A 129,417-nucleotide genomic window follows, 5' to 3' on the forward strand; every position below is an offset into this window, starting at 1 on the left:
GGTGGTGGCTGTCTCATACGTAGTACATGGATCATTAGGCATGCAGTCTAGCTGTGGATGAGAGAGACAGTAAAGTCACTCAGAGACTGAGGAATCTTGGTCCTATTTCACCTCCCCCAGACCCTTCCCCTTATGAACGAATGTATTTGGCCCCCACTTTCAGGGAATGACATTTCTAAATTCTTTTACACATCCCTGATTAATGCCTGAGTGTTGGGCTGTGAAGGTGAAGATGCCCATGGTGACAAAGTGGCAGAGCTCAGCACGGGACTGAAATGAGACAGGAAACTCTAGAGAAGAGTTTGTAGAAGAAACAAAAGTCCCAGGGAGAAATAAGGGTTGGTGTCCCAATGAGATGACCAAGATTCTGGGATGTTGGATTTAGGGAAATTTTGACTCTCAAAAATTATGTGATCAAGTTTTTATTTCTCCCTTCACTTTTAGAGGGATTTAGAGGTTTAAGTCACTTCCTCCACTCACAAGTCTTTGTGTTCTGACAAATTCTCCTGTATTTTAGTCAAGTTTAGATTTGCACATGGACTGTATGTAGTGGCCTGCAGTGGATAGGGCAGGATCAAAAAGGCAGAAGATTAGGAGTGAGGAAGGAAGGAGGAGATCAATTTCAGGAACTTACGGGGCATCTCCGATAATCACAATCAGAAGAAAATTCAAGAAACATCACTTTCACTCAAAACTGACAAAAAAAATCCTTTCTATATCATATCATCACCAGTAAGTTGCTGTTCTGCCTTCATGTGAAGAACACTATTTGGGGAAGCCTGCTGCCATTTCTTCTTAGAATCTCTATGTTAGGCAGCTTTTCCTCTTACATCAAAGGAAATAGGTCTTCCTTCTCTACCACTTCTCCCACTGCTCCTAGGGCTGTGCTGCCCCCTTGAGGCCACAGAGAGCAAATCTAATGCCTCTTCAGGCACTGGTCCGTCAAAGTGATTGAAAACTAATCCATTCCTCTCAAGTCTTCTACCCTCTCTTCCTTCTTTGGATAATTGGGACCTTTGTTCTTCTCCAGGCCTGCAGCATCTCTCCCATTCCCCTGAACTTTCATACATCACTAACATCAGTTTAGCAGCAACATTTTTCAGGTCTTTAGGACCATGGGATTTCATCCCTTTGAGCCTAGTGAATGGAACTTGTCCAAAGGAGTTAAGTGCTTTCCTATTAGGGGAACTAAATGATGAAGTGTATCGAGCACCAGGCTAGAGTCAGGAGTCAGGAAAACCTGAGTTCAATTTAGACCTCAGATATTTACTGTTTGTGCTAAGTCACGCAACCTAGGTGCTGTCTCTTCTCTCTCCCTCATCCCACATATCCAGGAAGCTGACAAATCTTAGCATTTCTACCTCCATGGTATCGCCTGCATCACTCCCCTTCTTACATGGCCACTCAGGCTTATTACTGCAGTGACCCTTAACATCTGTTTTTCTAGTTTCTTCCTCTCTCCATTCCATCTACACATTGTCCAAAAGGATTTTATTGAAGTATAAACCTGAACATGCCTCTCCCTTGCTTAACTTAGTAAGCTCCTGTGGTTCCTTTTTGATTTAAAAATTATTTCATCTTTGTCTCATCCTTTATGTATTTCTATTTTTGTGTATTTTAAAAGATATATAATTATTAGTACATTAACACACTACACTAACATGCATATATATAGTATAAGTGAATGCATACACATTCTAAATAAATGCATATTTTGGAGGTACTCCAAATTGCTCAGAATATGCTCAAAAATTATTGTTACATGATATAAAAATTGGGGAAGCCCCATGACCTAAGATATTAAAGCCCAACCTACAAGTAGTCAGTACTCTTTAGGTTTTGCTGATTTCCCCATGCCCTGTGATTCAAGACTGTGTGAACTGACTGTGTGAACAATCTTGTGAAATATGAAAGTGAAGTTAGTTATTGAACTTACCTTTGCTGAATATCCTATATGTGCTATGTTGGAGTGAACTTACTGTTGTCAAAGAAGATATGTTGTATGAGCATCTCATTTCATTACAGTGCCAGACCAGAAGCACCATACTCTACAGTTTCAGGTTTCGAGCTTAACATATGTTTCTTACCTTTTCCCCTAGTCTCATTTTCCTTTTGATTAAAACATAACTTTCCACAGCCATGTGCTTATTGTTTTTCTCCAGATCTTACTGATGCTAATTTACCATCTTACTTATTACCCCTGCTTCATGAATTTTTGCCATGTGTATGGATTTTTTTCTAGAATTCTGTCTCCTGTGAATTATTTTCTAGGATTCTGTCTCCTGTGAATTATTTTCTAGGATTCTGTTTCCTGTGAATTATTGAGTATCTCTACTGCTTTCTTCTTCCTAAGTTGTTCTCTCTGTCTCTGTCTCTCTCTCTCCATCTCTCTCCACAGTTAGATTTCCCTAGATAACTTTGTCCTTACTTCTTAATTCAAACTTTCTTTTCCATAGATCTCACTTAATTTATATATATATGTGTATATACATATATATAATATACATTTCTCATGTATAGCCAAGGACAAGTCACTTAATGTTGCTGAGTCTCAGTTTCCTTACCTGTAAAATGGATATACCATCCAACATTTGTAATACTTTTACATGTATTACCTATTTCACAAGTAGTTGTGGGTAATGTGCCATGTTAATTTGAGCTATGATTGTTCCCCTAGAAACACAGCAAATTTTATAAATAGCTTCAAACCCTGCAATGACCTTCCCTTTCTCAGACTTGGACCACCATCACATGCTTTTTCCATATATCCTTTCAGGCTTGGTCATCTTGTATGACTTGTTTAAATCCTTGAGTTCACAATCAAATCTTGCCCTTTCACCATTGGGATCCCTGGGTTCATGTTCCCTTTTTCTAGAGCACCACTTCATCCCTCCCCAGGAGTCACTACTTACTGGAAGATAATGTCCCAGAGCCAAAGAGTACCTTGAGCATAAAGATATGATTGAATCTCCAGAAGCCCTTGGTCAACCAAGTCATAGAGAGGGCAGAGGGATCGATAGGTCAGACAGGCTGGCGCCCTTCAGAAGATATCCAGGTGACCTCCTTCACCAGCATTCCATGCTTATGATGGTTAAATGGAGATTAGGACGAGAAGGAGGTAGATGGTGAGACTTAGGAATTAGAAAGGAGGACAGAAGGAATTCAGGGAAGCAGGTCATTTTTGACTTTTTCCTTTTCCTCAGTTCCAAGCAGTTGACAGGCTGTTAAGGTATACATTAATAATATCACTTGTTACTTTTGACCTGGAGTATCATAATAACCTTCTAACAGCTTTTCTGGTCTCTAGGCTCTTCATTTCTAAATCATCCTTCAGTGCTGCCAGAACATTCTAGATAATACAAATTTGATGCTGTCATTGCTCTGTCCCAATCTCAAGTGGCTCTCCTTTTATAGTATAAATACAAATTTTCAGCCTAGTATTCAAGGCCCTCCTGATCTGGTTCCAGCCTACCTTTCTCAATTTATTTCACTTTCCTCCCCTTCACATACAACTCAAATGGAACAGTTACCTCGTGTGGAATAGCCATCATCCATCGTCACCTCCATCTATTGAAATCTTTCTCTTCCTTCGAGAGCCCCTTCAAGTCTTGCCTCTCCCATGATACCTTCCCTGATACGCCCACAGAGATGTGAACTATTTCTCTGAATCTTGCACTGCTGTTTGACCCTTCCTCTATGCTTAAATCGTCTTGTAGTTAATTTTTTTATGTCTTTTCCATTCTACCAGATTGTAAGCTTATCGAGAGCAAGGCTTCTTCATGTATTCACAGTGCCTTGTGCATACTTGATGCTTAATATACGTTGAATTGGATTAAAAATAATACATAATCAGGTCATTGATTTGGAGGTGGGAGAGGGGGAAGTCTTAATGGATGAAGGATTTAGGATTGAGGTGTCTGATCCTCCCTGACTTCTCTCAAGTTTTTCCAACTCCAGAGTCCCACCCCTTCATACCTGGTCAGAAGTCCTCCCATCAGAGATGAGTGTGGTCCATGCACAAGTGTTAATCTGCATAGTATAGCAGAAGTGAGGGATGAGCAGCTATAGGAAAAGGGTAGGTGGTAATAAGAGAGAGGAAAGCCTGGATCCCCAAAACAATAGACCCTTGACAGGGATGGTGTTGCAGTAGAGGGACATCATAACCTGTGGACAGATTATATAACTAGTTTGGGTTAAGATTAGATTTAGATGCAAGAGGATGAATATGATGACCTCTCAAAGCAGCTTCAAGGACAAGAGATGGCTGAGAAGGTTATGGAGGGTGGTTATTTTGTAGAAGCAGGAGAGGAAAAATAGCAGCAAATGTAGGAGGTGAAACCGAACATAATCATATTTGGTGAATGGAGGAGACCAAGCTGATTAGAGCAAAGGATTTGTTTGTAGGATCAAATTATGGAAAGTTATGAATACCATGAGTGTGATTTTGTTGTAGGATCTTAAGAGTCACTTGTTCTCTATTTTGAAGGACATTTAAGATTCTGATTGAAGTTGTATACTCCCTCCTGAGAAGTTCAGAGGAGCCTTTAATATCATTCCCTCTACATCTTTTTGTAACTTTTTCTTAACCTCATTGATAAGTTACTTTCCTCCTACATCTCTGAAATTTCTTTCGGCATTACCTTCCATCCAGAGCTCCCTTTCTTGTTGCCCATATTCTACAAGGTTTTGTCATTTTCTTTCAGTCCCTTGTTATACTTATTCATACTTTCATGCCTTCAGTTATCATTTTTGTGTTACACTTCCAATTCTATTCCAAATCTACATCTTTATCCTGGACCTTTTATTGGGTCTCCAGTCCTGTATTCTTAGCTATCAAAAGTCTCTCCTCTTGATATTCCACAGTGAATTAAAAGTTAATTTGCCTATTACCATATATATCCCCCAAATTGTATCCCTACTCACACCAGCTTTTCAATGTCTATCAGTCACACAAGTTCAAAAGATTAGTTATCCCTTACTCCTTATTCTTCCTTGTTCCTCAATCTCTAGACATCCAGCCCTGTTGAATCTTTGTAATATCCCAGATTCACTGCTACCTATTCCTGTACTATTGCAACCTGATTAGTGTCCCTGTCTCCAGTCTTTCCCCACTCCACTCTATTCAGATTAGTCTTCTTAAAATACCACTTTTCATCACATAGTTTCCCACTGCCTAGAGGAAAGTGTCCAGAGTTCTTCATTTGACCTTCAAGGTCTGCTTGAATCTGGCCTGCAAATTCTTTAACAGCTTTACTACACAAACTCTCCAATTCAGGAGCCTGATCCACAAACTTTCCTCCTAACCTCTGCCATGTTTATTCCTGCCTCTGCTAGAAGTCAAGGAAGAAAGGGAAAGGAAGTGAAAGAGAGAAGAGAAAAAAGGAGAGTGCAGGAGCATGAACAGGAGGAGAGGGAATGATAGGGAGAAATTGTATAAGGAGACATTAAGAGAAGGAGAGACAGTACCTAATCTATTTGGATTGTGGGCCCACACCCTAAACTAAATTTGAGGCTTGTGAAGGCAGAGGCAGAAATCCTTCAGAGATTTCATCAATGCCAAGTACACAATTAGTGCTTGATGTACACCCATCTTCCTCATTATTACAAAATTGTTGGAATCCTCTAGTTGACTATTTTCTTTCCACTCTTTCCCATGGCCTAAAGATTAGAACCTTAAAATGTAAGAACCAGAAAGAACCTGAGACATCATTGACTCCATTTCACTTCACAGAGGAAGCAATAGAGGTGCAAAGAAGAAATTATTTTCCCAGAGACCTCCCAGGATTCTCTGCTGTCAGATGTAACACATAATGCTTAAATGATTTAAAGAAACCCTACCTCTTAATGAAATTCATGAATATTTACAAAAATATAAATTTCACAGATTAACAGAACAGGATGTAGAATCCCTAAATAACCTTATCCTAGAAAAAAAGTTGGAACAAGCTATAAATGAACTCTCCAGGGGGGAAAAAACCCCTCCCTAGATGGATTTTACCAAACATTAAAAATGAATTTTACCAAACATTAAAAAAAATAATTTCAGTACTACATAAATTGTTGGAAAAAGTAGATAAAGCAGTTCCACCAAACTCTATGACAGAAACGTAATCTTGATACCTAAACAGAGGGAGAGCCAAAAGAAAAAGAAAATCATAGGCCAATGGCCCTAAAGAGAAGTGATGCAGAAATTTTATTAGCAGAGAGGTTATAGCAACATATGACAAAAATAACATCCTATGACCTGACTAGATTTATACCAGGAATGGTTCAATATTAACAAAATTATAAACATGATTAACTATATTAATAACAAAACAACAAAATTACATTTATTTCCATTTATGCAAAAAATCATTTGACAAAATATAACACCTATTTCTTTTTTTTTTATTTTTTTTTTATTTTGTAATGTTTAACAATCACTGCCATACAATTGTGATTTTATCCCCCCCACCTACCCCCCACTCCCCCCCTCCCTCCCCACGACTGCACACAATTCTGTATAGATTCTACATATACTTTCCTATTGAGTACATTTTCACTATAGTCATGCTATGTAGTCAGACTAAGATAAATGAAAGAAATCGTATAACAAATCAGAACATGATACACAAACACATACACATACACAAACATGATCTGCTACAATATATGAGTGACTTCCATATTTCTCTCTCTGAGTGTGGCAGGCATTTTGCCTTGAGATCCTCCATTGGGATTTTTTTTTTTTTTTTGGTAAGAGGTTCTTGTGTTATTACATAAATCTAAGTCTACCAGAAAAAGCTCTCACACACTGTGGTTGTTGCTGTGCATAAAGTTCTCCTGGTTCTGCTCCTTTCACTCAGCATCAGGTCATATAAGTCCTTCCAGGCCTCTCTGAAGTCTTCTTGTTCATCATTTCTTATGGCACAATAGTACTCCATTACATTCATATACCATAATTTATTCAGCCATTCCCCAATTGATGGACATCCCCTTGACTTCCAGTTTTTGGCAACTACATAGAGTGCTGCTATAAATATTTTTGTACATGTGGGACCCTTTCCCATTTTTATGATCTCTTGGGGATATAGTCCTAGTAGCGATATTGCTGGGTCAAAGGGTATGCACATTTTTGTAGCCCTTTGGGCATAGTTCCAAATTGCTCTCCAGAATGGTTGGATGCGCTCGCAGCTCCACCAACAATGAATTAGTGTTCCAACTTTCCCACATCCTCTCCAGCATTTATCATTTTCTTGTTCTGTCATGTTTGCCAATCTTATAGGTGTGATGTGGTACCTCAGAGTTGTTTTGATTTGCATCTCTAACCAATAGTGATTTAGAGCATTTTTTCATATGATTATAGATAGCCTTAACCTCTTCCTCTGAAAATTGCCTGTTCATATCCTTTGACCATTTATCAATTGGGGAATGACTTTTATGATTATACATTTGGATCAGTTCTCTATATATTCTAGAAATGAGGCCTTTATCCCCGAGCTTAGCTGTAAAAATTCTTTCCCAATTTACTACATCCCTCCGGATTTTGGTTGCATTGGGTTTGGTTGTGCAAAAACTTCTCAGTTTAATGTAATCAAAGTTATCCATTTTGCATTTCATAATGCATTCTATCTCTCCTTTAGTAAAGAATTCTTCCCTTCTCCATAGATCTGATAAATACACTATTCCTTGCTTCTCCAGTTTATTCATGGTATCAATCTTTATAACTAAATCATGTACCCATTTGGACTTTATTCTTGTGTACGGTGTCAGGTATGGGTCTATGCCTAATTTCCGCCACACTGTTATCCAGTTTTCCCAGCAATTTTTGTCAAACAATGAATTCTTATCCCAGAAGCTGGGGTCCTTGGGTTTATCAAACAGAAGGTTGCTATATTCCTTGCCTACTGCATCTTGAGTGCCAAGTCTATTCCACTTGTCTACCTCTCTGTTTCTTAGCCAATACCAAGTGGTTTTGATAATTGCTGCTTTATAGTACAGTTTGAGGTCTGGTAGCGCTAGGCCACCTTCCCAAGCATTTCTTTTCATTAGTCCCTTTGATATTCTGGACCTTTTGTTTTTCCAAATGAATTTTGATATTATTTTGTCCAGCTCTAGAAAGTAATTGTCTGATAGTTTAATTGGTATGGCACTAAATAAGTATATTAATTTGGGTAGAATTGTCATTTTTATTATATTAGCACGGCCTATCCATGAGCAACTAATGTTTTTCCACTTACTTAAATCTGACTTTATTTGTGCAAAAAGTGTCTTGTAATTGTGTTCATATAATCCCTGGGTTTGTTTTGGCAGGTAGACTCCTAAGTATTTTATACTGTCTACCCTAACTTTAAATGGGATTTCTCTTTCTATCTCTTGCTGTTGGACTTTGTTGCTAATATATAGGAATGCAGAAGATTTGTGTGGGTTTATTTTGTACCCTGCAACTTTGCCAAAGTTGTTTATTAATTCTAGTAATTTTTTACTTGAATCTCTGGGATTCTCTAGGTAAATCATCATATCATCTGCAAAGAGTGATAACTTAGTTTCTTCTTTGGCTATTTTAATTCCTTGGATATCTTTATCTTGTCTAATTGCTACAGCTAACATTTCTAGTACCATATTAAATAATAGTGGTGATAATGGACAACCTTGTTTCACCCCTGATCTTATTGGGAATGCATCTAGCTTATCCCCATTGCATATAATGCTTGCTGAAGGTTTTAGATAGATACTGCTTATTATTTTATGGAAAGTTCCCTTTATTCCTACATTCTCCAATGTTTTTAGTAGGAATGGATGTTGTATTTTGTCAAAAGCTTTTTCTGCATCTATTGAGATAATCATGTGGTTTTTGTTAGCTTTGTTGTTGATGTGATCGATAATGCTAATAGTTTTCCTAATATTGAACCAGCCCTGTAGTCCTGGTATGAATCCTACCTGATCATAATGTATTAATCTCGTGATAAGATGCTGTATTCGTTTTGCTAGAATCTTATTTAAAATTTTTGCATCTATATTCATTAGGGAAATTGGTCTATAATTTTCTTTCTCTGTTTTGTCTCTTCCTGGTTTGGGTATCAAAACCATATTTGTATCATAGAAAGAATTTGGGAGGACTCCTTCTTCCCCAATTTTCAAGAATAGTGTATAGTATTGGAATTAACTGTTCTTTAAATGTTTGATAGAATTCACTTGTGAATCCATCTGGCCCTGGAGATTTTTTCCTAGGGAGTTCATTGATGGCTTGTTCAATTTCTTTTTCTGAGATGGGGTTGTTTAAGTATTCAACTTCCTCTTCTGTTAATCTGGGCAATTTGTATTTTTTAAAATATTCATCCATCTCGTTTAGATTATCGAATTTGTGGGCATAAAGTTGGGCAAAGTAGTTTCTAATTATTGTTTTAATTTCCTCCTCATTGGAGGTGAGGTCACCCCTTTCATTTTTAATATTAGTAATTTGGTTTTCTTCTTTCTTTTTTTAATCAGATTGACCAAAGGTTTATCAATTTTATTAGTTTTTTCATAAAACCAACTATTGGTTTTATTTATTAATTCAATAGTTTTCTTAATTTCAATTTTATTAATCTCTCCTTTGGTTTTCAGTATTTCTAATTTGGTATTTACTTGGGGATTTTCAATTTGTTCTTTTTCTAGCTTTTTCAACTGCAAGCCTAAGTCATTGATCTCCTCTTTCTCTATTTTATTTATGTAAGCATTCAGAGATATAAAACTTCCCCTAATAACTGCTTTTGCAGTATCCCATAAGTTTTGGTATGTTGTCTCACTATTGTCATTCTCTCGAATGAAATTGTTGATTGTTTCTATGATTTCTTCTTTAACCCAACCCTTCTTTAGAATTAGATTATTTAGTTTCCAATTGATTTTTGGTTTCTCTTTCCATGGCCTTTTATTACATGTAATTTTTAATGCATTATGATCTGAAAAGGATGCATTGATTATCTCTACCTTTCTGCACTGGATTGTGAGATTTTTATGTCCTAGTACATGGTCAATTTTTGTAAATGTTCCATGTACCGCTGAGAAAAAAGTATATTCCTTTCTATTCCCATTTAATTTTCTCCAAAGATCTATCATATCTACCTTATCCAGAGTTTTATTTACCTCCTTAACCTCCTTCTTGTTTATTTTGAGGTTGGATTTATCGAGTTCAGAGAGGGGGAGGTTGAGGTCCCCCACTAGTATAGTTTTGCTATCAATTTCTTCCTTCAACTCCCCCAACCTCTCCTCTAAGAATCTGGATGCTATACCACTTGGAGCATACATGTTCAGTAATGATATTGCTTCGTTGTCTATGGTGCCTTTTAGCAGGATATAGTTTCCATCCCTATCCCTTTTGATTAGATCTATTTCTGCTTTTGCTTTGTCTGAGATTAGGATTGCTACTCCTGCCTTTCTTACATGAGCTGAAGCACAATATATTCTGCTCCATCCTTTGACCTTTATCCTATGTGTATCCCCCCGTTTCAAATGTGTTTCTTGTAAGCAGCATATTGTTGGATTATGGCTTTTAATCCATTCTGCTATCCGTCTCCGTTTTATGGGAGAGTTCATTCCATTCACTTTCACAGTTATGATTACAATCTGTGTATTTCCCTCCAACCTCTTTCCCACCATTTGTGCTTTTAGCTCTCCCGTCTCCCTTCCCCTCCTCAATAGTATTCACTTTTCTCCCCCTCCTCCTGCAGCCTTCCCCTCCTTCTTTTGACCCCCCTCCCTTTTAGTCCCCTTTACTCTTATTGCTTCTTTCCTCCCTTTTAGCCACCCTCCCCTTTCTTCCCCCTTCCCCTCCTACTACCTATAGAGCTAGTTAGGCTTATCTACTTAAGATTATTGTTCCCTCCTTTGAACAAATCAGATGAGAGTACCTCTCAAACAATGCTCATCTCCTTCCCCTCCTTCCCTCTACTATAGTTTTGTACTTCTTCCTGTGATATAATTTGCCATTTTCTGCTTCCCCCTTTCCACACCTCCTATTACATTCCCTTCTCATACTTAAATCATATTTTTGACATGACATCATTTACTTTATGCCCGTTCCCTCTACATATATCCCTTTTATCATAATAGCTGCACAGTTCTCAAGATTAACAGGTATCATCTTCCCTTATAGGGAGGTAAACAGTTTGCCCTAATTGAGTAGCAAGTTTTTGTTTTTGTTTTTTCCCCTCTGTTTACCTTTTTATGATTCTCTGGAGACCTGCATTTGAAGATCAAATTGTCTATTGAGTTCTGGTGTTTTGGTCAGGAAGCTCTGGAAATCCCTTATTTTGTTGAATGACTTTCTCCTTGCCTGAAATGTTATGCTGAACTTTGCTGGGTAGTTGATCCTTGGTTGAAGTCCCAACTCCTTTGCCTTACGGAATATTGGGTTCCAGTTCTTTCGATCTTTTAATGTAGAAGCTGCAAGGTCCTGTGTGATCCTGACTGTGTGTCCTTGATATTTGAATTGTTTCTTTCTGGCTGCTTGTAGTATTTTCTCCTTCACTTGATAGCTCTGGAATTTGGCAACTATATTTCTTGGGGTTTTGAGTTTGGGATCCCTTTCGGGAGGGGAACGGTGGATTCTTTTGATGACTATTTTGCCCTCTGAGTCTAGTACTTCTGGACAGTTTTCCTTGATGATTTCCTGGAAGATATTGTCCAGAGTCTTTTCTTCATCATGGGTTTCTGGCAGGCCAATAATTCTTAGATTTTCTCTCCTGGATCTATTTTCCAGGTCAGTTGTTTTTCCAATTAAATATTTTACATTTTCTTCTATCTTTTCATTCTTTAGATTTTGTTTGACTGATTCTTGTTGCCTCATTGAGTCATTAGTTTCTACTTGCCCAATTCTAATCTTCATCATAGTGTTTTCTGCAGTTAGCTTTTCCATCTCCTTTTCCATCTGACCAATTTTTCCCTTTAAGGAGCTATTTTCTCCACATAATTTTTGTACTTCTTTTTCCATTCGACCAATTTTCCCAGTTAGGTTTTGGGTTTCCTTTTCCATCTGATCAATTTTCCCAATTAGGTTTTGGGTTTCCTTTTCCATTTGATTAGCTCTTCCTTTTAGGGAATTATTCTCTCCATTTAATTTTTGAACTTCCTTTTCCATTTCTTCAATTTTCTTTTTCAGGGTGATGTTCTCATCAGTGAATTCTTTTTTTATAGTTTTAAAATCATTGGCCAGTTTTTCTTTTATATCCTTCTTCAGACGTTCCAGGTAATCTAGTTGTGCTTGTGAGAAATTCATAGTCCCATCTGAGGTTTCAGATGGAAGTACAGTCTCAGCTCTAACCTCTTTGGTGTTTGTGTTTTGGTCCTTATCCCCATAGAAAGATTCTATGGTTTTTTCACTTTTCGTCTGCTTTTTCCGATTCATGATGTTGGCTGAGTGTTGTAGCTTTTGGTTCTTTCAGTCAGAAGGTACAGATCTTTAAGTTGAGCTGATGTGTGTCTAGGCTAAAAGCAGGCTTTTGTTTTTTGTTTCCCCGATCAACCCTGGAGTTAGCTTGTTAGGTATGTGGGAGGGGTGGTCTGTCCTCAGGATATCTCCTCAGCTGACTTGAGGCAAAGGCAAGGTCAGGGGATGGTGATCCCACCTTCCCTATTGTCTTCCCTTTTCCCCTGGAGGGCTGGGGCACGCCTAGAAGCTAACGCGTGTTCCCGCCCCTCCTTGGGCTCGTCTCCTGGCTCTGAGGCTTGCCTGGGTCTCAGTGCGAATTTTCTCTGCCCTGGGTCATCTGTCCCTCCAGCTGTCTCCGCTACCGTAGGGAGAATCCCCCTTTGCCACTTTTCCAGCCTCTGGTGTTATGAGACCACCCGCCCCCTTCTGCTGTTCCCGCTGATCCAGGATTAATCTGGGGAAGAATTTTATGGTTCCCTCACGGTCATCAGGGGGGAGGAGAGAGCACTTACTGATCACTCTGCCATCCCAGTTCCTGGAAGTTCAAGTAGTGACCCACCGAAGTCCGTCTTCAGGCTGAAGATTTCAAGGGCTGCTGCGCTGATGTCTGGCACTCAGCGGCTCTCACCGGCTCGGCCTGGCTTATCTCCTGCTCCGCTGGTTTTGCCCGCCACTCTCGGGCTCCTCTGGTCCCCTCCGCCCTGCCGCACCGACCACGCTGCACTGTGCGCCGGGGTCCTACCCCCGCGGAACAGATCCCTCCCGTGGACCCTCCGGTCCAGCCTGGGCTCCGAATCCGTCAAAGTCCGTCACCCACTGGATTCTACACCTCCAAAGTCTGGTCAGACTCTCCCCCCGGAGATATCCAGAGGAGTTTTTCCAGGAGCTTAGGTGAGTCGTTGCTTTCACTCCGCCATCTTAGGATCAACACCTATTTCTGTATAAAAAGAAAAACAAAACAAAATAGAAATAAATGGAGCTTTCCTTAAAATGATAAATAGTTATTTATCTAAAGCCAAGAGTAAGCATGCTGTGTAATGAAGATAAGCTAGAAGTGTTTCCAAGATCAGGGTGAATCTACAATGTCCATTACCACCGTAGCTATACAGTATTGTACTAGAAATGCTAGCTGTAGCAATGAGACAAGAATGAGGAATTAAAAGAATAAGCATAGGCCAAGAGAAAACAAAATGATCACTTTTCTTTTAAAGAATATGACATGAACATAGAGTAAGATAGTGCAGGGTAGAGAGTGAAGTGAGGCAAAAGAGAAAGTAGACATATATGTACATATGTATCAGAAGGCAGGGAGCATTAATAGCTTGGAGTATTTGGGAAAGCTTTTCTGAAGAGGCAGCATCTCAGTTGAACATTGAAGTTTCAGTTATAAGGTAGAATTGAGAAGAAAGTATATTTTTGCTAAAAAGGTCAGTTTTTGCAGACGATAATTACTTAGAGAATCCTAGAGAGTCAACCACAAAAGCAGAGTTGTAGAATATAAAAGAAACCCACAGAAATCATAAATACTTCTGTGTATTATCAATAAACCCTAACAGGAAGAGCTCAAAAGAGTAATTCTACTTAAAATAGCTATAGATACCATAAAATACTCGGGAGTCTGCCTGCTAAGACACACACAGTGACTATATGAACGTAAAATACTTCACCCAAAGACAGATAATTAGAGAATTATAAGAACAGAAATATTAATTGCTTGTGGGTAGGTCAAACCAATATAGTAAAATTCACAGCACTGCCAAAATCAACTTATTATTCAGGGCTAATACAATCAGTCTGTCAAAGAATTACTTTCTAGAGGTAGAAAAAATAATAACAAAACTGATCTGGAAGAACAGAAGTTCAAGAATATTAAAAGAATCCCTGAAAAAAGAATGGGAAGGAAGGGGAAGATCTAAAAGTAACTCTAACTAACCCAGAGCTAAAATCATCATAACCATTAGATACTAGGTAAGAAATAGAGAGGTTGATCAATGAAACTCCATATACAGAAGCAAATGAGCACAATAACCTAATGTTTGATAAACCCAAAGAACCCAGCTATTAGAACAAGAACTCACTATTTGACAAAAACTGATTTAGATATAAAGCAGGAAATCATAAGCAAATTAGTGGGGCATGGAAGAAATTACCTGTCAGGTGTATGGATTGTAAAAGAGTTTGTGGAAGAGGACTCTAGGAAGATGGCAAAGTGGGTCAGAAAATTCCAAGCTCTCCAGACTTCCCTCATAAATAAGACAAAATAGCATCTCAGGGTGAATATAGAGCAGTAAAAATAAAGAGTTGGGACAGAGCAGTGGTCCTCTTGAGACCACAGGAGGACCACAGGAAAGGCCTCATTGCCCGAATGAAGTGCAAACCCCTCCAGCCTATCTCCAAAACATAAACCCTGGGCATAGCTGGGTTGGGAGGTAGCTTGGGAGGACTTTAAAAACCTTATTTGATTTGAGGATTGAGGAAAAATTAGGGAAAAAAATAGGAACTATCTAAGAAAACCAAGAAAATTAGGAAAAGAAGGTCAACTAACTGGAAAAGGAGATCCAGAATCTTAAGGAAGAACACAACTTCTTGAAAGGTAGAATTGGGCAAAGGGGAGTGAATGACATTATAAGAGACCAAGAAGTAATAAAACAAATTAAAAAGTTGAAAAAATAGAAGAAAAACAACTGAATGGGAAAACAGATCAAGAAGAGAAAACATAAGAATAATCAGACTACCTGAAAGCTATGATTAAATAAAGAATCAATACAAGAAATTAAAGAAAATTGCCCTGACGTTTTAAAACAAGAGGGGAAAGTAGAAATAGAAAAAAATCCAACAATCACCACCTGAAAGAGATCCCAGGATGAAAACTTACAGGAATATCATAGCCAAACTCCAAAACCCCATATTAAGGAGAAAATATGAGCAACAGCCACAAAAAACAATTCAAATACTGTGGAGCCACAATTAGAATTATATAAGACCTAACAGCTGCTACACTAAAAGACCCTGAGGCTTGGAACACTATATATTAAAGACAAAAGAACTGGGGTTGCAGCCAATAAATAACTTGCCCAGCAAAGTTAAAGTATAATTCTGAATGAAAAAAAATGGACATTCAAAGACACACATGTCAATGAATTGATAGACTTTCAGGATTTTGTTGCAAAAAAGACCAGAACTTAATAGAAAATTTGACATAGAGGATCCAGGGGAAACATAAGGTAAACCTCAAAAACCAATTACAAGAGATTCAATAAGGACAAACTGGTTACTTTTTATACGTGGAAATGTAGACTATATGTCTAAGATTGTCGTTAGTAATTGGGTAGTTTAGAACAAAGGTTGGGGAAGAGCTTAGTATGATGGCATGCCAATAATATGGTGATTCTTAAAAGCTAAGAAAAAGTAAAAAGAACGATTATCTCACACAAATGAGGTGAGAGAGGAAGGACTAATACAGAGGAATCAGGTGAGAGTGGAAGGCTGGTAGTGCTGGAACCTGTTCTCATCAGGTCCAGGTTAAAGAGGAAACAACATATACATTTAGAAGGGTTTAAAAGTCTTCTAAATTTATAAAGAAATAAGAGGGTGAGAGAACAGGATAAGAAGAGCAGTGCCACAGAAGTGTGTGTAGATTAAGATTTAGGAAGGTGGGAGACAAAAGGGAGGGACCCTTAGAAGAATAGGTAGAATGAAGAAAAGGAGGATAAGGGGGGAGGATAAGGGAGAGATTCTTTAAAAGGGTGTGGAATGGGGGGGGAGGGTAATGGTTAGAAGTAAACTAGAGGAGGGATTGGGTAAAAAGAGGCTGAGAAGGACAATAATAAGCAAAAATAGAATGGAGGGAAATACACAGGTAGTAATTATAACTCTGAATATGAATGGGATGAATTGACTCCTAAAATGGAAACAGCAGAATGGAGTCAGAATCTACCAATATGCTTTTTACAAGAATCATTTAAAAATGAGAGATATACACAGAATTAAAATAAAGGGCTGGAGTGTTATGCCTCAGCCAAAGCAAAAAGAAAAGGGGGGTAGCAGTCATGATATCAGACAAAGTCAAAGCTAAAATAGATTTAATTAAAAGAGATAAACAGGGAAACTACATTATGATAAAAGGTAATATAGATAATGAAGCAATATCAATGCTAAACTTATATGCACCAAATATAGCATCTAAATTTTTAAAAGAACAGTTAAATTACTTGTAGGTGGAAATAGATAGTACTATAATGGGGGGGGGGAAGGGAGACTTTAATCTTCCCTTCTCAGAATAGACAAATCTAACTAAAAAATAAATAAGAAGTTAAGGAAGTAAATAGAATTTTAGATATGATATATATCTGGAGAGAATTTAATGGAAATAGAAAGGAATACATCTTTTCGTTAGTGGTGCATGGTATAGATATCTATAAATATATGTACACATATATGTGAGATGATACCATTCCTCCTATCATCTGTTTTTTTAAAGGCGGATAGCATCTTCCTTCTTTGTCCAAGTCTTTCCATGTCTTTCAAAATCAATCAGCTCATCATTTCCTACACCACAGCAATTATTCCTTTCTGGATTCAAACAGCAACTTCCTTCATAGGATCTTTGAGGTTAATTTGGGTATTTATAATAGCCAGAATGACTTGGTTGTTCAAAATTGTTCTCAAAAAAATACTACTGTTACTATATGCAATGTTCTCTTGATTCTGCTCATTTCATTTTTCATTATTTTGTGGAGGTCTTTCCATGCTTTTCTAAAATCACTGAGCTCATTATTTCTTATAGCAGAATAGTATTCCATCATGAACATATACCATGATTTGTTAGCCATTCCTCAATTGATGGGCATCCCTACAGTTACTAGTTATTTGTCACCACAAAAAGAGCTGCTATAAATATTTTAGAATATGTAGGTTCTTTTCTATCTTCCCTATCCTCTTGGGAAACAGACCTAATAGTGGTATTGCTGGGTTAAAGGGTATAGGCAGTTTAATAAGTCTTTGGGCATAATTCCAGATCTCTCTCTAAAATGGCTGGATCAGCTCACAGATACACCAATGATGAATTAAGATTCCAATTTTTCCACATCCCCTCCACCATTTGTCACTTTTCCCTGCTATTGCTTTAGACAATGGTATAATATGATATCTCAAGGTTGTGTATGTGTATGTATGTATCTGAGCCAAATTTACAAGAACCATTCTCTAGTTGATAAGTGGTCAAAGGATATGATAAAGCCGTTTCAGAGGAAGGAATTGAAGTTATCATTAGCCATATAAAAAGATGCTCCAAATCACTAATAATTAGAGAAATGCTAATTAAAACAATTCTGTTTTAAAACAACCCCATCATATTGGTTAAGATTATCAAAAAGGAAAATGACAAAAGCTGAAGAGGGTTGTGCAAATAGATACACTAATGCATTCTGATATGAACTACTCTGTCCATTCTGGAAAGCAATTCAGAACTATGTCCAAATGCTATTAAACTGTGCATACCTTTTGACCAAGTAATACATCTAGTAGGTCTATACTGAGGGAGGAAATATCAACTCGTCTTGTGATGACAAAGAATTCGAAACTGAGTAGATGACCATCAATGGGTCTGAACAAGATATGGACTGTGAATTCAACAGAATAATATTGTACTATAAGAAATCATGACACTTTCAGAAAAACCTGAGAAGACGTGAATTGATTCAAAGAGAAATGAATAGAATCAGAAAAACAATTTAGACAGTAACAGAAATGTCACAATCAATTCTGAAAGACTTATTAACATAATTACCAATCTCAGTTCCTACAGACTCACATTTTGTCTACCTCCAGATAGAGAAATAATAGATTCAGAGTGCAGACTGAGGCAAAGTTTCTTCATTTTTATGTAAAAACAATTTTTTTGAACATGGCTAATGCAGAAAGTTGTTTTGCATGATTATACATATTTATGATGGGTTTTGTTTTTCTTCTCCATGGGTGGAGAAGTAGGAGGACAAGGAAAAGAATTTGGGACTGAAAAAAAATGAATTAAAAAAAGAAAAGAAACCCTAACTGAATCGTCTCCTCTAATTGGATTTGGCTTTAGGAAACCTTGTAGGCAATCCCTTCTTCTAGGTTCACAAGAGTGAGATGTGAGGGGTAACTGTAGGATAAGATGGGTACGTTGAAGTATCCCTGGGAGGCACCTCATGGTGGCTACACCAAACACCTCAGCCACCAAATGAGTCTTCAGCAGATGTGCTTGTGGCTCGTGCAGCTGGAAATCAGAATTTCTGACCTAGACCTTGGCTAGGAGCCACATGAGGGAAGGATCTGAGGGCAGGAAGAATGAGGGATGAAGAGAGATGAGGGAGTTTGGAGCTGGAGGACAAAAGAATCAGTACAGTCATAGACATGGAAGAGACCTCTGAGGCCTAGGGAAGGTCAGACATAGTGAATGTGAACCCAGGGCCTCTATTCCAGTCACTGCTTCTTTTAATTGAACTACATGGGTAGGAAACTAGATCCCTAGGTCTTTGAAAGGGAGAGAGGTTGATGAGGTAGATCAGACAGTCAGAGGTCTTTGTCCCAGGTGCTAGATAGGTGGGGAGGCAGTGAGGCAGAGGAAGGATGAATAAGGGAGCTGGGTAGAAGGATGCCTGGGTTCTCTCACCTGGATGGCCATGGGTAGCAGTTTCCCATCAGGCTCTATCTTTAACATCACTAGGGGGGCAGCCAGATGCTGCTTCTCTCCCTGGATCACATTGGCCTGGATCCCATCCAGCAGGGAAAAGTCAGCTTCAAACAAGCAACCCTCCTGGGGGATATATTAGTCTGAGGTCTAGGTTCAAAGCTTAATGTGGACATTACAGTTTTAATACCAGTGACAGTCAAAGAATCAGCACAAAGGACTAAAAGAGAAGTCTAGATTCGTAATTAGTCCCAGACCCACAGAATGTGCAACCTGGAAGGCCACCTTGGAGGTTATCTAGTTCAACCCTTCACTTTACAGTGGAGGAAACTGAGGCCCAGAGAAGTGAAGTGACTTATCCAGGGTCACTCAGCTACTAAAGCAAAGCAGGGGTTACCAACCAAGTCTTCAGACTCCAGAGCCCTTTTCATTTACACTATATTGAAACAGATTAAAGGCCCTTTTGTTTGGATGGTCTTCTAATCTCCCCATACCCAATCTAAACTCCCAGACTATTTGGCTTTTATCTGTCCGTTCCCAAACAAACCTTCTACCATCTCCCTTATTTTCTCATTCTTCCCCCCAATTTTTTTCCCTCCCTTCAACCTTCTGTCAACTCTTTCAGACTCCCAAGTGCTTCCTTCTCAACTACTCTGGGAAACTTTCCTTAAATCATTTAATCTCTTTTTTTTTTTTTTTGATTTTTGCTTTTTATTTTTTTTTTATTTAACTTTTAACATTTATTTTCACAAAATTTTGGGTTACAAATTTCCTCCCCTTTTATCCCCTCCCCCCCCCAAACCCAAGCATTCTAGTTGCCCCTGTGACCAATCTGCTCTCTCCTCTATCCTCCCTCCCTGCCCTTGTCTCCGTCTTCTCTTTTGTCCTGTAGGGCCAGATAGCTTTCTTAACCCCTTAACCTGTATTTCTTATTTCCCAGTGGTAAGAACATTACATTTGATCCTAACACTTTGAGTTCCAACTTCTTTAGCTCCCTCCCTCTCCACCCCTTCCCCTTGGAAGACAAGCAATTCAATATAGGCCAAATCTGTGTAGTTTTGCAAATGATTTCCATACTAATTGTGTTGTATGGGACTAACTATATTTCCCTCCATCCTATCCTGTCCCCCATTACTTCTATTCTCTTAAGATCCTTTCCCTCCCCATGAGTGTCGGCCTCGGATTGCATTCTCCTCCCCATGCCCTCCCCTCCATCCTCCCCCCCACCCTGCTTGTGCCCCTGTCCCCCACTCTCCTGTATTATGAGATAGGTTTTCCTATCAAAATGAGTGTGCATTTTATTCTTTCCTTTAGTGGAATGTGATGAGAGTAGACCTCATGTTTTTCTCTTGCCTCCCCTCTTTATCCCTCCACTAATAAGTCTTTTGCTTGCCTCTTTTATGAGAGATAATTTGCCCCATTCAACTTCTCCCTTTCTCCTCCCAATATTTCTCTCTCACTGCTTGATTTCATTTTTTTTTTAAGATATGATCCCATCCTCTTCAAATCACTCTGTGCACTCTGTCTCTATGTATGTGTGCGTGTGTGCATGTGTGTGTATGTACTCCCACCCAGTACCCAGATACTGAAATGTTTCAAGAGTTACAAATATTGTCTTTCCATGTAGGAATGTAAACAGTTCAACTTTAGTAAGTCCCTTATGACTTCTCTTTGCTGTTCACCTTTTCATGGTTCTCTTCATTCTTGTGTTAGAAAGTCAAATTTTCTTTCTAGCTCTGGTCTTTTCATCAAGAAAATTTGAAAATCCTCTATTTCATTGAAAGACTATTTTTTCTTCTGAAGTATTATACTCAGTTTTGCTGGGTAGGTGATTCTTGGTTTTAGTCCTAGTTCCTTTGACTTCTGGAATATCCTATTCCATTCCCTTCTATCCCTTAATGTAGAGGGTGCTAGATCTTGTGTTATCCTGATTGTATTTCCACAGTACTCAAATTGTTTCTTTCTAGCTGCTTGCAATATTTTCTCTTTCACCTGGGAATTCTGGAATTTGGCCACAATGTTCCTAGGAGTTTCTCTTTTTGGATCTCTTTCATGCGGTGTTCTGCGGATTCCTTGAATATTTATTTTGCCCTCTGGTTCTAGAATCTCAGGGCGGTTTTCCTTGATAATTTCATGAAAGATGGTGTCTAGGCTCTTCTTTTGATCATGGTTTTCAGGTAGTCCCAGAATTTTTACATTGTCTCTCCTGATTCTATTTTCCAGGTCAGTTGTTTTTCCAATAAGATATTTCACATTATCTTCCATTTTTCGAATCTTCTCGCTATGTTCTGTGATATCTGTCTTTCTCATAAAGTCCTTAGCATCCATCTGTACCATTCCAGTTTTGAAAGATCTATTTTCTTCAGTGAGCTTTTGAATCTCCTTTTCCATTTGGCTAATTCTGCTTTTGAAAGCATTCTTCTCCTCATTGGCTTTTTGAACCTCTTTTGCCAATTGAGTTAGGCTAGTTTTCAAGGTGTTAATTTCTTCAACATTTTTTTGGTTCTCCTTTAGCAGGGAGCTGATCTGCTTTTCATGCTTCTCTTTCATCCCTCTCATTTCTCTTCCCAGTTTTTCCTCCACCTCTCTAACTTGATTTTCAAAATTCTTTTTGAGCTCTTCCATGGCCTGAGCCCATTGGGTGGGCTGGGGCACAGAATCCTTGATTTCTGTGTCTTTGCCTGATGGTAAGCATTGTTCTTCCTCATCAGAAAGGAAGGGAGGAAGTGTCTTTTCTCCAAGAAAGTACCCTTCAATAGTTTTATTTCTTTTCCCTTTTCTGGGCATTCTCCCCAGCCAGTGGCTTGACCTCTGAATATTCTCCTCACACCCACCTCACCTCCTGATCCTCCCAGCCAGCATTTGGGCACTGAGATTCAAATGCTGCTTCCCGCCTTAGGGCTTTTGGCGGGGGCAGGGCTGCTATTCAGTGTGAGAATTAAGTTCAGATGGTCAGGTCAGGGCAGGGCCACCTCTCAGGCACCGTTACCTCGGGGGGTTTATGCACAGACCTTCCACAATGGATCCAGGCTCCTGCCCGCTTGGGGAGCCCCTGTCTGCAGCCGCCTCTCAGCTTCTATCTCCCGGGGGGGCCCGAGCCATGGGGACACCCCACTCCCCTCTCGACCCGCCAAAGAGACTCTCTCACCGACCCTTGTCACCTGTGGGTGGGGTGGCTTGTGCCGCCGCTGGATATCCCATCCCTGAAGCCCACTCGGATCTGCACCTCTCGGAGCCCCGGCTGCCGCAGGTCCGGGCTGGGCACCGCATCTGCAGCGCGACGGACCTTTTGTGAGAGGTTTGCAGGTCCCTCTGTGAGTGGAGGGACCCGCTGGAGATCCCGTCTCCATAGCCCGCTTGGATCTTTTCCTCATGGTGTCGTGGCCGCTGCAGGGCTGCCCTCTGCTCCCAGTCCCGGCGCCCAGTCCACAGCACGAAGGACCCCCGTGAGAGATTTGCAGGTCTCTCCAGAACAGAAATCTCCCTCGCTCCAATACTCCGTGGCCTCTGGGTGCAGAACTCGCCGTGAGTTACTCCCCTCTAGCCGTTCTGTGGGTTGTGGGTTCGGAGCTATGTGTATGTGCATCTTTCTACTCCGCCATCTTGGCTCCGCCTCCCAAGTCATTTAATCTCTTAATTCCCTTCTCTCTTTCCCTGTGTCCAGCTACCCATTACTAAGATTCATATGGAGAATCTGCATTTCTTTGTTAATCTGCCCCTGTCTCCATCTGTTTCCTCTTTTTCTGTCTTGTTTACCTAATCATACTCCAAGTTCAACACAAAAAGAATAGACTTACTTTGCTCTTAAGCCTCTCTTGTGTTTTATGTCTCCACAAGATTCCCCCCAAATCAGGTTCTGCATGAAGCATGGCTGTTGAATTACTACTGTTGACTCTTCCTGTTGTGCTCTCTTGATTGATCGATGTTTCTCCAGGATCTAGTTAGGATTCCTCCATTCTTCAAATCAATTATCCTTATGTAATTTCACCCTATTCCTTTCCCTAAATCTCAAACAATGTTCTGGGTAAGTGTATATAGAAAATAAGATAACTTGATCCCTAGGAGCCTTTTAAATTCCATATTGTCAGAGAGATGATGCCTAGAAGAAAGGATTGGAGAAGAGAGAAGAGGGGTTTTCTGGAGTTTTCTTTCCAGCTGAGCCTGAAGATCTGTCCCTGCAGGGATCACAAGTCGAGTGGGGAGTGAGGTGGACCTTCTCAGCACTGTGGGATTGACATCATTGAGGAACTGGTAGCCAAAAAAATCATCATCCTTCCAGGACAGTGGAAAGACAGCAGCAGTGATAGAGTATTCAGGGGAAGTTGGGTATTATTGATATGGGGAAGGGGAACACAGAATGTCAAGGATGGGTCATTGGAGAGGATGGGGCTGGATTGGAAGGTTATGGGGCTGTTACTGACTGGCCAGGGCGCTGTTGTTGCCCCAGAAGATTTGGTCAGAATCTTCCAAGCTGTTCCAGGAGCTCAAAAGGGTGTACAGACGTTTAAGGGCAATATCCATCATTCTAGGATAAAGAGTAAGGGAGTTGAGTTGGGAATTAGATGTTTGAATCTCCCCTCCCCCCAATGCCCCATCTCCATATCTGCCATTGTGCCTAAGAACTCCCACCCCAGTCCCCAGGTTTTGTCTCTGGTCTCATTCCTACCCTGCAACCTGTGTCCCCTCAAAGTCAATCATCTTCTCCTCATGGAACCTCATGTCCAGGGGCAGGTGTTTCTCTGATGCTGTAGCCACTGACAAGGGTTACCCTTTCTTGTAGCTGGCCCAACTGGAGATCCATGGAATCAGAAGTTAATAGGTCAGTGGTATGTTAAAAATCAAGGGTCAGTGGTTAGATACCATTAAAGGATCAAGGGTCACAGTATAAATAAGGTAGGGTCCAGGAATCAGAAGTTAAGTTACTGAGGGATCAGAGGTCAGGGACATCACCAATAGAGTATCCTTCTCTCCTCCAGCTCCTCTTCTCCATGTTTCTGAACCAGGCCCTGGACTTCATTTCTCATCATCCAAGCTGGGGAGGCATGGAAACAAGGTCTCACTTACCTGCTCCTTCTCCATGTATGTGCTTCCAAGCTGCTCCCTATCCCCTGACCCCAGCTCACCAATTTCCTGAGTCTTATCCCATTTTCTGTTCCTCTCTGCTTCTGTGTCAAGCCCATCTCCCATCCCTTTTCTGACCTGCTGCCCAGTCTTAGGGCAGGCTTCCACACCCCAAGCTTCCCTCTTCCCTAGTTCTGGATGCCAGTTTTTCACATTTCTCCAGCCTCACCCAGGTAGAGCTATTGATTTGTCATATAACTTCTTCCAGCTCTGCCTTCCTTGTGCCTTTCCTTCCTTATGTCTTTTGCCTTCCTTCTGATCCTTTCCTCATCCACTCCCTTCCATTCTTTCACTTTAACACTCCCTTCTCCCCTGTCCCCCACTCTTTCTGGGCAAGTCACATTCCTTTAATAAGCATTAGTTTCTTTTTCTTTAAAATGAGGGTATTAATTGGGATAACTCCTAAGCTTCCAACCAGTCCTAAGTCCTCTGCCCTCTCTTTGCCCTGACTCTCACCAGTGACCTCAAGCGGGCAGATGATACTATCCTCTTGCACCCAGTGGTAGCAGGGGAACACTATCTTCTTCTCCATGCTCTGCTCAAAGACCCAAACAGTTATGTGGTTGCAGAACCAGGCATCCTTCAGCAGAAGGTGGATTTTTACAAAGCTTCATAAATAGGAGGGTCCTCTGAGACATCAACTTTAAAATCCTCCAAGTAGGGTGAGAGTGAAGGCTCACAAAGTCATGTATTTTTAGAGATTTTATAAATGAAGACTCTGAAGCTTTAGAGGTTAAGGGACTTGCCTAATGTCATAAATATGGTAGGATTTGAACGTTGGTCTCCTGATCTCAAGATACTGCTTGTGTATGGGGGAACTGAAAAGAAGCTTTACCGGTAACTATCTACACTGCACGCACACACACACACACACACACACACACACACACACGCACAACGTCAGAGTTGGAAGGGATCCGACACAATTTGCTCCAACTTAAACAAGAAACAGTTCACCTTCAACTGTTACACTGTGATTGGCTAATCCAACTCCTTCACTTTGAAAATGAGGATATGGAAGCCCAAGGTCATATGCAGGAGTAAAGAGTGATCTGTCTTTGAATACTCCCAGTGACCAAAAACTCATATTCCAGTCCTTATCTGACAATGGCTTTGCTGAGTGGGTGGCAGAAGCTGAGAATGTAGTTTTCATAGATAGAGATATCTATCTATCTATCTCCAGGATAGGACATAGGTAGGAGACGGGGACTGAGAAACCTTCATGATGCGGTGTTAGAGCTGAGGTGGGGTGGATGAGTAGGATTTCAACGGGTAAAGGAGTGTGGGAGGTAGTTCAGATGACTTCCAAGATCCTTTCTAGAAACAGACTTCTATCAGTAACACATCTCAGTTAATTATGAATTCTAGATCATTTGATAAGCATGCCATCTTTGGGCCCGTTTCCAGTCTGAGAATGGGGAAAATTTTTGAGCCAAAAATCAATCATTTACACTTAGAGGAGGATGAACTGTAACTATGAACTGTAAGTTCATAGCTGCCACTTCATATTTAGCCAGTTGAATTAAATCTTTAAGGTTCCTTCTATTTCTAATAGTCTACTTACCCATTATATTCTATCAGAGATGCCCAGGTTGGATAGTAGGGATCATTTGAATTAAATAAATGTCAGTGTTTCTTCAAGTGATATAAGTTCATGAAAAGCATATATCTTTTTCTTTTTTTTTTTGAGGCCATCATGGTTAAGTGACTGACCCAGGGTCACATAGCTAGTGTCTAAGACTGGATTTAAACTCAGGTCCTCTTGACTTCAGAGCTGGTGTTTTATTGACTACACCACATAACTGCCCAGAAAGGTATATATCTTAAGGAAATGACATGTTCAAGATGAAAGACAAGAACTGGGAAACCTTCATGAAGAAAGATACCATCAGAGCTGCCTAGGTTGGATAGTAGGGATCATTTCAGTTAAATAAATATATCAGTGTTTCTTTAAGTGATATAAATTCCTAAAAGATAGACAGACAGACAGATAGATCCTTTCTAGAGGCAGGCTTCTATCAGTTACACATCTCAGTATAATTATGAATTCTAGATCATTGATAAGTGATAGGCAGCAGAGAACAACTTTTCAAAAGGCACTGAGATCAGTCACCACAGTGAAGGACCTGAAGGCATATGAGTGAATGGGATGCTATTGTGTTGTAAGAAATGAAGAAAGGGAGGGTTTCAGAGAAATCTGGGAAAACTTACATGAAGTGAGCAGAACCAGGAGAACAGTTTACACAATAACTACCAAAATATGACAAACAGCTTTTGCAAGACTTCAGAATTCTGATCAGCCTAATTCTGATGTCAGGGGATTCATGATGAAACACTGATAGAGAGGTGTTGGATTCAGGATTTAGACATGGTCACTTTGTTTTGCTTGACTGCATTTGTTAAAAAGATTTTGTTTTTCTTTTTGCTATAAGTGTAGAAAGTTGGGTGACAGGGAGAGAAGGTAGATTTTATGGAGCCAGAAAAACCCAGAATTTGTAAAAATTTGTAAAAAAAAAATTAAGAGAGGAAGGTGGTGGGGGCCCACAGGGATAGCAGTGGGAACATGTCACATTTCCATAGTGCTTTTTCCCAACTTCCTCTAAAACCGTCATATCTGAGAGATAGGCCAATTATCCTCATTTTACAAAGTGGGGAACTGATTCCCAGAAGGTTAAAGTGATTTGCACCCCCTAGTAACAAACTAACTCCCTAGTGGCCAAGTCAGGGGATCTGAACCTAGATCCTCTGGCTCTAAGTCCAGCATTCTTTCTAACACATTCCCTCCCCAAATCCTCTGCTTCTTTGACTCTGAGGTAAATGGCCTCTCCTGGGTATTCCAGAAGGCCATTGTACATGACTATGCCCTCTTGAGGTTGCTACCTGCCCAAGTCCATTGGCCAGGAATGGGAGAGTTCCAGGTGTCCCTTGTGCTCCAACTTCTTTTTTCTCCTGTCCTCTAGTCTGGAACCAGAATAAAACCACTAAAAATCCCTAGCCCAGAGCCCTTTCTCAATCCTCTCTCAGCCATCTAGGTCTGTGGCATTCAGACTACCCAGTTCTCAGACCTCCCCATCACATCCTCACCTCTTCACCAACCTGTACCTGAACTGGCTACAGCCACAGCCCCAGTTCCACCTCTTCATGCAGCTGCACCTGGATCCTGAGAAGGCAAAGCTCCTAGTGGTCACCGCCACCTGTAGTGACCCATCACTTCTACAGAAAATGGCTGCTTTGAGGAAAGTAATGGGAAAATTGCTCAGAGTCCTGCCCACTACCATCCAGTGAATCTCCTCAGGGCAGATTCAAGCTTTTTAGAAGGGGAATTGGAAATTAAGGGTCTGTCCATCAATTAGAGGAATGGATAAACAAACTGTGATCGATTGTGATGGAATATTGCTGTGCTGTGAGAAATGATGAGCAGCTCAGAAAAACATGAAAAATCCTGCACAAAATAATGAAGAGTGAAATGAGCAGAACCAAGAGAATACTGGATACAGTAAGAGCAACATTGTTCAAAGAGCTGTGAACAACTAAGTTATTCTAAGTATTATGAATACTCAAGTCAACTATGAAGTACTGTGAAGTAAGATGCTATTTACCTCCAGAGAAAGAACTGACAGATAGAAGTGTGTGTGTGTGTGTGTGTGTGTGTGTGTGTGTGTAATGATGACTTTTTCTAGTGCGGGGTGGAGAGGGAAGGAAGGAAGGAGAAAACAAAAAATTAAACATGAAACCAAGGCTAATTTCCTGACTCCCATGAAGCTTTAGTCTGACTAAGTGATTCCTTTCGGTTTTAATTTTCTTTAATGAAGCTTTTCATAGTAGGACATGATTTGTAATCCCCTTTCTAACTCAGAATGATATGTTCTGTGACATAACCCACCTTATTCTAGAGTTTTAAGGTTTAGCTAGTACTTTCTTCACAACCTTCCTGTAAGGTGTAGTATTCCCATTTTACAGAAGAGGCAACTGAGACCCAGAGAGCCTAAATGACTTGTCTAAAATCACACAGCTAATAAGTGGTTATTAGGATTCATCCTCCTGACACAAGTGCAGCAAAAGCTTTATTTATGTTTCCTTCTCCTCCAGCCTGAGGGCTTTGAGGAGAGGGCTCTAAAATGTGCTAGGGAATGCTCAGAGGGAGCAACGATCTAAGTGAAGGTGTTATAAGAATGCTGGTGGGTTTAAGAAGCCTGGCAGGGAGGGGTGGCAGGGCTCAGATGGTGACACTGTTCTCCACTCGGCTGGGCTGCAGGTATTCGTAGGGGATTTCCAGCTTAGCATTCCTCTCGATGATTTCCTTGTCCAGGATGGCCAACTCTTCCCTAAAACGGTTCAGTACAGTCTGGGGCTTAGACCCTGAGAAGTACTCTTCTGTGTGCTGTCCCAGGGGAACCTGAGTCAGAAAGGAAAAACACTTATCAACCCAAAGACCAGCAAAGAGGTCCTCAAGTATCTCTAACGGGACCACAGATTTAGAAATGGAAGGAACCTTAAGGCTTTGTCTTGTCCAGTCTAGTTAATCCCTCCATTTTATAGAAGAAACTCAGACTCAGAGGGTCCAAGATCATAAAGCCCAGGTCTTCTCCAAATCCAGTGATTTTTTTTGTACTACAACAGTTTCAACCCAGATTGAGGCCTGGCTCCTTCTCCCCAGCTTTAACCCCATCCCCTCACCATGTCTGGCTGAGTTCGACCGAGTTGCCATGTTATAGACATCTGGAGGGATGCCTGGTGGACATTGGGCAGAGTGGCCATCACCATCTCCAGCGTCACATCCTTTCCACTGGGTGGGGGCATACGCATAGTACATGGGGCATTAGGAACCCAGGCATACCAGTCCAGCTGGAAGGAGGAAACACAGGGCAGAGTCTAGAGTCCCTCAGATAATCAGGCAGATGGTATCTTAGTTTCCTGTCCAACCCCACTCCCTCTGCTACCTCAATCCACAAGTAAATCTAGGCTTCATCCCTTTCCCAGCCTGGCTTCACTGTATAGTCTGTGTACCTGTCCCTGGTGGACAGACGAGTGCTGGCCGGTACAAGTGAAGATGCACATGGCCACAAAGAAACAGAGATCATCCCTGGAATGGAAGGAGGTGGGGAAACCTAGAAGGAATGAAAAGAAGAGAGTGGGTGGGGTTGTGGCAGGTACACAGAGACAGCAACCTGTAGAAATCTTGGGAATATTTTGGGGCTCTTTAGATTTAGAGAGGGTTGGAAATCATCGATGGGTAGGGATGTGCTTTAGAGAAACATCTGGAAGTGTTTTAGGGAGTCTGCCTCTGGGGCTGGTACAGATCCAGTCTTTCGGTGATTATTATTCATTCAACAAACATTAAGCTTCTCTTCTGTACATTTAATGCATTAGGTACTAAGGTCTAGATACTACAATATTTTAAGTATCTGTAATGTCATCTGTGTGAATAGACCCTTCACTACTATAGCTCAGAGTTCCTTAGTAGATGGTTTTCAAGAGTTGTTCTGGTCAAAAACTTCATTGCTCAGCAGCCAAACTGGCTAATTAGGCAAGTCCTCCTATGACAGTTATGTAGTCTATCACACCGTGAGCCAACCTCATCAGGTAGAACCTGTCAGAACTTGTGCTCTACTAGCAGAGTTTTATAGAACCTGGGCTGCAAATGATGAACTATCTGAGGAATGATTTAGAGGAGCTGACAGATACAAAGCTACAAAGCAAGTGTCCCTTCCCTCAAAGGGCTTACAAATGAATAAAGAAAGAAACATAGGCCTGACCTTGTGATTTCATGGGTACACGGAACACCCAGAGAAGAAAACTTCCTTTACAATGCAGGTCCCCTGTTCTGCTAGTTATAGATTTGGATTGTCTGGGGCAGTGAGAAGTTAAATGACTTGCCCAGGGTCATACATCCAGTCAAATGCTTTAGATAAGACTGGAACCCAAGTCTTCCTGGTTCTGAGGATACTGCAGCTGCCTCCCAGGAGAGAAGATAAAATAGCTAAAAGTACAAATCTTCTGGAACTCCTTGCCTGGCCCTCCTTCCTAGAGCATCTTAACTGGCCACCATTTACAAAGGACATGGATAATCTGGAGAGTGTCAAGAAGAAAGCAACTGGAATGGGAAAAGGCCTGAGTCCATTTTGTGTGAATATCAGTTGAAGAAAGATTTCTCATGTAGAGGAGGTTTGCCTTGTTTGGGCCCAGGAAGCGGAATCAAGGATGACAGGTGTAAAATTGCAGGCATGATATCAAAGGGAAAAAAAAACCCATCGTAACAATTAGAGCTGTCCAGAAGTTGAATGAGCAGCATGTTACCACTGGCTGGATAAAGTAGAGAGGAAATTTCTTTTGGATAAAGACTGGACTAGATTTCTGCTGAAGTCTCCTCCAACTCAGATTTTGTGGTTTCTTTGCCCTCATCACCCTCCCTTGGACTATCCTTATTTCATATCCTTCCTTATAGACTGTGAGCAGAGACTATTGGCAGAGACTATTTAGATTTTCATCTTTTCTATTCTATGCCCCAATTTATGACTTAATGTTTAATGTTTGTTGAAGTAAATTGAGGACATATTGAGGACCTTGCCAACAAAGTTCCATATACTCAAAGCTATGGTTTTTTTGGTAGCAATGGATGGCTGTGAGAGGCGAACTAACTGAGCCCCACAGAATTGATGCTTTTGAATTATAGTGCTGGAGAAGGCTTTGAGAGGCCCTTGGACAGCAAGGAGATCAAATCAGTCAATACTTAAAGAAATTAATTCAGGCTATTCACTGGAAGATCAAATACTGAAGCTGAAGTTTAAATACTTTGGCCACATAATGAGAAGATAGGACTCACTGGAAAAGACCCTGATGTTGGGAAAGACTGAAGGCAAAAGGAAAAAGGGACAGTCGAGAGTGAGATGGATAGTGTCATGGAAACAATGAACACAAATTTGGACAGACTTTGAGAGACAGTGGAGGATATGGTACCATGGTCTACGGTATCATGAAGAGTCAGACCAAACAGTAACAACAAACATAAATATAATTCACATTAGAAGGTAAATGCGTCAGATGTTGGAGAGAGCATTTTTCTAGACTGGTGGACAGTGGTATATCTAGGGATATAAATGACTGAAGAAATATGAGGTAGGTAGTTGGGAACTGACAAAGAAGGTCCCTGAGAGGCAAAGGCAGGGGAGGTAAATCATAGGCAGGAGGTCCATGCAAAGTCTCAGGATAGGGATATGTGTCTTACCCCGGTCCTGGGCTCCATTAAGGCCAATCTCAGTGATCTCTTTGCACCAAGCTTGTATCTCAGGATCATTTTCCACATCCTCATCTCCTGCATAGTAGAGATGGACTATCCCCTCCACATATCTGCCCACCAATGGAAAATATAGCCAGGTTAATTGTGGAAGGGGGCGGGGGGCTCCAATCCCTAACCTCTTTACACAGATATATTTCAATTTATTCCTCATTGGCTCCTCAGAGATGCAGATCTTCAACCAGAAAGGTTTACCTTTTGATGATGTCCCAGAGCCGGAGGGCATCTTGAGCATAGTGGGAAGATGGTACCCCAAGCAGATTTCGATCAGCCAGGTCATTGGGTGGACAGAGTGATCTATAGGTCAGATGACTTCCTGCTTTCTGGAGTATGGTGACATGTCCTCCTCCACCGCTGCTTACCACCTGAGGAAATGGTAGGGATGAGCCTGAGGTCATGAGTGATAAATCAGAAGAGATTAAACTCAAATTAGGAGGGGTCCTTTAACCAAGAAAAAGTCACAGAAAATCCTTTGAAAAGGATTCAAATTCAAACAAGAAGGAATCTTGAGATCAATAGGAAGGAAAGAAACTCAAACAGAGTCATTGAGATTAGGGGGAACATCCCTCAATTCACTGGACACTGTAGTTCAGAACATCAGCTCTCTTTTGGAGTTTTCCCATTGCGTCACCAAAGTGTAGGCTGAGTCCTCAATATAACTTCAGTGCAGATTTCCCTGAACTCATACTGCAGGATTTAATGCAAACACTCCAGTTTGTAAAGAAAATGTGGAGGGAAAAAAAAGATTTGTTTCCCACACACACACCTTGTTCTGTGTACCCCCTCTTACCTGGTCAAATAATTCCCCATTCCTCCTCATACCTGGTCAAATACTCCCCCATCAGAGACAAGCCCTGTCCGGGCTCTGATGTTGATCTCCATCGTGTAGCGAAGATGAGGGATCAGGATCTATTTATTCAAAAAGAACACATGTTAACAGAGAAGAAGGATGGATACTTAGGTCCCAGAGGAGAAACAAAGGTGGACAGAACTATAGTCTTTCTGAAAACGGATACTCCTTTACAGAAAAGTGATTTATGATAAGAAGGACAAAATCTCTCAAGGGGCCTTATCTAGGTTTATTGGGTCCCTTTTGATTGTTTTCAATAAATCCTTTTTGTTCTTACTTGCCTGGGCAAGTAAGCTCATTTAAAATATGTCTATTTTATTTGCATATATCACTAGAATCAGATGAGACAAACCCACCTAATTCCACCTTCTGTTTGCTTATCTCCCTCCTCCCCCCACTATTCCTCTTTTCCTTTGTACAGCCCCCATTAGAAGTTGCATAATTTAAAAAAATAGATTTTAGAGCTGTAAGGGATGCTAGGAGACATCTAGTCCAACCTCCTCAAACATTGGCTTCCTTCTCTGGGCCTCAGTTTCCTCACTTCTTCTTCAAAGTGAAGAAGAAGGAAGATGACTAAGGCTTCCTAGAGAAGGAAACCTGTGTTTATTTTCTGCACAGAGAGGGTCTGAAAACATTTATTGTTCATTTGTTTTTACAAGATGCAGCATTACATTGGGGATAGAGATCCCATCTCAGAGATAGGGACAAGCCCTGCCTCTGATCTGTCCTGCTTGTATGACTCTAGATGAGTCATAGCCTCTCGGTGACCCAGGGAACCCTGGGTAAGATTATAAGTGGGACAGGTGCTGATCTGCACCTTGCCTTCTTCCCTAACAGCAGCTTTTGATGTTGCACCTGTGAGTAAAAGAGTTTTGAGCCAGCGCCCCCAGTTCCTGCACTGCTCAGCATGAGTACCACTTTATGCACAAAGCCTTTCCTGATTCCAGCTTCTAATGCCCTCTCCCAAATTATTTTGTACTTTATTGTATAAGCCTATATATATACATGTTGTCTCTTCCTCCTTCTCTCACTCTCCAGACTGTAAGCTCTGAATGGGCAAGGATAGTTTCACTTCCATCTTTATATTCCGAGCGCAGGACACAATGCTTGGAACACGGCATACAATTAGTAAGCATTTGTTGACTGTTGCCTCCTATGAGCCCACTGGGTCCTGCAGCCTAGCCATTGCTGCCTCCTCTGCCACTATTTTCTCATGGCTCTGAAGGTCTCTCTGCTTTCATCTGTTTCCATCACCACCACTACCCCCCCAGCCCTTGGAGGTGAGGTGGGGAGAAAGAAGAAAACTAGCAGCCCCCCCAGATGGGCCCCATGAGTCATTCCATCTGCTTGACCATCCTTTTGTCACCCCTGCAGCCTGGTAGGGCTGCTGCCACTTACTACCCAGGCCCCTCAATCAGCCTCAGTCTTCCTCAGATGTCAGTGCTATAGCCTTTGTAGGAAGGTGGTAGGAGAGAGGGACCAGAGGCCACCCAGATAAAGGGGCATCTGCCAGAAACCTGCTGTGGAGGACCTGGGAGACTTTCCTTTCCAAACCCTCAACAGTCATCTTACATATACCATGTGATGCGTGGGCCTTCACTTTGGAAATGACCACCCAGTACTAATGAAATGATAAGTATTGTACAAAACAAAGCAACAAAAACCACAAGATTCAGATAAGTATCTCCAGCCTCTCATTTGCATACTGATTAAATGAACCTTCTTACAAACTGACAAGATGCCTACTAATGTATATCAAATATTTGCCCTCCCCACCTAAATTTGTGAAACTGGGCAGTATCCCCCAAATGTTGCCTGAAGGTGAGATACCTTGAAGATGGGATGCAGTGTTGGGAGACATCTCATAGTGGCCACAGAGATCACCTCGGCCATCAGATGCCCTCTCAGAAGATGGTACTGTAGTTGGTGAAGCTGGAAGTCTGAGCTCCTGACCCAGGCTTTGGCGAGAAGCCATGCCATGGGTGGATCAGAGGGCAAGAACACTGGTGGTGTTGGTGAGTTCAAGCTGGGTACCTGGATCTAGAACAGAAGGAATATCCTGGGTGCCTAGGTCCCTAAAGTAATGAGGGTGGAGGAAAAGGGGATGAATGACCACTGCGGCTGTGAGAATGGGCCAGGTACTTAGATCCCAGGTCATCATGGTATCTAACTTCATTGGAGCCTTTATCTCTATTCAGCACTCATTTTATTTAACTTTTGTGGATTGGCTAAGGCATTTCCCATGCTGGCTATTGCATATTTTTCCCACTCTCTTCAAGCCTCCCATCCCCTCCTTGATCTACTCCCCCAATTTAGGGTGAAAATCAAGGCCAATCCACTGTGTAGTTCCTCATTTATCTGAAAATCTCTTTGTATTTTTGCCTATCATCTCTTCCTTCCCTCCTTTCCTAGAGGAAAAAAAATTTCTCCTCCAGATCTTAACTAACCCCTTTCCATGTGCCCTTGATCCCATCTCTTTCTGCCTCTTTAAAGGCATTGGTGGTGACCAAAGGCAGGATGATTTAGGCCATAGAGAATTGGCCTCAAAGTCAGGAAGGCTGAGTTTAGTTGAGTTCTGTCTGGTACATACTGACCCTGCACAAATCATTTAACTTATTTAGTCTCTCTACCCCTCTAACTCTAAGTTTCAGAGAAGGTACTCACTTACATTGGTGGAAGGAATTTCTTTGCCTGGGATGTCCCTATATTAGTGAAATCACAGATCTGGTCCTTATCTCTATTTTCTCCATTTCCATTGGCTTCTTCCCCTCTGCTTATAAGCAAATGGGATACAGTGGAAATGGAAAAGAGAGATGGTTCTGATATCAGAGGACCTGAGTTCGAATCCAGCCTCTGCCACTCAATTTCCTTACCTGCCAAATGAAGGGGCTGGACTAGATGATCTAAAAGGACATTTCCAGCTCTGAATCTTTGGTTGAATGAACCTGAGGTTGAAAAGACCTTTCCTACACTCTACTGATCTATGTAAGTAAAGATTTATTGGAAATGGTACAAAAGGGTAGGATGGAAGAGTTGCTTGCTGTCTCAGTGAAGGGATGTCTGGGCCTTCTTACTTGGATGGCTATGGGCAGCAGATTCCCATCTGGCTCCAACTTCAGCATGACCAGGGGAGCGGCCAGGTACTGCTGGCAGCAGAGGACTACATTGCCCTGAACTCCTTCCAGGAGAGAAAAGTCAGCTTCAAACAGTGAGCCTGCCTGTTGGTGGGACAGAAAGGAAGAGGGCAAGGTGGAGTGAGCACAGGAATCTTCCAGTTCTTCTTCACAGAAGCCCTCTCTGATCAGCTCTCCCTCCTCAAAACCCAGCCTCTCATTTCAAACATAAGCTCATTTCCACCTCCAATTACCAAGCCCTATTTTGCTCTCTGCATTTGGTCTCTTTTCTTTATACCCTGAGTAGGGACCATGTCTACCCCATCAAATAGTGGATTTATCTTCTTCCTCTGGGTTTCCTCAGGGCCACTCACAAGGACTTTATGGCCCCTATGGCCACTAAATGCAGATTTTCACAGACTGACTGGATCCATATTTCCTCCTGCCCTCATTTTCCAGGGACTCTTGATATGTCTCCATTTTCTGGTTCCTCTTCAGAATTAAACGATCTCAGCATCAGAAGGGACCCAAAAGGCTGTTGGCAACTTATGCCTGACTCTTTACAATCTCCCCAAAAGTGGTCTTTTATAGCCTTCATTTCAAAACCACCATCTTTCCATGGTAGCCCATTCCACATTGGGTTGTCTCTGTTAAGATTTTTTCTCTCTTACATTGGGCTTAAATCTGACTCTGCCACTTCATCCACTACTCATCGCTTTGCCCTTTGGTGACAAACAGAACAAATCTAACACCTCTTCCAAACTTCCATATTCAAATATCTGAAGGCACCAAACATGTCTCTTCTCCCTCCTCACCCTCCTCCCCGGGTCAAACATCCCTAGTTTGGGTTCCAATCCTTAAATGACATGATCTTCAGACCTTTCATCAAACTGGTTTCCTAACTGTATCCTTTGCAGTTTAACAAATTCTTCCCTAAAACATGGCACTCAGAACTCAACAGAATAGTTCAGATGGATAGCCTGACCAGAAGGGACTACAGATTCCCTGACTACAGGGAACCCTTGTCTTATATGTTTATAGGAGTAGGGAACCTTTGGCCTCAAGGCCACATGTAGTCTTCTAGGTCCTTGGGTTTAGCCTTTTGACTAAGTCCAAGTTTTACAGAACAAATCCCAAGACACTCACTTAATAGAGCCTAAGAATGAAATAGCTTTTTTTTTGGTAGCTATCTTGACAAGATCATGTTAGTTTATTCCTCTTAGCTTTGGTCACCAATCATGGAGCATGCATTGCATACCTACAGGCACTTTGCTAGGCCCTAGGGATACCAAAAAATACTGAAATAATTCCTGTCTTCAAGGAACTTATATTCTACTGAAACAATATATAAAATTTAAAGGTACATTTTTTTATATATGTCTCTCACCCACACACGCACGTGCACACACACACGAAGATATTTGGGGCAGGGTAGCACTAACATTTGCAGGGATCAGGTAAGGCTCATGTTTGAGCTTTGAAGCCTTGAAGGAAAGTGGGGATTCTAAGAGGCAGAGGTAAGGCATGAGAGATGGATACTTCTGCAAAATCATGAAGGCAGGAAATAGAGTGTCCCATGCAGATTACAGAAGCATGTTGTCAGTACCTCCAACTAAGTCACTGGTGAAACTGTTGAATAGCACAGGGTCAAAGACTGATCCTCAGGGACACATTCCACTAAAGATTTCATTAAGAGTTAACACTGACCCAATTAATAACTGTTCTTTGGGTGAAGTTATTCTAGCATTTCCAAGCCCACCTACCTTACCTGTACTATTTTCTAGACTCCTCTCTTTTTATCTTTTCTATGAGGGTAACATGAAAGACTCTATCCACTGCCACCTTCAACTCATCTGCTTCACTTAGTTCAAAGGTTTTACTAACCAGGATCTCAGAAGCCCAGGCTTTTCCTTTTTATTTCATAGCAGTAGAAGAGAAAGTGAATATTATAGACCATCTATAATAAAAGTATGATAAAAGAAGGTAAGTACTTGGAGATGTTTTTCCAGCTCCACCTGAAGCTCTTCTGAACCGAGAGGCAACTTTAGTCGGGATGGGATTTTGGTGGATCGTCTCAGGATCATGGGATTAGCACCATTCAGGAACTGGTACCCAAAGAATGCATCATCCTTCCAGGATTCTCGAACCTTCTCTGTGGAGTTAAGTTGGAGAGATGACTTGGAGCCCCTCACAGCCCCCTCTTCACCCCAGTCCCTAGTCTTCCTTTTGTGGGGTGTGGAGGGCATGGATATGTAAGCAAAAGAGCCTAGCTATGCCACTTACTGGTGTTGTGACCTCTTTTGGCCCCTCTTTCCTTCTCTATAAAAAGAGGTGGTTGTACTAAATTAGTTCTAAGGTCCCCTTCAGCTTTAGAGTCCTATATGATGTGTGAAGCTCTGTGTAAGAGTCAATGCAAGATAGCTAGAATAAGCACTGGGTTTTGTGTCAGATGAATGTTTAAATCAGAGCCCTTGGAAATTAAATATAAATGATGTCAGTTCTTTGGGTAAGAGTGTTTTCACTCAATATGGCATAATAAAAAGAACACTGTATTTGGAGTCTGGAGGTTTTGAATTGAGTCCTGACTGTCACCATCACTTTGGGACTGTAAGTCAGATCACATCTCTGGGCCGTCACTTACAGATGATAAGTAATCAGCCGTAAAATAGGAATAATAAAGCCTGCCCTGTCCTGCCCACTTCACAAAGTTGTTTTAAGGATCAATTGAAATAATTCATGTAAAAATGCTTGGTAAATTAAGATGATGATGATGATGATGTGCAATTCATAAGGAGGAAGTGGTAAGTGTTACTGACCTGCCAGCTTACTCTGACCAGGCCAAAAAATTCGATCGAAATCTTCCAGGCTCTTCCAGGAAGTCAGGATGTTTAAAGTATCCTTGATGGCAAGGTCTTTAAGCCTGGGATGGGACGGGGGGAGGAGGGGGAGAAGAGGATGAGAGAAGGGGTCAAGGTAAGATAGCACCTCCTCTTCTTGAGAATGAGGGTATCCAGAACCCAGCTTTCTCCAACCAGGCTTATAGCACCAATCCGGACACTCATGGCTTCAATCTCACTCACCCCTTGGCCAGGGAGAACTCAAAGTCAATTCTCTTGTCCTCATGAAATCTTTCATCCAAAGGAAGATCACTCAGAGTAGCCCCGGAGACTGTTCGCACTACATTATCCTTCCAGGATTGCCAACTGTGGTGGTTGAGGTGGGGATATGGATTTAAGGGTTAAGGTTTGGAAGGGAGTTAATTGGGTGGTTAGGATCTAGTGAGTTAGCATTGAGGTTTGTTTAGGAATAGTGGTGATTAGTCAGGAGAGATCAGGGTAGGGAAGAATCTGAGCTCATTGTCTAAGTGGACAGGATCTGGTGATATCAAGTCTAAAAGAATTGGGAGGGGGGAACTGAAGAAGGCAGCTGAGGATTGAAAGGAGGAGGGAAAAGGGCTTTGATGGGAGGGTGGTTTCAAGGACCACAGCTGAAGAGGCTGCCTTTTCTCACCTGTACTGCTTCTTTCTCTCCTTCAGCTCTTCCTCTCTGTACGTCTTGAAGAAGCCCCGGGGGTCATCCCTGACTGTCCGGGCTTGGGGGACAAAGCAAAGTCGTCACTTAACCTCCCCAGCCTTTTCCTGGTCCCTCTTTCCCGTCTCCATCTGCCTGCCCACATACGGCTCCTGACATCATCTCCCTTACCGCCCTCAACAGCATCTTCATCTCTCCCCAATCCAATTCGGTTCCATAAAGACCTACTAGGAAGCGGAGACACTGTGCTTGGCACCCAGGACACAAAGAGCATTAAGAGACTCAGACCTCGCCTTCGAGAAGTTCTGGGGACATTTTAGAATATAGAATGTGACAGAAGCAAAGACAAGACGCAGAGAAAGCTCCGTAGGAGGCCAAGGTGGCAGAATATCTATCTTTCTTCTTATCGCAACTGGCATTAATCTGTAGAGAAGGGTCTGAGCCGCGTCTTGGAAAAGAATTTCCACAGGCAAAAGATAAGAGAAGGTGTTGGGGACAGCTTCGCACAAAAGCCTGAGAGCAGGAAAGGCAGGTCTAGTTTGGGGAATTTTAACGTGTACAAGAAAGGGAGGAAAGTGGATATGCAAAACTAGGCTGGAGAGGTCGCTGCTCCCTCACCAGTGCCTTCGGGGAAGCAGACTGTGCCTTCACTCAGCACCCAGCGGTAGCACGGAAACGTCGCTTCCTCTCCCTCGTCCCCGGGACCTTGCACAGTGATTCGGTTGCAAAACCAATTGTCTTCAGTGAGGAGGCGACGTTTGCACACCTTCACGAACAGGAGGGGACCCAGGATCTTCGAAACTTCTACATTGAATTCCTCTACCTGAGGTGGGAAAGGCAGGGAAAGAGCTATTGAGTCCCAGGGAAGTAGTCTCTGTCACCCTCACCCGCTACTCTGGTCTTTCTAGCGAAGTAAAGAGGGGATTGGGTGGGTGCGGCTGGGGAAATTTGAGAGGGAAGGGGGAAAATTCAGTTTAATTCAGGAAGCAGGTAGTTAACTGTGGTAGGCTCTGGGGATATAGAGATCAAAAAGAAAGGGAGGGAGCTGGTCTCTCGGTTTTCTCCAAAGAGTTGCTGGGACGCCAAGGACTCCGATGGGATCTTCGAGGGTCAATTAAAAAACTTTAATTATAAACTAATATAGTAATAATAAACTAATATAATTATAAACTTTAATATAAAACAAAATGGAACTCTATTCCCCCGGGAAGAGGGGTATCCCAAATCTAAAGGTCAACGCAGGGCGGGCGTGTTTATATGTGTAGGTGACTCAAAAGGAGGAAGCTTGGGTCCCAGGAGGTTCCAGGGATAGGTTGAAAACCTAACAGCTCTCCTCGCTCCCTTCTTCCCTAGTCTCTGAATAAGGGCAGTATAGGGAAGAAGATACTACTAGTTCTCTCTTCCCTCTCAGGCTTCCCCTCTCCACACCACCTTGCTTCTAATTTCAAATGCCTTCATACCACAAGTCTGGGTTCATCCAAGGTGCTGCCTGATCCAACTAAACTAGTGAAAGCCCTGGAAGATGGGAAGGCTGGCAGAGGGCAGCATCCAAACTTAACATCCAGCAGTCCCCCGACCCAGGAAGGAGGATTTACCCCAGTTAAGCCTCAGATGGGGAAGAGAGGTAGGTAGGGATGAAAAAAGGAAGGGAAGGTTAAGATGGAGAGAAAGATGAAAAGGTAGAAAGTTGTAGATAGATATGGGATATGGGAAAGCCAAGATAGAAATGATATGAGTAGAGATGAAGACCGGGGGACGGAGACAGGGATGAGAGAATCAGAAAGTCATGTAGCAATGGGAGCGATGAACAGGGGATGCGGGATTCTTGGACACCCGTGTGCGGGAGGAATCGGCTGCCCCTCTACTGTCAAGGAAAGACCTTGACTGGAGAAAGGAACGAAGGAGTGATCTGGTGTTTCAACGCTCTGTAGATATTTTGGTTGAGAGAGGAAAAGGAACTGTTTCTAAAAGGGTAATATTTGAAAAGCAGAAAACAGGACGAACTAAGGGCACCTAGACTCCTAAACCCAAGACACACGACCCCAGAGAGTCTGGGCTCCAAATTCTTGTCCCTCTGGGATCCGGGCATTCCTGGTTCTTGGAATCCCATTTGGAAACCACCTCCCCCACCCACCCAGACCCTGGCTACCCCCCGAAGGGTCTTTGGATCGCCAGTGCCGGGGGCTCCCCAGATCTCATTAACCTTTCCCCGACAGGGTCGCAGCCGCAGGTCCAGTGCCTCCTCCCCGAGCTCTCCGACTAGCCATAGCTTAACCTGGTTGTTGGACCCCGCGAAGACAGAACTCCCGGTTTCCACACCGACAAGATAGCGGCCCATAGCGTTCAAAGAGACGAGTCACTGTGGTGAAGGAGGGAGAGAGGCGGCTATTTAATAGGTGGAGACCCTGTTGGGCGGAGCCCGGAAGACCCTGCTGGACAAATGAGGGACCTCAACCCCAAAGTTCTCTGACCAAAAAAGTGTTGGCAGCTAAACCTTAGAGCGCGCGGCTCAGAGTCAAGCACCCAGTGCCTCGTCTCCACCTACATTGTTCCAACCTGGGTCCTGTTCCCTCGGCTCCCTCAATTACAATCTTTAACCCTTCAATCCTTCACCACCGCGGGCAGAAAGTGAATAGGAAAACAAAGTGAAGTGAAGAAAGGAGAGGTTGAAAGATTCTCGAGAGGAAAAGAAGAAAAAAGGGAGAAGGGGAAGAATAACGAGGAAGGGAAAGAAAATGGGGGAGAGATGGACAGGGGAAGAGATGTGGGACTAGAAAGAGATGAAGAGGAGAAGGAAAAAGCAAGGGCAAGAGAAGCAAAGGAGAGACATGAGGAAAAGGAGAGATGAGCAGAGAAATAGGGAAAGATAAAGGGAGACAAAAGGAGAGAGGGAAATGAAGAAGTGAGTGAAGGGGAACAGAGGAGAGAGAGAAAGGATTCTATAGGATCATAGATCTGGAGCGAGGAGAGACCTGAGAGGTCATCTAGCTCATTACTAAAGTCCCCAGGCCCAGGGACGTTAAAGAAAGGAAGATCAATCAATGAATAAACGTTTGAGCCCAGAACTAGGGATACAAAAAGAAACAATGAGGGGATCGAGAAGAGTCTTCGGGAAGGGGAGAGAAGTTGGGTAAAGACAGGGGGAAAGTTGCATATCTATTGTTATATCAATCAAAAATCAGTCTACGTGATTTGACAAGAACATTCCTTTTTCAAGTCTTGTTAAAAGTGCAATTTATTTTTCGAAAGTGATCTGTTTGGCTGGGAATTTTTACAGCTAGTGTCTCTGATAAAGGCTTCATTTCTAAAATATAAAGAGTCAAATGTACAAGAATACAAGTCATTCCCCAATTGACAAATGGTGAAAGGATATGAACAGGCAGTTTTCAGAGGAAGAAATTAAAGCTATCTATAGTCATGAAAAAACACTCTAAATCACTATTAATTAGAGATGCAAATCAAAACAATTCTGAGATACCACATCACACCTATCAGATTGGCTAACATGACAAAACAGGAAAATGATAAATGCTGGAGAAGATGTGGGAAAGTTGGAACACTAATTCATTGCTAGTGGAGTTGTGAGCTGATCCAGCCATTCTGGAGAGTAATTTGGAATTATGCCCAAAAAACTATAAAAATGTGCATGCCCTTTGACCCAGCAATATCACTTCTAAGGCTATATTCCAAAGGGATCATAAAAATGGGAAAAGGACCCACATGATCAAAAATATTTATAGCAGCTCTCTTTGCGGCGTCCAAGAACTGGAAATTGATGGGTTGTCCATCAATTGGGAAATGGCTGAAGAAGCTGTGATATATGAATGTAATGGAGTACTATTGTGCTATAAGAAATGATGAAGAGGCAGACTTCAGAAAAAGCTGGACTTATATGAACTGATGCTCAGTGAAGTGAGCAGAATTAGAACATTGTACACAGTAACAGCCACATTATGCAAAAACTGACTTTCATAGACCTAGACCTTCTCAGCAATGCAAGGACCTAAAACAATTCCAAAGGACTCATGATGGAAAATGCTATCCAAATCCAAAGAACTACAGAGTCTGAATGAGGTGAAGCAGACTATTTTCCTTTTTTTCTTTTGTTTTGTTTTTCTTTCTCATGGTTCCTCTCATTTGTTCTAATTCTTCTTTACAACATGACTAATGTGAAAATGTTTAATAGGAATGTATGTGTGGAGCCTATATCAGATTGTATGCTGTCTTGGGGAAGGGGGAGGGAAGGAAGGGAGAGAAAATTTAAAACTTATGGAAGTGAATGCTTAAAACCAAAAATAAATAAAATTTTAAAAATGATCTCTTTGGGGACACATGGTCATCATTTTTATCCAGTTCTTCATCAAATCTTGGTATTCTTTCACGATATCATTCACATTTGTTCCTTTCTACTGCCCACAGTTAGTTCTTGAGTCCACATCCTCTTCTATACTCACGACAAGTTTGCTGAAATAATTAGCTGTCTGCCTTCCAGTCTTCCTTCCTCTTTTCCAATTTCTAGGACAGCAGTCTTTTTAAAATATCATTTTTTGTTTATCAGATGGAAACTATTCTTTAGTTTTAAAGTCTCTTTATAATTCATGGTACCCTTGTTTCCCAGTCTTCTCCTCCCCCAAGCACACACACGCGCGCGCACATACACACACACACACACACACACACACACACACACACACACACACACCCCACTCTGTTTCAGTAATATAAGTCCTAGGATTGTTGTATCCTAAATGAAGAGTTAAAAAATTGATTATCATAACACAAACTGCCATATTACTCAATCATTAAAACTATTTCCCCTATGCCAAGGACAAGAGAATTCCAAGTGTAGAATTTAAGCTCTTCCCTTCTCCCCAATTCACACCTGAAAGATGGGTCCACAAGGGGTTCACTAGGAGGTTGGGTCCCCAGGTTCAAGGTACTCTGTGATTTCACACTCTGAAAACTATAGTGTATGATCCCCTAGCAGTGTTGTCACCATGAATAGTCAGTCAGAGGACACAGTTAGCTTAAAGTAAAAGCATTTACTAAAGTGGCCTTGTTAAGAACAGTAGCTATAAAATATAAAAATAGGGTGTACTCTCCCACAAAATACATAGTGTCTGTGGAAAAAGAGGGCACACACAGAGAAGTACATACTTAGGGAACATATCTGGCTGTGACCATTCATGCTTCAGCACCCTAGTGTCCTTCCACTTTTCATGGTGTCTTCATATTGTTCCCTCTAGGCAGAGAAACTACGCCAGACATGCCATTCTGCTAGGTTCCTTGGGCCTGCTCCCTTGGGAGCACTCTCTTCGACTGGACAAGTATCTCTGCTTGAAAACGCTGTGGTCAATGGTATAGGAAGGAGGAAGAGAAGAGAGAAATCTCTTCTCCCTTCCTCCCAAGGGTCAATGAGTGATTCCCTTTCAAAAACGAAGTTCTTCTTCGATAGCTGGCTCTCTTCTCAACTGCCAGAACTCAAACTCCTTGGACATATATGGATACACACACACCCACACACCCACAAAACCCATTTTTACCTCGCTCTGTGGCCTAAGGAAGTGTAGTTGAGCAGTGATGCTCCTAATAACTTGTGCAAAATCACTCTAGTGTTCCCTCCTTAGCATTCGCCTCTCTGGCTCTTCTTTGGGAAAGGAGGTTTACACTTCTTAATTATACTGGAGATAGAAGCCCATGATAATCATCTGGCTTTTAATCAAACTCTAACATTCACAGACATTTTCCTGAAAGAACCAATTACTTCAGGTAACTTTTTGACACTTTCAAGACCAGAATCATGGCAATAATAAAAACAAAAAGCAATATTTTCAGCCAAGCAATATATCTCTCCTCTCTAATCCTAGAAACTCAACTAAAAATTAAAAGACACAATAACCTTAGTAAAGTAACAGGATATAAAATACTCCCCCAATCATCAGTCTTTTTGTTCATTACCAAGAAAATTCAACACAGAGAAAAAGAAATTCCATTCAAAATCATTTTAAAAGTTTTAAAACTGGGAATCTACCTATAAATACACACATGGGAATTATATAAATAAAACTACAAAACATTCTTTGCAGAAACAAAGGACAACTAAAGTAATTGGAGAAGAATGAATGATTGTAATTGGGCTTTGCCACTAGAACAAAAAAATACAATACCGCCTAAATTAACTTACAGATTCAGATCAAACTGCCAAAGGATGACTTTACAGAACTAAACAAAATTATAAGAAAATATGTGTAAAGATCAAGAAAAGAAGATATACTGCATGGTAGAAATCATCAGAACGATTTGGTACTGGTTAAAAATTTAAATAGTTGATCAGCGGAACAGGTCAAGAACACAAAACTGAGAAGAAGACAGTAGCATGGTATTCAATAAACCCAAGGACACAAACTGTTGTGTTAAGGATTCATATCATTCTACAAAAACTGCTGGAAAAATCTGCAAAGCAGGGAAACTAGGTATAAATCGACATCTAAACCATTTGCTACAATAAGCACCCAAAAAATGACAAAGAGGATGATTTCAGAAAAACCTGAAAAGAATTACATGAACTCATGCAAAATGACATGAACAGAAACAGGAGAATGTTATACAGTAACAGCAATATTATATGATGAAGAACTGTGAATGACGTAACTATTCTCAGCAATGCAATTAGTTACTCAAGACAATCCCAAAAGACTAATGCTGAAGTATACTATCTACCTTCTCAGAAAAAACTGATGTTGTTTGAATACAGACTGAAGTATGCAATTTTCCACTTTCTTTCATTCAAATATTCTTGTACAGAGTGACCAGTCTGGAAATATTTTACATGATTGAACATGTATAACATATATCTGATTGCTTACATCTCAGGGAGGGTAAGGAAGGATAGAATTTGGAACTCAAAACTTAAAAAAACCCCAAATGTTAAAAAATTGTTTTTAATATATAATTGGGGAGAAAAGTAAAAAATATATGTATATGTGTACACACATGTGTACATATGTATATATTACATATGTGTATGTGTATCATATATGTACACAATGTGTGTATAAATAAAACTTCTGAACAATGCAACAATTATTCAGGACTTCACAAGGCTGATGATGAAGCATGCCTCCTCTCCTCTTGGTGTAGAGGTGATGAGGGGGAAGTCAACCAACAAAGTACAAATTTGTTTTCCTTGATTATATTTATGTATAAGGGAGGGCTTTCATTTGCTGTGGGACAGTTGGAAGGTGGAGTAGCAGGATATACTGATAGGGACTAAAAACAAAGCAAAAAGCATCAGCAAACTTTTAAAATACACAAAAGAAAGAAGTTCAGAAAGTAACAAAAATAAGGAAGGCAAAGTTGGTATCACTCTGTGAATATTAATAAGTATTTTTTAAAAATAAGCACACATAATGGAGTAACCATTTAATATAATCTTTTTCTGGCCTTCTCTTATAGGAAAATGTTCATGTTTGTTGATAGTTTTCTAATTCACAAGGAAAAATTTTTGTTAAAAAAATGAAAAGAAAACCAAAGGACAACAAGCAGAAGAAAATGGGAAATATTTGCAAAACTCATTATACTATTTTCTCCATCAAGGCTAATGGCTCCATTCCCTATTGGATCCCGAGAGGTAGCTAAGTGTTTAACTGGATAGAATAGTCAGGAAGACCTGAGTTCAGACACTTATTAGCTGGGTGACCCTGGGCAAATCTGTTTCCTCAGTTATAAAATACTACTACTAATAATAGCACCTTCTTCCAAGAGTTGTTGTGAGGATCAAATGGGATAAATGAGATGTAAAGCACTTAGTGCAGTGCCTGGTACACAGTGTGTGTTTCATAAATGCTTGTTCCTTTCCCCACCTCCCTCTTCCCCAACATCATAGTGCCAGATATGGACAAAGAAGGAAAAACAGTTGTACTGGACCAAATGTTCTGGGACTGATATACAAGGTAGCTAACTGGGGGGAAGATACCAAAGGTACAGAAAAAGTCTCAGGCCTTGTTAATACTAAAAATATGTGGTCAAAAGCATCATTCTCTATAGACCTACATGTTGACTCACCATCTATACACAATAAAGGGCATCTTCAACAAGGAAACAAAAATTTTTACCTCCTTACCATTTCACAATTAACCAAAAGATGTAGACTAGAAGAGCCTCCTTTTTTTTTATTATTTGTTGGTTATGAAAAAGCATTTGACTGGTTAGAACAAAACATGTTCTTGACATGCTCTTTTACAAGGTATCTCTCCATCCATGCATCAAAATTATTCAGAATTCATTGGACCAGGTAACCACGATAACAACCCTGTTATTTTATCAACCCTCAAATTGTTAATATCAGGTGAGGCATAAAAGAGGGAGATGTACGCTTACCAAAGGGGTTTGGCACTACAGTGGAAGGACACAATGAGGTATGTTTCCCTGGGCTTGGTGAGCTCTTTCAGATGTATGTATGTAGCTGAAGAATATTGCAAAGACTCCTAAAAGATATCCTTCAAAGGCATTTGCCTGACAATCCACACAGAGAAAAAAAAGTGGATGAGGAATGTCTGTTGCCCATATTACAACATGCATTTGGAATGGACAACCCATAGAGCCTGTCCTTCAGTACGTATAACTGAGACAGACAATATAGAGAGATGATAAATTGGGCCCAGGGTTGAATAAGTGGAAGATATAGACTAAATAATGGATTGCTTTGAGAAATTGCAAAGCTCTCTTAATGGCCTTAAGCTTCTCATAAAAGTCCATCCTTAAAAAAAAAAAATAACTTTCCACTAGTGTTGTTGATATGATAGCAAAGTACAGAATATAAAAGTGTTTGAAGAAATAAAAATATCACATGATGGGAGAGGAGCAGAGTGGATGTGAGTGGATGGCAACATATACATAGGACTAAAAAGAGCAGGTATAAAAGATGTAATCAAGGACTTGTATGATAGGAAAAGAAGATGGGATCTGGCAGATGGTAGACAGCCAGAGTGCTCCATCATGTCAGGGAAATGCAAGTACGGGTCCCATCATATGTTAGGTAGATCACTTTGGCCAATCTCTGGTAGGTGGCAGACAAAAGGAGCACAAGATAGACAGGGATGGATTGTGATCTGCTGATATTAGAGGATCTTTCATAGCTATGGCCTCCCTCTACACCTGGGCCTTGAACATATGGACTACAAATGTCCACTCTTCCTTCTGAAGGTCTATGTATTTGTCAGAGAATGTGCCCTGGCTTTATGTGGGAAATACTTTCTGACAACTCTTCTTACTACCTATTCAATACTTTCTTTTGAACTAATTGTGTACCCTGGCAAAGTAGAAAAACATGCAAATGGAAGAATGAGCAATGGTTCTCTGGATACTGACTCAAAGTACCTTGGCTGGCTTCCCAGTCAGTTGAGGAAGTCTATGTATGCATGCTTTAAGAGTGTAGGCGTGACAGCTCATTCTTGGAAGCTTAGTCCTGGATTTGAAGATGTTGAAGGGAAACTTCCTCCTTACTCCATAAAGAACAGGTGAGAGACTGGAAGTGGCCAGAGGACCCTGGGAGATAAGAACAAGTGGAAAACTGCTGGGGACCTATTCTCTCTCTCTTCAGGAGACTAAATTAGACTTTGTTTCTGCTCAGGATGTGCTCATTTAACTGAAAACCTCAAGGAACAGCTGAGCTGCCCTACATATGGGGAACATTTTAGTCACCTGGTGACCTTAGGTTGTGGCCACAGCTTTTGCTGCCCATGCCTCCTCAGGAACTGGGGAGAAGCTGACCAACCCTGCCCTTGTCCTGAGTGCAGAAGAACCTTTGACATGAGAGACATGGAGCACAACTATTTCCTAGGGAAGCTGACCAGAACAGCCAAAAACTTCAGACCCTAGTTATTGAAGCTGAGGAAGGAAAGTGTCATATATGAGAGACACCAAAACAAGCAAATCTTTGTTCTGTGAGGATGAACAGTCCCTCATCTGTGTATCTTGTTTCTTATTCTCAGAGCACAGCAGGCACGCAGTGTATGCAATAAAAAAGGCTTGCAAAGAATTCTAGAAACAAAATCCAAGAGACTTTGGATCTTTGCTGTAAAGAAATGGAGATAGTTCAGAATGTGCTGAATGAAGAGAGGGAGAAAGAGAAGATGTGGAAGGAAAGAGGGACAAGCTTAGAGGGAGAGAGGGGGAGATTTCCTGAATTGCTGGAGGAAGAAGAGGAGCTGTGCCTTCTCAGATTCACAAACTGAAAAGCTCAAGAGTATAGGAGAAACTGAGGCCAAACTCTCCCAGCATCATCAAAGACTAAGGGAGGAGATGACAGATCTAGAGCAAAAATGCCAGAAGCCTGATTTTCAGCTTCTGCAGGTAGTAGGAGCTACTTTGACCAGGTGAGTCACTATTGTATCATATTCCGGAGGCTGTTATAGCTCTATCAACCATTTTTCAAAGCACACTAATGTGGGAAATGCTAAAACACTTCAAAGTGGATATCACCTTGGATCCAAAAAGTGGTTGTCCCCATCTTAATGTGTCTGATGATCTGAAAACTGTTACACATGGACTCTACCAGTGGAATTATAGATTTGAAAATTGTGTCATCTGGGGTTTCACATCTGGCATTCACTACTGGGAAGAACATATTAGAGAAGGTAGTCTTTGGCCAGCTGGTGTATGCAAAAAGTCACTGAGTAGAAATAAGTTTTCTCTCTCCTGAGGATGTATTCCTTTTTTCATGGAATAGAAATATGTACACTGTTGTGACCACTCCTGCCTACCTAAAACAACAAATACATTTCCCTATGTAGGGATTTTGCTAGACTGTGATGAAGGGGCTGTTTCATTTTACGATGCCTTGCAGAAACACTTTATGTATGTTTCCCAGCTTTCCCTTTTCTGATTTGCTTAGACTCACTTTTATTCCTTATTCTGTAATAGAGGGTAAGGATAATGGAATTCCAATGACCTTCATGTCATGAAGTATTTATGCCTGAAAAAGTTTTTCTAGGAACTATTCCACATCTTCCCTAAGGAATAGATTCTGATCTGGTACTGTATACTTCATGTCAAAACATTTTGACTGGGTTATTGGTAGGAGATCAGATATCCATTATTCAAAGCCAATACTGATTTAGCAAAGGACTCTTTTCAGAAAAAAAAATCTATACTACAAAATGAGAGAACTCCATAGGATTTGTTCACAATCTGGTGGCATATTGGATTGAAACTCAATTTTTTTCACTGCAGAAATGATTATATTTTCACTACCTACTGCCCAGGGTGATTATTAAACTCAAAGAAGAAAAAGTATCAAAAGTGCTTTGTCAATGTAAAACTCAATACAAATCCAATGTTAATGATTGTTATTGCACAGCAATTTTCCAACGAGTCTGCAAACTTTCATAGACCTACAGTCATCCTTTCTAGCTTATTAAAAGTCGAAAATAAAAAATGAAAAAAAAAGTGTAGCCCTACTGCACCTAGGTGGGTTGATCTCCTGAAGGATAGGCCTGTGACACTGCATACATATAGGAAGTTGTTACTCCTGATTGGTGGAGAGACTTCTGGAAAAGGAGAGGTTGGGACTATGAATGGAGAACAGGAGGCCTCTAAAGTCACAGGCATGGGAGAAAAAGTCAGCACATCAACATGCACCTTCATTCCCAATGCCTAAAATCCTCAGGGACTCCTAGGAGCAGATTTCTAGGGTGAAATCATTCTCTTCACAACCGAGCTTTCATCTTACTCCTGGGTTGCAGAGACCAGTGTATTCTATTCCAAATCCGTAGCTTCTACGATTACTGTTTTACTTGCTTGCTTTGATAAATGTTTGCTTGTTCTTTGTGGTTATAATTTGTGTAATAAGTGTATGGTATATAGAGGAAGCCAAATTAGCAGAGATTAAGCTATTTCCCTCCAGTTCTGGGAGGAACTAATTCTCTTCCCCTTCTCCCTACTGCACCCCCAAATGCTCTCTCCCTCCTCCTCCTTAACCTTTATCTAGGGAATGCAGCTTTTATCCTGAACCCAAGCAAAACTATCATACCCTTTAACTGCAAATATCTGATAGGTGGTGGAAATGATTCCAGCCAGATTGCCCTGTTGAAGAGAGAGGGAATGGAGAGATTGCCCAGTCTCAGTCATTAACATCATACTGTCCACAAAGGTAGAAATCTAATCCACCAGAGAAGTGGGATGGGGCATTCCAGATTCACCTAAAAATCCCTGTTAAACAAGGGCACACCCAGGTCTATGGGACAAATGTTGTATAAGAGAAAGGAAAATTAGGAGAGAACAAGAGAAAAGAGGAAGGCAAGAGAGACTAGAGAGAGAATACAAAGAAGTGTTGTGTGACTAGGGGAGAACAAGGGAAAAGAGGAAGGCAAGAGAGACTAGAGAGAGAATACAAAGAAGTGTTGTGTGACAAGGAGAGAACAAAGAAGAGAGGGAGGGGAGACAGAGAAAAGTGAAAGGAGAAAACAAGATGAGAATTTCTCTCTAAGAAGCATAAGGCCTGGCTCCTAAGACTAGAATCATATGAGGCTCCACAACCTCTGTGGCAGAAAATAGAGGTGTGGGGTGGAAGACACAGGCACTCCATTCTGAGTGCCAAGAGAAGCTGACACATCTGAAACTCCAGAGTCCAGAGATCCTGAAGACTAGCCCTGGAATCAGGAAGAGGAATAAGTCTAGTTACTCAAAAGAATTAAGACTTTGGTCTGGGTCAATGGGCTGTTCCCCCACTGTCTTTTCCAATGCATAATGCACCTCTGTAGGTGTGTGTGCAAGAGACACTTTAAGAGGCTACACATACATACAATAGCCTAGGTTTGTCCAAAGATGACCATGAAGAGAGGACAGCACCTCTACTGGAAGGGGCTAACAAAAAACTGTGATCTCAGGAAGGGATAGCAAGTCTTATTTTCTCTGAAGGTCCCTTCCTTAATGCTGTTTTGTGGTGCTTTTCCCCTTTGTTCCTAGACAGTTTAGCATCTCTGTCATCCCTTTAATTAGACAGCAGAAACTTCAGGGCATAGACTGGATGGATCTCTGCTACGGGCATGGAAATAAAGGGCAAAAATGTGACCAAAAAAGAACCCTGCACCTTCAGCATACACGAATAGGCAATTATCCCAGTCTGAGGATATAGAGGAGCAAAAACATATTGGTTGTTAGATACGGTAAGGCCTTTTGCCTTAAGAGAGGAAACATGATCTGGTGGCCATAGTGGCTGACCTGGTGGTCAAGAAGACATAGGTTTAAATCCTGCCTCTGATACTTACTGGCTGTGTGACCTTGAGACGCTTTCCCAGGCAACTGTTTTCAGACTATAAAATGCTAGTCTGCATTAGCAGAATTTAGTCATCAAAAGTTCTCTAATGAAATCACAAGTCCAAACAAAAAACAAAATCCCAAAACACTAAGGTTTTTCTGGGGACAAAGAAAAAAAGGAAAAGTTGGGAATAGTTTCAAAGTCTGTAGTATCTGTGTTGGCTGGTAAAACGAGAAGATGACAGGAGATGAGGGTATAGCTGAAAATTTTGGAAAAAAAAGTTTGGGGTAGAGAAACTAGATTGAGAAAGCATACAAAAGCATTGGATTAGAAAGAGATAAGAAGGTCTTTAAAAAGGCTACTGTGAAAGACCAAAAGTCACAGAAACTCAGGGGAGCCTCCCTCAGAGTTGGGTCATGGGATATGGTCCAGAAATGGAGTGACTTGTGGAGGAAATTCTGTGGACAAAACCTAGGGAAGGAATCAACATGGCGCTTGGATACTTGAGAAGAGGGCAGTTTTTTATCTTTGGTAAGGTCCAGAAAAGTTTCAAAGGAAAAACTCTTGAGTTGGACTGGTATTGAAAAGAGTAATATACTAATAGACTAAATACTGAGACAGGACATAACTGTATGAGGCCAACCTGTGTGGGGAATTCATCTAGTTACAGTGAGGAAGAAGACTGAGACAGATGGTATGTGTGAGTATATCTCAGTTTGTTCTCTTGTGGAGAAATAAAGGGGTAACAGTGGATATCAGTAACCTCAGGGTCCAGTCTTTGGACAACAAATTCCTCAGCCTAGGGATCCCAGTTAAGCTCTTCTGTCTTCCCTGTCCCTACACAGTTCTCCAGTCTAGGAAGGAATTTCAGAAGCAGAGATAGCTGCCTGACTTAGTTGGTGGGAGTAGCTTGGGGTAAGACAATGAGGGGACTGAATTGAGGGCTTCAGCAGCCTAGAAATAACAACTTGTCACCTAGTTTGGGGCTGTTTTTTTGTGTTCTGTTTGTTTCTAAACTTGTCACTTCATCAGCACTGACAAAGGAAATTGTCTACCACGGCCTTTTAGAAAGTGGACCGGAATACTGAAAAATTGTGACTTTCCTAGGGTCACAAAGCCAATATGTTAAAGGTAGGACTTGAAGCCAAGTAGCAATGACTCTACATCAGTTCTCTAATCACCATGATATGTGGTCCCCTATAACACCTAGTTAGTAAGAATAATTAGTTAATATTGAGAGGTAATCAGGTGAGCTCCTTTTCTGCACTGCACTGTTCTCTACCTATCCATCTGCTTTCCAGGCAAGCTTAACCACCTGACTTTTAAAGGTGCCCTCAATTCTCTCTGTTTTCTCAGTGATCTAATTCTCTCCTTCAACTAGGAGTGAATTTGGAGCCATTTGTTCCAGGCAGAAAAATTCCTCACCTGTGAAACTAGGTAAAAGGTCTGTTATGAAGACCCTACAATTTGAACAAGTATTTTTCTTTTTCCTGGAAATCTGGGGTGAGGGGTGGAAGACCCATCTTAGGAGGTTCAAAAGCAGAAGATAACTGTCCTAAACAACAAAAAATATGTTATTAGGAACTCAAAATTTTTCTGAGGATGGAAGTATAAAGTTGGAATAGCTGGAGGCAGAAGTGGTGGGGATATCTGGAGATGCTTATAGATGCTGGACTGCCCTCGAATCTGGAGAGGGAACTGCAGACCTTCACAGCTATGCACTCTTAAGTTTGCTCTCTAGTTTCCCAGCAGGCTCAAGAACACACCCTCCCCATAGCAAAAAATAAAAAATAAAAAAATAAAATAAACCTCTCACTACAGGCTCTTTACATGTTCAAAAATTTTTATTATTGTAGCCTTTGGTGGGGAGAAGGTATGTAATGCTATACCTCTTAGGTGCACTGAGAGACAGCCCCTCTGCCACCACCTCATCCCCTCACTAATTCTCTTTTTCCATATCAAAAGTGGGCAGGCTCCAAGATATTCTCAGAAAATACTCAAATTGACAAAACTCTCTTATTGGTTTGGCCCTCATCCAGAAGTAAACCAGAAAATCTTTTTCAGTGGGCTAACTTCGATTCTCTCAATCTTGAACCAAGAGTTTATGGCCTTTGAGAAAATCATTGTCAGTGTCTGTAATTTATTATTAACAGTATAAAATACAGTAGAAACAGATAATATGTAATTTATTATTAACAGTATAAAATACAGCAGAAACAGATAAGCATTCAAATAAGAGTAATGTGGGGTTCACATCCTTCTTTCTGCCTTCCTACAACCTACTCTCAGTCAGCCTGGAAGGACTTTCTGAAGAAAAATAATCCAATTTTCATTCTGTTCTTAATGTTCTCAGTTCTGTGCTCTGGAAAAACAGGATAAAGGATCTGTTGACTGGTTTTAACTTTCTTCATTGCCACATTCATTGATTCAGCCTAGTCTTAAATCATTTACTTCTGCCCCACAACTCTCTTTTCTGCTCTCTTCTCCAGCTGGCATGCTCATTCATTTTATGCCTATATCTCAACTCCCCTATCTGTTGCCCCTAATCTGGGGTGGAAGTTTCTTCCTCAAGGTCAATGAAAAGCAAAAACAAACAACTGTCCAGTAGGTTAGTTTTATTGAGGAAGTAAGATGGTACAGAAGCAAAAAGCACCAGACTCTAGACAAGAAACAGCTTTGTTCTATGCAACCTCAGGCAAAAAACCTCACTTTTCTGGGCCTTAATTTCCTTTTCCATAAAATACTCAAGCTGAACTAGATAGTCCATTTCTGAAGTCCCTTCTAGCTCTATTCTGAGACTCAATGATATGAAAAGATAAGACACTGGGCCTGTGCTATAAGTGCCAACATAAGAGGCACAGGCAGGAAGTACAAGACCCAAGAAAGATGGATTGCTGTGGACTGGAAGGATCAGGTGAGGTTACATGATACATGTGAGAACTGAGGAGGGTCTTCAGAGACACAGTACTGTGTAAGCAGAGGGAAGGTAGAGTGAGTGCTAAGCTAAGGCTTGCAGTCAGGTATGTTTGGGGTAGACAGCCTAGTCCAGTTAAAGTCTACAAGGTAATCTCATGCTACCCTGCTGTACAACCTAGAGAGACAAAGGCTGTATGACAGTCCAGACTCAGTTGTTAATCTGTAAAATCTTTAGCAGATTGTTCGAGTGTTCGAATTTATTTTAACATTTTTACCCAAATGATGAGATACATGGCTACTAATCAAATTTGTAGATGATGAAATCTGGGAGGGATACTTAGCACATTAGATAAGGAAGTCAGGATTTTAAAAACTTAAATCTAGCCAGAACAATGGTGCCAAATACAATAAGATAAAATTTAATAGGGGACAAATGTAAAGTTCTCTACTTAGGTCTGAAAAAAACCCAACCCTCAACTGGTTAAGAAAAGGGTTCATGTGAAAAAGACCTTTTCAGAAAATTCATGAGATGACAGTGTGGCAAAGCAAATACACATACACAACCATTACACAATTCAATACATACTTGGCCCATGTGAAAAGCACACACCCAGATGAGGTTCTTTTCCTTTCTTTACTAAGCACCATATTTTAGGGATACTAACAAAATAAGAGTCAGTGACACTTGAGAATCAGTCAAAACTGAGAATATTTAATCTGGAAATAGGAAGATTTAGGCAAGGACCTGATAGAACCAGATTCCTGCTGTGCTATAGGACTAGAAACAATGGTTGGATGTTGTATTCAACCAAATAGAAGGAAATTTGAAATTAGTGGTCCCAGGATCCCAGATCTGGAGTTAGAAGCCCTTCCCCTCCACCCATCTCTGCACTCCCACCCTGGTCATTTAGTCTAGCTTTCTCATTTGAAATATTAATTAACTGAGGCCCAGAGAAATAAAGTGACTTTCCCATGTACACAGTATTAGTTTTTGAAGCTAACTAGGACCTGACCTCTGGTTTCCCAACTCTAAGCTGAGTACTCTTTGCAACACACTACACTGCTTCTGAACAACTCCTGGGCAACCACCTGACACTCAGCTTCTACAGAACCTGAGATACAGACACATGCACACAAAGGGACAGACCCCAGTAGGTCTGGAAGAAAAGCTGTTAAAAGGTACCAGATTTGCTGCCAGGGCAAAGCTAGTAAGTGGGTGGGGAAGATCATTTAGTCACAGTTTATTAAATCTGGGTTAGGAGAGACTTTAGAAACAATCTAGCCCAATTCTCTCACTAAGATGATAAGAAATAAAGTGCCTTATCCAAGGTTGTACAACTAGTCAAAGTAAAAGCCGGAACTAGAATCCAAGTCTCCAAATTCACAGGCGATTGCTAGACTTTCTGCCTGGAGAGGAAATCCAGAGTATCAAGGACTATCAGCAGCCTTGAGGAAATGAACAGCATTTGTCCAGCTGCAAAGCAGCTGAGAGTTGAGGTCACACCCATTCTTCAGAATACTTTCAAAGATCCCAAAATTCCAATACCTCTCACTCATTCCTTTCATGCCTTATAACTTTCAATTGGCATCCCCTTTCAGCCTTTCTTGTTCCAAATGAAGAGTTCTTCCTCTAAGTCTATCCCCTAAATGGAAATCCAGTTGGGGACATAACATTGCCTCAAAGGAGTACTGCCTTAAGAGTTGAGGATCTGGGTTCAAGTCTTGGCTCTGCCACCTACTTGTGTAACCTTGGCTCAATCACCTTACTACTCTTGATTCTGCTTCCTAATAACCCTGGGGGGCTGAACCACATCATTCCCAAGGTCTCCAGCAGTGTTAACACTCTATGGATAACCCAACTATTTGCAACCATTTTAGTTGAAATATCACCTCCCCTACCAGACCACACAAAGTTCTTTAAGTATAGAAGACCCCTCTTTACATCCAGATGAAGGTCTGTGTATTAGGTGTGGTACATTCCTAGTTTCTCTGTGGGACCTTCTCCTCTACATCATTTCTCTTCTAGGTCTCACTTTTCATTCCTGAAAAATGGAAACAACAATACTTGACACCCACCCCCTCAACCTAATTACCTGAGGCAATACTGTGGTTCTATTATTATTGTTATGGGTGTTAAAACAATGACTGAATTCTGAAAGCACTCTAAAAATGTTGATATGGTCAATCAGAACCCAGGACGACTGCTGATGGAAAAGAAAAGATGAGACTGCTGGGCTTTGGTCTCCGCAGAGATGGTTAGAGGTTGGAAAGAAGAGGGAAAGAGATAAAGGAGAGATGAGTGCAGAGGGAGAGAGCAGGCCAATATCTCCTCCCATCAGGTCTGAGATAGCTTCTAAGACAAAATGTTTGGGGTGCAGCAGGCAAAAGCAGAAGCAGAGACTGTGGCTGATATACAGATAATGATTTTATTGAAGTTGAAGACCTGGGCGGTGTGAGTGTGGAGGGGGTGCTAGGAGTCAGGCTCAGGTGGGGGTGTTGGCTTCTCTTCATCAGGGGGGCAGTCAATGAAATCGGCCAGCATAGCAGCTGTGTCATCCTGTTCCTTCTGGAGAGGTAGAAAGCCACAGACAAAAGGGAAGTACAGATGAGGTTGGAAGCTGCAATTGGCCTGTGAAGCAGCCTCCCCCTCCTCCGCCCGCCAGCACCCCCCTCCTGTCCACGTCCCTCTTACCTCCCCCACGGGGGCCGCTTCGGTCTCTGTTGCTGGCGCCTCAGCAGCCTTGGCTGGGGGGGGCTCCTGATGGCCCCTCCCGTCAGTCCCCTCCCCACCTGAAGCAGGGGGCTCATTTCCAGCCCGCTCTTCAGCAGGGGGTGCTTCTGGCCCAGCCGTTCTAGCTTCTTCCTCCCTTTCCCCTTGAGGGCATGAAGCCTCAGGGCCCTGGGGAGCCGCCCCATCAGCCTCCTTCTCATCCTCAGCACTGGGTTCTTCTACTTCCATCAGGAGGCCCGGCTCTGGCTCCTCCTTAGGGGGCTCAGAGGGAGGGGGAGGGGGAGAGGAGCCTGGGGGAGGGGCTCCCCTGTCCTCCACCTCACCCTCTGCTGCCTCAAAGTCTACCTCCTCTAGCTCTTCCTCTTCTTCTTCCTCCTCCTCCTCTTCCTCCTCTTCCTCCAGCTCTCCTTCCTCTTCTTCCTCAAACTCCTCTTCAAATTCTTCCTCCTCTTCTTCTTCCTCTTCAAAATATTCCTCTTCCTCATCCTCCTCCTCCTCATCTTCTGGGAAGTCCTCCTCCTCTTCCTCTTCCTCTTCCTCCTCCTCCTCCTCTTCCTCATCACTGCTGTTGATGTTGATAACTGTCAGGTCTTCTTCCAGTGGAGGGGGCCCTCCCCCAGGCGTCCCTTCGGCCACCAGCTGGGGTGGGGGGAGGGGTCCAGGCCCTGGTGGAGGTGGGAGGGGGCCTGGAGCAGGGGGCAGCTCCTCAGGCTCTTCTTTGGGTGGCAGAGGTGGGGAGGCGGGGGTAGCAACAACAGGTGGTGCTGGGGGTGGTGTGCCACCCTGGGGTGGCGCAGGGGGCAGGGGCAGTAACCCCTCTGGCACAATCACCACACTGTCATCTGAGTCACTCTCCAGAGAAATCTCCACATCCGATGTCTCCTCCTTCTCATAATGAACAAATGCTGGTCGGGGAGGCCTCCCTCCAAAGGCCTCATCTGGAGGCTGGGAGGGTGGGGATGTCCCAGCAGGGGCTGGGGCAGAATCCTCACTAAGGGCTGCCCGATGGTTTTCAGGGCCAGGGAGAAGTCGAGGGGGTACAGACACCAAGCCTGGGACAGGGAGGCCCAGGTGGTTAGCTGTGGCAGAGACTGGGGGCCGAGGGCCAGGGGGATGGAAAGGTGGGGCCCGGAAGGGAGAAGGGGGCTCAGGCTGAGTTGAGGGAGCAGTTGGGGGGCTGGAGGGACCTGGGGACTGGAGAGGAGGGACTCGGGGGTGGGCCAAGGCAGCACAGGTCACTAGTGCCTCAGAGCAGAAGGAAGAGACCTGGAGGAGGGAGAAGAGAGAACACGGGACTATTAGCACCAGGGGAGAGAAGACGAGAAGGGCAGAGAAGAATCTGAGAGGAGCCAAGTCAGGAAGGGACTGAACAAGGCAGAAGGGAGAAAAACAGGAGCTGAGCTCCAGGGCAAGGGAAGACCTGGGATGTAACACAGTGATAGGGAAAAGAGCTAGGACTGTCCACTGATAGACTGGGGTTTGCCCAAGATAGTCAGAAACCTTAGGTCAGAGGCTAAGACAAGGGAGTATCTCCCAGAGAAGTGAGGGCATTCAGAGGTAGGTACCTCAAGGTTCTCCTCACGCTGGCCAAGGGAGAAGGCTTGCAGGGCACAGGTGAGGGGGGGAGGGCATTGTGGTGCTGGTGCCAGCAATAGAGCAAGGAGCAGGCGGTAGAGCTCTCGGCGACATCGGGCACTGGTATAGGGAGAACCTCCAGGAATCTCACCCTGTTGGGTACCCATCACCATGGGCAATGTCAGCTCATGGAGTCGCTGGGGGAGTCAAAAAGAGAGGTCACACACTAAGCGACAACCCCCCACTCCCTCTCCTCCCTCGATTCTACCACCAAAGACAACATATTGTAGGGGGAGGAAGGGAAGAAAAGGCCAGTCACTCTAGTCACCAACATGCCAGGCTTCACCCCTTCACCCTCCACCCCAAATCCAAGATCCCGATGCAGGGGACCAACTCTGTGAGTCTCTTCCTTGATGAGGGGCCCGCACATGAGGATGGTCCGGCTCAAACCTGGGAGGATGGGAAGGGGTTCACATGAGTGAGGGTCACTGGACTGACTCCCCCAAATTAAGCAAACATTTCTCATTGCTGTCAAGGAGCCTCACCTCTCAGGGCAGTGGTACAGACATCGCTGTTGGCATTGCTATCCCCCTTTCTGTGCATGGGTGGGACCACAGCTTCCCCTGAGTCCAACTTTAGTTTCTTGGGGGCACTAGGCTTCCCAGACTGCAATCCTCCATCTTGGGTAACTCGGGGACCACGAAGCTTGGGGATGGAGGTGGATGTTGGGGGGAGGGCAGGAAGAGTATTATTAGTGGGTAATTTGGAAGTATGATAAATAAAAAAGGAGAAAGGTAGCAGGGTGAGTGAGGAAGGAAAGGAATAAAGGAGGCAGAGTCAGGTTGGAAGTGTATTTGGGAGAGACTGAGGTTGAAAACTCCAGGCCTCACCTTGAGGGCATCAGCAGGTGGGAAGATGTCACTAAGCAGGTGAGTGAGCAGAGCCTCAGACTGAGCTCCCCCCTGGAGTACCCCAGCCCCAGCCCCACAGGTCTGTACCCACAGTTCCAGCACTGAGTACACCTTCGCCCGAACTGCACTGGGAGACAAAGGGACAGAGTTATGGGTGTGAAAGCAGTCTTTTCTCTCCACTCCTCTCTCAGAACCCACCTCTCACACAATCCTCTCAGTTGATTTCTTCCTATAACCCTTCTATGCTTCCCAATGCTGCTACAACATTCCTCGAGCTTCATTACCTATAAGGTCTCTCCTGGCCTGGGGGAAGGGGGTCTCGCCCAGCACTCCAGGTGTTAAGGACCTGGGGAAGCAGGCGGCAGATAAGTCCCCCAAATCGAACAAGTCGACTCCCACACCTGGAAGAGTGAGGGGAGAATATGAATACTTGAGATCACTTCCCAACTCCCTCAACAACTCCCCCTTCCCCAATCACACTCACGAAAGGATAAGGGCAGAGAGCAGATCCAGGGCCTCCAGGTGGATAGAGGGCAACAGCAGTAGCCTTAAAGGACCATCCCCCAGCCAGCTCTGGTCAGGAGAGAAATCAGTATGTTCATGATGCAAGGGCAGGCTGGGAATAGGGTAGAGGGGTGAAAGGCAAGGAAGGTAAGGAGGCAATGAAGAAAGGAAGTGAGGAAAAGTGAAAAGGTATAGGCATTTTTGGAGAGGAAGCCAGAAGAGTAAAAAGAGCTGTGATTCTTAGGGAGTCAAGGGATCCTAGGGCAGGTAAGGACAGCACAGGTAATCTATGAAGATATGGGTGGTAGTTCTTCACTTACAATATTCTTGCCACTAACACTGAGGGTCCGGCAGATAATGTCCAGTATGTCCTGCACTGGCACAGACACTGGTGCCCCAAATTCTGAGCTGTAAGTGGAGGCAGGGACAACATGCTATCAGGCCTGGGCCCTCCAAGGGACCAGCCCTTTTTACCCTGGTCCTTTCATTGCTTCCCTGAGGCCCAGCCCAGTATCATTTCTTGCCTTCCACAACCCAGCAAGAGCTGAATCCTAATCCCTCGTGACTCCACCTCTCACTCTGTCTCTTTCCAGGCCCTCCCTCTTCAACATTTATCATTTTCCCACCCCCCAATTCCCACCTCCCCATACCATGTCATTCCCTTTCTCACACCTGAGCATGAGACCCAGACATCGGGCCAGCCCTGAAAACCTTTGTCGAAGCTGGAGAAGACCATGAACATCATTATCTGCAGGGGGTGGCAGCAGCAGCTCCACTCCAGGACCTTCATATTGTATCGGGGCTGGATACACATACACACACACACACACACACACACACACACACACGCACGCACGCACGCGCACACACACACACACACACACACACACACACAAAATGAAAGCCAATAAACTTCCTGTCTTTAGTCATCCCCTTGCCAAATTGTGCCACTCTTCCCAAAATTCAAATTCAAGATATCTTCCCAGATTAACTCTGCCCTGCTCAGGTAAAGTACCCTTATAGTCATGCCTAAAGTAGACATGCTTTTCATCTCCACAGGTCCTGTTCTGTTTCATCAAAAGGAGAGCTTCTCAAGCTTTCTCGGATCCCCACCTCTATCTTTGCCTTATTTAGCATAAGGGGTGTTTTTCCCACAGGAGTCAAGAGATAATCAATGAATTAATGATCCCTTGCCAGTCATCCCTCAACCCCCAACCACGACATTCTGGCAACAATCTCCCTCCCCACCCTTCCCAAGGATCACAGCAATCAACCCCACCATTCTCCCAGCCACTAATCCTGACCCAACCATACCAGTCTCAGCACCCTCGTAGAGGGCCCCCAAAAGGCCATGTAGTGAGGCCAGTAGACAATGTAACTCTTGTTCCCAGCTCTCTGTGTGCTTCAGGCCCTGGGAGAAGCCAGCCCCCAGGGCAGGTAACCTCGCGTAACACTCACACGCCAACTATAGTAGGGAGGAGAGTCAGGAACTGGGTCACCCAAGGGAATCACTCTGTGATCCTCCCCAAGTACCAGTGAGAAACATGGAATGGGGGTAGGGGATGGTGGTGGAAAATCGATTCTAAACCTGAGGGAAACAAAGGAAGAAAGGAAGACCAAGACACAATGAGCTCAGAAGAAGACACACAGAAATAGGGGAAGAGACAAGGAAGTAGGTAAAGGTGTCTATGTGGGTTGGGTAGGAAAGAAAGACAAATCTTAGACTAGAATCAGCCAGAGGCAAGAGAAAAATGTAGGGGGAGGACTATACGGGCAAAGATACAGAATCATCCCAATACTAGGGACCTTGTATTCTATATGACTGCCACAGTTAAATGCAGGGAGATCTAGCCTTTCCTGCATTCTTCCCCACCCTACCCTTTCCAGTCTCCATTACTATGTCCTCCCCACAACCCTTTTACCTGCTGGAGTTGAGGGCTCAAGGCTTCAACTCTGGATAGGAAAAAGGAGGCCAGTTTGCCCTAGAGGGAAAGGGAATTATTGAGAAAGATGAAGGAACTCCTTCCCCCAATCCCCCCAACAATCCTTATCATCTTAATTAGTATTTACCAAAAAGAGGAAATGAGGAACATTCAGGGATCTCATACTGCCTTGATGGCAACAAATGAACTCCTGGCTTATCTACTGTGGATCACCAAGACTGCAGCTCTAGTGAAAAGTGCGAATAGCACAGGAAGCACCTTTTCTATTTTCTCTAAAATCAAATTTGTCTCCACTCATCCTCTTCTTTCCTCTCCTGACATTTTTCTAGACAGAAGCCAATCCCTTAATTAGGTTTTAAAGGATGGGTAGAATTCAGATGATGGGGGGAAGAAGCAAAGAAGGTGGCAACTCAGGCAAGGGACCAGCTAGCGGGAGGCACAGTTATGGCAACATTGACAGACAAGGGATGTTTCAGAGAAAAATGAGGAGACTTGTTTGGGCATTAGGAAAAATGATGGGAAAGGCAGTGAATGCCCTCAGTATAGACTGTCTTCTGCAACATGCCCAAAGCCAGACTATCTTCCCTCCTGAACATGTCCTTGTCTCCAAAATTTCCCTATTTGTGTGGAGGATATCACCAGTCATGTTCAAAACAAACAATCCCTAAGCCTGGATGACCCAATTCTGCTTCTCTCTCCACCTGCATGGCGACCATTCTATCACCTCCTGCCTGAACTTATGATAAGTTTTCATCTCTCTCCTCTGCAAATCAACCTCCACCCCCTGCAGAAAGAATCTTCTTAAGGCATAGGTCTGAACATATCTCTCAAAGGCAGTGAGTGGGCCAGCGGATAGACTGCTGGGTCTGGTGTCCGGAAGACCTGAGGTCAACAGACACTCACTTGCTTCATGACTCTGGACAAGTTGCTTAATCTCTATTTACCTCACCTTCCTCAACTGTAAAATGGAGATGATAAGATCACCTATCTTGCACAACTGTTGTGAGGATCAAATGATGTATTTGTAAAAAGCATCCTGCATATTGCCTAGTATACAATAAGTGCTATATAAATGGTTATTCCTTCATTCTCCTCCATTATCAAAACCCTTTGATGGCATCCCATTGCTTCTAGGATACACCACAAATTTCTCAGTTTGGAAGCCTTTCCATGACCTGATTCATCATTTCATTACTCCCTTTTATGCATTCTGGGTTCTAGACAAACTGGACTAAACATTTCCAAATCCCACCTCCTACTTCTGGGTACTTGTACAGGCCATCTCCCATGCCTACAATGTGCCTCTATCTTTGGGCCTCAAAATCCCTGACTCTCTTCAAGAGTCAGCTCAAGGTACATCTTCCTCCACGAAGCCATGCTGATCCTCTATGGTTCTGATGCTCTCTCCCTCTTCAAATTACTTGAAGGCTAATTACCTGTGTACGTTTCAGACAGAACAGTCACCAGAATCCCAGAATCACAAAAAATGGAAAGAACCTCAAATGACATTTATTTCAACTTAAACCTGACCAGAAATCTCTTCAATATCCCTGACAAGCTTTCACTCAAAGACCTCCAAGTGACAGGGAACACATGAGCTCCTGGGCAACCCATTCCACTTCTAGACAGTTATTTTTAAAAAGCTTTTCCTTATGATAGTGTTCATAGTTACTATATGACAATGAATGAACAATTTTAACATCTTTATTATCTAGACTTAGAGAGAACAAGAAATAGAAAGTAGATAGAAAGCCCAGAAATCACTTTAGTTTTGATTCCAAAAGCATTTCTATGCTTGACATAGATGTCACTCAGAACTCATACCCAATAACAAACTGAAATTCTAGTTTTCCCAATATTATCATTTCTCAGATAGTTGCAAAGGTCTGCATTCATCAAAGCTGGATTCCTGAGCAAAGTTATGGTTTAACCCTCCCTTGCAACAGAAGAAGCCAATAATTTGACAAGCCTTCACCAAAAGCCAAAACAGCCTCCTCCCAATTTCTGAGGAACTGTTTTAATGCTTTAGCAATAAAGAGTAGGCGGGTCAAGTAAACCACAGGGATAGAATACGCCCTACAATGCTGGATAATCTTTCCTTCAGAGAATCACTAGGGGTAAAGTCTGCATGGCCCTGAGGGTTCTTCGGCAAATCAGAGGAAAAAAGAGCTCTCATTTTTCATAAAAAGTCCAAATGTGCAAAAATTCTGAGAAATTCAAGCCCTTGAGAAAATTGCAAAAACAAACTTTCATCTTGGGCATATGCAATCAAGGGGCCAAGTAGACACAGCAAGGGACCGCCTACAAACTCAGATACTAGAACTACGAAGTTCCTCAGAACAATTACAGTTTTATTGGAAAAAAAAAAGCAGGCCATGATTTCCTTAAGAAAGGTGGCATATATTAGCAGGCGAAGTGCCTCCCACCCCTCATCGGAATATTTAATCAAAAGCTGACTTGTATGCGCAAATCTCATTAATCCAGATCACCCTTTATTTCACAACCTGATTTAAAAATGCAAACTCAAAGAATGTTAGAGCTTGAAAGGGACCTTAAACATCAATCTCCCTCATTCAGAGATGAAGAAACTGCAATCTAAAAAAGGAAAATGATTTGAGTTGGCGACAGGGTCTAGACTCCAAGCCCACAGCACTTCACTCTATCTTAATGGAGGACATAGGGGTCAGGACATACCAAATGACAAATAAAACTTTGACTACTTTGGATGCTAAGAAAAAAGTTTAGAAGCCTGAGGAAAAAACTGAGTTGCTCCAGCATGTACCTCCTCCATATACAATATAGGAAAGTTTGGCTGCTTTTCTTGACTTTGCTCCTGTTATAAGAGATCCAGGGCTATGATTATCCAGTCCAAGTGTGCAGGGTAAAGGGGCAGTAAAACATAGTAGGCTTGTAGATATGTGTGGTGGCTCTGTAGTCCAAGATATAGGAAACAATTGGTTAAAATGCTTTTTGCAAATCTTTTCTAGTTTCCTTCTGTTGTCCTCATTCTACTCTGAATGCTCTTTGTGGTTCTTTAGCCATTTCACAGTTGAGTCTGACTCTTCTCAACCCCATCTGGGGTTTTCTTAGCAAAGATACTGGAGTAGTTTTCTATTTTCTTCTTCAAGTCATTTTACAGATGAAGCAAATGGCTAAGTGACTTGGCCACATCACACAGCTAGTAAGTATCTGAGGTTGGATTTGAACTCCGGAAGAAGAATCTTTCGGACTCTATCCACTCCCTCTTAATGCTCTTAGGATGACTTTAAACTTGATTTTACCCTCTACTGCTTCTCTTTGCTTTATGAAATGATACTGACCATGAAGGTGTTTACAGTATCTTCTAAGATGCTGAACATTCTTAGTCTCTTTGTTGTGCCAATTAATTTACATTGATTAAATTCCTGGATAAAATTATTGTAATCAGTGTTAATGTCATTTCTGAAGTCCACTTCCAATATTTTCAGTCACTTAATAGTTCTGGATTAAACTGCTTCAACTATTTCTTATTCTTTTTTTAAAAAACTGATTCTAGCATGCAGAATAGCAAGAGATTTGGGTGCCAAAGGCAATAACACCAAGTTAAATATAAACTGATTTGTAAAATCTTATGAAGGATGATGAACAAAAGGAACTATCTCATAAAACAAAGAGGTACCTGAGGCAAAAGCAGTCTAAAAAAAAAATCTTATAAGATACAACCAAACAAAAATCTTTGTAAAGAAAGAAATATTCTGAATTACACTAAATTTTTCAAGGAATATCATTTTAGTCTGAAATATCTGCTACTGGGAGTGTTGTCTGAGTTCTGCCTTCTTTGCCTTAATGAATATTTAAGATTCATTTACCATTTGCCTCCCCACCCCTCCAAGAAAGGTTCATGGTGAAAACATCTCATTTCTTAAAATTTCCTTAAAGACCAAAACAGCTAATTTTTGTAACTTTTGCCACAATTTTAAAAGCTAACATTTTTAGGGAGGAAAGGTTCTTAATCAAATAAATTATAACATTTGCTAAATTAATTTGCTAAGAGATCTTTTCATCACTGTGCCAAGTAAACTTCAACCTACTCCATGGGAAGCAACTGTCATTAAATGTCAGTAAATAAGCATTTATTAAGCATTTGCTATATGCCAGGGAGAGGATACAAAGGAATGGCCAAAAAATCAACAAAATTCCCCACCAGTTTTCACAGAGCTAGTATCCTAAGAGATCAGACACACACACATACACACACACACACACACACCCGTTGTAAAGGGCCTTACATGTCAAGTGTTGTCAATTATGTCTGATTCTTCATGACCCTGTGGATCATAGCACACCAATGCTATCCATGGGGTTTTCTTGGCAAAGATAGTGGAATGGGTGGCTATTTCCTTTGACAGTGGATTAAAGCAAACTGAGGTTAAGTGACTTGCCCAGAGTTACAGTTAGTTACAGTTAGCAAGTGTCTGAGACTAGATGTGAACTCAGATCTTCCTGAGTCCAGGTGCCTGAACCATCTAGACTCCTCTAACTGCCAAATGGAAAATTTTATTTTTGATCCTGGAGCTAACAAGGAACCACTCAAGTTTACTGATGGGAGGTGAAGGGGGAAGAGAGTGCAGGTAGGACAGAAAAAAGGACATAAGCAGAACTGTGCTTTAGGAAAATGATTTTGGTAGCTGAGTGAAAGTTATATTAAAGTGGTGAAGGAGACTTCAATCAAACTGACCAATGAGACACTATTCCTGAAGCCCAGGGGACAAGTGATGAAAGCCTGTACCATGGCAATGGCTATGAGTGAAGCAAAGAGGATGTATACACGAGATTCCGTGAAGATGAAAACAAGATTGGACAAGAGACTAGAGACATGGTGTGAATGAGAGTGATGATGAAACTGAGGTTTCAAGGCTGAGTGACTGGGAGGATGGTGGTCCCTTCAACAGCAACAGGAGAGTTAGGAGTGGAGGACTGGGGGGGAAATATAATGAAGTCTATGTTTTTGTCCAAAAAGCAATCGATAATTTCCCCAATTCTCCCCTCCTAACTGGACAGAGTTAAGAAGTGAATGAGAAAAGAGGATGTGGAGGCATCTGAATTCTCATTGTTTAAAATAAGAAAGGAAGAAGAGATATAAATCTGTATCTCTTCCAGCTAGCAGGTTGGATCAGGTGAGGTTAAAAAGAGGGCAATTATAAACAGGTATATAAAGAGAAGATGAAAACTAAAGAGGGAGGGGGGTGATAACAGAGATGGATCTCCTGCAGAAGGAGGGAACTTTAAGAGTGCCTTGGCAAGGAGAAGGGTATGAAGGAGGCAATAGCAGGGGAAGAACAGTGAAAAGCTTCTGAATCAGGAGGGAGGCAGTGGAATATTATGGAAAGAATGCTGAATTTTGAGTCATAGGACTTAAGTTCAGAATCAAGTTCTCAGTCAAGCATTTAATAATATTTACCCTGAAAAGCAGAGTGGTAAAAACTACAGAGGTACAAACAAGCATTTAGTACGCATCAGGCAAGTGATTTACCCTTAAACAAGTCACTTGAATTCTCTAGTTCTTAGTTCCCTCATTATTTCTTTTTTTTAAATGGGGGAGGGAGTGGCAGCATTGTTTCAGAACTCATCCTACAACTAACTAGCTGTAATTACCTTAGGCAAAGTAACTTGACTTTCTCTGGATCTCAATTTGCATATCTATGAAAATATTCTGAAAAAGATAAGACCAATCAATCAATATTTATTAAGCACCTACAAGTGCCAGGCACAGTGCTACAAGCCGCTGGAGATTTTAAAAAGAGGCACAAAGACATATCCTGTCCTCAAGGAGCTTACAATCTAACAGAGGAAGTAGCATGAGAACAAATACAAAGCAAACTAGAGGATAATTAGGAAATAATTAACAGAGGAAGGCACTGGAATTAAGAGGGGGTGGGGAAAGTATTCCAATAGAAGGTAGAATTTTAGTAGGGACATAATGGAAGCCAGAGACTAAGCTGACAGAATCATACTTTCCTTCTCTCAGTAAAGAGAGGGTTTAAGAATGTTATAGGAGACTTATTAAGAATTTTGGCTAGGTTTTGTTTTTCTGTTGTTAGGAAGGGTACAATGGAAGGTGGAGGATATCTCTGTAGTATAAAAGAAAGGACAACAAAACTAAAATTCTCCCATAATCCACTCTGAAACTGAAAAGCTTTCTGACACCATTTGTCCAACACAGTTCTGCCCCCTGGAGGTACAGAGTTTAACAACAACAACTAGTTCTGAGGTTTTCAAAGCACTTTACATATATGTGGTCCTCAACTCTGGAGGTAGATACCATTGTTATCTTCATTTCACAGATAGGGAAGGAGCCCAAAACTGCCTCCACTGACTCCCCTAGCTGCCTCCCCCTCACTATGTTTAGTCCCTTCAGACAACCCTTCAAATATCAGAATAAAGCAATCACATTTACATGTCTTCTCTTTCCCAGACTAATAACTCCATGGGCTCCTAAATCATTTCTAACATGGCAGAGTTTTCAGAAATTCCCAGACTACTCCTCTGATTGTGTTTCCCTCTGTTATTAACTTTTTAACACAAGTAGTGTCCCAAACTAAACACAATAGAATCTGACCGTAGCATAATGCAATTTGCTATCCCTGAGTAGAAGGCAAGTGCTTGACAAATGCTTGCTAGACTGGAAAAAACAAAAACAGTGAATAGGCAATACTAACCTATTAGGGGGCAGCTAGGTGGCCCAGTGGATAGAGCTCTAGGCTTGGAAACTGGAAAATTTCATGCTTCATGAGTTCAAATCCGACCCCAGAAATATTCTAGTGTGTGACCTCGGGCAAGTCACTTCACTTTGTTTGCCTCAGTTCCTCAAATGTAAAAATGAGTTGGAAAAGGAAATGGCAAACCAATGCAGCATCTTTGCCAAGAACCCTTGAATAGGGTCTTAAAGAGCTGGATTCGACTAAACAATAACAAATCTAATTTCTGGCAGAGGAATGTCATAAATATACCTGCATTTTTCCAAGTGACTTGACAAAGTCTTGCAAAATATCTTTGTGGACCAAATCAAGAAAACTTTAGATTAAGTTCATGAAATGGGTGGAAGTTTGTTAAGGGACTAGGTCTCCTCAGGTTTCTTTATGCTCTCTTTATGAATAAGTAGGAGAGATGAAGTTACAGATAGGAAGCTAATAAAACTGACAGCTAACATAAAACCAGAAGTGACAGCTAACACATCCAGACAACAAAAATGGAATCCAAGAATGTCAACAGATGAGAAAAATGGGTCAAATTTATTAAGATTAAATTTAAAAGGAAAAACTATTCAAGTTATAAACCTGGATTTTAAAAAAGGACAACTACACAATGAAAGAGAGAAAGCACGCTGCTAGACAAAAATTTAACTGAAAAAAAAATCTGGGAGTTTGAATGGGCTCCATATCAGCATAATACCTGCACTAACTACCTGATATGTTATTGTGATAAAAGTGCCTTATAAACACAAAAAACAATATTAAAAGCACAAGTTATTATTATTACAAGTGCATTTAACATACTCAAATCATTCACAGACCCTTTGTCAGCCCTCACTGACACTGCATATAAATTCATACACTAATTATAAATGGTTCATTGTTTATTCAAGAAAGTTTGGCAGAACCTCTATTTGTCCACAATTTGATAGCCATTTGTTTTGTTCTCCATCTGAAAATAACAGGATGACCTTTTCTTTCATTAAGATAGGACTCCTTTTTCCTCATTGAAATAGTGAGGTACTGGGTTTTATTCAAAGCAAGCAGGCTGATGAAGAGTACAAGTACATGGAGGTGAGAAGTGTAAGAAGGTGTTAAGTGGAAACCACGAAGTAGTAAGAACTTATGATGAAAAAAGAACAGGGAACAAGAAGAAGAAAAATTATAAGATAATAGGACAAATGGGAATGATCACAACTGTGATTAAGATAAGCTTACCTATAAAACGGAAGAAGATAAAGTGGATTAGAAAGGCGAATCCAAAGGTATATTGTTTATAAGAAACATAGTAGGGATAGTGACCATGATCTCAGACAAAGCAATAGCAAAGACTCATTTTATTAAAAACTAAATGAGTTACAGAGAGAAATGGATGGTAAACTAGTAGAGGACCTCAATGTACCACTCTCAGAGCTAGACAAACTTAACCAAAAAATAAACAAGAAGACATAAAGGAACTAAATAAAATTTTGGAAGATCTCTAGTAATTATCAAATGGGAGGAATATACACATTTCTCAGCTGTACATGGCATATCTACAAAAATTAGCCATGAATCAGGGCATAAAAATATCACAAAGAAAAGCAAAAACATTAACCCCATTCTTTACACAATACAATAAAAGTTATATTAATATGGGACCTTTGAAGAATGATTAAAAATTAACTGGAAGGTAAACTATAGACCAATATCATTACTTAATAGTGATTCAAAAATTTTAAGTAAAATCCTATATAGAACAAATCATTAAAAAGATACGATTATTGTTTAAAGATAATAACAATGAGAAACATTTGAAAAAATTTCTGGATGCAGTCAAAGCAGGTCTTACGGAAAACTTTCTATCTCTAAACACTTTCATCAACAAAAGAAAGATCAATTAATTGGGCATGCAACTAAAAAAAACTAGAAAACTAACAAATTTAAAAATCCCAATTAAATGCCAACACAGCAATCATAGAAGAGTTTAGCAAAACTGAAAACAAAAATTTTAAAAAGCTACATTGATCATAAATAAAATGAGTCGGGTATTTGTCGTTTTTTGAGGGGGGGGGGAATAGATTAAACCATTAGCTAAATTAATTAAAAAGAAAGTCAGTTTATCAGTATCAAAAATGAAAAGGAGAACTCACAACAAAAGAAAGGATATTATTAGAAATCTTTATGTAATTATATGCCAATAAACTGACAACTTAAAGAAAATGGGCAAGTATCTACAAAAAAAGGTGAAATATCCAGACTAACAGAACAAGAAAAGGAGAATTTAAACAACTCAGTCTCAGAAAAAGAAACTGAACAAGTCATAAATGAACTCCTAAAGAAAAAACCTCAGGACCAGATAGATGTACAAGTAAACTCCATCAAATATTGAAAGCACAATTAATTCCGGTATTACACAAACTATTTGCAAGAATAGCAAAAGAAGGCATCCTGCTAAATTCTTTCTATGATACAAATATGGCCTTAAATGCTTAAACCAAGGTAAGTCAAAACAATGAAAACTACAGACCAATATCCCTAATGAATATCAATGCAAAAAACCATGTATCTACGTATGTATAACACATACACACACCTCTTTATGTAAGTGGACCATTCTGCAAACCTCTACATAAAAACAATTTTTACTTAACCTGCAGAAGTGGGGAAGAGAGGGAAGAAAGCTAGAACAGGGGGCCTTTGGAAGGAAGGTGTCTACCACATGGTTCAAATTCACATGAAGACCAGGACAGAGGAGACGTATGGGCTAGACAACGACATAGATGAAGAATGAGAGACAAGGGGAGGTGTAGGAGTGGGGAACAGGCCGTGGATCAGGTGTGTATGCTTCCTCACAAGGGACAGACACTAGGTAGAAAGCTGAGGGAAGACAGAGAAGCCAGTAGACAGGGGCAGGTGGGTGGAGCAGAGCAAAGGTCTCCTCTCTCAGTGCTGGAGGTCTCAAGTCAAGCATCCACTCTGGTGGTGGCAGTCTCTCCACATACTCATTCTTCTGCTTTCACTTGGAGGGCTTTTTTAAAAAAGTTTTTTTGGAGGGAGCGGGGTTGTGAGGTTATGGAGTCAAGCTGAGGAGCAGGAACAGAAAGAGAGCACAGTACTATACAGTAAAGTTAACCTCAAGTATTTTTTTGAAATGCAGATTTATTTCATAATTCCTTACATAAAGTTAAATTTGCATAATACAAATTTACATAAACCAAGAACTGCCTATATATTGCATATGTAATATACATATACGTGTGTGTGTGTGTATAAAACCAAATTTGATTTATGCCAGAAATGAAGGGTTGGAAAATTCAGAAAATCAAGAAACAAAATTAGCCACATTAATAATAAGAACCCCCCAAATCATTATATCAATATAGTTAAAAGCTTTTAAAAAAGGAAACAACTATTCCTGTTAAAAATTCTAGAAAGCAAACAAGCAGGCCTTCCCCTAACATGATACATAGTACCTAATAGTATCTAAAATGAAAAACCAGCATTATATGTAATGAGGATAAACTAAAATCCTTTTCAAAAAGATCAGAGTAAAGCAAGGATATTCTTTATCACCCCTAGTATTTATCTGATACTGTTAAAAATACCAGTCTAAAAACAGATCAAGAAGAAACAAAATTATCCCTTTTTTTTGCAGATGATATGATGTATGCTTGAAAAATCCCAGAGAGTCAACTAAAAAATTAACATCAGTAAACAGTAACATCAACAAAGTTGCAGGACATAAAATAAATCCACACAAATTGTAACCATTCTTGTATATTACCAACAAAATCCAGACAGATGTGATAGAGAATTCCATTTAAAATAACTACACAATATATGAAATTCTCAGGAGTCTACCTACTAACAAACATACAAGATCTATATAACTACAAAACACTGTTTAAGGAAATAAAGGTAGAACCAAATAATTGGAGATATATAAATTGCTCATGAGTAAGCCAATACAATAAAACCTTCAATACCAACTAAACTCACTTATTCAGCGTCTCCTCAATCAAAATAACAGTGCACCACTTTATTATACTAGAAAAATAAAGAAACTAAATGGTCAAAAATCTCAAAAATAATAAACGAAAGGGAAAAAAAGGAAGTTTCGGTGCCAGATCTTGAACTGTACTACAAAGCAGTAATCTTTAAAATAATTTAGTACTGGTTAAAAGAAAGGATGATCAGTGGAACCAATTAGGTGTATTATACATAGAAATCAACAGTAGTGCAGAATGTGATAAATCCAAAGATCCCAGTTATTGGGGAAGGACTCACTGTTTAACAAAAACTCTTGAAAAAACTTGACAGCAGTCTGGAAGAAATTAGATTTAGATCAACACCTCACACCATATCTATCGAGATAACAAAAGTGAGGACTAAAGAAGAAATTACCTTTCAGATATATGGATGGTAGAAGCTTTCATGATTAAGCAACAAAAAGATTAACACAAGATAATATGTTCTATTTTGACAATAGGCAATTAAAAAAATATTTGTATAAGCAAATATAAGTTAAAATTGAAAAGAAAACACTCAAATGGGGAAAAAAATCTTTGAAAGTTTTTCTGATAAAAATTTCATATCCAAGATAAGGAACTGATTCAGTATTATTAAACTAAAAACCACTCTAACAGATATATGGTCTGAGGTTATAAACAAGTAGTTTTCATAGGAAAAGTCAAAGCTATCGGTAATCATATGGGAAAAATATTTGAAATCACTAATAAAATTAAAGCAACTCTGAAGTTCTACCTCACAACAAACTGGCAAAAATGATACATTGGAGGACTACAGAAAGTCAACTCACTGATGCACTTTTATTGGCACTGTGAAGTGGACCAGTCATTTTTTTTTTTTAATTTTAGGCTCAAGCACCCACTCATTCTTAAGAAGCAAATGTGTCCAAAAAGTTATTAAACTGTGCATGCCCTTTAACCCAGCAATGCTGGCCTCTACCACAAAGAGATCAAAAAAAAAAAGGAAAAGGACTCTTTTGCACGAAAATATTTATAGAAACTTTCTGTGGTGTCAAAGGAGCCAAAAAAGATGAGCACCCATTAATTGGGGAATTGCAGAATAAATTATCATGTGTGAATATAATAGAATTCTACTATGCTATAAGAAATGAAGAAAGATTCCACTTCAGGAAAACCTGGAGACTTGTGTGATATGATGTAAAATGAAATGAACAGAACCAGAAGAACAATTTACACAAGATTATCAAGACGAACAACTTTGAAATATTTAAGAACTCTGATCAATGATCAACCCTTGATTCCAGAGGCCAGCAATGAAACATGCTACCCATCTCCAGAGAGAGAAAAATGATAGATTCAATGTGCATATTGGGACCCAGATTTTTAAGACATAAAAATGTGGGAATCAGTTTTGCTTGATTACACCTATTTACTTGAACTTTTTTTCCCTCCCAACGTGTGGGGTGGTGGAAAGGGGAAAGAGAGAAAAGAGATTAAAGAAAGAAAAAAGTCCTATACTCCAAAATATTTATAACCCTATTTTTGTAGTATCAAACAACGGGAAACTGAGAGAATACTCATCATTTAGAGAAAGGAGAAACAAATTATGAATGTAATGAAATACTATTGTATTATGAGAAATGAAGAGATAGTTTCAGAGAAACCTAGGAAAACTTGCATGAACTGATGCAGAGTAAAGTGTGGAAAATAAAGCGTAAGTCATGAATTTTACAGTCACTTTCTCAGTCCCACAAGTTTGCTGATGCATAACATAAACAATGCTAAAACAAACAATTTTGAGAGCCTTAAGAAAACACGGTAAGTCACGATTCCAGCGGACTGATGATGAAGACTTCTATGCCTTTTCTGACAGAGAAGGAAGTGATAATTTTGTATGTAAAATACAGACACATTTTTGGACACAGTCAATATGGGAATTTGTTGCTTGCCTGCTTATGTTACAAGAATTTTCTTTTTCTTTCTTTTTTTTTTTCCAAATGGAAGTATGAGGAAGGCAGAAGTGAAAAAATAAATGCTTATTAATTGAAAAAATTAAATTTAAATAAAAAATAATATTAATATGGGGAAGGAGACTGTTACTGGGGTTAGGATAAAGTGCTTTTTAGAGGAAGAGAGGGTATTAATGACTAGTGAAATATCTTACAAAGTTTCCTCAAAAAAAGGAGTTTATAGGAGTTCTGCAAACAAAGGGTTTCCCCTCTGAAAAGGGAAAGAGGGGAAGGAAGGGAAGAAAACACAGAACAAGTACATCTGAAAGTGGGAAGCATAAGAAAAAAATAGGATTAGGGGCCTGGGCATTAAAGGATCAAACCCCAAGCAGATAATTCCATATCCTCCAACCATGACTAACAAAATCACATCTCTTCCTCTCTGCATCTATTATGTATCTCCTACTTTGTGCTAGGCACTGTGTTAAGTGCTTTACAAACATCTCATTTAATCCTCACAGCAATCCAGGGAGGTATATGCTATTACTATTCCTATTTTGCAAATGAGGAAACTGAGGCAAACAGGTTCAGTGATCTGCCTAAGGCCTCATATTTAGTGAGTGTCTGAGTGAGGACTTGAACTCAGGCCTTCTCAACTCCAAGCCCAGCATTCTATCCACTAAACCACTTAGCTGCCTCTGACAGAGCATCAGGTTCTCCAATTAAACACTCTTTCAGTGCTACCACTCCTACTATTGCATTCCCTCCCAAATCCCTCTCTATATCAAATAAAAATTTGATATCCAAAATATATAAATGATAGAAACCCATGAGTAAAAGCTATTCCTTAATAGAGAAGTGGTCAGAGGGAACCATGTTCTCAAAGAAAATGTTGCGAACTATTAACAACCATAAGAAAGAAAGTTCTGAATCACTAATAATAAGAGAAACACAATTAATGGAAACAGGAGATTGTAGAAAGGCAAGTGTGCTAATACTACATCATTGGTAAAGCAGTATATCCGGTTCAACCATTTTAGAAAGCAATTTGGAATTATGAGATGACTAAAATGTGCAGAGCCTTTAACTCACAGATTCCGTTGCTAAGCATATACTCCAAAGAGGTCACTGAGAAAAAAAACTATGGTGCATGCACATAATGGAGTATTACTGTGTTCTACAGAATGCTGAGTATAACGAATACAGACAAGCATGGCAATATTTATATGAACTGATGCAAAGTGAAGTGAAGCAGAACCGGGAATACACTCTACCAAATGACTTATAGCAATGTCAATGGAAAGAACAATAAAAACTGAATGCTTCACAATTATAATGGGCATGTGTCACCTCAAAGAAAAGATAGGAGAAGACACCTGCCCCACAGAGGTGGGGGAAGATGGAAACTAGCAACGAGACTAACAGTGAGTTGTGCTGAATTGTTTTTCTTTTTTCTTTTTCTGGTTCTGTGTTTTGAGACAGCTCTGTGTGAATGGTAACGCAGGTCAAGCGACAGGTAAAGCAGGAACATGGGAGAGATTTAAAAACAAGATTACAATAACATTTTTTTTAAGACTTTGAACTTCTCTTCACCTCAGACCTTTTCCTGTCACATTCCTCCTACTTACCTCACTTATTACAACTTGTCTCCTCTTTGCCCTGACTCCTCAAACATAAAGAATCTCTTCCCAGAAACTCTAGTCTAGCTCCTGCAAAGTCTCATTACATTATACCAGTGAGGGCAGGGAGTCCTTGGCTACCACCACCAATCATAGATCCCTCCTTTGTCCCCTTTGATCAGCAATCTCCTTGGGGTCTGCATTATATGCATATTACTGATACAAATTCTGGATGAAGTGATAAGTCTCCTAGGTCATTTTCTCTACTTTCTCTAGGAGGTCAGCACCTGGCTCAGTCTTTCTCTAGCCAAATTCATGCTCTTATACATAGAATCATAGATTTGGAGCCAGAAAGGACCTTTCAAGTCACCTAACCCTTATTTTACAGAAGAGGAAACTGAGGCACAGAGCGACTCTATCTTGCCTGAGGCTACATGGCTAGTAAGTAGCTGCAGCAGGATGTAAAATCTAGGTTTTGCTGATGCCTAGTCTAGCACTCTGTTCACTACACCATGTGGCCTGACAGAAGAGATTCCAACATATATATTGCTATCCCTTCAAACAGCCTAGACACACACATACACAGAGCACCTCTACTTCCTTTCTTCTCACTCTTTTTTCACCTCCTCCCTTAGGCCTCATCATTCCACTGAAACTGCTCTTGTCAAAGCTACCAACATCCCTCGTTATTTCAATGGCCTTCTCAATCCTCACCCTTCTTGACCTCTCTACACTCTGACGCTGTCTATCACTTTTCTGTAGGTCTTCATGAAAGTACTCTCTGCTACCTGAATGACGGAGTCTTCTCAGGCTCTTCGCTAGTTCTTCAAACATGTTACAACCACTAACCCTCTCTCTAGACAAGGGTCCACCTCCTGTCATGCCCCACAATGTTCAGAATATTATACCAGGAAAAGAGTACACATCCTTCGTGCCTCTTATTGTCAATCCCAGAACCCCGTGGGTGTCCCCCAGGTTCTGTCCTAGGCCCTATGCTTTTCTCCTTCAACAGTGTTTTGCTTGATGATCTCCTCAAATCCCAGATTCAATGATCTCTGTGCACATTTTCACATCTATTTGTCCATCTTTTCCTTTATACTAAACTTTTTCCTGACCTTCAGTCTCCCATCACCAGCTGCCTACTAGACATCATAAACAATGTCTCACAGACATCTTAAACTTAGCATATCCCAAAGTGAATTCATTATCTTCCCTCCTATACCCTCTGCTTTTCCTAACTTCCCTATTATTAATGAGAGCACCACCACTCTGCCAATTGCCCAGGTTCTATACCTTACTTTCACCTCCCATATCAGTGTTGCTGAGTGCTGTCAATATTGTCCCTTGCAACATCTCACCCTTCTGTCTTCTGACATTCAGCACCCTTGGACAGGCCCTCATCACCTGGACTGGTGGAATGGCTTTCTGGTTAGTCTCCCTATCTCAATCCTCTCCCTTCTCTAAACCATCCTCCACTCAGCTGTCAAATTCATCTTCTTAAAACACAAATCTGATCATGTCATCACCATCCCCTTTAATCAACTCTAGTGGCTTCCTTTTATCTCTAGGATCAAATATAAAATCCTCGGTTAGTTTTTAATAGGGCTTTCACCTAGTCTTCTCACACTTTATTCCCTCCCCACTCTGTATTCTGAAATCCAGGGACAACTATCCCTGCTGTTCCTCTCATAAGACTCCATGCATTTTCAATGGCTCTCCCTCCAGCCTGTAAAGTTTTTTTTTTCTCATTTATGTCACCTGACCTTTCAGTCCCAACTAAAACCACACCTTCCACAAGAAGCCTAGCTTCTGATGCCCCTTAATGCCAGTAGGTACTTTCCCTCTGCGCCTCCAATTTATCCCAGCAGATCGTTTGTCCATAGTTGTTTGAACTGTCTCCTCATTAGACTGTGAGCTCCTTAGGAACAAAGACTTTTTTGCCTTTATATCTCCTACACTTAGCACATAGTAGGTACTTAAGAAATGACATGTTGATCAACCTCCCGAATTCCCATGGCATTTACTATAATCCTCACAATCACCCATAACCACTTCTCCTTTACGATTCAGAGCTCTGGATTCCTCAATCTGAGTACAATCTCCCATCCTGAGTATATCTCTTCCCATTTCTCATTGCTCCTAAACCTTTTCTTTATTCTTGTACCACTCTCCAGGCACTCTATTGCTCCCTCTAGCCTGTTTACTCCCTTAAAAAAGTCTTGATCCTAGTTAATAAACTTATATGTGTATATGTATGTATGTAAGTATGTACATATGTATATATATATATATAAAATTGAACTCAATTATTATGCTCCCTCTTTTCCTCTCCAATCCCCTCTCCTATCACCACCAACATCCGACTACTCCTCTCATGTATATGTGTTCTCAACAATGCTAAATAAAATCACATGACCTTCCTGACTGGGAACACTACAAATTTTTCATCTAATCTCAACTGCGTCTTCACTCCGGCAAGGTAATACTTTTATTGTTGACTTTCTGTGCCATTCTATATACAGTGGCTATTTTTCAGGCTCAAGGTTCCTATACCACCTCTTCCTCCTTCCGGTCAAAAGTGGCCCTAAACTCATACTTTACCAGAAAACAGAAACCACTCCTGAAGTGCTGCTTCTTCTTCTCACCCAGCATCCAAAGAATTCCTCAACATTAAGCCACATTTTCTCACACGTTGCTGAAATCTTTGATCAAGTAGCTTCTACAAAAACGCCAATCTCTGTTTGTGAACCTGATTCTTCACCCTCCCCTTGCTACCCTTATCTTCCACCTCACTTTCTACCAGCTCCTTCCTTTTTTCTACAAACATACACAAGACTTTCTCATTCTTAAAAAACAAAACAACAACAACAAAACTTACAAGTGATATGGTTATTTCAAAGACAACCTCCTAGAAAAAGTTATTTATGCTTGCTGCCTCCCCTTCCACTACTCCTGCTCATTTCTCAAGCCCTTGCAATTGGTTTTCCTACTTCATCCCTTAATTCAAACTACAGTCTTCAAGATTATCAACAATCTCTTAATTGCTAAACTTAAAAGCCTTTTCTCAGCCTTCACCATTTCTGACCTAACAGCGGCTCCTGACACTATTTTATTAAGCATTTACCATGTACCAGGCAACAGCAATACAAATACAAAGGCAGTCATGACAATTAGCTCCTGCTCTCAAGAGGCTAACACTCTAACACAAGGCCATGCATTTTTTTAAAAGAGGCTTTCTCAGTTCTCTCACTTACTTCCCTCTATTCTTTGCTGGATCATTACCCATATCTCAGTCCCAAACCCTGGGTGTGTCCTCCAAGGGTCGATCCACAGAGCCTTGACCTTACATTAAGAACTCCTGTTCTAAGTTCTTTTTACATGTGACATCCTACGAATCTACACTTGGTTATATAAAAACAGTAACATTATGATTTGGCCAATTAGCAATAAAGTTAAGATAAACAAAACAGTCCCATTCCCTGAGCCTTCATTAGCCCAGATTTTCCTATAGTGAGAAATTTAGAGTGGGAAGAATATTAGAAACAAAGCCTTGCCTGTTCATATTACAGATGAAGAATCTGAGGCCTAAGGAGTTAAATGACTTCGTTAAGATCACTTAGTACAGAGCTGTCAAACTGATACCAATACTCCTTAGTTTGAACAGAACCAAATTAAAATGTAAATAGGAAATGTTTCACAAAATAAAAATGTTAATATAAAATAAATATTTGTTAGTAAGTATTAATTTTAGTAAATTAATTGAATTAGTTCTAATGAATAACTATCTTAATAGTTAATACTAATTTTACTACCATACTGCTCACAGGGACCTGTTTCTATTTCAGTTTGACACCACTATTGTTTAGTGCTTTAATACTGTAACCCAGGTCTCCTGACTACTCATCCATTCCCTAAACTCAAATCAATCTGGCACTATGGCTCTCATTGACTGGCCAACAACAGATCCCAGGCCAAGCCCTACTTGATCACCATTTGGGCTCTGATGGCTCCGGGAGAGTGTAAATAGACAATTGTTTCTGTTTTGACCAGAAACCCTGTAGTTCTTCCCCTCCAAGATTTTTTTTTTGACTAAGTAAAAAAAGGCCATTCTTTGACTCATTTCTTACCAAATGAGTGTTGCCTCAGTCAAACTGAGACCTGCGAAAGACCTTAGTTTAAAAAGGCCAAAGTTTCCCACCGCACCCAGGGCCTTCTCTAGTCATCCTGATGCATCTTGCCATTGGACTCAGATGGCTCAGAAGGAAAGAGCAAGGCTGGTGACTTTGCACAACCCTCCCTCACTTAAATTCAATTCACTTCCAAGTCATGACATCACTTTCCTATGGTCATGATCCTCTTTGAGAATGAAGGACAAACTACAGCAGCCTAGACTATCTTCTCTCTATACACTCACCCTCAATTAATTATCTCATCAGTTCCCATAGGATCAATTATCCTCTCACTCAAGAGTCTAATGTCACTCCCTAAACCTGCTCAATAAGTTCCAGTGGCTTCCTATTGCCTCTAGGATCAAATACAAACTCTATTCTGCATTTAAAGGCAATCTTGGCCTAGCTCCAGTCTGCCTTTTTCTGGATTATTACAAGTTATTCTGATTCAACTACTCTACAGTCCAAAGAAATGGGCCTTTTTTTGTTGTCCAGAAACATTCCATTTCTTGTTTCTGACTGGATGCTGTTTCATGCCTGGAAAGCATTCCCTCCTTACCACTTCTTAAATCCCTACTTTCCTTCAAAATTTAGCTCAAGCACTACCTCCCTCATAAGGCCTTTCCCAAAACCTCCAGCTACTACTGCCTTCTGTTTCTCTAATTACCTTATGTTTTCTTTGTACATATTTTCTACATTTGTAAATAAGCTTACTGTTTCTCTCCAATATAACGTAAGCACAGGGACATAAAGCCAGTGTCTATTTCAATTTTTGTCTTTTCATCCCAGGCCTTGACAAAAGTTACTTAGCACATAATAAAAGTGCTTAATAAGTTCTGTTAATGTATTGATCTCTATGCAAATGATTCCAGATCTATATATCTAACTCTAATCTCTCTCCTGTGCTGCAATCCCTCACCACTAATTATCTATTGGACAGACTGAATCTCCCAACTGGATGTCCCACAGGTATCTATCTCAATCTTAACATGTTCAAAACAATACTCAGTCTCTTTCCCTCAAACCTACCCCTCTATTCTAACCTCCCTGGCTGATTAGAGCTGAGAGCACTATCATCCTTTTAGTCACTCAGGGTTCCAATCTCAGTATCATTCTCAACTAGTTCCTGGCTTTCAATCCTCAAATCCTATCAATTTATAAAAGTGAGTTTTGAAATGATCCAACTATTCTGGAGAGGAATTTGAAACTATGCCCAAAGGGCAATCAAACAGTGCATACCCTTTGACCCAGCAATATCACTACTAGGTCTATATCCCAGAGATCATAAAAAAGGGAAAAGGATCCATATGTACAAAAATATTCATAGCAGCTCTTTTTGTGGTGGACAAGAATTGGAAATGGAAGGGATGTCCACCTATTGGGGAATGGCTGAACATGTTGTGTAAATGAAAGTAATGGAATACTATTATGCTATAATAAATGATGGGCAGGCAGACTTCAGGAAACCTGGAATGAACTGATGGGAAGTGAAGTAAACATAAAGAGAACATTATACACAGTAACAGTAACACTGTTCAATCATCAGCTACGATTGACTTAGCTATTCTCAGCAATATAATGATCCAAGATAACTGAAGGACTTTTAATGAAAAATGCTATCCATCTCCAGAAAAAGAACTGATGGTATCTGAATATAGACTGAAGCAAACTATTTTATTTTATTTTTTGTCTATGTTTTCTTTCGTAACATGACTATTACGGAAATGTATTGCATGACTACATATATACAACTTATATCGAATTGCTTGCCTTCTCAATGGGTGGAACAGGAGGTAGGGAGGAAGAGAGAGTATATGGAACTCAATGGTTTATAAACAAATGTTTAAAATTGTTTTTACACATAACTGGGGAAAAATAAAATACTAATTTCTTTAAAAAGAACAAAAGAAGATATCGTTAAAAATAAATAAAATTAAATTTTAAAAAGTGATAAGTCTGGTCAAGTCTACCTCCATAACATCTCTACCATCCACCTTGAATTGTATCAAACTCCTAATTGGTCACCCTACTTTCAACCTTTGCTCTCCCTAATCCATCTTCCACAAAACTGTCAAAATAAATAATCTTCCTTACAGATATCAGACATCAGCTCCTGTCCTCAAGGACCTCAAGTTAACTCTCTAATGATCGAAGATAAAATACAAATTCTTTATTTTGGCATTAAAAAACCCTTCATGGTCTGGCTCTAGCCCATCTTTCTAGACTTATTCATATTATTCCCCACTGCCCCACATAGTCAAGTTCCATTCAAACTGGCCTACTTGCTGTTCATAGTGTTTTATACCTATTAATGACTTTTTCATTCATTCAATCATTCTAAATCAAATAATCTTTCTCCAGACTCTTTGTTTCTGTGTAGATGGTCCTCCATTCCTACAATATACTTCTTTCTCACTTCTGATTCAGAATTCCTGGTTTTCTTCAAGGTTCAGCTCGTTGGCCTCCTCTGATAAGAAGTTTTTCCTGATTTGTGTAGTGGTTAGTGATTTCTCCATCTTTAAATAATAATTTGGTTACATGTTGCATTTCTCCACCTCCTTCAACAAGGAGATGTAAGCTAGATGAAAGAGGGATTGTTCTTTGTTTTGTCATTGTATTCCCAGAGTTTATCATGGTGCCTTGGCTAAATGTCAATGGGGTTGATACAGAGAGATAAGAGTCACTGGCAGGCTTTTCAGAAAGGGATAATTGTAGCCATTGGTAATAAAGACCAACTAACTAAAGATCAATTGAAAGAAACTGAGGTTCTGGTCAAGAAAAGAGAGGTCTGGAGAAGGGTGCTGAAATTCTCATGTACAACATCTTTGGGGAATCAGTGGATTACTTATGAAATTTACAGCATGAGAGGGTAGAATAGCAGAGCTAGCATAATTGACTGGGGTGATGGCAAAGTGGCCACAGTCACTTACTCTGAGGGAGCCACAGGCCCGGGGGAAGTAGGTCATGCAGGCCTTCATTCCCTCCAATGCTGACAGCTCACACTATGAGGAAATAAGAAGAAAAGTGAGCAAGAGCCTCTCCCACACCCTAGTGCTTTCAAATCCCCATCTGAGCCCCAATATTTTCTAAGCCTTCATCCCCATTCCCTGCCTCATCCATTGCTCCTACCAAATTTCACCTTTCCCTGTGAGGCCATGCCCCAAGGGTATAAACCTTACCTCAGGCTTGAGGCCCAGCAAGGATGTCAGCAGGCCCGGCAGGTGGTTTGTGGAGATGTCTCGTGAGAGCTCAGGAAGCTGGGCTGAGTATCGGAGCAGATCTCTCAGAATGGCCACAGCCAATTCCATAGTAGGTGCTGGATCCTGGGACTGAAAAGGAAGAGGTGGGAAATAAAGATGAGGCCAGGGAAAACACAAATTCTTACTTATTAAAGGAAAAGGACAGCCCAGGAGATTTTAGGAAGAACACCAGCATCAGTCAGAGAAAGCAACATAGAGCTCAGGATTTAGAAGTGGCTAGTGAGTCAACTATCATTTTATTGATCACTTACTATATGCCAAGTGACATCAATACAAATAGAAAGACAGGCAGTCCCTGACCTTAAGAAGGTTACATTCTAACGGGGAAAGATAACATATTAAAAAAAAAGGGAGCCTGAAAAGGTGGGTAGGGAGAGACAAAGGTGTACATGGAATAGCACAGAAGAATCAAATGTTCATAAGCTTTCATATCCTTTCCCAAGCCTGGCAGAGCACTTTCTAGCTGCATCTGGGTTGGAGAAGCTTCAGGCTCCCTAGTTTCCCCTTCCCCAACTACATCTCAACTCTTTCTAGCAAGTTATTCCCTTCTGAAATGACCAGCAGCATCTCCCAGACTCAAGTCTAAGTCTTCACATCTTTACAGCTTGGAAAAAGTGCTTTTATTGTTATCGTTCAGTCATACCTTACTCTTCATGACCTCGTTAGGGTTTTCTGGCCAAATGTACTAGAGTGGTTTGCCATTTCTTTCTCCAATCCATTTTACAGAGGAGGAAACTGAGGCAATCAGGGTTAAGTCACTTGCCCAAGGGGACATAGCTAGTAAATGTCCAAAATCAAATTTGAACTCAGGAAGGTTAATCTTTCTGACTCTAGGCCCAGGACCCTATCCACTTTCCCACCTAGTAGCCCATTTGATCCTCACAACAACCCTGGTGATGTATACTATTACCACCACCACCACTTCTTTATAGATGAAAGAAACTGAGGCTGAGACTGACTCATCTAAAGTCACACAGCTTACAAGTATCTGTGGCAGAATTTGAACTCCAGCCTTCCTAACTTCATGTTAGCTCCTCCCTTCACCATTCTATATCGCCTATATAAGTTAAGCATCAGCTACAACAGGACTGTTCTCCTTATTTCTAAGTTTGCTAGGTCACACCTTTCCTAAGATCAAGATGGAAAAGGAGAGCTTAGATTTCAGTCTTTTTCTGTTAAATGAATATCTTAAGTATGGAAGAACAAAACTCAACTCTTTTCTTCAGCAAGCTCTTACCAGTCTATAGGAGAGGATTAAAAAGTCAACAGAGATAAAAATGTTAATAAAGGAAGCAAGTCAAGGTGGAGAAATCAGTAAAAAAGTTAAAATGGGACGTGTTTTAAAGGAAGTCATTTAATACAGCAGGTAAAAGGTCAAAGAAGTTAGGTAAATGCAATGGCTAAGAATGACAGCAAAGAGCTAAAAAGCATTCCTGTCCCATGACCACTTCCTTTCTACAAAGGATTGGGTCTTATTCCTTTACCAGGTTCTCTTCTCATAAGGAATACACAATACACAAGAAATAAAGGGGGTGGGGGGTGGGAGGGAGCAGTAAGAGTGGAAGGGAAGGAGGACATGCTACATGCTTACCTGAAGGACATGTTGAATGCTACGGAGCCAGGAAACACTGTGCTGCTGGAACGTCTCAGTGGGACTCTCCGCCACCAGCAGGGAAAGCAAACACAATCCCTCAAACCTGGCAAGGGGATGAGGAGGGGCAATGTCTGAGAGGAAGAACTAGATTCCAGGGAGTGATACTTCCCTCTCTTTACCTATCTCTTGCTCCTGGAACTTAAGTTCTAACTCCTAAAGGATGTGGGAATCAGGTTGGCAAAAAATTGAGAAAGAGCTCCAATCTGAGAAGCAAAAATTAAAGAGATACTCTTGCCTCTTTTAAGAAGGCTTGAATATTAATGTACAACCAGAAATGGGTAAGAAGGTAATATAATTGGATGCAAATTTTTAACTTCTGGTCAAGGGAAGTTGTAAAAACCAAGAACGAGACTTCCAGAAGACACCACCACATGCAAGATATGGAAGCCAGGAGATGGACAAAGTGATCTCAAGAGGAAGTAGGAGGTTCCTTCTTGAGTCCCAAGGAAAATTAAAAGTATAGGGATGGATATGTGTTTGAGCTGCTGTACTTGAGGTGAAGGATAAAACATGGTAAAGGACTCACCGAGTCTTGATGGACCCAAGTCGGGCATTGCTGAGGCCCACCAGTGCTCCCACGGCTGAGAGGTTCTAAGGAGAGAGAGAGAAGAGAGGAATCAGGATTAGGCAGAGGAAAGGAAGTAAGAGAATCCACATGGTATTACTTTTCTATCATCTGCAAAGTCCCAACTATTCCAAAACCCGATATCCTAGCTCTGACCTACAAACCCAACCCAATTCTCCCAGAAGCCATCATACCAAGACTTCTATCCTTTTATGTAGAAAGGTCTTAGCCTCTTGCCTCCAACTGATAAAACTCTTTAGCTTCATGCCTCATTCAATTCAATATGTATTTACTGAGTGTCCACTACGCCCAGTGTTAAAAGTTATTTGAGAGAAGCATGACATAGCCTTGGTTTTCAAAGAACTTTCCATATTGTTTGGGATCACAGGAAGGTGCCTTCAAGATAATTAACAATTTTTTAAAAAGATTCAAGAAAACAGAACTAAGAAGCTCCAAAGAATGGTACAGGAATCTCTGGGATAGCAGAGGTCAGGTCAATGAAGGAGCCTAATTATCACGGTGCACTTTAAGTATGAAAGAATGTGGAGGATTTAAATAATATGGAGGAAGAGAGAAGTATTCCAGTGGAGGAGAAACAAAAGAAAAAAATGCAAGAATAAACTCGGTGTGCCCAGGCACCCAGTGAGATTGGCAGGTGGTTGAAAACTGGAAACAAAGCAGGAGATATACAAAGAGGGGACAAATTGCAAATGGTTCTGGATGCCAGGCAAAGGAGATTGTGCCATAAACATAATGCTGTAACAGGGAGCCATCACAAGTTCTTAAGCAGAGGAGAGAAATGATGAAAATGTAGTAAAAGTGGTGTCTGGTCATGGTATAGTAGGTGATTCAAGGTGGACAGGACATAAGAGAGATGAGGTGTTAATGAATCAGTAAATATGTACTATTTTCTGGACAACACTGAACTAGACAGTATAGAAATACAAAGAAACAAGGCAAAAATTTCTGCCTTCAAGGGAAATAAAATCTTGCCACCAAAAAAAACCACATAAACATGAAGAATACCAATAACAATAAAACTCAGTATATAATCAAGTGACAAATGAATTGTAAAACAAATGTCACAAGAATTGCAAGAGGAAGAGGCCACTGATAGTTGCTGCAGTCAAGTATAAAATAAGGTGAGTCACATACGTAGAATCTGAAGTGGGAGGTGAGGAAAAGAGGGAGCAGAAAACAGCAGTCCAGACTAGGGGAACAACCAAGAGCAAACACTCAGATGTGTGGATGAGCTTCAAATAACCCAATAACAGTGACTAGACTTGAACCACTTAAAAGGTGAAATTGAGAAATATAAGACAAAAGAGAGGTGCCAGGCTAGGAAAAGAAATTCATAAGGCCAATTTGGGCTTTGAGCAATGGAGAATCAGTGAGACCTTATGAGCTCATAAGTGATATATGAGTAACATAATGAATACAATATTAAAAGAAGATATTAGATGGATTCCATACATGTAGAGAAATTCAGGAAAGGATGACAAATTACAAGATTCTTGTATCATTTCAAGCACAGGGTAACATGGACCTATCCCATGACAGTGAGAGCACAAAAAAAAAAATAGTGGTAATACAGAGAAAATAGTGGGAATACAAAGAAAAAAGTAAATACAAAAGCAAAGAGCCTTATAACTTGTCCTATTGCCTTAGTTTCTCCTTCTTCTGATCCACCCAGATTCATCTTCTATAACACAAGACTTGGTGCTAAATGGGATACGCATAACAAAGGAGAAAAGAATCATACTTCCAAAATGATTTTAAAAAGAGCCAAAGAAGCTTCTAAAACATAGAGCTAGGGTAAGTGCCAGTATATATCTCAGAGAGACAGTAACTTTTAGAGGGATTAAGTAAAATAAGTAGCACTGAAAGAGAAAGGGCTACAAACTATCTAGTCCAAGACACTCATTTTATGAAAAAAACTAAGGCTAAGATACAGAAAGTGACTAGACACTATAGGAAGGTAGCAGAATTGTGTCCTGGGCTGTACACCATGTTGCTTAAAAAGGAAGAGATTAATTATGAGTCCCTTGAGTCTGAGATGATACTAGAAGATACTGTTTGAAAATGTGGCCATGGAAGTCTGGAGAGGAATGGTCCCTGGTGAGGATAATCTGAGCATCAGCAGAAAAGAGAGAAAAACCATTCACAACTAGCTTTCCTCCCAGCTTCCTCAGGACTCTGCTAGAGGGTTCACCTCCCCATTCCTTACAAAGAACCTATTATCTAGGCGATCCTCCCTACTTAGCTCTTTTACCTGTGCCTCCTCCCTCCAGAATTCGCCCCTAAGGTCCCACTCGCAAGCTCACTCGGGGGCTGACCCTACCTCCAGCTACCTCAGCCCAGCCCCACTCTCGAAAGCTCACCTGGGAGGGGACCCCCTTCCCACACTTCCCCCCGAACCAGGACCCGCCCACCGGCGCTCGACTTCACCTGGGCCCCGCCCATCATCCCGTGCAGCCTCAGCAGACGCACGAGCCCCGGCACCAGCGGGGCTGTGGGGGGCGAGGGAGGCGCGGCAGGCCCGGCCCGAGGCTGCAGTAACCCGGATACGCTCTCCAACAGCAGCATGCGGAGACGTGACCCAGGACCTGCGGCCGGGAGACCGCCTGCCCCGCCCGGACCCCCAGCCGCAGAAGCTGTGGGGCTCCCGCTCAGCACGGCTGCCGCCATCTTCGCCTGCACTCTTGGCCGCTGCGCGCTGTGATGATGTAAGCACCCTGCGACCGTGCGGCGGGAGAAGTGGGGGGGGATGTGTGTGTGAGGGGCTAAAGGCATGCGTACTGAGGACCAGAGGGGGCTGCCGCCACAGAGAAAGGAAGAGGCTGCGCGTGCGCGTTGAGGCTGGTGAGGGACTGAGCCAGGAGGATGGGACGCGTGATTTAATTAATATTGATGAGTATTTTCTAGGAGGGGAGGCAAGGGGAAACTGTGTGTGTGTGTGTGTGTGTGTGTGTGTGTGTGTGTGTGTGTGTGTGTGTGTGTGTGTGTGTGTGTGTGTGTGTGTGTGTGTGTGTGTGTGTGTGCGCGCGCGCGCGTGTGGTGTCGGGGGGGAAGGTCTCCTTTCTCCCTCAGCATAGGATGTTTTGAATGGGCCCATTCCTTAGCTAAACACCATCAGCATTGTAGCGTTCTAAGCGTGCAGCCTTGGGATCAGGGGGAACCCTAAAATAATTTAGGATCTAAATCATCATTCCTAAAGGAAATCCTTTATGCATACAAAGTTTACTTTTTTACTATCTTTACTCTCCCTAAATCTAGATCAGCTATTAGACAGAACTCCTCAAGGGTATCATGAATTTGCTTGGGTGTATGTTCGTCCATAGAGGTCAATGTACAACCGGAATTCAAAAGAGAAGCTTAGGAATGTATCAGGGAATTCGGGAGTTAAGAATCCTGGAGCAGGTATTGGAAAACAAGGTAGGCAGTGGGGGATACAAAGGATGTAACGTGGAAGAATCATAGACTGTTAGGCATCATAGAATTGCAAGCTATCTTAGAGGTGATAGCTTCCATTTATAGCAGCACTAAGGTTTGCAAAGCGCCTTATTATTTTTTTCCTAATAGCAGCCCCTCAGGTAAATACTGGAGACATTATCTCCATTTGGAAAACAGTACACAGGTTTTAAGAGAGTTTGAGACTTGTCCTTGGTCACAGTGTTAGAGGTTTGGAATCCAGGTCTTCTCTCGCCGAAAATTCAGCATTGTTCCCACCATACTGTGCTGCCTTTCTAGGAATAGAGGTAGTATGGAGTTCATGTATAATTAAGTGCAAGATTGTGATAGTTGCAATTGGTAAAAGGATTTGGGGTAAAAAAACTCAGCCATTTTGTATAATAATTCTGATTCGTATAGTGACTTAAAGTTTACAGAACACTTTCTTTTTATCTTGAATGAAGCAGTGCAAATATTAATTAACTCTGTTTAAAGACAGGACATATGATAGGAAAGGTTAAGGGATTCCCTTAACAGAGAGATAATAAACGAATTGCAAACTGATTCAGATTTCAGAAGTCTTTCTGCTGTCTGAAAGCTGGCTTTCCACCCAATTTTCTATGATTCAATTAATGAATGAAGATGGGGGGGGGGAGTGAGTATGGAAGAGGAAGGTGGGAAGAGATATTGAGCCAAAGGGGGAGTGGGGCAGAGAGACATTATATGGTGGAGTATGGTGAGGGCTGACTAAAATGGGACTGCTAGTCCTCGGGGAAAATACTTGTTTTCAGTGGCTCAAATGCATGAGTGTTGAATAGACACCCTATGTACATCCCTCCTCCTCTGACCCTGGTCCTGCGATCACTCATATTCTGGGAAAGAGGGTTTAGAGAAGGGAAGGAATATCTATTCCGCAAATGGTTGCGTGAGTCTGAACACGAAGAACCAATACACGGGCTTGTCTAGCCGAGGCGGGGATCGGGAACGGGGCGATGTCTCCCTTTCAAATGGGGAACCAAATAGCTGTCTGGAAATGCGGAGAGGCTGGGAGAGGGGAGGGGCAGAGGGGTAGAGAGCTCTCCCTCGCAGTTGCTGAGGAGGCACCAATCAGCGCTTGGCAGGGAGGTGGGCTGCGCTTTACCGTCTAGTCACCTTGGAGAATTGGAGATTCGGCCCGGAGAGGGAGGGGTAGAATCCCCCGGCTGACGCGTCGGACCCGGGTTCTCTGGGATGGGGAGGGGAGAGAGGTGGTGAGGCGCTTGCGCAGTGGTGGCGGGGAGGAGCTGGGCCAAGCAGCGGGCGAGGAAAGCTGTGAGCTACTAGCCGGGAGGACTACTGTGCGCACCATGGGGGAGAAAGCAGGGACCAGGTAAGTGGGATAGGGTCTGCAAAAGGGGTGCACTGCTCAGAGCCAGGGTTTGCAGAACGGGTGGCTGCGGGCTCCCTGGATGGAGAGCATGGGGAGGAAAGCGGGGACCAGGCGCCTGGGGAATGAGGATGAGAGTGGGGGCAGGGGCACTGGAAGGACCGGGCTTGTGGGTCCTTGGGGACGGGAGGTGCACGGGAGCAGCATGCATGGCACACTAAAACGAGTGAGGGCCTGGAGTCTGCATTCCAAAGGGACAAGGTGGGGGGGAGGCAGTAGACGCCTGAGCTGTCTTGTAGCTGAGATGCTGGGACACCGAAAGGAGCAGCAGGTGGCCTGTTACCCCCGGGGATAGAGCATGGAGAAGGAAGCCTGAACCTACTGGGGAGAGACAGCCCCCCTCCCTCCGTCTCGTACCAAACAAACAGGAAGTCGCCTGTACAGTAGTCCCCCGCCCTGGAAGAGTGCCCTCTACCTGCATCCTAGCCTGTGATACCCACATATTTTGTCTTCACCCCCCCAAGGATTGCTAGTGGCAGCAGCTTTATGGAGGAGAAGAGTACATAGGAAGGACTGAAAGCTGATGTTGCTGGCAGCCCACCCTAATGTGCTCCTATGTCTCTGGCTCCCAGCACCAATTGCCTTTAGCATACCCTCTCCCCACATAATTTTAAGTCAGGGCCCCTTACACTGTCTGTACCCCAACTTCTGTTTTTTGGACTCCAGCTGAATCTACTTCCTGTTGTGACCCAATACCCACTCAAGGACCTAGAGTTGTTGGGGGTGGATGTCTCTGTTTCTGGTAGGAAGGATAAAAAAGCCCCCCACTCCCCAATAAAAGCCTTAAAAGAGCTGAGCGTATATCCTAGCAACCTGATCTGTCATATCTCTTGCAAATTGTGGTCAAATCTTTCTCGGTAGAAAATGGGAATATAGGTTTCTGACCCCAAACCTGAATGTTTGGGTTAAGGAGAGGAACAGTTCACAAGGGCAGGCTGTGGGATGTGGGTGGGTTAGAATCCCACAAAATAAAAGGGAAGTGGTTTACTTGAGATTGTCCCCCTTTTCTGTTCTGTGGCATGGTTTTTTGGAGGGGAATGGACTAAGGAGGGGACTGCTGACATGGCACAATTTATCACACATCCCACCACTACCCCTTCTTTGAGCCACAGGAAATGGAGAGAATAGCAGGAAATGGAGGGGGGGGCACCTGCTTCTGCTGGCCCTCCCCTCTGGGCAACTCCCTTGATCTCCCCCAGTCATCTTCAACACTCTCCACAAGCATGAACTCCTCCCTAGATTGGGGCAATTAACCACATTCAACAGCTCAACTGCACAAATGTTTATTAAGCTCTTATGTGCCATAAAATACTATGCTCAGTCTTGATGGATATGAAATCACAAATGAAAAATAAACAGTGCCTGCTCTCAAGGATGGATCGGAATTCTCTCTTGGGCAAGGGCTTTTGCCCCAATAACCAGCATCCAGGTAAATGCCATCCTAGGGCCTCTAAAATGACAGGCTCACAGAATTTAGAGCTGCAAGACTTGAGAGATAATCTAGACTGACTCCCTCCTTTAAAAAAACAAACAAACATAGTAACTTACCCCAAATCCATAAACATTTAAAGTAGCAGACCTAGGATTTAAAGACTAGGCCTTTGACACCAAATAAAATGTCCTTTCCTGCCTCTCCCTTGGTTTAATTTGGAGTAGGGGGCAGGGAGAGGGGCAGGCAAACAAAAAGTAGAGAAGCATAGATCAGCCTTGGGTCTTTTGGGGAACACCAGAACAGGTTACTTTCCATAACAACCAAAAGAAAACAAATGGCTAGCATTTGTCATTGTTCAGCCCATCCATTTGATGTTTTCTTGGCAAACATTTTGGAGTGGTTTGCCATTTTCTTTTCCAGCTCATTTTACAGATGAGGAGACTGAGGCAAACAGCTTTAAGTGACTTGCCCAGGGTCACATAGTAAGTCTCTGAGCCTGGATTTGAACTCAGGTGTTTCTGACTCAAGGCCTGGCCCTCTATTCACTGTGTCACCTAGTTGCCAGGTAGCATATTGAAATGTCATTCTATTTTTCTGTAGAGGCCAGTGTGGGAGAATGGGAGAAGGGTTGCACCTGGTTGGTTCTCATGGTTTTCACTTAATAGTCTAAGGAAATTTGACCCTCTGGGAGTCAAGAAAAGAAATGGAGAAATGGAATTTGGGGAAGCTTGAAGTGGTTATCATTCAACATTGGCCATTTTAGGTTTATCCAAGAAACATTTATGAGAAACAAGAGTGTCTGAGGGGTAAGCAGGGATGTGTCTCATCTAGAGAAGAGGCAGATCCCCTTGGCAGTTGCTATGAAAAATAAATTCTAAATGATGCCATGTTGGAGCCCCAAAGACTTCCTATTCTTGATCCCAGGGTGAAGTCATAGCCTAAAAGACTGCCTTGGAAAATTGTTAGTGGAATAAGACCATACCTAGGTAATTAGTTCACATGGTGAAACCCCCTTGGGCAGTATCATGTAGTATTTCAAATGACAGACTTGGAGTCAGAAAGACCTGGATTTGAATGCAGCTTTCCATACTGACTATACATCTGATTGTGGGCAAAAGTACATCCCCCTCAATTTCAGTTTCCTCATCCTTAAGTTGGGGATACCACCTCCCATGGTACCTATTTCATAGGGTTGTTGTCACAGCAATCTGATTTCAGCAACTGCCATGCTAGACTGTATCAAGGGGAATGTCTGCTCTCCCTCAGGTAGACAATAGGGATGAGGAAAATGGCTGGGCAATAGATTGAAATGCCAGGTGGTCACTATTACAACCCCATATTGGTATCCTTGAGGGTGAGTCAGCCTCTGAAAAGAGAAGAGCAAATGTGGTTTGGATTGGGGGAGGGGAGTGGTTAGACCTAGATAGTGACTTGAAACCAATAGCTATGCTTTTGGTAGAGTCTTCCCTCTCCTGTGAGGGCTGGTGAAGAACAAACGAGGATAGGGTTAAGTAGGGAGAAGGGACAGGGGCCTGTCCTATTGTTCTGATAATTATTTATAGCTGTCATATTAAAGAAAGAACCCTCCCCCCCAACTCCCATTCCTTCTCACTTAGAAAAGGACTCATGGGGTACAACTAAGTTAAAAGGGGACAAGGTGGGTCTGGATGGTTGCCATAGAAATGACCTGCCAAATCCCATTAGCCACTGGTCCGAGGTTGGGGCCCACTTGGGGATCTGAGGTTCTTGGAAAGTTGAGGAGGACAGATGATGAGGTAAGGGTCTGGAATAAGGGGCAATATCCCAGGGTAAGGTAAGGGAGTCCTTTGGCTCTCTGAACATGATTGTATTCTCCCTTTTGTTTTGGTAGGGTCTTCAAGAAGTCAAGTCCTAACTGCAAGGTGAGGCCCCTTTGAGCCACAGCTCAGAGCTTCCTGCTCTTTCCCAATCTCCTTTCAATAGTCTCATCTTCCTACAAAGGTTCCCCAACCCCTCCCCCCAGCTCTCCACTTCCTGTCATATCTAAAAGCTAACTTCCCCTCCCTTCTTGCCACTATGGCAACATGCCTGTATATGTCCTAGGGGAGCTGAAGGTAGGTGTTAGTAGAGGCAGGTGCCTTGGGCTCTGGGTTAAAGGGGGAGAAGGGAAAAGCCTAGGCATGTAGGCTATAATCTGTGTACCCCATTCCAGGATCCCTAGTGGAGAGAGAGGACAGGCCTGGAGGTATTCTGATTGGCTGCCTTGAGGTAGCATGTCCCTAAGGTCTTCTTTCCTGGGAAGGGTCTTTTTTGGAGTCAAGGGTGCTAAGCAGCTGCAGGGGAACAGGGTGGGGACTTGAGGCATCAGTAAGAAATAGGGGTGTGGGGAAGGTTGAAGATGGGAGGGGCTTCCTCCTTGGTACCCAGGTGTGGAAAGAGGATGCTATGAGCTTGAGGCCTTCCATTCTTACTTAATCTTGATACCTTACCTCACCTCCTTTGCCTTCCTGCCAGCTAACAGTGTACTTGGGCAAGAGGGACTTTGTGGATCACCTAGATCGAGTAGATCCTGTGGGTAAGTGGAAGGGCAAAAGCTCTGACTGGCTCTGGACACAGGAAAAAAAGAAAGCTCCTTAGGGTGGGCTTGAGTCTATATGTTACATCCCCTTTGACATCTTTAAGTGTCAAGATAAGGTACAGATTATAGGGAAGGACCAGGCAGGGTCTAAGGTTACACTCTGGGTCTCCTTTACAGATGGAGTGGTGCTAGTGGACCCAGACTACCTGAAGGACCGAAAAGGTGAGGAACCTTAGGGATTGGAGGTTTTAACTAAATGAAGGGCAGGAGTAGAAACTGCAGCTTTGAGCCCACATGTGGCCCTCTAGGTCTTTAAGTGCAGTTCTTTGGCTGAATCCAAACTTCACAGAACAAATCCCCATAATAAAAAGATTTGTTCTGTAAAACTTGGACTCAATCAAAAGACTGAACCCAAGGACCTAGAAGGCCTCATATGGCCTTGAGGCTGCAGGTTTTCTACCCCTGAATGCAGAAGGGAGTGGAAGGAGAGGGAACTCCTTAATAGAATTAGTAATGGAACAGACAGGGCAGGTGTATGGTGTTTTTAGACTGTTTAACAGAATTAAAAAGTGAGCTTGGGAAGACCATGGCAAATGTCAGAAGGTCTTGCTAGCCTTTAAGAGAATCCAAAATGGGCTCTTTAAGGGGAGGGGATGATTTCTTCTGACATCTTTTTCTCCTTCTCCTCCTCCCCACATACCCATTAGTATATGTGACACTGACTTGTGCCTTCCGATATGGTCGTGAGGACCTGGATGTTTTGGGCCTGTCATTCCGAAAGGACCTGTTTGCTGCCACATACCAAGCCTTTCCCCCCGTCCCTGACCCACCCCAACCCACCACTCGCCTTCAGGAACGACTGCTGAGGAAGCTGGGCCAGCATGCTCACCCCTTCTCCTTCACAGTAAGGATTTTTTTCACCTCTAGCCCTTCAACACCTTCTTGCCTATCAGGGTCAACCTGATTCCCTCTCTACAGCAAGTCCTTTAGAACCCCCTCCTCAGGGTGGCATGGGCCTGCCAGTGTGTGTTTGGGAAGACTGGAATACCTCACTGATAGCAGCCTTGGGATCTAGACATAATAGGGATGTCGAAGGCTATCTAGGGATAATAGAACAGGTACCCAAATAGTGTCCAAGCTAATACTTTCTCTGCCAGCTTTCAGAGAGAGAGCTCTTAGCTGGCTTTCCTCCCTACTTAATTACTCCAACTAGAAAGGCAGCTTGATATAGTACATAGAGAGTGGGCTTTGGGCCTTGGAGTTAGGAAGATCTGGATTCAAGTCCTGCCCCTAAAGCATACTGGTTTTCTGATGCCAGACAAGTCACTCTCTGTGTCTCAGGCAACTCCCTGAATATAAAATGCAGAGCAGATGTTGGTCTGCATTAATAGAGTTGGTTTCCTTCCCAGGAATTCCCTACATTCATGAAGTGAAAAGTCCAGTCCAAATTCCCCTATCTAAATGGGGTTCTCCCAGCCCTTCCTCTTAGCATTATCATATTTTTTGTGTGTTGTTTTTTTTCTTCAGAGAAGGGGTTGTAGTGTTAGACAGTTGGGGAAAGATTTTTTTCTTGAGGGAGAAGAGGGTCAGGGCAAACTTACCACCTTCCTCCCACTCTCCCAGATTCCACAGAACCTGCCCTGTTCTGTCACACTGCAACCTGGACCTGAGGACACAGGGAAGGTAATGGGAGCCAGTTGGGGGGAAGGGAAGGTAGAAGGTCACTGACCCCGACCTGAAAGGCAGTGGTAGGAAATGGACCATAAAAGAAAGTAGGAAATGTTTTTTTAAAGGGCATGGAATGGGAAAGAAAAGAGTTATGGCTGTGCACTAATGATTTGTGAGGTATGGATAGGGTGAGGGGGTGGTGGTTGTGGGCAGCAAAGAAGCTAAATTATGATTGGAGGGTCTGGGAGGAAGATGTGGATAAAAGAATGGGAAGAAGAATGGGAAGGGTTAGGAGGCAGGTTGGGGGAGGGCCAGTGGTTGAGGTGCTATGCAGAGAACTGACTCTAGCTTCTGTCTCTTCTCCTTGAGGCCTGTGGGGTAGACTTTGAGATTCGAGCCTTCTGTGCCAAAACACTGGAAGAGAAAATCCACAAGAGGTGAGGGGATCAATACCACCCACCTCCTGTCATTTCCCAGTCACTGTTACTGTTCTTTCTGAGGTGGGAGTCAGCATGGAAATGTCTTGGATCTGTTGAAGGCCTTCCCTCTGTTGATTATTTCCAGTTTATCCTGTATATGGCTTGTCTGCTTGTGGTCTCCCTCTCTAGACTGTGAGCTCCTTGAGAGCAGGGATGGTCATTTACTTTTCTTTGTATCCCCAGCACTTTTAGCATGGTGTCTGGCACATAGTAAGTGTTTCATAAATATTTGTTGACTGACTTACTGGTCACATTGGGGAGAGATGGCATCTTGGAAAATCAGGGGAATGCACTGACTACCAACTACCTATCCCACTGATTTCCTGGCCTAGGAATTCCGTGCGGCTGGTGATTAGGAAGGTACAGTTTGCCCCAGAGACACCAGGTCCCCAGCCCACTGCTGAAACCGCTCGACACTTCCTCATGTCTGACCGATCCCTGCACCTCGAGGCCTCCCTGGACAAAGAGGTAAGGAGGAGAGAGGGGAGTTGCTAATCATAATGAAGGGACTTCATACTCTCAACAGGGAACTTTTGGGGGTAGGGGGATAGATGACAGGATGGAAAAGAAGACAATATTTATAAAACATTTAGTGTAGAGCCTGGTACACAGTAGGCACTATAGGGATGCTAGCTATTATAATTAATATTTCAAGGACAAGGCCTAGATTGAAGGCCTGCCACAAATGGGGCTAGACTAATGGGGAAACATAGTATGATGTATATAGACTGAGAAAATATGGAGATGGTCTTTTTCTATACCTTTGAAGAAGGGAGTTGCCCATCTTTGATAAAACAGATTCATCAAGTATAGTGCAGAACAGTGATTTGTAGAGTTTGACAAGTGATGAGACAAGCTAATAGGTTCCTCTCCCCATCCTCTCTCCTAGCTATATTACCATGGGGAGCCACTTAGCGTTAATGTCCATGTCACCAACAACTCCACCAAGACTGTCAAGAAGATCAAAGTTTCTGGTATGAAGTGAAGAATTAAGGGCTGGGGAGTAGGAATTGAGGGAGGTTGGAATGGGAGGGTGGTGACTATAGAAGAGACATTTGGCGGGAACTCTAATAAAGAATGTGAGAAAGACCCTGACTGGCACAAACTAGGGAATGTTGAGGCTATAAGGGGATTTTGTGGGAGAACTTTAACAAAGGGCAGACGGGGCTGGGGACCCCTATTATGAGGGTGATGGCAAGGAATTTGGGAGGCATGGATAAAGGCCAGATCTGGAATGGAGAGGAGTAGAGGGAGGGTTGTGAGAGTGAGGGATTCCAAGCTGTCTCCCCATCTTTTGGGGGTGCTATGACCCAACTTCCTTTCCTGTTCCTCATTCCCATTCTTTGCCTGGTGTTTTCTCCACCACAGTGAGACAATATGCTGATATCTGCCTCTTCAGTACTGCACAATATAAATGTCCAGTGGCTCTGATAGAACAAGAGTGAGTAATGGGGCCCTCCCTAGTGACACATTTCTTGGGGGAAAAGGAGAGATGGCAAGCACCAAGAAAGAACTCTCCAGGCTGGGTGGGAGAGGGAGGGACTAGTTTATACCTAGAAAGGGGCAAGGAATAATATAATCTTGAGTCATCCATCTGGCCTGTGCTTTGAATACTTTCAATGATGGGGAGCTCACAGTGTAATTGTTCTAATTTCTAGAAAGTTCTTCCTTAGAGCAAATATCTTCTTCCATTGTAACTACCACCCATTAAAGAATGGTGACTAGTGTCAAATAAGTAAATTTTGGTGGCAATTTGGAGCTCTGAGAGGTGGAGTCAAGCTGCGCTCTCCCCAACGTCCCTTACTAAATAACCACTCCTTCTCTTTTCAGTGACCAGGTGTCTCCCAGTTCCACATTCTGTAAGGTGTATAATATAACCCCACTACTCAGTGAAAATAGGGAGAAACGAGGACTTGCCTTGGACGGGAAGCTCAAACATGAAGACACCAATCTGGCCTCCAGTACTATGCAAGTGGGCAGGGGGATTCCTGTTTGTGTTAAGCCTGTTATATATTCTTAGCTAGTTCATATCTTGTTTCCCCCCCTCCTTATTTTCCACCTCTTTCTCATTTTTCTTGCCTTCAGCCTGCTTGGTAACAGAGCTGAGGCTACATTTCCTATTAGCCTCTTGGTAGAAGCTGCTGTAATTCAGTGAAAAGTTTTTTAGAGTGAGAATTTGGACACCTGAGTTCTAATCCAAGCTTTGTCAATTTGGGGAAGTAATTTCATAAGGCAGAATTTATGGTTGGAAGGGACCTTAGAAATTTCAGCCCCTAGGAAGCAAAGCCATGTGCCCAAGGTTGTAGATGAGTAAATCGCAGAACCTTAACTGACCCACTCCTGCTGACTCCGTGTTTTCTTGGCCTTGGTGCTCTGCCCTGTCACACTAGATGGTTGAACTAGCTGGAAGATCCTTCTAGCGCCAGGTATTATGTGCGGTTAACTCAGGCCCCCAAATCCACCGGAAGCTTTCCTTGTAGTCTGCATTAGGCACTCCTGAGGCTTCTGGGAGAGTTAGAGATCTGAGGTGGGATAGGGCAGAGGCCAGTCCACCAGGCTGGTGCTTATCCATACTGTAGTTCTTAACCCTAGACTGAACATCTTTCCCCTTGCAGAGTGAAGGAAGGTGCGAACAAGGAGGTACTAGGCATCCTTGTGTCCTATAGAGTCAAAGTTAAGCTGGTTGTGTCTCGGGGAGGGTGAGTACTGCTTCTATTTTATTTCTTCTTTCTAGTGTCTATATCTACCTGTCTTTTCCCCTCATAGTGTTTCTTTCTCTAGGGATGTTTCAGTGGAGCTCCCCTTTGTCCTAATGCACCCTAAGCCTCATGACCACTCCACCCACTCGAAACCTCAATCAGGTGAGACTCCTCCACCCGCTCAAACCATTTCCAGGAGTCTGTTAAAGGAATGTAATAGGAAAGGGCTATAAAGAGGAATTTATTCTCCTCTAGACCCACCAACTAACTGTTTATCCCCTTCTTTTCCATTTAGCTGCCCCTGAGATAAATGACCCAGTGGACACCAATCTCATCGAATTTGAGACCAAGTAAGGAAGACCTCTGCCTTTACCCCTCCTCCCCCTACCTCCATGGAAAAGGAAGAGGACTCCTTTTTGCTTTAAGTCTACTTTCCTCTACCCTGCTACAGCATCAATGCCCTGCCCTCTCTAATAATGGGTGGGGGTAAAGGGAGAAGAAGATTCGGAGGGATGAGGCCTCAACAATACCTGGCTTAGTGAAGAGGCTGCCCTACAGCTCAACCCTGTCACTGCTAAATCTCCGTGTCATCTGTAGCACCGGCACTCTTGCTTCTTTCTCTTTTGGTTGGGATGGTGGGGGAATCTGGAGCCTCTCTATCTCATGCCCTGCCTCGCTTCCTTTCCCAGCTATGGCACAGATGATGACATTGTGTTTGAGGACTTCGCCAGGCTTCGGCTCAAAGGGATGAAGGATGAAGATTAAGATAACCAATTCTGCTAGGGAGGGAGAGTGGAAGAGGAGAAATGAGATGTTGGGGGGAATAAGAGCAAGCCCATGCTTCCTATTCTAATAGGGTTCTGTATGTCCCCCAAGGCATAAAAACACTGTACACAATTTTTGATTGAAGTTGGGCATTCATTTTAAGCTATAGTGGCCCCCTATAGCAGCAGGCTGTGTTTGTATATCTATATTTGGGGTGGTTGTTTTTTGGGGGGAGTGAGGAATAATTGAGAAAAGAGAGATCCCTCGCCTTCCACACATATACCTGTCACTGCCTCTATAGAACCCCTTTGTAATACCCCTTTATTTGTAGGGGGAGGAAAGTGGTCCCCTGGGAGGCAGGGGAGTTGCTATGGATCTAAGCAAAAAGGAGAATAATTTTTTAAAGCTGAACGTGTGTGTGTGTTTTCTCTGACCTGGGGATTAGTAAAAATTATGGGGGTGGGGAAGAGATAGCAGTAATACAATTTTATTTTTGTTCTTGAGAAGACCAAATGATCAGAATCTGAAAGTATAATAGCCCTATGAAGTAGGGAGGAGAGAGGAAGAAAGGAGTTGCACTATTGAAGCCTCCGAAGTCACACAAGCAAAGAAGTAGCAGATTCAATTCTGAATCTGAGGGTAGTCCCAACGTAGGGTGTGTGTTCATCCCTTAGGATTGAGCGTTCAGCTCACCAAATTCAAAAATTCAATTTCATCACTTCCCTCTGAAGGATACAGCTTTATATAGCCAGAATTTATTTATCCTTTTCACTTCTAATGTTCATATGGGTTCTTTGGTCAGCCTACTGGAGTATCCCTATTCTTCTTTTTACGTGCTGCTGACAAACTGACAAAGCTCTAATTTTACTTTTTCCAGTTTCTGTGCTGGGAAGAGAATTAGTCTTACCACTGACTTACAGGTGGGCAAAAAGACAATATATGTCCAGTACCAGATCTGTGATATTCAGTGATGATGAGTGTTGTGAAAAGGGGAAATGTAGAACTATGTATGCAAGCTATCTTAACAAAAAAAGCCATACACATCCTGAGAACCTGCAGCTTATTTTAAAGAGATCTTAAATCCAGCTGAATTTTTGCCAAACTCACCTTTTTACTTGGTTTCCTGGTGTTTCTCCTACAGCCCTGAGTTCATCTGAAACCAGGCTATCCGAGACTATCCCAACCTGCCTTGGGGAGGCATAGATCACAGGATGTTAGTTGGAAGGGTCTTAACCCCTCTGGGTTTTGTTTTTGTTTTTGTTTTTTGCTTAATGTCAGAGAGGTAGTGAGTGGCTGGGTAAGATTTCAGTCCAAGTATTAATAATAATAGCAAACGTTCATATGTGCAGCTAGGTTACACAATGGATAGAGTGTCAGGTCTGGAGTCAGAAGGACTTCTTGAATTTAAATCTGGCCTTAGATATTTACTATTCGCTTAACCCTGTTTTCTCATCTGTAAAATAAGCTGGAGAAGGAAATGGCAAATCACTTCGGCATCTTTGCCAAGAAAACCCCAAATGGGAGTCGCGAAAAGTCAGACAAGGGAACAACAATAAATACTTATATACTGCTTACTATGTGCTAAAGTGCTTTACAGTTACCTCATTTGATCCTCACTGTTGTGGGAGATCTGAGTTCATACAGCATTTAAGTGGCTGGCCAGAGTTACACATCTAGAAATTGTCTGAGGCCACAGTTGAACTCGGGTCTCCCGAACTCCAGGTCCGGTGGTCCATTCACTGCACAAGCTAGCTGCCCAAGATCTAATTCCACCTCGTTGCTTTCTGGGGATGCTAGAGCCCCAAGATCTCTCCAAAGCACCTCCGCCTCTCGGGCATTCCTAAGCAGACAGACACCCGGTCAGAAGCCTGGGGTGTAGCTCAATTTTTGGAAGGGTTCCTAGGAGGGAAGACAGGTTTGATTAACCCTAGAGAATATATAATTTAATTAGTCCTCACCTTACCCTAGAAGTGCGCTTGAGTACAGCAGCCCTAAGCAACTCGGGAGCTGTAGTCCACCAGAGGCAGAGAAGCGTGCCCCTGCGCGGGGCTTCTTGGGAGCTGTAGTCTACCAAGAAGCAGCCTTGGGCCGGCCCCTCGAGAAGGAGGGGAGTGTCCGGCTGCGCGGTGTTTTCTGGGAGCGGTAGTTTACTGGGAGACAGGCGGCTGCGCGCAGCTTCCTGGGAGTTGGAGTGCATCTACAACCGGTAGGTCGGCTTTGGCTGGGCCGACGTGGGAAAGGTTTGCGGGTTTCTCAAACTGGCTGTCCGCTAGGAAACGGTTGCGGCAAGGATTCCCGTGACATTCATGGCGACTTATAGCTTGGCGAACGAGCGGCTGCGGGCCTTGGAGGATATCGAACGGGAGATAGGGACTATTCTGCAGAGCGCCGGTGAGAGTCGAGTTTAGGCGCCAGTAGGCCTGACTTGCCGCACATGCGCCAAACCCACTTTCCTCTTGTTCTTTCCTTATTCTGGGGCGGGGCGGGGCGGGGCGGAGACTCCGGGCCCGGGCTACTTAATAGTCGGAGGGCGGAGCTCCTAGCTTGATGAGGGGGCGGGGCCATGTTGGGAGCTCCTCCCCACTGAGCGAAATTGGGGCTCTCTGCGGGGTAGGAAACGTGATCCTGGAGCTGTCCAAGGAGAAAGCGAACGAACGGCTGCTGGACCGGCAGGCGGCAGCCTTCACCTCCTCGGTTCAGCACGTGGAGGCCGAACTGTCGGCCCAAATCCGATACCTGACCCAGGTAGGTGCCCTGGAGGGATCTGTGCCTGGAGAAGGGGGTGGGCCAAGGCTTGGGAGTTAAAATCTGAGGCTTGGATTTGGGTAGCTGATCGGGGCAAAAGTAGGCGGTGTTTAAAACGTCAGCAACCCAGGTAGTCCTTTCTTCATCCTCATCTGTTACCTCGATGGGGGAAAAGCAATAGGAGAGTCCTTTGTGCTGGGCATTCCCCTCAGATAATCCAAACCCGAATGGATGCCAGGAAACTGAATGATACGGCAGGCCACGTCCCAGAAATACGTGCACATTCAAATTCAATGACTTCAGCCCTAGGACTTTGCTCTGAAGTCCTAAATAGCTGGACATTATGGTTTGCAGTGACAGTATTGACAGGGGGAAGTACAGAATCAGGTAGCACACTGAAATTGGGAGCCAGGAAGACCTGTTTTCAAATACTTTCTCAAAGTTACTATTTATGTGGTCATGTAATTGGTCTGTACTTAATTTTCCTTAATTGTAAAATTAGGGAATTGGATTCAACAGCCATTAATGACCCTTCTAGCTCTAAATCTATGATTCCAAGACCTCTGACCACCTTTCCATCTCAAAATCGATAACCCTAAAACAAGCCGGGAAGCAACTAGACAGAAAGATTTATGAAACCATAAGTTTCATAAAGATTGTGACTTGCTTATTTTTGTATCACTCCAAGTATCTTGAGCAGAACTTTAAGCATATGTTTAATATATATATTTTTTTAATAAATTAGTGAAAGCAATTGGACACCTGGGTCCTGAAGAAGTATATTAGTGGAATTTGGATGGATGTCTGGATGCCTCACGGGAAAGAAGTGGTGGGGTGTGGACTAGGATAAAGATAAGAACCAGCTGATGTTCATGTTCATTCTTAGGTAGCAACTGGCCAGCCTCATGAGGGTTCCAGCTACTCATCAAGAAAGGACTGCCAGATGGCACTGAAACGAGTAGATTATGCTCGATTGAAACTGAGTGAGCTGGCACGGACCTGTGAACAGGTGTTGGAGACCTAAAGTAGGGTAGAGGCCCTTCCTTTCCCCTCTTCCATACCTCTGTTGTCTTGGACAAAGTAAGAGAAGTAATCCAGGCCATGATACTAAGTGAGGAGGAGATGGTGTCCCACCAGACTTCACCATTAAGAAAAACCATGGGAAAGAAAAAAGATGACTGACTTCACCCAAGAAGTGTCCACAGATTACCTCTTAAAACAGAAATTGGAGATCCTAATATGCATTTCCTTTCTTCCACCTTACATTTCCATTTTCCCATGATACTTGGGATTCTCCTTGCTACTTTGGTCCAGCTCAGAAATACAAAATGGGCAAGTAGATCTGACTGTTTTCAATAAGTCTAAATTTTCCATGCATCATAAGGTATAAGGGCATCTAATTAATTAGGGAGGGAGTAGAAGGAGAAAAGCTGAGAGAATAGTAGGAGAGTGGAGTTCAAGGTCATGTGAGGGGTAAAAAGGAGCAGGGCAGTTCCTTTCTACTACAGTCGGGGGGCAAGAAGAATAAATTAGTTGACTTGGGTTAGGTACACCCTAGAGAGTAGAGCAATGTAGGGGGATATATTGATGGGATGCACTTGGGGAAAGAAAAAAGGATTTCTAGGAGATATTGATTGCAGAATAGACTCAGAAATTATAAAATAATCATTTTTAATGAAATGAATACTAAATCTTTAGATTCAATGGGAGAAGCAAATATTATTGTAGAATAGTTGCCTTGCTGTTTTCAAATGGCTGAAGCATGGTTTCTATCAAGGAGTCAGGTGGATCTGTCTCACAAGGGATTATCAGTTCAAAACCTAAAAAGATGAGAGAAAAGGAAGGCTGGATCCCTGAAGAGAATGGGAGTTGTGGGTAGTGCGTAGTGCGGACTATTCCTGAAGACTGTGGAATTAGGTGACAAAACCCTATACAGCCTGGGCCCTGCCTGTCTCTCCAACTTTATTTCCCACCATTCCTTTCCTCTGCTCTAACAAAACTGGCCTATTAATGGATCTTTGAATATGTCTTCTGTCTTTGTTCAAATAATTCATCCTAAAATGTTCCTGTACCTGCTCTCTATGCCCTCTCAAAAGTCCTTCTCAAGTCATGTGTGGAGCCTTTCACAACTGGCCTCATCTGTGCTACATTGACTACCTTTACCATTTGGCACTTGGCTAATCTTTGTATTTTTAAGTAGATTTTTTAGGGATATCTTCTGTTTGCTCAGATAGTAAGCCTCTCAAAATCAAATACTGTCTTGTGGCTTCTTTAAGTTCTCAGGGGTCCAAATGGTGCTCTGCATACAGTAGGCACTCAGCATGTGGTGATTGTAGTGCCACTCAAGATAAAGCCATAAATTCAAGTGAGAAGACCATAGTCACAGACCTAACTCTGCCACTAACCAGCTTAGGTGCTCCTTCATCAGTAAGGATGATCTCAATTGAGTCTTAAAACTCTGTTTCCTCTTCTGTAAAGTGATTGGATAGGAGACTGTGGTATAATGGATAGAGCACTGTACTCTGAGTCAGAAAATCTGGCTTCAGCTCCTGATTCTGCCACTTAGATTATAGGATTTTGATTTGGAAGGGTCTTTAAACCCTTTGCTGTACAGACGAGAATAAGACCCAGAAAGAGAAAATTATTTCATAGCATTATATGAGCTAGAAGGGACATTAGAGGTCGTCTAATCCAAGGCCCTTATTTTACAGATGAGGAAATGGAGATCTAAAGTCATATAATGGCAGAGTCAGGATTTGAACCCAGATCCTCCAACTCTAAATGCAGTGCTTTTTATAGTATACTAGGCACCCTCTGAGAAGGATCAGGGGCTGAAAAGGGAGCTGAATCTAGAAGGGCAGATTCGCTTGGTCCTTGATGCAACTGAGATTTATGGGACCAAAACACATGGATCCCATGTTTACCTTTGGGGTTCCTCTTTGGAGGTTCTTGTTTCCGACACCAGACATAAGCAAGAACTCCAGTAAGACCAAAGACAATCCCAAGTAGGCACAAAATAGGTATGGTGGCAGAGGTACCCATCTGGTCCATTTGTCCCTTTTTGGCTTCCCCCTTCATGTTTGCCATGCTGCTGTTCTCCAGAGGAGCACTGGTGGTGTCATTGAGATATCTATTCCCCATTTCTCTAGACTGGGTATTTGTTGACTGGTTGGTCTGGGAGGATGGTTCGGTGGTGGTGAATGGGAGTAATCGGTTTAGTCCTGTCAGGCTTTGGATCGTGGTAGTAAGGTAATTATCCTGGGTGCCCTGATATCCAGATTTGTATGTCTTGGCGATTCCACATTCTGGGAAAACAAGATGAGAGAAATCTGACGAGCTGGAGAGAAACATGAAGAAATAGGGAATTAAAGTGAAAGATCTAGTAGAGAGAGAGGGGTGGGTAAGAGAGTTAAGTAGAAGACTTAAAAGAGGGGATAGATGTAAAGAATATAACTACTTAATCCAATCTTGCCAACCATCTTTTTCCTCCCCAATCAACAAGCATTTATTAAGAGTTTACTATGTAAGGAGCTGTGCTAAGCTTGGAGATACAATAAAAAGCAAAAACTTATACTAAAAGAGCTAATATTATTTTTTCCCCCAGTTTTTTAAAAAATAAATGTTATTGCTATCTTTTGTTTTTTACATTCTCAGAATTTCTCCCAGTATTTCCCCTCTCCCTCCTAGAGAGCTGTTCCACATAAGAAATAACATTTTTTTTTTAAGATAAAGAAGAGGAAAAAAATCAGCAAACCAAACTAGGCTAAAAATATATACTATATTTTACATCTGTGGATCTTCCACATCTGCAGAGGAATAGGAGTACGTCATGTCTTTTCTTTGGAGCCATTTGCAACAATCCCTTTTGATTTTTTTTTGGTGATTCCTTTCATTTGCATCGTCGTAATCATTATATATTATATATCGATTTTTTATTTTACTTCACTCTTCATCGAATCATGTAAATCTTTCCATGTCGCCCACAATCTCTTAACTGCTAAATCTAAGGGCTTTTTTTTTAGTCCTTATCCTTCCTGACCTATTCAACATTTGGCACTGTTGGAATCACTGATAGTACCCTCTTCTCCCTGGGTTTTTATGCTTTCCTTATTCTCCTGTGACTAGGTGATTGTGCCTCATTTTCCTTTGTTGGATCATCATCTATGTCCCTTCTCCTTTGCCTTGATGTACCCCTATGGCTCTGTCCTCTTCCCTCTTCTTTTTCTCTGTCTCTCTTACTTTAATCTAATCAGCTACCATAGGATAATTTATTATCTCTGTTCAGATGATTTCCAGATCTGTTAAACCAGCCCTCACCTCTTTTTTGAACTCCAAACTTTTATCTCAGTCCTCAGTCAGTAGTTTTTTTCATTTGTGTCCAATTCTTTGTTATCCTATTTGAGGTCTTCTTGGCAGAAGTACTGAAGTAGTTTGCCATTGCCATCTCCAGCTCCAGAAGAGGAAACTGAGGCAAATGGGGTAAAGTGATTTGCCCAGGGTCATACAGCTAGTAAGTGCCTTGAGGCTGGATTTGAACTCAGGAAGAGAAGTCTTCCTGAATCCAGGCCTGGCACTCTACCTGCAGTGCCTCTTAGCTGCCCATATCTCTGCCTAACTTCCTTCAAAAACCACCTCAGTTGCCCACTTTCCTGATCAGCCCAGTTGTTAGTGCCTTCTCCCCTAAAATTTTTTTATATTCCGAATATTGTTTCCACCAGTAGAATGTAAGTCCAAGGACTGTTTCATTTTTTGTCTCCTCAATCATAGCGCCTGGTACATGGTAGGGTTTCAGTAAATGCTTGTTGAATTGCTCAGCAAATGTTTATTAAATTTAACTGATAAGAGGAGAGAATGGAAGGAAGATAAATAGCTTGGGAGGAGGCAGAAAGGAAGACACAGGAAAGGGGAAGCTGAGGGAATAGTTAACTGATGGGAAGAAAAGAAAGAACTGAGGTCAAGAGGTGATGGAACTCTTTGAAAATTAGAATACATAATAAAGAAAAAGCTGAAGAGAAATAATGTTAATAATGGGAAAAGGGGGGAAGATGGACTCTCACCATGGTTGTCGAAACAAGTCCTTAGCCTCTGGCCCCAGGTGTTTTTGAAGCTTGAACACAGAGTTTTTCTGGGCAGGTGGAACCTGGTTAGGAATTGCAGAAGGTGTACTGCCTCAGTTCCCAATTCTGAAGTTTCACTTTTCCCCTTTTTACACTGCTAGAAATCTAGCTCAGTTGACCCTTCCTCATTACTTTTTTTTTTTTTTAAGAAAAATTTTTATTTCCTGAAATCACTGTGGAAACTTAAAGTTTTTGCTAGTTACATAGAGGTGAAAGGACTTTAATATAGGGGAAAGAAATATCAATATGGTCACAAAACACATTGAGAAATGATCAACTTGATTATTTTCTGACATCTTAAAAATTCAACTGTATATATAATATGGCTCAATTTTTCTAGATCTGAAAAAATAGATATTTATAACTGTTTTCATTTTTACATTTATTTTTTCACTTTCAGTTCCAAATTACCTTCCTCATTCCTAAGCAATGAAACAGCTTGGAATTCCCCAGCTACTGGGCAAGGTAAACTTTACCTAGACAGGGGCAGGGCAGAGTTTAAGAGAGCCTAAGCCCTGGGGACTATGGATTCCTGGAAATAAATACACAGCCAGGAAAGGTGTGTTGGAAGCAAGCAAGCAGTTGGGGATGGGGAGGAAAGTGGGGGATAGGGTGGGTCCTACCTTATATATTTGTGGCAACTTTCATATCCCTGTAGATTAGTAGTGAGTAATTGCCACAGTGCAGGACTCGGGGAATCAGGTAGCTTCGAGTCACAAGGGCAGCTTCCTGCAATGCTGCCCTGATTTCCAATAACTAAAGGAGAGAGAGAATAGTAACGACGCAGGTACGTGACAGTCACTTCTCCAGCTCCTTCCACAGGGACCACAACCAGCCACATCCCAGTGTATCCATCCCCAGAATTCAAGTATCCTGCTAATCAACACCAGTAACCTGGAAGAACACCGAAGCTGAGGATATTCCCCTCTCCCAACACACACACACTCTCACACACACACACTCTCACATTCTCTCTCTCACTCACACACACACATTCACATTCTCACTCTCGCTCACACTCACACTCACATTCTCACACACACTCGCATTCTCAGTCACTCACACACACATTCTCACACACACTCACACACTCACACACTCACACACTCTCACACTCACTCTCTCTCTCTCTCTCTCTCTCTCTCTCTCTCTCTCTCTCTCTCTCTCTCTCTCCCTCCCTCTCCCCCTCCCCCTCCCTCCCTCCCTCCCTCTCTCTCTCTCTCTCTCTCTCTTTCTCTCTCTTTCTCTCTCTTTTCCCGGCCCCGCCCTAGTCCTAGCACCATACACTACTTTTTGCCTCCGCACCAGCCACAATAGGTATGCTAATTCCTGCTCCTCTGCCTATAGGAGCTCGGTAGGTCGCCCCCTCATGAGCCCTTCCCCTTGGACTTCAAAATGTCCAACTTGGGGTCCGACCCCAAATTACGAGGGCACTTCAATCTCCCGGCAATTCCTCCTTTCCCTCTCGTTCCCACTTCGTTTTTCAATCCATGAACTCTACGTCCCCGAAATGGACCCGAGCCATTCGCCATCCCCTCAAACCTCCTTGGATCAGCTTCAGAAACAAGACCAACGAAACTGTGCAGAATCCGCTCATGCTCCGGTGCCCAGCTACGGCTACCTCAGAGCTACCAGGCATGAGCTCTGGCTTCCCAAACGACTGGGCTAGTACTGAAGGGTGTGGAACCAATAGGTTATCTCTCACTGGTCCCCGCTTCCGGAAACGTTCAGTGACTGGCTCTCCAGAGGAAAAGTTCAGAGAAAAAAAGCTCTGACTTAAAAGTCGCCTGTATTTCAGTAAGGCTGGGGTATTGAATCCTTTTTGGTTTCAGTAGAAGGTGGGGAAAAAAAGTGACGATATCTGCCTCCCAAACTAGGAAGAGGATGGCGTGGGAGGGCAGGAAATACCACAAGGCAGACAGATTTTGAGAAGCAAAGGAAACACAAACATCCAGGGACAGGCAAAGAAATGGAAATCGACTCCGATGGAGCCGAAACTTGGTGTTGCACAGCCCGGAAAATTCCCACTGTTTTCCCCAAGTTTGTGACTGGAGTGCCTGGAAAGATGGCTAGGGCAGGGAGTAGGGGCATCGAAGGGGTGCCACAAGGAGTCTGGGATTCTTTGCAGACAGAGCCTGGTGACCCAAGGTACTTTCACTTCCCCTTTTTTCTGTGGTAGGCGCCAGTAAACAAGCGCTCACAAGACTGGGGAGAAGAAATACAGATTCAGAATTTAGCTGCTTCCCTGAGAGAAGAGACAACTACGAAGGAACTTTGAAGTGTCCCCTTACATTTCTCAGCTAGGCAAAGACGGTTAAAGATGGAAATAGTGTGAAAGGGTTGCTATACTGCAAGTTAGTTGCTTCATCTGGGAATTAGCTTATTAGTCATTCTGGAAAACAATTCGGAATCACATGAGAGGTCACTGAACTCAGTATATATGCCCTCTGACCCAGCGACTCCACTACTAGTCAAAGACCGAAAGAGTCCATATGTATCAATATTCATAACAGCCCCCCTTGTGGTAGCAAAAACTTGTAAACAAAGTAGGTGTTCATTGATTAGGGGAATATTTGTAAAGGTGGTATATGAATATAAAAGTATTGTGCCTTGAGTAAGGATAAATATGAGATCCTCAGAAATTTGGGGAGACATGTATGAACCCGCAGATAAAAAGAAAGCAGACCCCAAACAATAATATATGCAGTGATTGCTAATGATCAAATGTCAATATTATTAAAGGCCGATATTAGTTACAGATAACGAATGACGGAACACTCTACTTTCCTCTTGGTAGAGGATTGGAGGGCTGTAAGTGCAGAATGTTACAAACTCAATCAAAGTTATGGGATCAAACGCTTTTGGTTGACTGTTGGGTGGTTTGGTTCTTTTTTGCAATGTTAAGAAGGGATAGTGCAAGGGGAAAAGGGAGGCTACTGTTATGTATTGTGTAGAAAATAGTGCGTTCATAAGACATTTTTAAAAATGAAAAAAGAAGCAAAGGTACTTGAGTGTTGGCGCACGAAGATTCCGGACTCGGCTGTAGCGGGAGTCTAGCCTCTGAATGGGGGTGGGGCGTTCTGCGCGAGAGTGCCAGGTCTAGGTTGTGGGGGTGGGGGGGGGGAGGTGATGTCACAGCCCTCCCCCACGCTGCCACAGTATTTACCTTCGAACAGAGACGGCCGCTGCAGGTAAGGGAGACAGGGTGGAGGAGAAATTGAAATGGAAAGATAGAGCCCCTCAAGCATATACATACCCATCCAACCCAAATCTGACCTAGACCATGGGCAACCTGGCCCTTTTCCTTTTATTTTCTGATTTTAAGCCGTTATGAAATTCACCTTTCTTTACTGGTGATGTCCCAGTTTTCCTCCCACAAACAAAAAAACTCAACCCCAACTGAAATAATCTCCATCCCAGATTCACTTTCTGGTTTTGACTCAATCCCTGTTAACCTCTATCTCCAGCTCCTATTCCCTATTCTCAACAGCTAATATTCCCTTATTTACAGCCTCCACGCCCAACTCTGAATGGTAACCCATTTAGTCTAACGCTAAACCATAGCCCTCCTTCCTTAACTCCTCCTTCTGCCCTTGCCTCTTCAGCCACTATCCACAAGACCCTATCCATGGCCTTCTTCCCTATCCACTCTTTAGTTTTAACCCTAAAGAGCCCAACTCAGCCCTAAATCATAGTCCTCACTTCCTTATCTTCACCCCATCCTTTCCTGCCCTAACTCCAGTCCCTCACATGAGGTTCCTGTGCTCCTTTCCTTTCTCTGTGACTCAACTCCTTTGCTCGCCTAGAAATCATGGAGTTTGTATCTGGTTATCGGGATGAGTTCCTCGACTTTGCTGCCCTTCTATTTGTCTGGTTCCGCAAGTTTGCCTCAGAGCGTGGAACTGGGGTGGGTGGGGGGCATGGGCCTGAGGGTCGATCAAGGTTGATGGAAGCCCAGGTGAGACGGTTGCCCTCAGACCCTGCCCTCTGGGTCCTTCACATCTTGCCCAACCGTAGTGTGGGTATCAGCCTGGGGCAAGGTGCTAAGCAGGGACCTGGACCAGGCCTGGGTGCTGCCCGTCTTTTGGGAGATGAGCCCCCTCTCTGCCTCAGAGACCTCAGTCCCTATGTTAGCTTTGTTAGCCTTGAAGATGGAGAGGAAGAAGAAGATGGGGAGGAGGAAGGTGCAGGTGGAGAAGAAGGTGAACTGGAGGAGGAAGGAGAGCAGGCCACCACCAGCCGGGAGCCTACCCAGGATGCTGAGACACCTAGGGAACTGGAAGATGCTGAGGAAGAGGCAGGAGAGGACAGCAGCGGAGGGGACACCAGAGAGGATGGAGGAGAGGAGGAAATGGGGCCAGAGAAGAGAAAGGGAAAGAGAGGTGGTGAGAGACCCAAATACCACCTCACTTCCAGTTTTGATCCAACTATTCACTTTCCACCAAGAGTGGCTCTTTTCCTATCTTTGCTCTATTCTGCTTGGAGAGAGAAATATTCACATTGACATAGTTCTCTTATGCCCTTGGACATTTCTCTCCAATAGAAGATATTTTGAAGTAACACTTATGTGAATCCTGAATGAGGAGCATTTTACAATATGAAAAAAATGTAGTTAAATTTAAAATGGGTTAACATTTCATATCAACAAATAGAAAAATAGTTACTTAATCTTTCAGGAAAGTTCTTGGAGAATTGAAACAATCACTTTCCTCAAGATCTCTCCCCCCTGCTTGTCCCAGGTTACCTAAAGCAAACAAAAAAGATCTCTTCCTTGGATAGATTCCCTTATCGCTTTTGGGATAATGGACACCAAGAGTAGTGTCCTTAAGTGGGGCATTACTCTGATCTCTTCAGGGGATGGGGAGGAAGCAATGTTCTTTACTAGATCTGAGATATTTTTCCTAAAAATGGTGACCATCCTTAACCCATTTTCTGGGACCTTTAGCTTTCTTTCTCTATCCTTTTCACATTTTCCTAAAAGAAAAAGATTGGGCTTAAGAGAAAGGGGAGAAAGGTTTTTAGCGGAGGTCATTATTTCCTGAGGAGTTTAAGTAGTGATAAAATTTTCTTCCTTGTGGTAAATCTGAAAAGGACTAGCCTGGAGAAAAATGTATTTCTTAATATTTCCAGTTGAATTCAAAGAGATTTAAATGTGCAAGATGTGTGGGGTAGGGGATGAGTATGGACAATCCCACTCCCAACTCCACTGAATTTACCCTATATATGGGAAAACTCTTCTCAGGCTCCCCCTCTTCCCTGAACCCCTACCCCTACCTCTATCTGCTCTACCTTTCCTTGAACCTCAACTCTCCTTCCCTTTCATCTGACTTCTCCCCTCTTTTCTCAGATGCTGCCCCCCTACACCTGGCCTGCCTACTTCTGGTGACCGATGAACATGGCACTATCCTGGGCATTGACCTCCTCATGGGTGGACCCCAAGGGAGTGGAGGCAGAGTCACTGGGGCTGAGGGCCTGGCCCAAAGAGCTTATACTCTCCTCTGCCACAGTATGGCCTGCCCCATGGGAGCTGGAGACCCTAGAAGACCTCGACAGCTCACAGTGGGAGACCCCCAGCTACATCGGTACAGAGATGTGGGTCCCAAAAGGGTGTGGAAAATGGCAGAGGAAGGAGAAAGGGGAAACATGGGGTCCTAAATGCATTGGTTTCAGAAGGGTATGGAGGGTGTGTATACCTGTGTCCCTAAGGAATATAGGGACTGAAAAGGGAGCTTGGGACCTGGATGCTGCATGCCTCAGCTCCTGATGGGGGGAGGGCTGGGGCCTCATGCTGAAGTTCATCTTCCTATCTATCCAGGGAACTAGAAAGCTTGGTCCCAAGGCTTGGGGTGAAGCTAGCCAAAGCCCCAATGAGGACGTGGGGCCCCCGTCCTGGCTTCACTTTTGCCTCTCTCCGTGCCCGTGCCTGCCATGTGTGTCACAGACACAGTTTTGAAGTGAAGCTGATGCCCTGGTGAGCAGATGTCATGAGTAGGAGTTAGACACTGAAGGTGGAGAGGGACAGGTATGTTAGGCTATCTGTCTTGTCCTTCCCCATAACTCTTCTACCCTTGGTCCTATTTCCTCCAGCCCCCAGTGTGGTGCAGTCCTGTACTGTGGGGAAACCTGTGTCTGGGCTGACTGGCGACGCAGGCCAGATGATGTGAGCCATCGATTCTGGTGCCCAAGACTTGCAGCTTTCATGGGGCGGGCTGGGGAGCTGGCAGCCTTGCCCTTCACCTACACTGCTGGTACCAGAAATACCTGAGCCCCTGAGGGGCCTGGGGGACCAAGAACTAGGCCTTTAGAGAGTATGGAAAGGACCAAGGAACTGGGAAAGGAAAAAGATGCTGGGCCCCTAAAATAAAATGATGGAGGGTTGGTGGGGAGAAAAAGGGGATACTCTGAGGCTGGAGGCCAGAAGAGGGGTGTCTTGGGTGGGCACTCAGGTACAAAACACTAGCATCTGGGTTAGTGTGTCAAAATTGGGACCTGGGACTTCCTGGGACCAGGAAGACAAATATCTGGACCCTGACCTCCATCTCTGCTCCTCCAGAGGTAACAAGCGAGATGTTTAACAAGGAGGCATTCCTGGCCTCCCGAGGCCTTACACGAGGGTACTGGACTCAACTCAGCATGCTCCTCCCAGGTCCTGTTGCCCCAGGATACCCCCCAGGCAATGGGCCTCCCCTCAGCCTCCTCCTCAGTGGTTAGTAGGGCATCCTGGGAGGCTTGGGGGGGGGGAGTGTTGTGTCCCATTCTTTCCTATCACCTCCTCCCAGCCTTGCTTCTAGTTATCCTGTTCCAAAGGCTATAGGGGATACAACCACAGAAATGTGGGAGGGGATTACAGGGAGGTGATGGAGGCAGAGCCAGAGGATGTCCTACATAACAGGCAACAAGCATTTATTAAGTTCTTACTAAGTGCCAGGCATTGTACTAAGGCTGGGAATACAAATCAGAGCCAAAAGAAAGACTATTCCCTGCCCTCAAGGAGCTGACATTTTAATGGGGGTGGGGTAGATCACACACCAAAGGGGAAGGGAGAGGAGTTCCAAGAAAATGTCTTAGCTTCCCTCCAAATCCACTTGAAGCACATATATGTACACAAACAAGGGCCACCTCAAGGCCATTCTGTCCCCAGGTATCTCTACAAGCCAGCACCTTCTCCCCCTTAGTCACTTCCTCCCCTATGCCCCTTTCCCACCTCCTGGTTCCTATTCACATGCCTCGAAGTGTAATTTCAGATCAGCTCCTCTGTGATGATGATTCATCAGAGTCCCTCTCCCTCCTCTCAGATCTAGAGACACCAGCCTAGAGTTCCCCTGCCTCCAAGGGATAAGGAGGGCGAGGCTAATAGGGATCCCTCCTTCATTCCTACCTACCTCTTCTCTCAGGAGATCCTTATCAGTTACTTCAGGGAGATGGACCCCCCTTGATGCCTCCAGTGCCTCCTGATCCACCTCGAGGCCCTTTTGGTAAGGAGAATTAAATACCTTCACCTCTGAAAGGAGGAAGGAAGATGGAGAAGACAGGAGCCAGAGGTCTTGCTGTCTGAGTCCCTAAGAACAATGAGTACTCTAGTGGGGAGGAGTGTGTAGAAAGGGAACAAGCCTTCATCTACCTATCCATTCACTCCTCCTCATCTCCCCACCACCACCAGGTTCCTGGCAAGATTACTATGCATGGCGTGGCTTGGGCCTGGACTCTCCCTTGGCTGTTCTCCTTACCTACCCACTGACTGTTTACTATGTTATAACCCATCTGGTGCCCCAATCTTGTAAGAAAGGAACAGAAAAGATGGGTGGAGTTGGGAGGGACTACAGGTGGGGGAAACAGTGGAGAGGGCTGGGGTCAGACTGAGGTAAGAAAAGGTAGGGAACCAGAGGGCTGAAAAGTGGGACAGGGTTAAGGGATTATCGGTTTAATAAATTGTCCCTCCCTTTCTCCCCTTCCACATATACCCCTAGTCCCAGAGCTGAACATCCAGAACAAACAGTCCTTGAAAATCCATGTGGTAGAGGCTGGGAAGGAGTTTGATCTCATCATGGTGTTTTGGGTGAGACCCAAGAAGAAAGTGGATGGGGTGGATGGGACTAGGTGGGACTAGGCAGATGGCTGTCCCTGAAGAGGGAGGTTCTGGGAGGCTGAATGATTGGAGTCTTTGTTGAGAGTAAGCTAAAAAAAAAAAAGACACCTGGGGGTCTTGGAAAAGGGGTAGGAATATTTGACCATTATCCCTTAGGATCAAGAAGGGAAGTTGAGGAGGCAGATACCTAGGGCATTCAGAAGGAACTGAACTGGATGGAGGTGGGGAGAGGACAAGGGTGTTGTGGTGGTTGGGGGAGGGGCAGTCAGCTGTGACATTCCCCATTCTTCTACCTAGGAGCTCTCTGTTCTACTTCCTCATGTGGCCCTGGAGCTGCAGTTTGTAGGTGGTGCTTTGCCTCCTGAGAATGACCAGCAACATTTTACCCTTCAGAGGGTATGATGGTCCTGGGGGGAGAGAGTTACCCTGATCAAGAGGATCAGACACAGTCCAGATATAGCCTCTGCCCCACCACAGCCACAGAAAAGCCTGTGCTCTTCTTTCCCGTAACTAATCTTTTCTCTCACTTTCATTTCTTCCTCTCTTAATCCATATCCAAAAATCCTTGCCCCAAGCTCTCCCTCATCTCCTTCCATCAGGATGGGTCAGGAGTATCTGTCCGTCCAGGATCTGGGGTATCTGTGCGTCCAGGCTCAGGAGCTAAAGAGAAGGGAAGCCGTAGGGATCTTCAGATCAAGGTTTCTGCCCGGCCCTACCACTTACTTCAGGGACCCAAGCCTGACCTGGTGATTGGTGAGAGGCCCAAATGAGTGTGTATGTGTGTGTGTGTATATGTGTGTGTGTGTGTGTGTGTGTGTGTGTGTGTGTGTGTGTGTGTGTGTGTGTGTGTGTGTGTGTGAGAGAGAGAGAGAGAGAGAGAGAGAGAGAGAGAGAGAGAGAGAGAGAGAGAGAAAGAGTGTAGGGGAGAAGGGAGCTAGAGTACTCTCTTGACTCTCTCTCTTCTGCCTCCTCCTCAGGATTTAACTCTGGCTTTGGTCTCAAGGACACCTGGTTGAGTTCTCTACCTCGATTACAGGTATGGGGAGTGGAAAGGAAAGGAGGGGGAGAGGGGCAATGGGACTATCCCTTCTTCCTTCTTCTATTACTGACCACCCTTATCTACCTTTTCGCTCTGGATATCTTTAAGGTGTCTTCTATCATCTTCCCCTTTATCTTAGATATTTTCCCCTCCTCTAATTCTCCAGTGTGGACATAGAGTGAAGTTTTTTTGCCCCTATCCTCTTCTTTTTTTTCCCTTTGGTAAGGATCTCTGGGGGGTGGTGATATTCCCCATTTGGGAAGGCTTAAAAGGGGCCTCTAATCCTGAATATTTCCTCCAGTCTCTTAGAGTCCCTGCATTTTTCACGGAGAGCAGTGAGTACAGCTGTGTGATGGATGAGCAGACCATGGCTGGGGCCACAGGAGGAGGGACCAGCCCCCCACAGCCCAACCCCTTTAGATCACCTTTCCGCCTCCGGGCGGCAGACAACTGCATGCCTTGGTGAGGGCCTCTTCTGGTGCTTGAACCCCTTCTCCCTCGATAGGGGAATCCCTAAATCCCCTGTCCTTTCCTTCCCCACTACTGCTTGTCTCCCTAACACTCCCCTGTTATCATCCTGAACCTTCCATTCCCAGGCTCCTAGACTTCTCACATTTCTTCCTCCTTCATGACCCTTTTCATGATGCCCATTTCTTCCATCCCTTTTAACACCCCACTCCATACACCCAGATTTGTAATCTCCTATCTATAGAATTCCACTCAGAAACCTCGCTACCTTCCACCCTGTACTCTCTCATTCACATCCCTGGCCTTGACCCTTAGGTACTGTAATGCCTTCATCTTTCACTTGGTCTACAAACCTCCTCAGGGGAGTGGGATCCGCCCTGCCCCTGGACCTGCCCCCCCTGTCCCAGCCCCAACAGTCCCTCTAGTCCCTGCCAGAAGGCGAAGAGGAGAGAAGAGGCCAAGTCGTGGAGGTCGAAGGCGGAGGTGAGAGCCGGAGATGGAATTATCACTTCCCATAAAATTGTTAAAAAGAAGAACCTTCAGGCAGAGGGGAAGGGATACCTGGGGAAACAGGAAAGATGAATAAAATTACTGGTTTGAGAGGCAAATGAAGCAATGTGAACTGGCCTACTCTGTCCTCATTAGATCTTCTAGGCAGCTAGGCAGCACAGTGCCTAAGAGTGCTGGGTCTGAGATCAAGAAAACCTGAGTTCAAATCCAGCCTCAGATACTTCCTAGCTGTGTCACCCTGGGCAAATCATTTCAATTCTGTATGACTCAGTTTCCTCAACTGTAAAAGGAGGATAAGAATAGTATCCTACTTCCCAAAGCTGTTGTGAGGGTCAAATGAGATAATATTTGTGAAGTGCTTACGACAGTGCTTGGCTTGTCCAGACTTACTCTCACTACCCCTTTCTGTGTTCCTACTCTTCAGCCCAGAACTTCTCTATAACACACTGTAGTCTTGACCTTTGCTTCCTCCTTCAAGAAGAGATGGTCCTTCTTGATAAGACTAACCCTGATACTTGTGCCTTGGTACCATCCCTGCCCTTTTCCCTCCAGAAGCTTGTGCTATCTGTGATTTATTTTCTTTTTCATCTTCAATATGTTCTTATCCACTAGCTTGCTCCCTGATGCCTACAAACATGCTTTGGTCTCCTTTATCTTATATACAAAAACCAAACAAAAAAACCTTTAGTTAGCCCCATAGTTCCCTTCATCAGCCCATCCTGTATCTCATTCCTAATGTAAGTCCTTTGGGGGAAGGGGAGTTTGTGTATATACCACAATCCTCAACATCAAGCAACGTTTAACCTGAAAGAACAGAAGGTGCAAAAACTATACCCACACCCCACAACTGTGGGAATCAGTTTTCAGGTTTCTTTGGTCATAAGTCTTTCTGGGTTCAAAAGGCTGCCATCTGGACATAAAAATATGCACTCTGGAAAATTATTATTAAAAGCAAATATTTTCTCTTCAGTTGACTCTGCCCCCATCCAGCCTGCATTAAGAAAACCCTACAGTTCCTTTTGGCTATGCCACTCTCAGTCCCACTCCATTTATGCATAGTCAAATTCTCTGTAAATGAGATTTCTTTTTTAGAAAAAAACAACAACCCAGTATTATATAGCATGGAAATGAAGGAAACAAGTGAATAAGGCTTTCAGATGACTATTATTTTAATTTCAGCTGAGAGGGGGCAAAGGGCTTTTTCTCTGCCTAAACACACATATACTGGTTTGGAGAAGAAACAAGTAATAATAGTGAACACATAAAAAGATCAGCTCTCCTGCTCCAGAGAGGGAAGTGAAAGAAAAATGTAGTGGAATGAGTTTGTTCATCTCACTAATCCAACAGACACCCAGTCTGTTCTCAGTTCCTTATTCTACTGGGTATTTCCTATGCTCCAGCCTCCATCTCCACAATTCTCTGCTGTCCTCTGCTCTCATTTGCCAAATGAGCAATGACTACCATGCATTACTCAGTTCTGTGTTTTCTATCCTGCCTTTCTATTCTCCCCACTCTGCCTCCATTTTGCTCCTCCATAGGGTCTCCATTTAGCTTCAAAAGTCTCTTCAAGATCAAAAGTCACAGGGACTTCAAGAACTCTGGGTAATGTCTTTCCAGCTATGGGTATATACTTCTAAATGTCTTATGGTGCCATGAAAAATATACTGAATTTGAAGTCAGAAGATGTGGCATCAAAATAAACATCTCTTTAAATGATTATTATTCACCTGACATCAGTGCTATCATGCCATTTACATCAAATGTATATTGTTACACTCAGCATTTTTGTTGTTCAATCATGTCCAACTCTCTATGACACCATGAAAATGATCACTGGGGTTTTCTTGGCAAAGTTACTGGGTGAATTTGCCATTTCCTTCTCCAATGTGACCCGTTTTACAGATGAGGAACTGAGGCAAATAGAGGCAAATCCATCCCTAACGGATATCAAGAAAGTTCTCAAAAGAATCATTGCACACTATTAATAAACTTGTGAAAAATTTCTCCAAATCCCTAACTGAATGCCATGAAATTCTAATGTCAATCTTGGCCATTAAGAAGAGATAGTAAAATTTATTTTCCTCCCTTCATTGGAATAGTAAAGGGCTATGAGTATGGCATATTGTATGTCAGTGACTTGACCAAAGTCATACAACTAGTAAGTATCTAAGGCCATATTTGAACTCAGATCTTCCTGATTCCAAGCCTGGTGCCCTATTCATTGTACTACCTAACTGTCCTTTAAGTGGAAATAGCAAAATTCAAAGCATTATGTCTGGTACCTGCAGGGCATTGTCAAAGAAAAATATGCATACTTCATTTTAGGCACAAGTCTGCTCAAAAACATTTCTATTAAATATTAATCTAAGATGTAAGCATTTCTAGCTTTTAGAGAGAGAAATGTCCAAAGTTTACTAGGCATTTCCCTGCCCAAGAAGTTTGAGGTAACATAGTAATCTTAAACAAGGAAAATACAGTTTTGGGTTAACATTCTAGAAAAATAATTTAATCTTCAACTAGAACAACTCAGTTCCCTCCTTGATCACTCCCCTCAAAGAATGGAAAGGAATTTCCACCCTGAGATTAATATTGATCTCCTGAGGTCAATATTGCAATCCTTTCTAAACAGTAGTAAAGTACATTTCCTTTGGTAGGTCCCTGGACAACTACATCAAGGCATGGAATTAAGCAGGACTTAGGATTGGTTCTCTCAATCCATTTCCTGTAGAAGAGTCTTACCCTTGTTCTACCCGCTTTCCTAAAGGAAAAAAATCCAGAAATGGTTTTAAATGAGAGAAAATATTAATTCTTTATATTTTCAGTTTTTATTATGCTTCCAAAATGTACTACATGGTGGCATCATGAGAGTATGTACATAAATATAATACAAAAGCAAAAAGTCATAAATATTTTTTAAAAAGCATAGTTGTAGCAAGCATGTATAAACACTGGAATATGAAAATAAACAAAGCCTAGAACTACACAGCTAACAATAAATACATGATACTAGGACATTAGCTTAAACAGCAAAATAAAACAAACATAACTGAGAAACATTAAATTATTAACATTTGCAATTATATATGCAATTACATGCAAGACATGACACAAGGAAAAACATTAGTATTGTCATCTCAATACATATGTAGCTATTTTTCTGCCTTTCCTGTTACATGTTATCATAGTCAAAGATAGATTTAGCTCCCTTATGACTGAGAAACTTTTCTGCCCCTGGCTGGTGATGAAATCTTATCATCATTAATCACCACCATTAAATCTATGTGCCTACATTTCTAAACTTGACCTTGGCTCACTCGGAGCATTTCTAGGCCCTGTAATAGAGGAGTCTCTAAAACTGAAATTCGAGGCAGGAAAGATACTGCCTCTAGTTTCTCTGGGTTCCCCATCTCCAGGCAAAGTTGTTAGGGTTACAGTATACAAAGTCTTCATCACTTGCAGCATCACTTTCTGAGCCAAAGAGTTCAAATATCCTTTGTCCAAATGGTGAGCTATTTATTTTACTAAGAGTCCACTAATCTAATTGTCCGTTAGTTTTTCCTTCTGTTCATCAAGAGAGTCTAACTAATTCTTGGGCAATAGGAGCTTGTGATAAATTGTCCTCCCTGCTCCAGGGGCTATTACATAAACATACATATTACCCATTGGAAGTAAGGAAGAGATTTAGGAATTTCATTTGTGGTACTCCAGGCTTACCCTATAACTACACCGCAGAGTGTGATTTCCTCCTTTGGGGAGTACAGGGTGGGCCAGCTTTTACTACAAAGGAATTTTCTAGGTTATAAGAAAACTTAGTATAAGTTTTGGGTTAACATTCCAGAAAAATAATTTAATCTTCAACTAGAACAACTCAGTTACTTCCTTGATCACTCCCCTGTAAAGGAATTTCCATTTCTGATGAGTCATCTTGAGGGCATGATTTAATAAAGTCAGTTCAGGGTTTCTGCCAATTTCATAAACTATGGGAGCTCTCTGAGGACTTAGAAGTTAGCTAAATCAATTACATGATCCAGACAGGAAGTACCTTTTGTCACTTTTTTAGGAGGCTGAGATGGTGAGTTACTTGTATGGGAACCCATAAAGATGAATTCTTTTGAAGTTGGCTTTCCAATAGTGATCTGCAGGGGAGGGGGTGAAGTTCTGGAAGGGAATGAGGTTTGATAGATTGGATTTATGCAGTTTCTCCACGGCCTGTACACCCTATATATGACCTGCCTTGGGAGCAATTAGGTCTCACTCTCTGGGTGGAGCCTCATATTAGCAACAGGACTTAACTAGACACAATCATACGAGCCTGGGCACATCAACTGGTGATATCTGAATGAGAGACTGGGAGAGATCAGAGCAAACAGAGCTATGGGTGCCAACAGGTACTCTGAGAGCAGTGGAAGGAAGCCCTACATCCACTACCCTACCAAATGGTCAGAGAGTGATAAAACCCTCTCCGGCCAGGACCTTTGGGTGTGGCTTCTGAAAGGTGGTTGATAAGAAAACAAAGATCAGTATTTTGTGGGGATGCTAATGAAATTGTATCTGGAAATCCCAGGACAGAGACAGTAAGAGTTCTTCACCTCTCCTAGATCTAAGGTATGCCCTAAGGTTCCCAACCTTAGTGACAGTCCTCAGTGGCACTCAAATCTCTCTCTTCAGATTTGAGGGGCTTCAGAGATGAATCTGTCCCTGGACAAGGCCAGGGTTTCCCTGAGACTAGGATTGTCATAGTTGTAGGACCTCAAGGGATTTCAAGACCATATGCCAGAGTTGTGGTGACATAGAGTGGTTGGATGTCAAATGTATGAAATGCTGCTGACACCAGCAGCTGGGTTACTATAATATCAGAGGACCCTAAACTAACACGTAAAAACACTCAAATTTCCATTAGGAGGTTCTGAGAGGCAGATCACTGAGGGGAGAGGCATTCCTCTTCCTGTAGAAGATACCCTGTGTGGATCACAGTTGTGGCTAATCGGGAGTATATTGTGGAATGAACATAATGAGTTCTTGGAAGTCACCTTTCAGGTGACTTTTCAGTAACCTTTCAGTTACTTTCAGTAACCTTTCAGGACCTTTTAGCAAGCTCTATATGGGTTACTGTGGGTAGGACCAAATGGCAACCTTTGGAGTTACCCAAACCATCCTATATAGCTAATACCAAACAACACTGGATCCTGAGAGAGAGGTAAAAGCCATTTCCTCTCTGGTGATGAAGATGAAGGAGGCTGAAACACTTCATATACCCAAGGCAGATGGCACCTGGCAGTTTATAGCAGACTACAGGGAGCTGAACAAAGTCATCCTGCTTATTGCTGCCGCATTGTTCCTGATCTTGGCAATGTGATAAATAGTCAGGTAGCCCAGGCCTAGGGTGAGTGGTATTAGATATCAAGCTTGCCAATGCCTTCTCCATTCCTGTGGCTGAGATTAGTCAGGATCAGTTTGCTTTCAGCAGGGAAAGAGTCCTGCATATTTTCATTGTCCTTCCCCAGGATTATCTGTACTTGCTCTCATGCTGTCACAGTCTGATGGGCAAATTCCTAAAAGAGACTTTCCTTCCTAAAGGTATTTGTGGGCATAACTACACTGATGATAAAATGTTGATTGGGCCAGATGGGGCAACAATGGCTGAGACCCTGAGTTGAATGGTGACCCATATGAGTGACAAAGAGTAGGAAATTAACCCCACAAAAATCCAGGATTTAGCCCACTCACTAAAGTTCTTGGGAACACAATAGTCCAAAAACCCAGATGATTCCAGACATAGTTCAGGAAAGCTTCTGACACTGGGAGAGTGGATTTTGGCAGACACCTAGGAGTGGCCAGACCATATGACCAGACCAAATGACCATAAGATTTTGGGAGCCAAAAGCTCCCCAAAACAGCTACCACTATAATATTTTTGAAAAGCAGTTCTCTTGTTATTGGATGCCAGTTGCTACTAAGCAGATGATACAAGGTCCTATTATCACCTTTCACCCAAAGTTGCCTATTATAAGTTGGATAATGCAAGATGCTCTTCTCACAGACAAGGTGAGTAGAGCACAAGAGGCCTCTATTGTCAAATGAAAATGGTACATTCAAGGCCACCTGGACCCATAATAAACAGGTGGTGACTATTATAGCTTAAGTAGATTGGCTCCAGCCCAAGCCCTCAGCTCCTGCCTATGTGGATCTTATTCCTGAATGCCATTTTGCCTGGTTTACTAATGTCTCTGCCTGAGATGAGACGGATAACAAAATTAGGGTTAGGTGTGGGGGTCCTGGCAAGTGGTTCCAAGAGCATGTTTTTGTTCATTTGCATCCAACTTCTCATGATCTCATGGACCATAGTACACCAGGCTCTTTCATCCTCCACTATCTCTCAAAGTCTGTCCAAGTCCAAGTTTATTGTTTGCATGACACTATCCATCCATCTCATCTTTTGCCATCCCCTTTTCCTTTTGCCTTCGGTCCCAACATCAGTCTTTCCCAATGAGTCCCATCTTCTCATTATGGGGCCAAAGAATTTAAACTTCAGCTTCAGTATTTGACCTTCCAGTGAAGACCCTGAATTAATTTCTTTTAAATATTGACTGATATGATCTCCTTGTTTTCTAAGGGACTCTTGAAAGTATTCTCCAGCATCACATTTCAAAAGAATCAATTCTCCGGTGCTCAACTTTCCTAATATTCCAACTCTCACAGCCATACATTGCTACTAGAAAAACTATAAGTTTGACTATATGAACCTCCGTTGGCAAGGTAATCTCTTCTTCTAGTATGTTGTCCAAATTTGCCATAGCTTTCCTTCCAAGGAGCAAATGTCTTTTAATTTCATGGTGGCAGTCATCAATCTTCAGTGATCTTTGAGACCAAGAACATAAAATTTGACGTGGTTTTCATTTCTTCTCCTGCTACTTGCCAGTGATGGGACCAGTTGCCAAGATCTTAGATATTTCTTGTAAGCTTCAAGCCAGCTTTTATGCTCAAGAGACTTCTTAATTCCTCTTCACTTTCCACAATGAGAGTAGTATCCTCTGCAAGTCTGAAATTACTGATATTTCTCCAACAACCTTAATTCCAACTTTTGATTTGTCCAGTCTGGTATTTCACATGATTTACTCTGCATATAAGGTGACAATATATACATCCTTATGCTCCTTTTCCAACTTAAACCAATCAGTTGTTCCATATTTGGTTCTAACTGTTGTTTCTTGGCTCACATACAGATTCCTCAGAAGACAAGCAAGATGATCTAGTACTCCCATCTTTGAGGATTTGCCACATTTTGCTGTGATCCACACAGTCAAAAGCTTTAGTGTGGTCAATGAAGCAGAAGTAGATGTTTTTTTCTGGAATTCCCTTGATTTCTCTATTATCCAACCAATGTTGGCAATTTGGTCTATAATTCTTCTGCCTCTTCAAAAACCAGCCTTCTCTTCTGGCAATTCTCAATTCACAACCTTATTAAGCTTACTAAGTATAACCTTGTGAAATGAGTGCAATTGTTTGGCAATTTGAACATTCTCTGGCATTGTCCTTCTTTAGGATTGGGATGTAAACCAATCTTTTCCAATCCAGTGGCCACTGTTGACTTTTTCTAATTTGATGGCATATTGGGTGCAGCACTTTAATAGAATTATCTTTTAGGATTTTAAATAGTCCAATGGGAATTCCATCATATCCACTAGCTTTATTAGCAATGCTTTCTATGGTCTATTTGACTTCATTCTCTAGGATGTCTGGCTCTAGATCAGTAACCACACCATCATGGTTATTGGTAATGAACTTCCTGGAGCTACTCTGGTTCATTATTACTATCTTGTATTAGGAGATGAGCTGCGAAGATCTGGCATCACTTATCATGTAATCAAAACAGACTTGAGACTAGGTCCCTTTGAAGGCTGGAGGAAAGACCTAGGATTTCTAGATTTTGATCTTCACAATTTTTTTCACTTTGTTTCATTTTTTTCTGTTTTCCTTCCTTTTCCCTTGCCAGAAGGACTGTCTAGTAAAAGCCCTGAAAGTATTTGAATGGTGGAAGGTCTTATAGAAGATCTTTCTGACCTTGCCACCTTTGGATGATCTTCTGATCAGACTATTTCCATGAAGAGGTAAGGGAGGCTGCATCTACCGAAACTGAAGATAAATGCCACTGTGTCCTTGTTGCATATCCTTTCTGCGTTAGGGTGAGATAAACCACGTTTTTTGTCAACTGTTCAATGACATGAATGCCTCATTTCATCGCAAAATTGAAACTGAACTAAGAAGGTGTTGGCATTAGAGCTACCACCAACATGTGGTATAGTAAAACCAACCGGTATAAACATCTTGCCTTGACCCTCATACTGTCAGAAGTCCAAGATATAGTCTCCCAAGAATACACATGGGGTGAAAGGGAAACTGGATGAATGTTTTGAGAGCACATGTGGCAAAGAGTACATGTTGCTGCTAGTTGAATGGAAGTCCTTTTCTTTTTTTGTATGTTGAGTCTTCATGATATTTCTCTTAGGTACAGTGTAGTTTTCCACTGGTCTCTTGGAGTCTTGAAGCTTCTTTTGCTCAGTGAGTCTAGTTTAACCTTTGTTCCCAATGCAGACACCGCCACTAACCACTACTGTTCTGTGAACACTTCTAGAACACTAGTGAGAAGCCCACATTCTCTAACTTGTTGAAGTTTATAAGGTCATCCTCTGGCTAAAGAAGGAAGAAGAGCCCATGGTCACAGTTATAGCAAAAGATAGCTCTTGTTTCCCTCATTGTGTCCTGCTAGTTGTATTTTGGGATCAGGTTGGCATGATTTCTATTCCTCTGATTCCTTTTCTTTCCAAGTAGAATCATTTTATTCACTACTCCATGTGTCAATGATTTTCTATGAACTCCTTGCCTTCACATTGGTGTCTGCAGTGTGGCTCTCTTCTTTTGCTTCCATGGCCATAAAAGAGAAGATGCTCCTGAGCTAGTCAAGGCCAGACCTTCCCAGGTTAATTCTCTCCTTGTGGATGTACACCTGACTTCCATCTTAGTCACTGTGACCATTAACTGGCTAAATTTTGTTAGTTTCTGTTTCATCCCAAGACCAAGGAGGAAGGAGAGGGACCTCAAGGTGGCAGTAATTATCCTCTGCATTTGTCCATGGCATTAACCTTTATCAGATAGCATTTCACTCACTCATCAATCTACACATTTAATCTGAGAAAACAGAGATGGGGCAGGTAGAAAAAATCTTGTGTCATACCTAAGCTTATGATAAATTTGGTAAATATACTGCCAAAGAAATGACAAACTGACAGACTCTCAAAAGATCTAGCAATACTGATGAGATGGTTGAACTACACATTCTTCAGAGGAAGAATGTTAAGGCAGTGACTGGATGGAGAAGGAAGCAAAAAGAGCTTTTCCCATAAACTACAGTGCCAATGTTTTAATCCCACATGGACCCTGAGCAAATAATAAATATCAATGAAGATATTGAAATAGTTGGATATTATCTCATTTTATCCTCATAACAACCTTGGGAGGAAGGTGTTATTATCTCCATTTTACAGATGAGGAAACTGAGGCAGACAGTGGTTAAGTGACTTGTCTAGACAAAACTAATGTGTCTAAGGCTGGTTTTGAACTTAGGTCATTCTGACACTTCTGTATCACTTAGCTGCTTCTGGCTCAAGTGAAGAGGAACTAGATCAAATGAAGATATATACCCCCAGACTTCCCCCCAGACATTAGATCTTGGGGGGAAAGTCAGATGGAATCCATTCACTGCTGACTCATGGGAAAGTAATAATGGTAAAGTCAACAAGTCAACAACCAGCACTTATTAAGCATTTACTGTGTGCCTGGCTCTGTGCTAAGGGCTGTGAATAAATAGCAGAAAAAGAAAAATGAGTTTGCTGTTGGAGGTAGGGCTCTTAATTCATATTCAACTTTGAGATGAAATGAGGTACTAGTAAGTCACTGAACATTTACAAAAGGAAGTTTACTTTACCCTAACACACCAAGGATAGGCAACAAGGATATAGTGATACATAACTTCTCTAAATCCAGTCACTCTTATGTTCATATGGAAACTCATCTGGTTAGTGGTGATCAGGGTATGGTGACTCACACAGGATTTGGTGTTCATCAACTCTGAAAGGCCCAGACTCTGGGCTGGGCACCTTTAATGTCCCTAGATGAATGAGAAGATACATCAGAGTTGCTGAGGTGGGTCCCAGGGATGGTTTTGTCTTCTGTAAAACCTATTCATGTTATAG

The 129,417-nt window shown here is 42.4% G+C and overlaps 6 protein-coding genes across 12 annotated transcripts; 3 read left to right on the top strand and 3 right to left on the bottom strand.

The window, feature by feature from the left end:
* Positions 1-28,229: 28,229 nt before the first annotated feature.
* Positions 28,230-84,251, bottom strand: LOC140525687 (polyunsaturated fatty acid lipoxygenase ALOX15-like). The gene is made up of 15 exons (XM_072641287.1): positions 84,178-84,251; positions 41,174-41,329; positions 39,589-39,793; positions 38,950-39,031; positions 38,520-38,642; positions 38,256-38,359; positions 37,431-37,591; positions 35,401-35,544; positions 34,157-34,366; positions 32,299-32,385; positions 31,672-31,841; positions 31,408-31,529; positions 29,190-29,290; positions 28,860-29,027; positions 28,230-28,578 (listed from the first exon to the last, which is right to left on the bottom strand). The coding sequence occupies exons 2-15, from the start codon at positions 41,306-41,308 to the stop codon at positions 28,399-28,401; spliced, it is 1,992 nt and encodes a 663-aa protein (XP_072497388.1). The 5' UTR covers positions 41,309-41,329; positions 84,178-84,251; the 3' UTR covers positions 28,230-28,398.
* PELP1 (proline, glutamate and leucine rich protein 1) lies at positions 57,552-89,414 on the bottom strand. The gene is made up of 17 exons (XM_072641281.1): positions 89,175-89,414; positions 86,688-86,752; positions 86,099-86,204; positions 84,427-84,576; positions 84,178-84,249; positions 62,788-62,847; positions 62,180-62,330; positions 61,538-61,667; positions 61,186-61,273; positions 60,846-60,934; positions 60,646-60,762; positions 60,341-60,488; positions 59,996-60,155; positions 59,845-59,900; positions 59,441-59,647; positions 57,837-59,141; positions 57,552-57,710 (listed from the first exon to the last, which is right to left on the bottom strand). Exons 1-17 carry the CDS (start codon positions 89,412-89,414, stop codon positions 57,615-57,617), a joined length of 3,240 nt encoding a protein of 1,079 aa, XP_072497382.1. The 3' UTR covers positions 57,552-57,614.
* On the top strand, positions 89,348-101,613 carry ARRB2 (arrestin beta 2). 3 transcript variants are annotated; one of them, XM_072641289.1, is made up of 15 exons: positions 89,348-89,452; positions 94,905-94,935; positions 95,528-95,588; positions 95,769-95,813; positions 96,299-96,495; positions 97,215-97,274; positions 97,629-97,696; positions 98,071-98,206; positions 98,628-98,712; positions 99,107-99,179; positions 99,569-99,706; positions 100,354-100,437; positions 100,520-100,599; positions 100,733-100,787; positions 101,127-101,613. In XM_072641289.1, the coding sequence occupies exons 1-15, from the start codon at positions 89,448-89,450 to the stop codon at positions 101,200-101,202; spliced, it is 1,194 nt and encodes a 397-aa protein (XP_072497390.1). In that variant the 5' UTR covers positions 89,348-89,447; the 3' UTR covers positions 101,203-101,613. The 3 variants fall into 3 exon arrangements, with proteins under 3 accessions (XP_072497390.1, XP_072497391.1, XP_072497389.1); XM_072641290.1 differs by lacking the exon at positions 89,348-89,452 and adding an exon at positions 89,502-89,588; XM_072641288.1 differs by lacking the exon at positions 89,348-89,452 and adding an exon at positions 91,365-91,545.
* Positions 101,614-103,281: 1,668 nt separating this feature from the next.
* On the top strand, positions 103,282-105,286 carry MED11 (mediator complex subunit 11). The gene is made up of 3 exons (XM_072641293.1): positions 103,282-103,593; positions 103,817-103,947; positions 104,834-105,286. The coding sequence occupies exons 1-3, from the start codon at positions 103,509-103,511 to the stop codon at positions 104,969-104,971; spliced, it is 354 nt and encodes a 117-aa protein (XP_072497394.1). The 5' UTR covers positions 103,282-103,508; the 3' UTR covers positions 104,972-105,286.
* A 315-nt stretch (positions 105,287-105,601) lies between these two features.
* CXCL16 (C-X-C motif chemokine ligand 16) lies at positions 105,602-110,915 on the bottom strand. 2 transcript variants are annotated; one of them, XM_072641292.1, is made up of 5 exons: positions 110,607-110,915; positions 109,688-109,820; positions 109,005-109,087; positions 106,872-107,252; positions 105,602-105,767 (listed from the first exon to the last, which is right to left on the bottom strand). In XM_072641292.1, exons 1-5 carry the CDS (start codon positions 110,701-110,703, stop codon positions 105,667-105,669), a joined length of 795 nt encoding a protein of 264 aa, XP_072497393.1. In that variant the 5' UTR covers positions 110,704-110,915; the 3' UTR covers positions 105,602-105,666. The 2 variants fall into 2 exon arrangements, with proteins under 2 accessions (XP_072497393.1, XP_072497392.1); XM_072641291.1 differs by lacking the exon at positions 105,602-105,767 and having other exon boundaries at positions 105,977-107,252; positions 110,607-110,859.
* A 1,268-nt stretch (positions 110,916-112,183) lies between these two features.
* On the top strand, positions 112,184-119,269 carry ZMYND15 (zinc finger MYND-type containing 15). 4 transcript variants are annotated; one of them, XM_072641282.1, is made up of 14 exons: positions 112,184-112,255; positions 112,871-113,449; positions 114,412-114,646; positions 114,880-115,035; positions 115,152-115,312; positions 115,618-115,770; positions 116,459-116,539; positions 116,725-116,841; positions 117,032-117,120; positions 117,448-117,546; positions 117,750-117,903; positions 118,128-118,186; positions 118,491-118,651; positions 118,973-119,269. In XM_072641282.1, exons 2-14 carry the CDS (start codon positions 112,876-112,878, stop codon positions 119,142-119,144), a joined length of 2,211 nt encoding a protein of 736 aa, XP_072497383.1. In that variant the 5' UTR covers positions 112,184-112,255; positions 112,871-112,875; the 3' UTR covers positions 119,145-119,269. The 4 variants fall into 4 exon arrangements, with proteins under 4 accessions (XP_072497383.1, XP_072497384.1, XP_072497385.1 ...); XM_072641283.1 differs by lacking the exon at positions 117,448-117,546 and having other exon boundaries at positions 117,726-117,903; XM_072641284.1 differs by lacking the exon at positions 117,448-117,546.
* Positions 119,270-129,417: the final 10,148 nt, after the last annotated feature.

The sequence above is a fragment of the Notamacropus eugenii genome, chromosome 2, assembly GCF_028372415.1.
Source record: "Notamacropus eugenii isolate mMacEug1 chromosome 2, mMacEug1.pri_v2, whole genome shotgun sequence".
NCBI classification, from domain to species: Eukaryota; Metazoa; Chordata; class Mammalia; order Diprotodontia; family Macropodidae; genus Notamacropus; species Notamacropus eugenii.

Coding starts and splice junctions, on each gene's coding strand:
- ARRB2 (XM_072641288.1), top strand. CDS start 91,523: ATGGGGGAGAAAGCAGGGACCAG. Junction 94,936..95,527: donor AGTCAAGTCCTAACTGCAAG/GTGAGGCCCCTT, acceptor CCTTCCTGCCAG/CTAACAGTGTACTTGGGCAA. Junction 99,707..100,353: donor AATCTGGCCTCCAGTACTAT/GCAAGTGGGCAG, acceptor TTCCCCTTGCAG/AGTGAAGGAAGGTGCGAACA.
- ZMYND15 (XM_072641282.1), top strand. CDS start 112,876: ATGGAGTTTGTATCTGGTTATCGGGATGAGTTCCTCGACTTTGCTGCC. Junction 113,450..114,411: donor GAGAAAGGGAAAGAGAGGTG/GTGAGAGACCCA, acceptor CTCTTTTCTCAG/ATGCTGCCCCCCTACACCTG. Junction 116,842..117,031: donor CCATCTGGTGCCCCAATCTT/GTAAGAAAGGAA, acceptor ATATACCCCTAG/TCCCAGAGCTGAACATCCAG.
- LOC140525687 (XM_072641287.1), bottom strand. CDS start 41,308: ATGGGCCGCTATCTTGTCGGTGTGGAAACCGGGAGTTCTGTCTTCGCG. Junction 34,367..35,400: donor TGCTGCCCATAGCCATCCAA/GTAAGAAGGCCC, acceptor CTTCTGTTCTAG/ATCCAGGTACCCAGCTTGAA. Junction 31,530..31,671: donor CTCTGGGACATCATCAAAAG/GTAAACCTTTCT, acceptor ATTGGTGGGCAG/ATATGTGGAGGGGATAGTCC.
- PELP1 (XM_072641281.1), bottom strand. CDS start 89,414: ATGGCGGCAGCCGTGCTGAGCGGGAGCCCCACAGCTTCTGCGGCTGGG. Junction 86,205..86,687: donor CTTGGGTCCATCAAGACTCG/GTGAGTCCTTTA, acceptor TCCCCTTGCCAG/GTTTGAGGGATTGTGTTTGC. Junction 57,711..57,836: donor AAGCGGCCCCCGTGGGGGAG/GTAAGAGGGACG, acceptor CTACCTCTCCAG/AAGGAACAGGATGACACAGC.
- MED11 (XM_072641293.1), top strand. CDS start 103,509: ATGGCGACTTATAGCTTGGCGAACGAGCGGCTGCGGGCCTTGGAGGAT. Junction 103,594..103,816: donor GACTATTCTGCAGAGCGCCG/GTGAGAGTCGAG, acceptor TCTGCGGGGTAG/GAAACGTGATCCTGGAGCTG. Junction 103,948..104,833: donor AAATCCGATACCTGACCCAG/GTAGGTGCCCTG, acceptor GTTCATTCTTAG/GTAGCAACTGGCCAGCCTCA.
- CXCL16 (XM_072641291.1), bottom strand. CDS start 110,703: ATGCCTGGTAGCTCTGAGGTAGCCGTAGCTGGGCACCGGAGCATGAGC. Junction 109,821..110,606: donor TCTGAAGCTGATCCAAGGAG/GTTTGAGGGGAT, acceptor TCTCTCCTTTAG/TTATTGGAAATCAGGGCAGC. Junction 107,253..109,004: donor GACTTGTTTCGACAACCATG/GTGAGAGTCCAT, acceptor TTGTTTTCCCAG/AATGTGGAATCGCCAAGACA.